Consider the following 144,179-nt stretch of genomic DNA (forward strand, 5'->3'; position numbering starts at 1 on the left):
AGTTCTAAATTATTCTTACCTAAAGATGACTTTTTGCTTGATACTCTGATAGTGGTAGCAGTGTTTAATATAACCTTTTTTGTTAATATAGAACTGCAGGGGGCATTTCTCCATTCACTTCACATTTTTGTTGCTCTTATGCCTTGTTGAACAGTTCCACCAACCAAATTACCCATTATTACTACTAGATTTCCAAAGCCTCAAACAAAATACCATGGAGTCCAAGATTTCCATTTCAGATGTTTTTCAAGTAGTTTTTTCTTGGACGTCATCAGGAACTGGATACTGAATCCTCCAGAAGTCCATTGCATGTAAAAGCGTTGTTTACAATTCAGTTGAAGTACTGTATGAACTTTATTATTTATAAAGAAAGTGTTTTCAGAGTTTAATCTTTATTATTTTCATGACATACAAGTAATTTCTACAAGCCTGAAAGTGCATAATAAGAGACTGATTTAGGATAGTACTGCTACGTATTACATATGTCTTGACTATATATGAATGTACATGTAGGGACAGCTTAGGCGAGAAGCAAGGTTGTTTGGAACCCATAGCATAAACGCCTTCACAGAAGTTGATATTTCTAGTTCCCATTGCATTTTAATGTTTAGTGTACGCATATTGTGTATAAAGAGAATACGGTGACAGATATCACCTGTACTAATAAACCACATAACAGGGTGGAAGTCATCCTGTAACAGCACTTGTTAATCTACTTCAGCTCAAGAAGCAAAAAATGAAGCATGAGTCATGGGCTTGAGTCACAGTCTTATAACTTTCTAGATAGTAAAGTAGCTCTGCTATGGTTAAGTTGCATGGTGCATCTTCCAGAATTTAATGTGATAACTGATTGACGTTTTGTTTTTGCTTCATATAGTTGACAAATTAGCCTGTCAGTCGGTCATGGTTTTTAATTTGGTGGTCTGAGTTTTGTTCTCTGAGATTCTGAGCATGTGTGCTTTCATGCTTCCAGTTTCCAGTTTGAAACAGAGATAGAAGGTGGGAAACTTCGCAGAAATGTTTTAGCAGAAGGCAGCGTGGGCTCAGGACGTGCCCCAACTGGTATTATATCAATGCTATCTGGCCAAGAAGAGATGTTTGCTTTCCGCCGTGCAGTAAGTGTTGTTTTCTCTTGAATGCATTTCCCATTTGGATCTGTCTCTCTCTCGGAAAAAAAATAATAGTCTTATTTTAATTAGTCTTTTTTTTTCAATAAAATTGTTGTGCTTGGTTAGTCTCTTTTTTTTTTTTTTTTTGATAAGTGGTTGCAATTTTTATTGAAAAGTGCAAAGACGCAACCCAAGTAAGCAAGAGTATACAAGAGAGACACCTAGCTAGTAGCCGAAAAAAGATCTAAAAAAAATGTAAGTTTGTAATATTAGAGTCAAAAGCTGCAATCCGATGAAAAAGAGTCTTAAAGAATAAAGCCTTCAATTCTACCAAAGTCCTCTCACGGTCATCGATGCTCCAATCGTTTCTTTCCCTTCAAAGACACCACATAAGGCAGGACAAAATCATCTTCCGAACGGCATCAAACTGAACCCTACCACCAATCGCTTTCCAGCAAGCAAAGAGATCTTCCACCTAACTAGGCATAACCCAGACCAACCCTACACTGGTGAAGATAGTATTCGAAAGAGCACTTGCAATTTCACAATGAAGTAGAAGATGATCCAGTTAGTCTCGATTCTTCTTGCACATGCACACAACTTAACCACCATGACATGTCGTTTTCTTAGATTGTCCATGGTGAGGATCTTCCCTAATGCTACCGTCCAAGGAAAAAAAGTCACTCTCAAGGGAACCTTATTTAGCCAAATACCCCTCCAAGGGAAATGAGTGCTTTCTTGATAAGTAGGAATATTATAGTATGAACTCACATCAAACAACCTTCTCTTAGAGAGTACCCAACAACGCTTGTCTTCACCACCCCCTCTTACTCTAAAGGAATATAACAAGGTGAAAACGAGGTAAAGTGGAAGCTTTGAGGCTAGTTGCTCAATTGCCCGGGTTTCTTTCTCTGCTTCCACCTATCAGTGATCCAGCTGAGAAAGTAGCCGTTGTGCTTCCAGTGCAGGATTCCGCTGGTATGGCAGTTTCCGTAAAGGATATGGATAAGTCTCCCTCTCCGATGAGAGGTTTTCTTCGGTGGGAGTTTCTCAATCCGAGCCCGGTTGTGCAAGTTAATCTTTCACATAAAGTGTTGGTCGTGTCTGCGTCGACTCGTGTTGTTAAGGAAGGTGCTTCGACTCCGGGTTCTCCCACCGCCATTAAGGGAGAGGATTTCAGGGTGAATGATTTGATCCAATCTCAGAAGTGGCCAGTAGATTTTGGTCTATCTAGGAAGGTGGTTGCGTGGGAGTAGGGTGACGAGGTATGGGATGGGGAGGATGGCGACTCCCTTAACCCTTTGGGTGTTTTACCTCCCGAATTGGCCTTGGATTGGGAGTTGGATAGTGATGAGGATATGGATCTGTCATTGGCGATTTTGGAAGCCATTGAATAGGACTTCCATCGGGGAGTTAAGGCAGCGCATCCAAAGATCAAAGGCAGAGGGAAGTATTGAATCTGATAAGCTCCATCAACTACGGTTATTCTAGTGTGTCCTCCCGGCTTAGGAAAGGCAAGGCGCACGTGGTGTAGCCGTGTAGGGTTGGGGTCTCCCGAAGGTTTTGGGTTTGAGGGCTTGGGTTTTTGAGGGTTGTTGGGTTTTCTTTTTTGTTGTAGACTGCTTTGGTAGTTCCTATGTATATTTCTTGTGTACTTAAGGACGTCTTACGCGCCCTTTTTTTTTTTCTTTTTTTTTTTTTTTTTTTTTTTATATAAAATCTTTATTACTTATAAAAAAAAAAAGTGATCCACCTCCCAATCATGAGTTGCTTTGAGAAAGTTAATATTCCAATAGATGAGAGGCACTAGAGAGCTCCAAATAGTTTGCCACTGCAGCTTCCTTAAAATAAGGCTATTCTATACAAGTCCGGAAAAGCTATCTTGATGGCTTGGTCCCCGCACCGTGTGTCATGCCAAAACTTAACTTTAGAACCATCACCAACCACAAGTTTAGTATATATGGCTAGAAAACTCCCCACAGCCTCTCCTGATATTTTTTCAAAGCCCCACCCCATACGGCTCATAGACCTCATTGGAACACCACCCTCCCCAAACACTGCCATATTTAGAGTCTCCAACCAACCTCCAAAAGGTCTCTCTCATGAGCATAGTGCCAAAGCTACTTTCCTAAAAGAGCTCGATTGAGCACAAACAATTTTGAACCCATAACCCTCCTTTTGAGATCGGAGTACACACCTTAGTCGAACTAACCAAGTGATATTTGAATTCTTCACCTATGCTATCCCAAAAAAAATCCCACTACAACTTTTCTATGCGATTGACAACACCAACCGGGAGGGAAAGAAAGACATGAAGTAGGTAGGCAAATTAGATAAAGTGCTTTTTAACCTGAATAACTTTCCTACCCTTTGACAAGTACATCATTTTCCAACCAGCTAAACAACTCTTTATCTTTGTATCTTGGGTTTTTCTGTATTATGGGGGGTTACTTTTGTATCTTAGGTGATTGATGGGGTTTATTATTGTATTTTGGGTCTCATGTGGGTTTTGAGTGTTGTGGGTTTGTAGTTCCTTGTGGGTTTTCTTGGGTTTCTATGTGGGTTAGCTAAGTTGCTCCTGTGTATACTTCCTGTGTACTTGGGGTGCCTTACGCTTTTTTAATGAAACTTTCTTACTTATCAAAAAAAAAAATGATGTCATACTAAATAGATTTGGTCTTAAACGAAGCTCCCAAGGGAAGACCGAGATATTTCATTGGCAAAGAGGATACGCTGCAGCCCATAATACTAGTCAGGCCTTTGGCATTATTGACATTGCCAACTAGAACCAACTTTGATTAGCTAGATTTATCCTCAAACCTTAAACTGCTTCATAGCATAAAAACAAACAACGCAAATTGCAAAGATGATATGCATTTGCCTTGCTAAATATCAAGGTGTCGTCCGCAAACAAAATATGTGAAATATTGATAGCTCCACCACTCCTAGGCCCCGCCATGGATCCTGTTAAAAGTCCCCCATTCACTAATAAGGAGATAATTTTGCTTAATACTTCCATAACAATAACGAACAGAAAGGGAGACAAGGGTCTCTCTACCTCAAGCCTTGGAGCTACTAAAAAAACCTGTCGGAGTTGCCATTCACCAATACAGAGAATTACACCGAGGAAATATAATAAGCTATCCATTTACGCCATCTATCTCCAAAACCGCATCTTCTCAGCAAATAGAAGAGAAAAACCCAATTGACATGGTCATAAGCCTTTTTAATGTGCAACTTGCACAACTCACCTGGCTTTGTTGATCTAATTCCAAGGCACTCGTTGGCAATGAAAACATAGTCTAGAACTTGCTTGCCCTTGATGAAGGCGTTTTGAGGCCTAGAGATCATCTTCTCCACTATCATTTTTTTGTTAGCTAGAACTTTGGCAACAATCTTGTACACTCCCCACACTAAGCTAATAGGTTGAAGCTCCTTAAGGTCTATTGCCCCTGCTTTCTTCGGTATAGGAGAAATGAAGGTGGCATTGAGACTTTTTTTTAAATATACCTCTAGTGTGAAAACCGTGGAAGACATTCATAATGTCTACTTTGAGCACCTCCCAACAAGCTTGGAAGAAACCTATAGTAAAACCGTCAGGACTGGGAGCCTTGTCATAGTTAAAGGCTTTTACCACCTCATAAACCTCAATCTCCTCGAAGGGTCTCTCCAACCAAATGGCCTCGTCCCCCACAATGGACTCAAAAGGGAGGCCATCCAAGCTAGGTCACCAAAATATAACTCTCAGTGAACAAGTTATTATAGAATTGCACAATATGTTCTCTAATCCCTGTCACTGTACATTGGATAAGGATGGATGGGGTCTTGCAGGGCTAACCAATGCCTCCTTATACGACTGTTGCTCCGCCTCCTTCCCTGTTTCTAGCATCATGGACTCCGGAAAACGTTCCTCCATATTTTCCAGTGCATGCCCAAGAGGAGCTTTTCCTATATGCAGAGTTTGGTTACCCCCTCCGTACGGTAGCTGAGAGTCCGATCCAACCCCTTCAACCACCGCCAAACGATATCCCAAAGGATACTGTAGCCTTTCTCAGCTCCTTCACCCAACTGAACCAGCCTTTGCCTTCCCCTCAGGTGTGACGATGGAGCTGCACCACACACCTTTGCCATATTCTCCCACAACCAGATAACTCCCAAACCTGTTTGCACGTCTCTGGATGACAAAAGCTTTAGAACCTACTCTGGAGGTTTTCAAGAATTTCTTCGCGGCGTCTGCACTAAGCAGCTCCTCCACGATCGAGACAACCATTTCAGTCTCTTTACCCATGGATAAAACCCCTGCTTCATTCGAAGATATGAAGAGCAGGGACAACCACCCCCAAAGCAAACTCGTACGATTTTGTTTCTACAAAATACCATCTAGAGAAGACCCATCTTAGCTCACCAAGAAGAAAATGAAAGAGAAAAAGCCACACTGCTGCCATTGCTGTGGAGGTTAATCCTAGAACACAGGGTATCCATATTCATAAATCCACTATACTTGTGCAGCGCGGTTAGTCATTAGGAAAACTTATGTATAGTTTCTTGTTTAGTGGTTTCTGACAAGTAACTTTATGGTTGATCCATGAAATGCATAAATACATACAATATATATTAGAGCTCTTAAGGTGGTTTAGATTCTTTAGAACACAGAGTACGATATGCTCAATTAACCCTGCCGATTTCACCAGTTTACTTGATACCATCTTGTCACCTGACCTGAAAATCAGAGTTGGAACTTGAGAAAATTTTCAAATGCTCATAAATGATCCTTTGTGGTAAATTTTAGTTTAAGGACTACTTAGACAGGACGAAAGGTCAATCTCACTATCTACTAAAATCAAATCATCATCGAGCAGGATCATCTGCACGAACTACCTGCAAAACTTTTTCTGAAGTTAAGATGCAAGATATGTAATGCTAATTTTTATTGTAAATGCTTCTAGTCGGTTAAAAAAAAAAAAAAAAGTTTGCTGCCTCAGTCATTTGCCCCTTTATTCTTTCTATTAATTATCTACTGCTATGGTCTTGGACCTATTTACATGTAATGTTCTCCTGAGACAACATTAGAATACATTTGTAGCTCTGGAAATTTTGTACCAAATGATTGCATACGTATTTTTCAATAAAACTCGCCCTTTTTTTTAATCGTAATCGGTTAATTTTGTTTTCATTTATTTATCCCGCTTACAATCTTTAAAAACAAGAATTGAAACTGTTCCAGATATATGTTTAACAAATGAGCTGTCTGTGCAGGTCTCTCGCTTGATTGAAATGCAGACGCCTTTATACCTGGAGGGTGTCCGTACTCTTCATCCATATTTCCGGAGACCACACCAAGAATTTGAAGATGAATGCGCAAGCACCTTGTAATCTCATTCATCATCTTGAGCAGTACGCTTATTTCAACGATCCAGGACTTCCCTATTTCTGCTATTAATTAAAAATAAAGAATAGAAACCCTTTCTGCCAAAGAGAAAAAATAAAAGAAAAAGAAATAAAGAATGGAAAAGTGTTTCATTGAAGCAATGTACCCTTACAATCTGACATGATTTACAAGTACATTTGAATGGGGATCTATAACAATTAGCTAGCAATTTGGACAGTTATTATAAGAGAGCCAATGTGAAACTTAGTAGTCCAAGTTAATTTTGGGATGTTAAGTCACCTACCCGAACAGTTGGGTCCTGTTCGAATGATAGAGTTTGCATTCGAATGAGAACATCATAAAATGCCCTTAGTTAGTCCTCAGATGCCTTGATCGTAGGCTGTTTGAGCGAGGCCATGGCAGAGTGCCCAAGTCCACGTTCGCATCGCGTTCGAACAAGATCGCTCAGGGTTGAAGAATGGAAAAACTTTTGAGAAGAGAAAAAAAAAAAAGGTTAGGGTTTTAAATGAGAGGTTTTGTAAGAGAGTTTGAAAAATGATTTAAATTCAAATTATGACCTAGGAATATGAGAGTTTAGAACTGTAGTCAACGATAGAAAATAAATCACAGGATATCGATCCCATGAAGGATTTAAGCTAAAATGTCACTGTTGCGTATCATCCTACTATTGCGATCTCGATCCCATGAAAATTCTCTTGACATATATACACGACCCTACAATTGCATCACAAAATCTTCTCCATTAGAAAGGTCTCATTTCAAAACCTCATCATAGTGCCTAAACCCCGAAAATCGTACTCTGCCCAAGCATCGTTCGATTGTTCTTAGGACCGCTTGATCGTTCTACAATCTGCCATAATTTTTTTATGAATAGAAACTTTAGGACTCCAAAATGTCTTTTCTTTAACCTATCTAGCTCGACCCAAGGCCCAAATTAATTTTTTATGCTATCCTATGTACAAATAGAACTCAAACACCAAAGCCTAAACCCAAAGATCCAACATTTCTTTTAAAAGACAAGGCTTTCCTTCACCACACTTCAAAAATACAACGGATCTACATATCAACACTGTAAAAACAGTAGTAGATTTATTCTTGAACAATATAGAAAACAAAATAGCTCAAAGTATCCATAGAACTCCAACTCTCTAACCCTAAAATCATCATTAATTCATAATAACTCTAATCCCGTTTTTCATTCTCCTACAATATTCCTTCACCATATACTCCCAAAGTCTCAAGCTTTTTTTTTTTGTCTTTTCATGGAGGAGACCTTCTCCTTTACCATTCTCACCAAATACACTCACACACCACATAAATTTCGAAATTGTAGATCTGTGTACTATAAATCATTTGAGACTTCAAAAAACTTAAAGAGAAGAGTGTCAGTATCTTACCCTTGAAGTTTGCTCAAAGCACACTCCATTTTCTTTTCTCAAATCTCTCAATTTCCATTCCATCTCTCTCTCTCTCTCTCTCTCTCTCACAGAGGGTTGTTGGTTCATGTTTTGAAGTTTGAGGGTGCACACAGTGAAGCCCCAACCCTAAACCTCAATTTGATAGCTCAAAAAAGTGACATTTTCATGTTCTAGGTTACCATTGTTCAATCGGTGCTCCAAAACGATAGATCGTTTCTCCAGACCGTTAGATCGTTTTCCCAAATAATATTGTGCATTGTTTAGAAAAATGGGCATAACTTTTGATATGAGTCTCAGGATTGCACATGTGATCCCATTCCGGAAAGCTATTTTAGAAATGCACGTTGTGGTCATCATTCTAAGCTTTGTAAGGGTCATTTTAGGGTTAAAAAATTCCAATATTTTCCCATCTAAGATAATGTTTTCAATGTTTTCTTACCCTTTCGGAAACTTACCTCAACTTCCGCACCTTAATCGCTCCAATAATAAATTTTATAATAATTCTCATTTAGTTACCACATATCTCCATTGGATTGAACAGCATTACACTCAGTTTGACATTTTTAATCTGTGATTTTGAAGTTGGGTGTTACATTTAATGCACACTGTCTCCTGATTAGAGTGGAGCACATTGTCTCATGGGAAGCCCGATGACCTACTCGACACCTCGAGACCTGCACCCCTTTCTCATTTTCTGCCCGAATTCTTTCAAATTCGAGTTAAAAATTCCACGACATCCCAATCCATTTCAATGAGCCAAGTTTTATTATTTTGTTATAATAAAATGAAATATGATGTTTTGCCACCTAAAGACACAACTATTGACTCTCTTCTTCTTCTTTTTTTTTTTTTTCTTTTTTTTTTTCTGTTATTAAAAAAAAAAAAAATCACAAAACCATGTAAATGGGTTGGGGTCTGGTTTTATGGTTTTTTTTAAAAAAAATTTTTATTTAAAAAAAAAATTAATAATTGTATCTTTGGATGGCAAAATATCATACCTCTAATAAAATACAAAATGAAAACCTGGCCTTACTATTTCAGCAAAAAAGAGAATACTAAATTGATAAAAGTGTGTATTTTATTCTTTTCAGCAATATCCCTCATACAATATGACACAATTGGAAGGTGCCTTTAGAGAAAGTATACTTTCTCTAGAAAATTGAATGTGGAACACTATCTAGAAAATTGAAATCCATGTCTTGAAACATGTACTGGACGCAAGATTTTCTTGCAACTGAGGCTTGAAATCCAAGCTTGGACCTACTCGATCCAACTAAATCCTACAAACAAAAAATACAACATATATATATATATATATATATATATATATCAGCACCATAATTCATGTACGCTACCTAAATATGTGTGTCATGTTTGGTAGTTAAAATGTTGGTCCTAATTAAGGCTTAAATTCAAAATTGGTCAACGTGGTTAATTTTTATGTTTATCAAAATATTTCTTGGGTTTTAAAAAGTGGTAAAATTTGTCCTTGATTTTTTTTTTTTTTTTTGAATTTAGAAGATTAATCTTTTCGTCTACCTACCATTAGGTCTGCCTGTCACCTAGCTATACAAAAAAACAAAACAAAACAAAGAAGCTACGCAAAACCTATACAATGTTGTCATGTTAATTTATCCCCTAAGAAAAGGAGAAGGGGGTGGCAGTGAAAAAAATTTCTTTCGTGTTGGGTCGGTCATGAGGGACATCACCCTCTGACTACTTATGCAGGGTAGATGGTGATCGAGTCACAGGAGTCTCTCGGGACCAACTCCATCCATGCTCGAAATCTACACTGTGGCCCTTACCACCCGTCCAAAGATGGGAAATGGTGGGTTATGGGGGATCGACACCCCACTCCCGCAACCACCTGTGGTGGGTGGGGGTTTCCAGAGATCCACCTCTCTGGGATGGGGGGTGAGTCGCTGAAGAACCCCATCACCACTTGTGATCAAGAGGATTTTTCTTATCGCCACCCCTTTCTTCTTCTTTTGTAGGAGATATGCTGATATGACAAAGATGTACCCATGACAACGTTTTATTTATATGCCCTAGTGTTGGCCCCAGGCCACCATGTTTTTTCCAAATTTTTTTAAAAATATTCTTATTATCTTTTGAAAAATAAAATTTTCACCCTGAAAGAGGCGATGATTAATCTTATAAACTTAAAAACAAAAGAAGACCATTAATTTGTAAAATCTAAAAAGTATTAATTTGTAAGCCCCATATATATATATATATGCATGGTAAAAGGCAATATATATATTACGTACTGTATATACTCGACGTTGATTTTGACGTCGGGAGATGTGGAGAGGGCGTTAAAGGCAGTATCCGACAGGGTCATCGTCGCCGGGCACGGGTCGGTTCGACAAAAATCAACTATCTTCACGACAATCGGTATTCCAGGCTTGCAGGGACGGTTTGGGCCACTGAGGCACCGTATCTGGTATTTCCGACCGCATGCCCCTCCATTGTCCCACAACCCTACGCTCACAGCACCAAAATATCCATCCGAAGGGAACTGATTCTGGTCCTCACCGTTGCATTTCGTTGCTTTATATATATATCAACAAATTAAGTAAGAAATCATTTTTCACAACAATATATATCAATTTGAAGAAAGGGTACGTACCTACGTACGTAGTACGTACGTAGTCTGATATGATCGATCTACTTACGCAAGTATGGAGGAGCATAAGGCGTGGCCGTCCCAACATCCCCTAGAGCTTCAATAACATCAAAGCATGATAAGCAAAGCAGAAACAGTACTACTGTTGTCAAGTATGATCGCATGTTGTTGTTCTTGTACGTACGTACGTAGATTCAGAATCAGCTCGCTCTGATACGCTCTCTTCTTCCTCACCAATTCTTTCTTTGCCTCATCATGGCATTATTTATACTAGTTAATTAATTAAGGGGATTGGTGGCAATCTATCTTTCTGTTATTTTCTTGGTGTTAGGTGTTGGAGCAGATGCCATGAATGTCTCGGTCAAAAACTCAGAATGGAAGGCTTCCCATATATCATTTTTTGTATCTACAAATGCTGTTCTGGGTTGAACTACAACTGCCTTTGAAAACAATTATATATATATATATATATATATATATATATATATATATATATATATATTCTTTTCTTTTCTTTTTTTTAAGAAAACTTCACTTATAATCTCTGATCTTTCATCACTTTTGAAAAAATGTATCCAAATTTTAAAAAGTGTCAATTTAATGTATCCATCTTTCAACTTTTTTTAATTTTTTTTATTTCAAACCTCCTTTAAATTCTGACCAATACTTAATTCTTAGCATTTTTTTTCTTCTTTTTTTTCCTAAAACACAAGAGGGATATTTTGAAAATTTTGACAGAATTTAATAAAAACTTCTAACGGAGAGTTAAAATTAAAAAAAATTAAAAGATGGATATCTGACACTTTTTAAAATTTGGATTTTTTTTTTTTCAAAAGTCATGAAAGGTCAAAAATTAGAAAGTGAAATTCTCCGTTTCTTTTAATTTTTTTTTTGGATGAATGAATACTTGATTACCAAAACAATGCATTACAACACTTCAGTAAGAAAAACTGAAACACCTGGCCTATACTGAAACAACAACAAAAAAACTAATTAACACCTAGCTGGCTAGTACACAAAAAAGAAAACAGGTTCTGCAGAACCATGAAACATCAAAGATACAACAACGACAGACCCTAGCTAGCTACAAGAACAATAACTCTACTTAATCTTTCTTTAAGCGAGCCGGTAATAGGCATTGCTTGTGATTAATTATAATATGAAGTGATTAGTACTCAGAAATATTAATTAATCCTTCCATATTTATAGTGTCGTTAGTGTTCTTGCATGTACCACGTACTTCTTCGAGATAAGCATTATTATTGGATTTGCCACTATATATATATATCTGATAATTAAGATTACCCACATTAATATTTTGATCAGCATTTGTGGAATTTTGTGATTGATGTGTACCCACTTCTGAAACTCGTATGATGTTTTTGCGGCTCCACAAACATAGTGGCATATATCCCACTCATGAGTCAAAGGTTAGGTGAAGCCGCAATCGGCGGCTAAACGTGTTTACAACGCGCGTTAGGTAAACCATTCCAATTTTTATAAGAAAGTCAAACTAAAAACATTCTTACTTTTTATATCACATCAATAATTTCTTATTAATTACTATTCGAACAAAAATTTCACTACAAAATCATTTACTAAACATACCTAATTTATCGGTGGAGCTGCTCCAAATTATAGGCTTGACCATTCCAATTACCTACTAAACGTCTATTATAATTAACTCTCACTTCGTCATGGTTAAGAGTACTAGCAGCAAATACTCAATCATTTTCCTTAAATTTAAGAAACAAAACTACTTTTTGATTCTCTATCTAAAAACACTCCACAATAGTTTCTCTTAATTTTTTCTCTAAACCATTAATATATATATATATTTACTTTTACATTATTTTTTCTTTCACTCTCTCTCTCTCTCTCTCTCTCTCTCTCTCTCTCTCTCTCTCTCTCTCTCTCTCTCTCTCTCTCTCTCTCTCTCTCTCTCGTCCCTGAAGGCAAACACTAAGTCAACCACTCCTTCCCTCCAAATCGACCTTGTTTAGCTTTTGATGCTCTGATTTTTGAATAAGGCTTCGCTGAAGTCTTCTAATTTTGGACTTACTTCAAAATCTTAGACTTGTCGGTGATTGGTTTACTGGAAATCTACTAAAAATCTAAACAAACTTGGACTTGCGTGGAAAGTAGTGATGGTTGAGCCACCGTTGCCATGCATGGGAAGCGGTTGAGGCAGCGGATTTCGTTCTAACTCCAGCGAGCTCTAAACCGGGATTACCCTCCGATCTCCTCAATATCATTCTCTGGACTAGTTGGACCTTCGATCTCCGCTGATGGAAAATGCTTCACCGCTGCCGACTCCTCCTTTAGTGAGCTCTCTGTCTCCCGCCTTGACTCCTCCAGCTTAATCTCTCTCTCTCTCTATGTGCAAGAACCAATGGGGATCCGGAATGGGGAATTGCTTGGACAAAAAAGAAGAAGAAGAAGAAGAAATGGGAGAAGGGTTGGAGCTGGGTGAAGAAAGAGAAGAGAGGTGAGAGGAGAGAAAATCGAGTTTATGATTATAATAATCATTGGGAATGTTACAATACTTCTCAATGCATTGGGAAGGATTATAGCATTTCCAGTGCTTCGGGAACCTATAGGAAATCTGGTGCAGGTATTTTTTGTGATTTTTTTTTTTGACATTTTCCCTATATTTAGGAAAGGAAACTACGTATAGAGTATCTGCTATTAGTTCTCTTAGTATGATGTACGTGTTCGTTTTAACATTTGTTCAAGTACTTAGAATCATATATACATTGAGATTAAGAAAAAAGAACGAACAGAAGATCAAGTTGCCGCTTTGCAGCTTGGAAGAACAAAGAAACCATATTGATCTATACATCTGTCAATATTATCAATTTTTTTTTAATTTTTAATTTTATTTTATTGAAGGACTGCTACATGATCAAAATATCATGTGTTAGAGTACTACATCATGAAGTTTCATAATACAAATTACAGTTGAAGATTATCACTACTTACAGTTGACATGATGATAGTCTGAGATCGAGCCTCATCATGATTAGAAAAAGAAACCACAAATTAATGAGAATGCAACTTTTGAGTTTTTTTTTTTTTTTTTTTTTTTTGTTTTTTTTAGGCGAATATAACTTTTTACAATTTGATGATATTTTTCATTGAACTTTTGTTAATATTAAAAAGCAGAGAGATTATCCAATATTGCCACCATGTCCTGCATAAATAACATGCCAATTGGTATAGTTCCATATATTATATATATTGTGAAAATTTACCACCCCAGTCTATATATATATATATATTATCGAAGAAATTGGCGATTGTTATCCTTTCCTTTATGTGATATAACATCGCCCCCTCATTTTTGCATAATTGATGACGAGTGGAACATATATTTCTGAAGCAATGGGTTATATTAGGTACGTTTTTTTTTTTTTTTAATTTTTTTTTTTAGTAATTTTATTCAGTAAAGTGTTATACGGCTATCATATAATTGACATGACGTGATAGTGAAATTAATTTTTGTACTTTTTTTTTTTTTTTTATAAGTGATGATCTTATTTTCACTATCACGTTATCTCAATTATATAATAGTCGTATAGCCGTTTCCTAATTAATTAATAGCTATGAATTTAGACAAGCATGCAATCTATTTTGGAAAATGAGGTGAAGATTGTGGCCAATAAATAGTAACCAACTACTCTTCTTCTTCTTCTTCTTCTTCTTCTTCTTCTTTTTTTTTTTTTTTTTTTTTTTTTTGAGATGTATAAGATGTAAAATTTTGGGTTTATAGCGAAATTGGGATTCATATTATATATACTCATTGAAAGATGTCAATATAAATTCTTGTAGATCGAGTGGTGGTCATGATTTATGCTTTGGTTGTGAACATTGGACCAAATTGGATTCTTGGTGGTGGTGGATGGCAATTGATCCGGTGGTAAACTTACACGTGAGGGAGAGGTTTTTGGAGTCTACACGTGTAAGTATGAGTTGTTAAATCCCATGTAAATAGGTAATCAGAAGAGAAAATAGTTAACATAAAATAATTGAGAAAAATGCTCTATTTGTTTTGACGTAAAATATTTTTTGAAAAATGTTTTTCTTATTTTTCGGTATTTGATATAACAAAAAATCGTGGTCAAACCGAAAATATTTTCGATTTCTTTAATTCCCGTAAAATGATTTACATTTTTTAAAACTGTAAATCATTTTTTGAGTTTAAACTTCTCATTCTCGCACGCATTCTCTCTTGTAGTTCATTCTCAGGGTTCAAACTCATGACTTCTTCTCTTATATCATATTGAATCACCACTTAAATCAAAAGTTTAAGTTAATAAGAATGAATAAGTTTAATCATTTATTGTATATTCTAAGATATTAATGAATACCACTTTGCCAATAATTTCATCTCTCCCAAAGTTATCACCTTCTATGAAGATGATTAAACTTATTATGTTATGATCATCCCTTTAAACACATCATAATCGTCACCGTTCGTTTGTTTTTGTTCTTCTACTTTCCATTTCCCTTTGGTATTTCTGTAAACTTAAAATTATGATGAAAATTTCCTACTAGACGTGCAGAACATGCAAAACCCCATTTCATTCCACATATGGGATCTAACCCAAGGTGAGACTTGGGGGAGGGGGGGGGGGGGGGGGGGGGGGGGGGGGGGGGGGGGGGGGGTCTTCACACTAGACCAAGATCCCTTGCATAAGATCTCGATCCATCAGATATCTCTTATTGTTTTAAACTGCAAGAAGGAGACATTAAACTATATTATATACATAGGGTTAATTATCATCCAAGAAAAGGTGAAACACACATGAGAATCCCTAAAGGGAATATGCCAATATTAGCTCAAGCTTTAAGGCAAACCTAACATTCAGCAGTGAAACTTTTACAGGTAAGATTTTGGGATTGAACCAGAAGAAGCTTCCCTATACTTAACTTTCAATTCATTGTTGCTTTCCGTTGTAGTAAAAGAATTGGTTACCTAAAATATAGACAAAGTAGCTCATAGCTCCATTTCTATACCTTTAACTCTTTGTAGTTGGCAATGGGCTAGCTTGTGCAATTTAAAATAGACATCAATTAACACTCAGCTTTATTTATTTAAAGAGAGGGAATAAAGCAAAGAGGGTTAAATTATTTTATCTATTTGATTAATAATTAAAGAAGAAAACAAATATTTTGGTACGTAGACCCAAAAGAAAAATATTTCTTTTTTCTTTTTTTTGGTACCCATTAAAAACCCACTACTACAAAGTAAAAGAAATAAAAAATAATTATATATCCTCTCTTTTTTTTCCCTATAAAAATATTAGTTCAGGGATGGTTCAAGATAAATTAGGATCTAATAAGACGAGAAATTTAAATAAGGTCTTTTTTAATTAGAATTAATATATATATATATATATATATATATATATATATATATATATATATATATATATATATATATATATCATTATTTTGATAGATATTTCCATTAATTTTTTTAAGGCAAAATACTAGGCTATTTTCCGTGATGTTCGATCTTCACGATAACAATACTTTTTAATAATATATACTCTTTTTCAAAGATCTTTTTCATTGTTAATTTATTCTTCAAGATTGTTACCAATTTTCTTATTTTTTTTGTAATTTTATTTTAAATTAACCCAAGTATTCGTGTTAGTAGTATGATCACTATCAGTTGCCTGACTTTTAATTTCAGAAAGATTTTTCCAATCTCTAGTTAATTTCATTAGCTAGTTGGCTTGTGTTAGATTTTGAATTAAATAATTTGTAATGAAAAAAAGAAGAAGATTTTTTATCGAAATCTTTCAATACTAACTATATATCTTCTATTATGTTTTTCTCCATTAATTGGTAATTTATGAATATAATATATTGTAAAGAAATGTCTATTAACATCTTTAGGAAAATTTGAATCACTATCTCTAGCTAGACCTTATCTAATCTCTTAATTTTGTATCAATATTTTTTCATTGATGTTGACTATTAAGATTTGTAAAAATTTCATATTTTCTTAAGACTAAACTTAAGACAAAAATAGTATAAAACACATGACTAAACTTAAATAATTAATTAGTATCTTATCATCCTTAATTAACAATGCTATTTTTATATTAGGGTCTTTTAATGCTATTTCTTTTTATAATAATTTTTTTTATTAAACTTTTAATACTATTTTTAAGAGTTCTTGTTTCTGAGGGTATGCCATTTGGTTAGTTAAAACTGATTGGCATCTAAAATTTAAATAGAACCCCCCTCTCAAAAAGCTCACATCCATCCTCAATCTATAATAGACTTGAGCTTTAGTACCTCACCAAAATTTGTAGAGGCACGGTAGCTCAATCCAAAAATTTCTCCCTCTCTCTTTTATAGTCCTTACCAAGTAATTAGGACTTATAAGTATATCTTTAGATTACTATCTCTAGGAGTGGGTAAAACCTGCACAAACCCGCACTACTTGACTCGTCCGCCCCGCCCCAGGAAAGCCAGATTTTAGGTTTAAAATTGCGGATCCTGGTACAAAATCGGACTATTCGTGCGGGGCGGGGCGGGTCATGGGTATAACATTTTTAAAATCTTGGGTACCCGCCTTGACCCGCAAGTCTAATACTAAAAGACCTAAAAAAAACCCTAAACAACCCACTCCTAAAAAACACCCTAAACTACCTCTACCTTGTCCTTGTGCCGCTCACCCCCTCAAGAGTCAATACCCAGACGATATACGATTTTCATTCACATCTCATGGTCTCACCTTTCAGTGCTTTCACCCGCGCATCTTCAGAGCTCTGAAACCTTCACTCTTGTGCCTTGCAGTTGCAGAATCAATTGAAGCCTTGGCGCTTGAGCTTCGCATCTATAGAGAGGTAAGCTATTTCTTAGCTATAAATAAGCAGCTACTTCTTTGCTATTGAGCAGTAATCCCTATTTATTTTAGATATTTGTTCAACGAGAACGAAAGAAAACCACAAAGAAGAGGTGGGTGTAGTAAAGGATTGAAGACCTTATGTTCGAGATCAACCGAATTAGCTTCTAGAGACTCGGCCTCTGTTCTCGTGAGCTAGGTTTAATTTAATAGATAAGGCTAAGTGTTAATAGATCAGTTCTGTCTCTGAGACCGCTGAGTAGTCGTAGATCACTCGAACCCGCCCCACCCAACCCGTTCAACCCACCCTGCCCAACCTGAGACTCGGTGGATACCACTCACTGTAGCCGGGCCACGAGTAGGGTTTTTACAACCAGGAATGTGCGGCCGGGTGCCAAAATGGCCAGTACCAGGCCCGCCTCGACCCATGCCCACCCCTAACTCTCTCTATGTTATAGTCTTTACCAAGTAATTAGGACTATAAGTATGTCTTTACCTACCTCTCTCAAATTATTAGGAGCAGTCATGTAATAGTCTTTATCTTTGAGATATGATACGTTTATAACTCATATAAAATTCTCATAACTTAAACAACTCTTTTTTAAAAAATCAAAAAAAAAAAAAAAAAATCATTGATATGTAAGACCTACATGTAGGAAAACAGATCTAATAGTTAGTTTGAAAAAAAAAAAATTGTTAGAATTGTATAAAAGTTGTAAACATATCATATCTCTTTATCATTAAGTAAGAGTCCTAGCCCTAGTTCGAGTGGGACTATAAGTCCTAATCTTAGTGGGACTATAAATCTTAATTCTAGTCTATGTAACGACTCAGGAAAAAGCACTAACCAGATCTGCGCTATCACCCCAAAAGGACTAGTCAATTTAGAATTTTCTTAGAATCTCTTATAAAGCTCAATTTCACTTAGTAACTAGGCAATGCGTGACTTAATACCCATGAGTATCTTTATAAACCACTCACTCTATATGAGCTATTCATCTCTTCCCAATATGGGACCGGGGTGTTACAATCTAAGTCAGGGTTGTAACCTCTATTTAAGTACAGTATTGGAATAAAATTAGACAAAGAATTATTCAGCAAATCAGCGCTTACGATATGAGGTCTAAGTTCTCTCTAAGAACCTACCCAAATTATCTCGTTACGAACTTAATATTTATGTTCGTAACAACTTGCTTCAGAGCCAATCATGGTTTCACCATCTTCCAATTCTGATTGGAGGCTTGATCGTTTCGAGGCAAAGTTTGATTCAGAGATGCGTGGGTTAAGAAGAAGTTAATTCCTGCCTTGAACTTACATTTGGATAAATTGATGCGTGAGCAACCAACAGTACCATCTCCACGCCTATCACAACCAAAAGCACCCAACTACCCACTCCACGCGTTGAAAATCCACCGCCAACACAAAAAAAAAAAAAATCACATAAATTCAACTTGTCACCACTTGAAATCAAAGCACCCAAAACCCACCTGATACAACCAGTACCCCTTGGCCCAATGGTAGCACCACTGTTTTTTTACCAAACCAACACCGATCTAGCCGGTTGCAAGGGAGTACAATGACCAGAGGCCACAACATTTGCATGTGTCGAATTTTTATCGGGCATAGAGGGTGACCCAAGCAAAGCTTGTTGCAAGGAGGGCGCTTGTTAAAAAAAGAAGATATCTAAATCACAAAACGGCCACCATGGAAGCATTTGAAATGCTTAGAACCCAAAGTTGTATCCATGCAAGTCACTCATTGCTTTTTGAAATTTGCCTTTGAGAACAATGACATTTTTAAGGGGGGAAGAATGTTACAATCCTCCTCTCACTTCCAAGCATAAGACTTAAGTCGTGCTCTCCTTCCTCAAGTCTGCGCAGAACCCCCACACCATCCTTGACATATGTTGTGCTATGAATGGTCCCTATCGATTACCACATCCTCAACCTCCATAGCAACGTTTGGCCGTTGACACGAGTTTTTGTATGTTGGGGATTTTGAAGCTGGGTATCGGCGACATGCAGAAGTTGGAGTGGGAGCAGCTAGATGCAAAGATATGATGATTGTATGAGAGAGAGAGAGAGAGAGAGTGAAGTGAAGATTGAAGAAGGAGAAGAGCGGCGCAAGGGGAGGCTGAAGCCTGTGAAAAGAAGAGAAAAAATAAAGAGAAAGTCTAGAAGATAAGAGGTGTGCGGCGCTAGGGTTCAAAGTGAAGTGAAGCTATGATGAAAGGAATAGTCTAGAAAAAATGATAAAATGAAGAGGCACGCTCAATTAGGGGGTTTTTTTAATTTTTTTCCTTTTTTTTTTTTTAAAATGCGGGGCGTTGCAGGTCCCTGGGGTTTTTAAACACCCTAACCCGCAACTCGCCCCGCACGGATATACCATTTTGGACCCATACCTGCAAAAAAATCAACTAAAAAATTCAAATTTTTGGGGCGGGGCGAGGGATGTAGGTGGATGGGTTTTTGCCCACCCCTAAAGAGAATTAATAATATGATGTATGGATGTAGAGTGCCTTTTAAAAGACATTAGTTTTTTTATTTCTCAGAAAAAAGTTATATGTTAACTTAAAATTTGGAAAAGCGAATATTCGTAATAATCTTAAGCTACGGCTTTAATGGCCTAACAACTCTAGCCGCCATATCAGTTTGTCATCAGACTCAAAAAAATATAAATTAATGTTGTCAATTCTTCGTATAAACATAAAATTAATAGTAAATTAACTAAAAACATTTGAAACTTTAAAGTATTTAATTGCTACACGAAACGATTCTTGGATTAACTTTTAAGCCAGCAAATTTGTAAATTGTAACTTCATGGTAATCAACCATCCATATTACACGGCACAAAAGCCAAATGCAAACATATATATATATATATATATATATATATATATATATATAATGCAAATATTTCATACAATTAAATTTGTTGACGGCCACATGCAAGACAAGAAAACGATCATTGGAGTGGCACCCGTTGAAAACTCTCTCTATGAATGCTTGACTGTCTTAACCATAGGAGGCTTTTCGCCGGCCACTGGTCAATGCCACTCCGATGGTCATTTTCTTGTCTTACGGGCAGGGCTAGCTGAAGCCTTAGGCGGATTAGGCGGCCGGCTAAAACCCCCAATTTAATAAGACCCCTAATTAAAAAATATTACTAAATAATTATTTCTAAAAAAAATTAAAAAGTAAGGCCTTAATTACCATCATAAGGCCCTAAATTATGGTAAAAATAAAATTAAGAAAGGCATTAATATAATCCAGGCCCCAATTACGAAATATTAATGGAGATTTATTTTCAAAACTAAACAAAATAAATTGAAGGCCTTTTCAAAATAGAATGAGATATGAAAAGTCTCTAAATTAAAGGCCTTAGGGTCCGTTTGGGTTTGCGATTTCAAAAAGTGCAATTTAAAATAACGATTTTAAAATGTGCGATTTGAAAAAAGTGATTTTTTAAAAACGCAGTTAAGCGTTTGGCAAAATCGCAGTTTAGCCTTTAAAATCGCGAATTTACCTTTAAAATTCTGCGTTTTCAAAAAAGCACCATCTTATCTGCGATTTGAAAAAGCAGATTTTCTGTGTTTTCAAATCGCAATTTTTAAAAACGCAGTTCCCAAACGATCTATGTTCTGCGATTTGGTTTAAAATCGCACTTATTATCTACGAAATCGCAATCCCAAACGCACCCTTAAGTAATTACCAATGTTCAAAAAATTAAGTCCAACATTCAAAAAATAAGACTTAATTAAGTCTAATGTTCAAGAATCAAAATAGAATGAAAATAAAAATGCTTAAAAGATGAAAGGTCTCGAAGTTTCCATTACAAATCATACTCTTTATAAGTTTCCATTTTTTTACCTCAATTTCCCTATTCAAGTCAATCTTATTCAAATTTGAATTTTCCTCTTCTTCTCCATTTTCAATATTCCCCAATAACTTACTACTCAAGTCCTTAAAATCATTTCATATGATTAATGAAAAAAAAAAAAGAAAAAAAAAGGTTAGTTACCAAAAACTCAATCAATCAATTGCATTAATTTTTTTTTATTCGAGTTTAGGAAATATCTTACATTAATTTGCTTTTCCGTGTGCAGGTTAAAAGTGTTAGATAATCCAATCTAAAACACGATATCTATTATGATATTGATGGCTTAGATTTATTTTCAGAACTAAAAGTTTTAACATAAGTTTTACAAAAAGAAGAAAGTGATCCAATTTACACATTAAATTATATAAAAATACTTGATTCTTTTCCTAATGCAAGTATCGCTTATAGAATTGTATTGACAATATATGTTACAGTTGCTTCGGCAAAAAGAAGTTTTTCATAATTAAAATTAGAGTAATGATTTATTACCATTTTTTTATACAACTTTTCACCACTTTGATTATGTGGCAAGGTGGTTTTCCATCTTATTTTATTTTTAAAACTCAAAAAGTAGTAGGAGACCACTTTGCCACATAAGCAAGGTGGTGAAAAATTGTATAAAAATGTCTCAATGAATAATTAATCTTAAAATTAATAAAATTATACCTAAAATCAACAATGTTATAACTTATAAGAAATATTAAATAGATTAGCCATATTATCGATCGAAAAGGAAATGTTAAATATATATATATATATATATATATATTATAAAAAGGTTTTATAAATAGTAACAATATCCTTTATTCCACAAGAGGCGCAAAAACCTGAACAGTCTCCTACCAACCAAGAGACAGGCAAGTAAAGCAAAGCTAATGGCAACCTAACAAGTATCCACAACAAAAATATATAACGTAAAATAAACACAGAGCTCAGAGAGGGAGAGAGAGAGAGAGAGCGAGATCACCTACCCCTCCCCTCCCCTCTCTCACTGTTCGTTCTAGGTTTTCCTCTCACAGTCCCCTTTCTCTCGTTCTCACGGCCTCGACTTTCGGCCTCGCCAACCAATAATTCAATCTATCGCATACTCATTTCTTCAAACTTTCTTCCATTTTCAGCTCCCATTGGTTCATTCCGTCCAACCAATTCTCTTTCTCACAAAAAAAGGAAAAAGAAAAGGGATTTGTGGATACCCCATCTGTTAAAAACCGAATCTCTCTCTCCCAAATGATCTGGATTCGCTTAGAACCTTGAAAACAGTGGCTTTGGCTGTTCACTGAAACCCCAACGAAGATAGCATATTTGCAAGATTCTGATCAATGGGTAGGAGAGGCATGCAACTGTTCGATGATAAAAGAGATGGGTTTTTCTCGGTTTGTGATTTGGGCTCTCAGTGGAGCCTACAAGAAGGGTCATTTCACCCCGGAGGCTTATTCGCCAGCGTTGGTCAGGTCGGAATGGGTGCTTTCACGCCGAATCCTCCGGATTCCCGAGACAATGGCGGCGTGAAGGTACCGTACGCGGATTTGTGCGCCAAGTACATGTCCTCCCTGGAGGGGTTTCGGATAGTCGGGGTGCGGGAAGGGGAGGAGGGGGTTGTGACGAAGAAGAAGAATGGTGGTCTTAAGTTGAAGATTACGGTCTCAAATCCTTCGCTTAGGAGGTTGATAAGCGGCGCGGTAGCCGGGGCGGTATCTCGGACCGCAGTGGCGCCGTTGGAGACGATAAGGACGCATTTGATGGTTGGGAGTAGTGGGCATTCTACTACCGAGGTGTTCCACAATATCATGAACACCGACGGATGGAAGGGGTTGTTTAGGGGCAATTTGGTTAATGTAATTCGGGTTGCACCTAGCAAGGCGATAGAGGTACTAAAATGGATATCTAATTTAGTGCCTTTTTTTTTTTGGTTTATTATGAAGATTTTTTTGTGCTTAATTGATTGCTTGGTTTGCTTTTACTGTGTTTTTAACTCGGTTTACTTGGTTTGATTTAGATAAGGATTCTGTTGTTGGTTGGCTACGTTGCTTGTAGATTCTGCAACTATATGTTCTTTTTTGTTTATGCCATGCAACCATAAACTTTAGGAACAAGTGGGGCATAAATGCTTACAGTAGCTTTTTTAACTTTCTAAACTTTAGTTTGTTTCCTTCATGTCATCAGTTTTCTTTTATATGACTCAGAGCATGAGAGTAAGACAATTGGATTGTGGTTGCGTTGCTCACTGTTTTTTTTGTTGTGGTTGCTTATTGACTTATTGCTAGATATGGATCCTGTTTTGGTGATTTCAGATGCCTTTTTTATGAGATAATTTAAGGATGTTTAAGTTCAGCTGGAAGTATACATTTGCATCCGTGGTAGCTTTTTGGCAAAAGGTTTGTGAAATGAAAATGGAGAGGCCATCATCTTTAGCATTTACCTATGCCTTGAAAATCGAAGATTTGTTAAAATTGGCTCTTTATCCGTGAAAGCTGCATCTAGTAAAACGTTGGAAGTACGCGTTAACAAGCATTCAAGAGAAACAATTTTGAGAAAAGAAAAAAAACAATTTTGAGAAGTGAATTTATTGAGTGGACCACACTGCAACTGTAATAGTTTTTAGTAAAAAATAAATTAAAAGTTAAAGGACCATATTTGGTGTCTTTTACTGACCTATCTCCAGAGTTTCTCCTTTACAATTATAAGAATATTTTAAATAAACGACGTAAACCATTTTTCAGGACAGCAGACAAGAAAAGGAGCTCTAATGATCAATTTCTAGAAGTTTTTTGAACTCAAACCTAGGTATGTTGAACTTAAAGATATGCAAAAAGTTTCAGTTTTATTACAGGCATTTTGTGTAAGATTTGGAATAAAGTTTTGCAGCAGATGGGCTGGAAATTGCCCATGAGTAATGATGCTATATTATAGTAAGTTGATAATTTAAAAGAATTCTGCTTGAACTGAGATAGGCATTGTAGAGAAGAAAATTTGCTTTCATGGATGAAGCAACTGGATTTTGGTACCTGATTCTGCCCCTCTTTAAAAATGTTTGTTAAAGTAAAATATGATTTTTTATTTATTTATTTTTTTTATTTGAACACACCCATCTAGAAAAAGAAAAAAAAATTGCAGATTTATCTTCATCTCATGTAGCATCACTTGCAAGAAGTATGAAATGATTTTTAGTTCAATTTGGGCTGATCCCAAGTGTTATGTGCTTGACACTGTTTAAAAATTACAGTCATTGCTCAACTCCCCATTTCTTAAAGCAATCGATTATCTATGACAGGGTAGCTTGCTATTGCTCAATGACATCTCTGGCTCACTTGTGCTTTCATTTGGCTTAACACGTTTTTGCGTTAAGCGTTTTTGTTGTAGACTCTCAATGTCCATTTCATGTTTGTCACATTATTCACATTTCTACCTGCAAAAAAAAAAAAACCATCTTTAGGTTCCCACTTTTTACCAGAAGATGTAGTAGTAACATCTGTTCAAAAGGTGTTTTTATGTGTATGTTTGCATTTTAGTAGTTATGATCGTTTCAAACTTGATATGTCATTAGTTTACCTTATCCAGAACAGGTGATGTATATAATATCACTGGTTATAGTTGCAAATCTTTTTTCTTGTTCAAATTTTATTATCATCCTTGCTTTTGAAGCTACTTTATGTTGACATCTAATTTGGCTTTATGTTTGACATTAAAAGGTCATTGTTGCTTTGAAGGTTGCCTTGTTTCCTCTGTCAGCTCCTGTGGCATGCGTATCTTTGACAATTTTAAATAAATGTACAAAATTAGGACTCAAGAGGACTTTGATTGAGTTTCCACATAGGTATAAGGTGGTAGTTTGGAAGGCTTGATTTCATTTTCTGAAAATTGGGATACCGACTTGTTTCTGGACACGATATCACTTATTATGAAACTGATGATATCTCAAGTGGCTCCATTGGCAATTAATATTTTTCTATGGCATTGGGATAATTACAAACCCAGGCCCTAATCAACTTTTGTGGTCAGCATAAACATTCATCTCACCTGCCTTAACGCTGTCCCCATAGCCTTGACTAAACCCTGACTTCAACATTACCAATACTGGAGAAGTAATTCTTAATGTCAATCTTATTATCTAACTCTCTTTACTGTAGAAATTATCATCTATGTCATTTTGAATATCCAACTCTCCTAAGAACAAGCTTGAGTCCCTCAGTGAAAATTGTTACTTTCCTCTTGTATAATAAACATTTTTGTAGAACTTTTGTTACTGGGAAAAGAAGACGAAAAAAGTAATCAGAGAAAGTCACATGGTGTTTATGTGAGGGTAGAAAGTATGGACAGTTGCAGTTGCACACTAACATGTGATCTGTTCTCCACTTTTAGAAGCATTAATTATATCTTGCATAATCGAGACTAAGATATTTCATCACTGAAGAGATGGCCCCTGACTTCCAATGTCATAACAAAAGCAATTGGTTACATTGAGTTTGCTACATAGGATTTGACTAGCTTCTTCAATTCTTTTATCATTACATATAGTTTTTCTTTTATTAAGCCTGTTGAACCTGGTTGTGTTCCCTATTTCTTCTGAGTCTGAATTGGATGTGTCCAGAGAATAATTTTGCATGCACTTGGACACAGAGAAAGAGAGGTGTTTCATATATTTGTGTAGTGAACATCAATTGTAAATACTACATCCTCTAGTGGTACTTTGTATTGTCCTTCAAATAGGAAAGAAAATTAAGCTTTAAAACTCACCTCTATACATCAAGGCTATCTAATAAACATTTGACTTTGTAACTAATTTTTTGTGCTATTCTCTCTACCAGCTATTTGCTTACGATACAGTCAACAAGCAATTGTCACACAAACTTGGGGAACAGCCCAAACTCCCAATTCCTGCCTCGTTAGTTGCCGGGGCCTGTGCTGGAGTCAGCTCAACTTTGTGCACATATCCACTTGAGTTACTCAAGACCCGACTAACTGTAGAGGTACGCTTAGATTGAAACCAGAAATCATATTTTTATCTCCTGCATAAATGCTGTAGTTAATTTAATGGTGGTCTGTTTTTTAGAGAGGCGTTTACAATGGTCTATTTGATGCATTTTTAAAAATACTGAGAGAAGAGGGGCCTTCAGAACTCTACAGAGGCCTTACCCCTAGTCTTATTGGGGTAATTCCATATGCTGCAACCAACTACTTTGCCTATGACACATTAAGGAAAGCCTACCGTAAGATTTTCAAGCAAGAGAAGATCGGCAACATTGAAACCCTTTTGATTGGGTCGGCAGCCGGAGCTATTTCAAGTAGTGCGACTTTCCCGCTTGAGGTGGCTCGCAAGCACATGCAGGTGGGGGCTCTGAGTGGAAGGCGGATATACAAGAATGTGCTTCATGCACTTGCAAGCATATATGAACAAGAAGGGATCCTAGGTTTGTATAGAGGGCTGGGCCCTAGCTGCATGAAGTTGGTCCCTGCCGCCGGGATTTCTTTCATGTGCTATGAAGCATGCAAGAGGATACTGGTAGAGGATGATGAGGAAGCATAAGATAGGTTTTTTGGAAGTAACAAAAATTCACATACTGCGTCTCTTGGAGAAAAGAGGGGGAAGTGAGACTCCTTTTTCATGGGCACCAGGTTAACTTAATTTTGTTTTGTTTTTGTTATTTTTTTTTTTTTTTCACTCCGCGACTGGATTTTTTTTATTTTTGTGGCTCAGTTCAAGGAGGTTTGTGAGGTTTTATATCTGATGTTTTTGGAAAATAAGAAATTCCAGTTTAGTGCCATCAATTTTCACCTTGGAGACCACTTTCTTCCTCGTGCCAGAACGTATCTTACTTGGTGCATTTCCTGCTTTAGCTGAAGGAATTTAGCATTTAGCAACCCTTTCATAGAAGTTAGGCAAGCATGTGCTTTTAGACCATTTGCTTTTATGCTTGGACAGTTGGACGTACGTCATTTTGTCGTTATGGGTATTTGGATTTCAAGCTATTTACAGCAAATGTGAGTCCTTGCAGAATTGACCTGTCCGAAGTTCATTCAGACAGGTTGAAAATATCCAATCGCTTTCCTCAGCTTTTTAAATAGATAAAGGTTGGAGATTGTTTAGTACTGGCAGCTGAGCGTCAAGAGATGGCCACTGACACGGGACTATTTGACATCAATAATTAAGGTTAAATTAAGTAGAGCACAATGACATGGTTCGAGGTCGTCACCAAAGCTGACGCTAGCCAACGAAGCCAGGCCTTCCGTCAGATCAATACCAAGATAAAAATGACCACTCTGGATCGACAGACTGGGAGATCAACATAGTTGGACGCTCAACTAAGAGAAGGGCCCTAACATCCACACATCAGGGAAGAAGCAGAGCTAACAATTTAACTTTTTTGAAACAAATTTGAATTTTGATTAGCAAAGCAAGGATATGGTTTACAAAAATACCTAGAAGAAATATGATGACAGCTGGTTAATTGAACAAAGCCAATCTAAGAAACACTATCATAGATGTCCAGGATAATAATAACAATTGAAAAAAAAAAAAACTGTAACAGCAAGTAGACCAAGCTAATTGCAGAGAACATGTCACTTTAGTTCTGCTCTTCATATTCTGCGGCTTCCTCTAGAGCAGCAGCCATCAACTCGTCAAACTTCTCTGACTTCCCCAGCATTATTTCAATCTAACAAGACCACATGAAATCAGCCTCAAATGTAAAATTGCAGGAGAAACTATTTCATAAACGAATAATATGCAATTTGGTTACAAATGTGCTAAACCCCAACCCCACCCCACCTCCAGACAGAGATAGCTGCTGGTTTGACTGGCAGTCATCACTTTATGGTTAGGCAGATCCAACTATGAATGAGTATCAGACAGGGAATGCCAACCATGAAGTCATTGATACCGAAATAGTTGACCAAATCATTCATATCATTGCTTGGAATGTGACTAAATTATCACCAACCCCAGGAGAGTCGATGGTCAACTGAATAAGGGACTGAACCTCCATTCTCAAATATTTATAAGCGCCTGATTCACATATATAACAAGCTCTTTTTTAAAAGGTAAAATCGGGACTCACTCCTATAGAACCAGAACCTTATAATTGGGAATTTATCAAAAGTACAGCCATCTCATATTTGAGTTGGAGTACCACATCATCAAGAAGTGTACATATAAGAAGAAACTCTGCACATAACGCTTACTCCACTTCCATTAGAAAGGATTAGCCATTTGTCTGGACAATCTGAAAGATCTTATGGGCTGGAAATAAAGATATTGATGACCATGCAACTGACTTATCAGTAATGATGGTTCACCAATCAATAAACTATCAAGTCCAAAATTAAAATGTTATCAACATACCAATTGGAGTATGATCACTTTTTCATTAATTAAGCCAAAGTTTAGGTTATGAATTAAAAAAATTACAAAATCGACAATGTTTTCAATGTAGGTTATAATAGTGAAACATCATATAGCAAGGCTCTATCTAGATACACTAAAATAATTTGTGACATATCAAACACAATCTACCTTTGCTTTTTGAATGGGTCGACCCCCTGCATCCTCCCTCATGTCAACAGTGGAAGTCATGATCTCTGTATAAATAGTATTTCACCATAGTAATTTAAGGTTTCAGTATGTGATGGAAAGAAAAAGGGGTTTTGAGAAAGGAGCAAGAATCTCTGCGCTTCTAATGAACTGAGTTACAATTACTTGTCAAAAAAAAAGAAAAAAAAGAAAAAAGAAAGGAGCAAGAATCTCACTCTTCTCAACAGCCAGTCCATTGTTCTTCAAAATCTCAGCAATGGTAACCACCGTGGCAATAGCTTCAGATATAATATAAAAGTCAATCAGAAATACGAGAAAACTTTTCAACGATATGAGTTCTAATTACACAAGACTCTGCACAATACATACAGACAGCACAAGAAACCCATTCTGTTCTTTTGCAAGGAAGATAATCCGTGCTTCAGATGAACATCTTAAAGATGAATTATCTAGTATTTCAAAAACTACGTGACCTTAATGCAAGAATATATCAGATATTCAAAGTAAAACAGAACATAGTATATATGAAAATCAAATTCCTAACTTGCAATACACAAACTCAATGACCCATCACCAAACTCCTGTGATCAGCAAGAGTGGAATTCTTAAATACTAAATGCAAGAAAGAGACAGTCAAACATATTCTTCCACCAAGTTTGATATCAAGAATAAAAAGAAAAACAGTAATGTTCATATCGTTATGCTGTAACTACATAATATACAGCGAAAGAAGCAGGAGGTTAACAAAATATACCCATTCCCAGAGCAGACAGTTCCACCTCATTGTGCTGCTGCATGTACCTCTGCATAGAAAATTAACAGTTATGAAATCATTGAAAGAAACAACGGCAATACACAAGTACAAGGAAAAACATACTACTAGATGAGTCATGCATGAACACATGAACAAACAGACACATTATTTATTCATACGAGATGTAACTTGGGTATTTCTCTTATTTTGAAAAAAAAAAAAAACCTGCCAGTATAATATCAACTAGTCCTGCAATTAGTTAAGCGCATCTTTAACATTTAATGGTCCCTAGCTAATAAAAAAGGTTCTATTTGCTCTACTTTCGCTGCTAACAGAATGAAAACCTCCTCCAAATAAAACCCAACACAACTGTGGCCTCATGGGGCCGTGTCAACTTTCCCAAACCCAGAAAAACAAGGATTTTTTTATCTTCGTGTACTAGTTTGTGCTTCACATAGACCTCAGTAATGCCAGTCAACAAAGAGCATGTCAAAACTATAAACCCTAAACCGAACGAGGAACAATAGAGAAAGAGCCTCATAAAGCAGAACCCTGTATTCAAGCTAATATTGCCCCTCTTTTCTAAATTTTTCTCAGCAATCAAACGCGGGCAATATGACAACCCTAGCGAGAGAGAGCCCAGTTATTAAAAGAAGACTACGGAAAAAAATTAAAGCAATTTAATTAAAAGATCCATGAATCAAACTACCCAGTTTAGTACAGAACCCAAAAAAAAAAAAAAGTAAAAAAATCTGTGTTCTTCCCTTGAGTTTTCTCAACAACCAAACGGAAGCGAACGGTAAAAACCCAAAACGAAAATGACAAAGAAAAAGGAACCCAGTAGAGGGAAACAACAGAAAGAAAAGAAAAAGATAAAAAAAAACCTTGGCGAGATTGACGTAAAAGAAGAGGGGCTTTTTGGTGTTTGAGACTTGGATGCGGTTCCTCTTGTTGGACGAAGAGTCCGTGATGTCAATATTCTTCACTGCCTCTGTGATGCCCTCCATTTTTCACTTTCTAGAAAGAGAAAGCCCCAACCCTAATCCCCAATTATCTCTCTCTCTCTCTCTCTCTCTCTCTCGACTCTATAGAGGATTTAAAGCTGCGAAAAACCCTTGTGAATGACAGGAGTCGAGGGTTTTTGATAGGGGTTCCGGATTCGTTTGGTGTTGGCTTAAGGATTACGACACCGTTTGTGTTCTGGGTCTAGTAGTTTGGGTCTTCAATTAACCCAAGTGGAAAAAAGGTTTAAGATTAAAGAAAAGCCCATGAACAAAAAATGAAAAATAAAAACTACAATAAAGGTTTCAAGTATTTTTACAAATTACAAGACTTAAAAAATATCTATTTTGTATTTTATCTTTGATCAATAAGGCCTATATTTTATATTTTCTTTACAAACATATTCATTTACCATAAAATATATTTACCCAAATTGAAATCATTAACGAATTAAAGAGATAAAACACAGCATAATAGACTATTAAAAAACTTTTTACACCTTTTCTTATAAGAATATTTTGAGAAAACAACTATTTATTTAGCATTGTTAAATTTAAAAGCCAACTTATTACTTTAAAAAATAATAAAAAATAAAGAGATAATTGTATGACTTCTCCCAACAGAAGAGAGGTGTGTCCACGTGCAGGGGTAAAGCCAGAATTTGGGATCTGGAGGCAAAACTAAACAAATAAAAAATTTAGGAATAAAATTTTAATTTTTAAATTTTTTCTAGCGAAAACATGGGGGCCCAAGGCCCCCGAGCCCGAAGGTAGCTCTGCCCCTCTCCGTGTGGCCACCCCCCTTTCCTCCTGTAAGGGTGATTACAGGGCAACCCCTTCTCTTTTGGGGGGGCCCATTCGGCCTCTATAATATTTATTTTTATTTATTTTTTATAAATAAGAAATCAGTCTTAAAGAATATGTGGCTTCTCATAAGTATAGAAATTTGTGTCATTCTCAAAGTACACTTGTCTATGCTTTGTTTCTTTAAAAACATAAAACACTTTTCAAAATTTCACCAAACAAATATCTTTTGCGGATCCTACAGTAATCAAAACAAATAGTGGTTCGGCTTTGGTATTCAAGTATGAATATGAATGTCAGCACTCCAAGAACCTGCTCTACATAAACAGCAAAGTTCTGATTGCATAAAATAAAAAAATAATAATAAGATGATATAAAGTAATTCCTGCCAACCAATCTCTTTACTCTGATCCAAGATGAATAATTCACAATTTAATTGTTATTCCACCATCATACCACAACAATAAAATTTCTCAAAGAATAACAAACATGTTTCTTTCAAAGTACTGTAACTTGTAAGCACTTGCATAGATAGTTTCTATACGCTCGAGTCTTGACAAAAATCGTGTCACAACACTGCACAACAATAACGTAAGACAAGTTCGAGGCACCTATCTTAGAAGGGACCAACACAGTTACACAAACACTTCTGGAGAGACGAGCAAAAAGCATCCAAAAGGGTTCTCCCAGTTTTCATCCACCCAACTCCCTTTCATACATAAACAAAGTTCATAACTTAGATACTGCAGACCAACCATTTCTCTTGTTTTGGGGAGAGGGGGCAGAGATCCGGCACGTGACTTTGATACCTTGATTTCTTGTTATATACAGAGCAAGCTTCAATAAGAGAGATGGCATATACCACAACAGAATGATCTTGAAATGAACTAACAATTAATGCCACATTGACCGTTTGCCGCAGCCTTTGCAGTGGCGGAGGTGAACGGGTCGATCCGCACCCATAATAAGGAGAAAATGGAAGCAAGGAGTATGGACCAGACAATGACAATTGTTGGGGTACGATTTTGCCGACCCAACAAACCCTTCAGGAAAGGATACAGATGGGCAATGACCCATATGGCAAAGAACAGCTTACCAAAGAGGGGACCCCAAGACTGGTATCCACTGTTAATGGCATATGAAACACCAGCCACAATGCCGACCAAGTTCACAATTAGGACCGTGGTTGGAGGGATGAGAAGTGATGTCCATTTGAACACATAAAGCTCTGTAAAATCCCCATCTTCATCAGATGCCTTTGAAGTCACAGTGAAGTTGGTGTCAATACCAGCAAGCACTTTCAAGAGCCCTTGGAATACTGCAAAGAGATGGGCCGATGTACCACCAATAACCCAGAATTGCTCATTCCTCCACCAGTCCTCAATACTGACCCCACTCCACCTAAGCTCAAGAATTCCAGTAGTAGCAATGGAGACAAAGAGGAGAATAAACCACATGCTAGCAAAATTACTTATCTGCATAAAATTGGCAACAGACTTGTTGGCGGCTAGTTGTTTTATCACAAGAAAAACAAATAGGTGAATTACTAAATCACCCTTGAACAGTGATATGAAAAGAGCGCTCCTTGCTTTAAAAGAACAGAACAGGTACAAAAAAAAATGAATACCAAGAACTTTGTTAACAAAAAAGGGATGAATATAAAAGAGATTTTGTTTTAGGGAAAAAAAGTGATAGGGTTAATTTTTATTACAGACTAATATATTCACATACACAAAGTAGAAAGGACATCAGAGGCATGTTTAAGAAAACTTCAAGGTAGAACAAGGAGGTTTTTGTGCAAGCAATGCAATTATGGTGCATTCCACATACAGAATGAGGGGTCCATGTCAAACACTTACGTAACTATGTTTTTCCATTGCACATCAGCCAAAATTTGGCTTCCAAGTAGTCCCCCACCAAATCAAGGCATGAAGAATACGGGAGAACAAATAAATGCAATTCAAGTATGGTTGAGAGATCTATCTGATAAAAGGTAAATAAGCAGAACCATCACTCACCTCAGGAATGATGAATTTTCCCGTGAGAAGGCAAAAGGCAGGAAGCATACAGTAAGCAAGCAGTGGGATTGAGGTAAGAGGGTACACAATAGTATTTATGTATGCCAGTCTCTCCAAAAGCTTCATTCTCCCATTGTAGCCATACCACAAGGGGCAATGCCTACTCAGCAAAATCTCAATTGATCCCAAGGCCCATCGAAGAACCTGGTTCAACCGATCGGAAAGATTGATTGGAGCAGAACCTTTAAATGCCGGGCGGGGAGGCATGCAATAGATTGAGATCCAACCACGAGCATGCATCTTAAACCCAGTTAAAATATCTTCTGTGACAGAACCATAAATCCAACCAATCTGGAGGTAAAAAGAAAAGGCTTAATTAATTACTGCACAAAATCATCAAATTAATATCTCACTGACGGTCCTATATTGCTATGCTAACTGACCTCTTTTCCCCATTCACTCTTGTCTTCATATCCACAGCTGATAACATGGATTGCTTCCTTTAAAAGAGTCGCAGGGTTGGTTGTTGGGGGAATGCCTCCTTGTTCCATGAAGGTGGCTGCAATAAAAACCGGAGACTGACCAAAACGCTTCTCTAAGCTCTTCTGAGACATAAGAAGCGATCTCTCATCATCATATCCTGCAGAACAAACGAAGGGAGTTAACTTTACAAGCATGGGTGCACCAAAACATCATTTGGTTTTACAATGATTCTTACTCAAATTTGGGAAAACAGATTCTAAAGAAAACCAACCTTCAACACCCTCCTCAATGTCTTCCATATTGAAAATGGGAATGGTGGATTCAGTTCTTTGCATTGCCCTCTTCTTGTCTATGTACTTCTTGTTGCCACCCTTTCCCTTCTTTCTTGAACCACAACAACTCTTGACAATAATGTTTGGTTCCATGTCTTCCTCAGTTAAAACTGGATCATACCCATATAGAGCTTGCCTGTTGAAACAGCAACCAGTTCCCACATAGACAGGACCCTGGATGCCATCCAGCCCTTTCAAGTTGATCTGCAAAATGCAGCGAACACAAGATCGTACTTAATAAAGCCCAAACACAACAAGCTATAACGTGGAGAAATATTTTGCGGTGTAATATCCGGTGGAACCTACATCAAAGAAGACAATATTGCGGTTAGCATATCGATCATGCAAGTCAATGCCATCAAAACGCTGTGGAAACTGTACATAACAGGTCTTTTTTCCAAGAGCAGGATCCATCATGAAACACATGGCTTCTTTAAGAGCTTTGCTATTATTAAAGTAGTGATCACAGTCGACATTCAGAAGATATGCACCATTGGTTAGGACAGCAGAAACTCGGATCTGCAAATCATAAGATATAATTAAGTCAGAAAACAAGCAACCAATCACATCACTGCCATACCACGGTACTAGGTGGTGTTGTGTCTTTCTACTGGAGGAGAAAGGGTATTCTCCTACAAATCACTGACTGCACCACCTAGAATGGTGGACAATGGTAACTATTATGGTTGTCAATGACTAAGATAACCCTAGAATTAAAATAATAGGCCTTCAGTAGACAAACCAATGCATTCATTGCTCCGGCTTTCTTGTGATGCTGGAAGCCAGGTCGCTTCTCACGAGAAACATAAACAAGTCGAGGTAGCTCATTTCCATCTGTATCAAGCCCCCCACTGTGGCCTAAGAACACCTGTTCTTCCACTCAATAGAAAATATATATCAGTATAAGAATATAAAGAAAAGCAGTCAAAATCCTAAAAGCACTTGGAAAAATAATAATACCTGAATCATTCCAGGATGGTCCCTAGAATTATTTCCAGGCCATGGAGTGCCATCCTGCATTGTCCAACCTTCTTCTGGCATCTTCTGCGCTTTGGCAACAAGGGCATTGATCCGTACCTTGAATTCTTCATATTCTCTCTGTCAAACAAAAAGGTTAGGTACATAAAAATAAATAAATAAATAATTGAAATACCATAATCTTCTTGTACCACCTATATACAAAGGTTCAGAATACTTACACAAGGCAAAATGCAATTTTCTTGTACAGTATTCAAAGACCTTAATATAATATCTGTTGTGTGGCCTACTCAAATTGTGCTCCGTAATACACATAGATGGAGTAAATAAGGTCCAACTTAAAAGAAAAGAAAAATAAAAAACTATTTTCATTGTCAGAAATGCTCGCGTCAATAGTTTTAATATGACTTCCTTCATTGCAGACATTTCCAATAAAACTGTTGAGTCCTTATCACCATCTTTTAAACACTTCAAAATTTGACAGAAATTTCAATAAATCGAAATTTAAAAACCAATAAGTTGAAGTCTATATTGAGGTAAAAATTTAAAATCTTGTCTCCATCTGCAAAATACCCAACATCTTTCTTTCTTTTCTTTTTTTTTTCTTTGTTTCTTTTTGGTTTATTCATGCCAAAGAGAATAAATTATGCTGACATAAAAAGGCGTAATCTTGTGTCAACCTAGAAACCAGAGTATTATCAGGAGAAAAGTACTCATAATTTTATTATTATTATTATTATTATTATAAGTAATCGACAAATATCATTAAAAGCATGATTTAATTATACAAATTTTTTATGTTAATACCTTTCAAATTTGTCTGAACACAACTGTTATAATGGTTAAAATAGACAACACAACATTTAAAGCATACTAGCTTTTATAATATTTTCTCACAGATCCCAAGAAAAAAAAATGAAAATTAATTTAAAAACATTAGCTTCATTACAGTAACAGTAAATTTTATCATTGATGAATGAGACAAGAGTACACAGCTTCAAAAACTCCACAGCACAACAATTTCCCAACCATGCACCAGATTATATGAAGAAAAGAACAAAGTAATTATCAACAAAGTTTCACAAACATAATAAACATATTAATCCACCATGGCAACATTCACTCACCTTCATTGCCCGGCGCTCTTTCACAAATGAAGGTTGTATTTTGTCCTTCAAGTAATCAATTTTCTGGGCAAAGTAAAACTCAGGGGCCCTAGGCTCGATGTTGTGCTTCTTGCAGAAGGGCACCCACTTCCTTGCAAACTCGGCAGTTTCAGAAAGGGATTCAAAGGTCAACATTGCCGACCCATCATCAGATACATAGCAAGAAACCTTGTCAACTGGGTAATCCACAGCAAGTATGGACAAAACAGTGTTTGCTGTTACAAGAGGAGGCTCTTTAAGGGGATCCACTGTACTAACGAAAACGTCTACTGGAGCCAGCTGCGATGGTTCTCCTTCTCTATCAAATCTGCAAAGTATAATAGTGATTAACAAAAAAACCAAACTACTTCCTCATTTTCAAAACCCACAACAAAATATACACCATCACAAATAGAATGAAGTTAACTAACCTCAATCCAAGCCTGTCAAGATAGGTCTCACGGTTGATGGGAGACCATTTTGGGAACTGATCCAGAAGCCAGGATAAAGCAAACCAGATCTCACAAATAATTGATGTTAGCCACAATGGGTATGCATCTTTCACGGGGTGAGTTACACGGTATTGCAAGAAAAAGCCCAAAATAATAAGCCGCAATATGATAACGACACGATAAGGCGTCAGGTGCGAAGAAGAAATAGGAACCACACGACTCAAAGGTTGCCGAGCATCATCAGCCCTGTGACAAGAAGAAGAAAGCGCACAAAAAATTATTAATCCACTGCATTGGAAAAGACCATTCCATTGTCAATCTATAGAATCAAAAGGAACAAATCCATGCTTCGACATAAGGTCAAATGACTTGGCGCACATTTAAAAATTAAAAATAAAAATTAAATTAAAAATTAAAAAAAAGAAAAGAAAAGTCAGAATATCAAAAATATGAACTCATTGATGGAGACAAAAATTGAGGGATGCATGCTATCATAAAACAATGATAACAAATATCCTTACAAGATAAAAAAATAAAAAATAAAAAAGATGCCATTAATTAATATGTGGCATAAAAAATCACCAACAGTAGTCAGAACCATTCATCAGGGAATTAATAACAATAAATAAAGCTGTCATAACTCGTAACCTCCAAAAGTGCAAGGTGAATAAAGTTTTTATACGGAATGCTCACATCTGGAGTTCTTCTCCATTGGAACCAGTGCCTTCCATGTCCCCCTTCCCTTCAGCGTATCTACTGGTCATCTGCATCATATTTTTCTCCTGTTTGAGTTTCCAACCTTCAACCCTTTCCTTCCAGTCAACATTTCCAAGTCCATAAGAATTCAGGTCCTTTGATGGGTCCACAATTCTCACTTGAACTGTTAAAAAATTAGATGAAAAGATTAATTGATACTTGGTAAAGTCCAAACAAGCGATACAAAAGCTAGATTGGGGATTTCTAAGTGAACAAACTCGAGTTAGTTGACTACCTGGCTGCTTTGGATCAATATACGGAAGGGAGTGAACATGCTTTTCTGAAGGGCCCAAGGGACCTGATGTGGTTCGCACAGATTGGTTATCAGATATAGCAGATGGAATTTCACCAGACACCTGAAAATTATTTCCATATTATTAAAGAGAAGTCGCAAAACTAAATCACCAGCATGATCATTTGCCAAAATCAAGCATATAAGACATGATCGTTTTAATTGTCATTTCAAACTTGGTAAGAACAATTGCTGCAAGTGACATAAAACAAGCGACGTGAAATTTCTGAAAGAATACAATGATATTCATCAACCGAACCTCAGGTTACAAATCTAGAAATATTATGCAACAATGATGTGAATGTAAAAACAAGTCAGGGATTGCTTTAATTGCCTACCGGTTGCCCATTGGTGAGAAGGGGAATCGGTTGTTGAGCTTCGTGTCTAGAGGAAGAAGAGAGTTCAGCATCTTCCCCCTGCCACTGACGTCTTGCCTTGCTATTTCCTTGGGTGTAATTGAACTCATTCTCTAGATCATCAACATCATCCTCTTCATCATCTCCATCCACTCGAGGACTCCCTAAAATACATAGACCACATTAACTTCATTCCCAAACTTACAACTGCAATTTAACAATGGACTTGGGGCAAGCTAACCTTTGTGCCTCTTATATCTAGTCTTGCACTGGGGACAAGCCTGGTTCCCATCTTTCCGCTCGTACTCATAACAAGGCCGACATACAGGGAACGCACACTCATTGCAAGCAACAAAGACATCACCACTAGCTGTAAGTCCAACAGTATCACCACAGATCTGACATATTTGGCCATTCAAATGCTTTAAGGGCTTAGGCTGCATTTTAAAAAGGCAATGTAAGAATCAGAGTTAAAGAAAAAGAAATTCTTATGACTAAATAATTACATAAATCTATCACAGAACAACATTCAAGAAAACCACGTGAGCCAAGAAGAAGAAGAAGAAGATAGAGACAAAACTCAGACCCAACAGTCTTTTATAGTGGGTAAGGGCAGATCTCATCTACACTAAGCAAAAATAGTTAAATATTCCGGTGACTGAACTATCCAGATCTCAGCTTGAATGCTCAAAAATAAAAAGCACCATTAGTTTTCTTTAAACAACCCGGTAGTCTTACTATCAAATACAAAATTGAGCAATTAATAGGAAGGGCAAATTTCATCCAGAGAATTCAGCTCATCAAAAATCACAAATTAAGAACAGACAATTTTCTTATCTAACAGAAATCAAATAAACCATTCAAGCGAACAACCAAAAATGAAAAATAAACAATAATTTCAACAAGATAAGAACTGCAACAAGTTCAAATTTAGAGAGACCCACATGCCAAATCCCCAAAACTGACTCAAATAGGCCCTGCCTGTCATCTATTTCCAAAGAAACGGTATGAACTTTGAGCTCACACTCACTCCCACACAGCCAACAATCGGATCCAAGCACCAGAATGCAACAAAGGAAAAACATGAAATGATTGCCATACTGAAAACCAAAGATAATTCAAACATCTCGAAGCATGACCACCACCCACTTCCCCGATTCACGTAAAACCCAAAATCTGGGGCTGAAAGACTCACATTTTACGCTACCCACCACTGAGATCCACACACCACAGTGCAAAGACAGAAACAAAATAAACAATTAAATAGATTAGACAAAAACAAAACTCTTTTTTGGACTCAAATCCGAACAGGGTACGTCGAGAACACTAACCCCACTATCGGAATCGTGGCGAATCCGGACCAGCTCGTTCCGCTTATGCGACCCAGCCACCAGGCCTGCATTTGCTTCCATGTTGTTTCCTCAATTCCGCTGTTTCCCCAAGTCAACGTTTGTAGCTTTCAGATATCAGAACAGATCTGCGGTGCCCCCGATCCAAGCGTTCTGAGAGGCCAAAGAAGAGATTGGCGCAAAGGCTGTGAACTCTTCGCCCATTCAATACGCCACCATCTCTCTCTTTCCGTGTACTCTACACTCCCAGCTAAGCTATCTGAAGGACTAAAAAGCCTGTCTTTATTGTCTTTTTTCTTTTTTTTAATGATGTTTTGTTTTCTACCGGCTCGACCGGTTGCTTGTACCTAACCCCAGCTCGGCTCCGTCGGCAATTTCTGAAACAGCACGGGCTTATATTTAATAAATTAAAACCATCCTTATTTATTTATTTATTTTTCTTCTTCTTCTCTGTTCTTTTTTTTTTGTTTTTATCACCGACCAATAACTAGAATTAAATTCCCAATAGGCATCCTGGCTTGGCTTTCTTTTGGATGAATTTAGATCCCCTTCAACTCTTTGTTTGATGTGCATAGGATCGAAGGAGATTGTGAGAGATCCCGATCTTTCTGTTCGAGCAAGGGAACATTAAAACTGAATTCTCTTTAATTTATTTGAACCGGAGAAGAGTCGGTAATATACATTTGAGATGCATTTTAGTCATTTAACCTTTTTTAAACAAAAATATCCCTCAAATGCAAGGAACCGATTCATCTCCAGTTCATTTATCAGAATTATCGGTTGTGTGGATTAATCGTGTCAAAACTCAAAACACTTACCACTAACTATGATGGGATCCAAAATATCACAAACTTCTTCCCTTCTTCCTATCTATAAGATTCTTTTTTTTTAAGATTAATAAATTAAATAAAATATTCTTTTTCAATAAGGGGGTTGTTAGGAAATAATTTCACAATAAAGTATATATGTATCAATAGTATATAATTTTGGGAGTTGTTAAAGAAAAGTATAATATTTATTAATGTCAACACATTTTTAATACTTGCTTTAAAAAATTAAAATAATATTTGAATGTATATATTTGGGTGTATGCATTAGTATTTTGCACGGTAAAACGCATTATTGATTTTAAAAATAGCTTACTTAAGCTACCACTAAAAAGACATCTACAATATCTCTCATTTCTTCTCTCTTAAAAGGATTTTTACTCTCTGAATAATATTTCTATGAGACGTGTTATACATTTTTCTCTGTGAGAAAATGAATCATTAACATCATTAACAATTGTTTTTAGTAAAAATTGACCTTTAATTTCTTTCCAAACTTGAGAAAAATTTGAAAATATTTTAGTTTAGTTTTGTTCATGCATTGTATGAAATCGGCTTAATTACTTCTGGTAAAAAAAATCACTAGAAATCCTCAATTTAAATAATAATAATAATAATAATAATAACAGCAGTGAGGATTGCTTCCAATTTGAAAAAAAAAAAAAAAAAAAAAAAAAAAAAAAAAAAAAAAAAAAACCTGTGTTTTTCTCCAACATTGCAATATTCATTGTTAATTTTTTTAACATAAGATTTCCATTAATTTTTTCACTGAATGTAAGCCAAACTCGCATGAAATAATTAACAACAAATTAACTATGGGCTTCATTTTATATTGAAAGCGAATTTATTGTAAATTGTAATTCAATATACACCATCTGACAAATTTGGTGAATGCAAATATTTTCTTAAATAAAATAATTTTATTAATGTGCCTTAACACTTTTCACTAACATGAATTTTTGGTCTAATTAACTTAACCATCGGATAATAGTATAAGAGACATAATCAAATGAAGTACTAAAAGAAGAATACATTGAAAGTTTGAAACTATATGCTTTGATAGTTTGGTCAGGTGGGTTCCATAAGTGCTTTATTGCAATCACCTGCCCAAATTCTCTCAAATTCGGGCAGAGAATTTGAGGAAATCTTTATCCCAATTTTTGTGACATTGTTTGAACGAGATTGTGTCAGTTGCGTTTAATACGCATCACTTCTCACCTAGCTCACACGTTCAATGATTTAGGTCGTTTGGAGATGCCGATTTCATTCGAACGTGACAGGTGTCATGTTCAAACGAGATTATTGCTTATTAATCCTGGTAGTTCGTTTTTATGTGCGCATTTTCATTTGAAATGTGGCACCTCAAATTTTCAACCATTATTCGATTCAAAACCTATGAGCCTCATCGTGCTCAATTTAATTTCATTAAAGCACATACTTAATTTATTATCTTACTCCATTATTCTCAAATTCCTAGTGTTTCTTAGCTTTTATTTGTTTCGAATGTTACATCATAATTGCTCATAAGTTAGAATGTTGTGCATGTCAATAAAGAATCCACATTTTAATGCAAGGAAATTTGTATGTCTTTGCATAATTTAACTTTTTAAGCCATTAATCTATTAAAAGTTATACATTCCATCATGCCAAAACCAGCCAAAATAAATAAAAAAGAAAAAAGAAAAAAAAAAGCACCATATAAATATTTGAATTAATGACTACCAATATCAACTTATTTGGGTCACTAACATTTTAAAATATCCCTTTATTATCCTTATTATTGCCATTAGATTTTTGTTATAGATTCCTCAAGGGATAACAACAAATTTTATTATTTCTATTTTTTGTCATATGTGTAATGCAAGCGAAAAATGTAAAATACAAATTTTGCTGACGTGTCATTAACCGATTGGTCTTAGACAAATAACTAGGAAAGCCTTGCTGACTATTCATAAATCTACCCAATTGGACTTAAACACGTGTACAAATAGAGCCCGTTAGATGGTCTCTGTCAAAGCAGGGTCCGAAGGGACAACCGTCGTATATATTTTTCTCTAATTATTTATGATATTTTCGTTCCTGGTAACAACTTGTCCCATGGGCTACTGGTAATTGTCGGTAGCTCCTGTTTGCCGTTCATGCTGGGTGTTGGTGGACTCGATTTATACATGCTTGATTTGTGTAATGATGCTAATTCAAATAATAGAACAAAAAATTATAAGGCACACACTTTCGCTTGGCTACACGTACTATCTTATTCAAGTCAGGACTAAGGATTGTCTTGCACCGATTCAAGACGCATTTATAACTGAAAATGATACCTATATCTATTTATTTTTTCTTTTTGATCATATTTAAGAGCACATCTGTGTGTTCGATTTTTTATATTATATTCTACTATATTCAAAAGTGTAAATGCGGAAGAAAAAGTAGTTTGAAAAATATGTTTAAATGATTTATATCTTTTTAAATTATGTTTGAAAGATATGTTTGGGAGTGCAAAATAAAGTGTATAGAATTCAGAATTCATGTTTGGGCGATAGTTGTATGAGAGTGTTTTTTCATAAAAAATTATGATGAGAAATGATTAGAGTTATGAAAATTAGTGTGGAATAATAATTGAGTTATGAAAATTAAAGCACAAACTTAATTTATTATCTTATTCCATTATTCTCGAATTCTTAGTGTTTCTTAGCTTTTATTTGTTCTTAGTGTTACACCATAGTTGCTCATAAGTTAGAATGTTATGCATGTCAAGAAAGAAACCACATTTTAATTCACTCTTTTTTTTTTTCTTTCTTCACTCTTTTATAACATGCTTACACATGTAAGCATATGATTGGAGCCACATCAGCCATAAAAACAAAATTTTAATACCCTCCAATCACATATTGACATGTGTTAATAAGTTATAAAAGAGTTGTAGGTCCAGCATTTTTCTAAAACATTTTTTAACTAACACCTTTCTACGTTCATGAGATTAGATTATGTTCACTCAGTTTTTCCATGCTTGGGCAAACCATCGGAGGAGAGCCAATTTCATTGGGTCCACTGTTGATATGGAAGGCAATTTAAGGAAGGGATCTAAGGAGGTTGGAAATGCGTTCATTAGCTATTTTCAACAACTGTATTCTTCTGAGGGAGTGACAGGGATTGAAGTTTGCATTCCGGCAGTGTATTCCAGGGTAAAGCCAGAGCTGAACTCTTTGTTGTCTGCTACCTTTTCTCGGGAGGAAATCAACTCAGCCCTTGATCAGATGCAGCCTCTCAAATCCCCTGACCCTGATGGTTTTGGAGCCAGCTTTTACAAACATCATTGGGAGACTGTTGGTGATAAGGTCAGTGGAGCAATCCTGAATTTCTTGGAAGGAGATATTTTTAATCCCTCTATCAATGACACTTTTATTGCACTGATTCCCAAAAATGTTAATGCTGCTTCGGTGTCTGATTATAGACCTATTAGCCTTTGTAATGTTGTTTATAAGATTATAGCCAAAGTGCTTGCCAATAGATTAAAATTGGTGCTGCCTTCCATAATATCTCACAATCAAAGTGCCTTTGTTCTCGGAAGGCTTATTACGGATAATGTGATGATAGCTTTTGAAGCCCTTCATACTATGACTTCCAGAATGAGTGGCAAGAAAAGTTTTATGGCTGTTAAAGTAGACATGAGGAAAGCTTATGACAGGGTGGAATGGCCCTTCCTTGAGGCCATGATGAGAACTATGGGGTTTGAGGAAAAATGGATATCTCTTATCATGACTTGTGTGAAGAGTGTGACATATTCGGTGTTAGTGAATGGTCAACCCTTTGGGAGGATAACCCCAACTAGGGGTTTGAGACAAGGTGACCCGTTGTCCCCCTATCTCTTCTTGATTGTGGCGGAAGGGCTCAGTGCACTGTTGTCGCAGGCAGAGATTGAAAAGAGGATCACTGGGGTGCCCATTGCTGCTGGTGGATTTCGGTTGAGCCACCTATTTTTTGCGGATGACTCTCTTCTTTTTTGCTGGGCGAATGGAGTGGAATGGGCAAATCTAAACCAAGTGCTGCAGTGTTATGAACAAGCCTCTGGGCAACAACTGAATTCAGCCAAAACAGCCATCTTCTTAAGTCGGAATACTCATCCAGACTTTCGGGATTTCCTTAACAACATGGCAGGGGTGACAATTTCAGCCAGATTTGACAAGTACCTGGGTCTTCCGACAATGGTGGGGCGGTCTAAGAAGCAAGCTTTTGCTTCTATTTGCGGGAGAGTGTTGGCAAAGCTAGAAGGATGGAAGGAAAAATTCCTCACCCAAGCGGGGAAGGAAATCCTTTTAAAAGCTGTGGTTCAAGCGCTGCCCACTTATTGCATGAGTGTTTTCAGGCTGCCTCAAACTTTGTGTAAGTCCCTAAACTCTTTGATGAATAAATTTTGGTGGGGGCATAAGACTAATCAAGGGCGAGTCCACTGGATGAGCTGGAAGAGGTTGGGGGAGCCAAAAAACAGGGGTGGTATGGGGTTTCGTGATTTGGAGGTGTTCAATTTGGCAATGCTTGCAAAGCAAGGATGGAGACTGCTGTCCAACCCGGATTCCTTAGTAGCTCGTGTTATGAGAGAGGTATCATGCGCAAGGGAGCTTTTTGGAGGCTAAGTTGGGGAGTCGCCCTTCCTTTGTGTGGTGTAGCATCCTCAAAGCTAAGAATATTCTGCATAATGGAATGGGATGGAGGGTGGGAAATGGGGAAGACATAAAGATCTGGAAGGATGCTTGGCTGAACCCTCCCAAAAATCGATTACTATTGCCCAACAACACAAATTGGCACCCTGAGTCTCGGGTAAGCAGTCTCATTGACCAAGCGTCAGGATGGTGGAATTTAGATCTTATTCATAGGTTGTTTGATCCTGGGGAAGCAGCGGATATTGGAAGTGTACTCATTAGTCCTCTGCTGAAGAAAGACACAATGATTTGGAGGGGCTCTCCTTCGGGTATCTTCACTGTGAGAAGTGCTTACCATATGGAGATGAGGAGGAGATCTCAAGAACAAGGTGAAAGTTCAGGAGTTTTTAGTAACGAACATCTATGGCAGTTTATTTGGAAAATGCCAACTACCCCTGCGGTGCAAAACTTCTGTTGGAGACTGTGCCAGGACTTACTTCCCACAAAACTCAATCTGTTCTCCCGAAAAGTGGTTACTGATCCAAATTGTCCCATATGCAACGGAGAACCGGAAACAATTTTTCATTGCCTCTGGAGCTGTCCTATGGCAGTAGCGGTTTGGCAGGAAGGGAGAAGGAAGCATCAGAAGCTGGCTTGCGGTGAAACTGACGGTAGAGGATTGCTGTTGTTCTTAAAAGAAAAACTAGAGATAGAAGAGTTTATAGAAGCAGTGTTGATCCTCAGGTCGATCTGGCATAAAAGAAATTCCTTCGTTTTTGAGGGCAAGCTCACTCCCCCTTCACAAGTTATGGCAGCCGTCCATCTTTCGTTGGAAGAGTTCTCACAAGCCTTGAAGTTGGAAGATACCCCCGTCAGAGCTTTGGCGAAACCCCCTTCTCTATGGACCAAACCTCCCCCAGATGTCTGGAAAATAAATTGGGATGCTGCAATATCAAAGGAGTCGGATAGAATGGGAGTGGGGGTGGTTATTAGGGATGCTACTGGCCGAGTTTTGGCAGCCAGAACGAAAATTATTCCCCACATCACTGACCCCGCCTCTGCCGAAGCTCTAGCGGCGTGGGAGGCTGTGGTTCTCGCCCAAGAGGCGGGGGGAAGTCGGATTATTCTGGAGGGAGATTCCTCAGATACAGTGTCTGCTCTGGGTGCCAGGGAGCCCAGCCTCCGAGTCTATGGCCAAATTTTAAATGACACTAAAAGTATGTTCTCTCATTTCTTGTCGGTGGTGGTGCATCATGTTCGCAGGAGTGCAAATCGGGTAGCTCATGTATTGGCTAAGAATGCTATTTCTCAACTGCTAAACAACACCTGGATAGATGAATGTCCTAACTTTATCCATAGTGCTGTTGTAGCAGATTTTGATTGTACAACCTGATTTGGTTCATTTATAAAATGGCTTTCAAAAAAAAAAAAAAAAGAGATTAGATTATGTTCAAAAACCAAAAATTTAATACTTGTGAAACCCTCTTAACTTTACTAATTAGGCCAATTGTGAGCTGAGCCACGGCTCATCCAACTAAAACACGTCAACAGCTTGCACACCACGGTTCACACGCTCTTTTAAGTAGAGTTAAGTGATGAGTTTGCTGACGTGTCATTAAATGATTGATCTTTGACCGAAAATAACAAAGCCTTGTTGACTAATCATAAATTTATCCAATTAGATTTAAACACGTGTATAAATAGAGCCCGTTAAGTGGTCTTTGTCAAAGTAGGTCCGAAGGGACAACCGCCGTGTATATTTTTCTTTAATTATTTATTATGATATTTTCGTTGCTGGTAGCCTAATAACAGCCTGTCCCATGGGCTACCGGTAATTGTCGGCAGCTCCTGTTTGCCGCTCGTGTTGGGTGTCGGTGGACTCGATTTATGCATGCATGATTTGTACAATGATGCTAGTTCAAATGATGGAACATAAAATTACAAGTCACGCAGTTCTCTTTCAGGTCCGCTGGGAGTGTAGAGGACTACACAGAAGGAGAGAGATGGTGGCGTATTGAATGGGCGAAGAGTTCACAGCTTTTGCTCCTATCTCTTCATTGGCCTCTCAGAACGCTTTGATCGGGTGAACCGCAGATCTGTTCTGATATCTGAAAACTACAAACGTTGCCTTGGGGAAACAGCGGAATTGAGAAAACAACATGGAAGCAAATGCGGGCATGGTGGCTGGGTCTTACAAGCGGAACGAGCTGGTCCGGATTCGCCACGATTCCGATAGTGGGGTTAGTGTTCTCGACGTACCCTTTTCGGAGTTGAGTCCAAAAAAGATTTTTGTTTTTGTGTAATCTATTTAATTGTTTGTTTATTTTGTTTCTGTTTTTGCACTGTGGTGTGTGGATCTCAGTGGTGGGTAGCGTAAAAATGTGAGTCTTTCAGCTCCGGATTTTGGGTTTTACGTGAATCGGGGAAGTGGGTGGTGGTCATGCTTGAGATTTTTGAATTATCTTTGGTTTTCAGTATGGCAATCATTTCATGTTTTTCCTTTGTTGCATTCTGGTGCTTGGATCCGATTGTTGGCTGTGTGGGAGTGAGTGTGAGCTCAAAGTTCATACCGTTTCTTTGGAAATAGATGACAGGCAGGGGCTGTTTCAGTCAGTTTTGGGGATTTAGCATGTGGGTCTCTAAATTTGAACTTGTTGCAGTTCTTATCTTGTTGTAATTATTGTTTATGTTTCATTTTTGGTTGTTCGCTTGAATGGTTTATTTGATTTCGGTTAGATAAGAAAATTGTCTGTTCTTAATTTGTGATTTTTGATGAGCTGAATTCTCTGGATGAAATTTGCCCTTCCTATTAATTGCTCAGATTTTATATTTGATAGTAAGACTTACGGGGGTTGTTTAAATAAAACTAATGGTGCTTTTTATTTTTGAGCATTCAAGCTGAGATCTGGATAGTTCAGTCACTGGAATTTAACTATTTTTGCTCATTGTAGATGAGATCTGCCTTTACCCGCTATAAAAGACTACTGTTGGGTCAGAGTTTTGTCTCTATCTTCTTCTTCTTCTTGGCTCATGTGGTTTTCTTGAATGTTGTTCTGTGATAGATTTATGTAATTATTTAGTCATAAGAATTTCTTTTTCTTTAACTCTGATTCTTACATTGTCTTTTTAAAATGCAGCCTAAGCCCTTAAAGCATTTGAATGGCCAAACATGTCAGATCTGTGGTGATACTGTTGGACTTACAGCTAGTGGTGATGTCTTTGTTGCTTGCAATGAGTGTGCGTTCCCTGTCTGTCGGCCTTGTTATGAGTACGAGCGGAAAGATGGGAACCAGGCTTGTCCCCAGTGCAAGACTAGATATAAGAGGCACAAAGGTTAGCTTGCCCCAAGTCCATTGTTAAATTGTAGTTGTAAGTTTGGGAATGAAGTTAATGTGGTCTATGTATTTCAGGGAGTCCTCGAGTGGATGGAGATGATGAAGAGGATGATGTTGATGATCTAGAGAATGAGTTCAATTACACCCAAGGAAATAGCAAGGCAAGACGTCAGTGGCAGGGGGAAGATGCTGATCTCTCTTCTTCCTCTAGACATGAAGCTCAACAACCGATTCCCCTTCTCACCAGTGGGCAACCGGTAGGCAATTAAAGCAATCCCTGACTCGTTTTTACATTCACATCATTGTTGCATAATTTCTAGATTTGTAGCCTGAGGTTCGGTTGATGAAGATCATTGTATTCTTTCAGAAATTTAACGTCGCTTGTTTTATGTCACTTGCAGCAACTGTTCTTACCAAGTTTTAAAAATGACAATTAAAGCAATCATATCTTATATGCTTGATTTTGGCAAATGATCATGCTGGTGATTTAGTTTTGCGACCTTCTCTTTAATAATATGGAAATAATTTTCAGGTGTCTGGTGAAATTCCATCTGCTATATCTGATAACCAATCTGTGCGAACCACATCAGGTCCCTTGGGCCCTTCAGAAAAGCATGTTCACTCCCTTCCTTATATTGATCCAAAGCAGCCAGGTAGTCAACTAACTCAAGTTTGTTCACTTAGAAATCCCCAAACAAGCTTTTGTATCGCTTGTTTGGACTTTACCAACTATCAATTAATCTTTTCATCTAATTTTTTTACAGTTCAAGTGAGAATTGTGGACCCATCAAAGGACCTGAATTCTTATGGACTTGGAAATGTTGACTGGAAGGAAAGGGTTGAAGGTTGGAAACTCAAACAGGAGAAAAATATGATGCAGATGACCAGTAGATACGCTGAAGGGAAGGGGGACATAGAAGGCACTGGTTCCAATGGAGAAGAACTCCAGATGTGAGCATTCCGTATAAAAACTTTATTCACCTTGCACTTTTGGAGGTTACGAGTTATGACTGCTTTATTTATTGTTATTATTTCCCTGATGAATGGTTCTGACTACTGTTGGTGATTTTTTATGCCACATTGTAATTAATGGCATCTTTTTTATTTTTTATCTTGTAAGAATATTTGTTATCATTTTTATATGATAGCATGCATCCCTTGCTAAGTCATATGACCTTATGTTGAAGCATGGATTGTTCCTTTTGATTCTGTAGATTGACAATGGAATGGTCTTTTCCAATGCAGTGGATTAATAATTTTTTGTGCGCTTTCTTCTTCTTCTTGTCACAGGGCTGATGATGCTCGGCAACCTTTGAGCCGTGTGGTTCCTATTTCTTCTTCGCACCTGACGCCTTATCGTGTCGTTATCATACTGCGGCTTATTATTTTGGGCTTTTTCTTGCAATACCGTGTAACTCACCCAGTGAAAGATGCATACCCATTGTGGCTAACATCAATTATTTGTGAGATCTGGTTTGCTTTATCCTGGCTTCTGGATCAGTTCCCAAAATGGTCTCCCATCAACCGTGAGACCTATCTTGACAGGCTTGGATTGAGGTTAGTTAACTTCATTCTATTTGTGATGGTGTATGTTTTGGTGTGGGTTTTGAAAATGAGGAAGTAGTTTAGTTTTTTTGTTAATCACTATTATACTTTGCAGATTTGATAGAGAAGGAGAACCATCGCAGCTGGCTCCAGTAGACGTTTTCGTTAGTACAGTGGATCCCCTTAAAGAGCCTCCTCTTGTAACAGCAAACACTGTTTTGTCCATACTTGCTGTGGATTATCCAGTCGACAAGGTTTCTTGCTATGTATCTGATGATGGGTCAGCAATGTTGACCTTTGAATCCCTTTCTGAAACTGCCGAGTTTGCAAGGAAGTGGGTGCCCTTCTGCAAGAAGCACAACATCGAGCCTAGGGCCCCTGAGTTTTACTTTGCCCAGAAAATTGATTACTTGAAAGACAAAATACAACCTTCATTTGTGAAAGAGCGCCGGGCAATGAAGGTGAGTGAATGTTGCCATGTTGGATTAATATGTTTATTATGTTTGTGAAAATTTGTTGATAATTACTTCGTTCTTATATTCATCAATGATAAAATTTACTGTTACTGTAATGAAGCTAATGTTTTTAAATTAATTTTCATTTTTTTTTTCCTGGGATCTGGGAGAAAATATAAAAAAAACTAGTACGCTTTAAATGTTATGTTGTCTATTTTAACCATTATAACAGTTGTGTTAGTAAATCACACAAATTTGAAAAGTATTAACCTAAAAAATTGTATCATTAAATCACGCTTTTAATGATATTTGTCGATTACTTATAATAATAATAAAAAAATTGTAAGAGTACTTTTCTCCTGATAACACTCTGGTTTCTAGGTTGACACAAGATTACACCTTTTTATGTCAGCAGAATTTACTCTCTTTGGCATGAATTAACCAAAAAAAGAGAAGAAGAAAGAAAGATAAAAACAAGATTTTAAATTTTTACCTTAATATAGACTTCAACTTATTGGTTTTTAAATTTCGAGTTATTGAAATTTCTGTCAAATTTTGAAGTGTTTAAAAGATGGTGATAAGGACTCAACAGTTTTATTGGAAATGTCTGCAATGAAGCAAGTCATATAAAAACTATTGACACGAGTATTTCTGACAATGAAAATAGTTTTTTATTTTTCATTTCTTTTAAGTCGGACCTTATTTACTCCATCTATGTATATTACGGATCACAATTTGAGTAGGCCACTCAATAGATATTATATTAAGGTCTTTGAATACTGTACAAGAAAATTGTATTATGCCTTGTGTAAGTATTCTGAACCTTTGTATATAGGTGGTACAAGAAGATTATAATATTTCAATGTTTTTTTTTTTTTTTTTAACGTTACTAACCCTTTTGTTTGACAGAGAGAATATGAAGAATTCAAGGTACGGATCAATGCACTTGTTGCCAAAGCGCAGAAGATGCCAGAAGAAGGTTGGACAATGCAGGATGGCACTCCATGGCCTGGAAATAATTCTAGGGACCATCCTGGAATGATTCAGGTATTATTATTTTTCCAAGTGCTTTTAGGATTTTGACTGCTTTTCTTTATATTCTTATAGTGATATATATTTTCTATTGAGTGGAAGAACAGGTGTTCTTAGGCCACAGTGGGGGGCTTGATACAGATGGAAATGAGCTACCTCGACTTGTTTATGTTTCTCGTGAGAAGCGACCTGGCTTCCAGCATCACAAGAAAGCCGGAGCAATGAATGCATTGGTTTGTCTACTGAAGGCCTATTATTTTAATTCTAGGGTTATCTTAGTCATTGACAACCATAATAGTTACCATTGTCCACCATTCTAGGTGGTGCAGTCAGTGATTTGTAGGAGAATACCCTTTCTCCTCCAGTAGAAAGACACAACACCACCTAGTACCGTGGTATGGCAGTGATGTGATTGGTTGCTTGTTTTCTGACTTAATTATATCTTATGATTTGCAGATCCGAGTTTCTGCTGTCCTAACCAATGGTGCATATCTGCTGAATGTCGACTGTGATCACTACTTTAATAATAGCAAAGCTCTTAAAGAAGCCATGTGTTTCATGATGGATCCTGCTCTTGGAAAAAAGACCTGTTATGTACAGTTTCCACAGCGTTTTGATGGCATTGACTTGCATGATCGATATGCTAACCGCAATATTGTCTTCTTTGATGTAGGTTCCACTGGATATTACACCGCAAAATATTTCTCCACGTTATAGCTTGTTGTGTTTGGGCTTTATTAAGTACGATCTTGTGTTCGCTGCATTTTGCAGATCAACTTGAAAGGGCTGGATGGCATCCAGGGTCCTGTCTATGTGGGAACTGGTTGCTGTTTCAACAGGCAAGCTCTATATGGGTATGATCCAGTTTTAACTGAGGAAGACATGGAACCAAACATTATTGTCAAGAGTTGTTGTGGTTCAAGAAAGAAGGGAAAGGGTGGCAACAAGAAGTACATAGACAAGAAGAGGGCAATGCAAAGAACTGAATCCACCATTCCCATTTTCAATATGGAAGACATTGAGGAGGGTGTTGAAGGTTGGTTTTCTTTAGAATCTGTTTTCCCAAATTTGAGTAAGAATCATTGTAAAACCAAATGATGTTTTGGTGCACCCATGCTTGTAAAGTTAACTCCCTTCGTTTGTTCTGCAGGATATGATGATGAGAGATCGCTTCTTATGTCTCAGAAGAGCTTAGAGAAGCGTTTTGGTCAGTCTCCGGTTTTTATTGCAGCCACCTTCATGGAACAAGGAGGCATTCCCCCAACAACCAACCCTGCGACTCTTTTAAAGGAAGCAATCCATGTTATCAGCTGTGGATATGAAGACAAGAGTGAATGGGGAAAAGAGGTCAGTTAGCTTAGCAATATAGGACCGTCAGTGAGATATTAATTTGATGATTTTGTGCAGTAATTAATTAAGCCTTTTCTTTTTACCTCCAGATTGGTTGGATTTATGGTTCTGTCACAGAAGATATTTTAACTGGGTTTAAGATGCATGCTCGTGGTTGGATCTCAATCTATTGCATGCCTCCCCGCCCGGCATTTAAAGGTTCTGCTCCAATCAATCTTTCTGATCGGTTGAACCAGGTTCTTCGATGGGCCTTGGGATCAATTGAGATTTTGCTGAGTAGGCATTGCCCCTTGTGGTATGGCTACAATGGGAGAATGAAGCTTTTGGAGAGACTGGCATACATAAATACTATTGTGTACCCTCTTACCTCAATCCCACTGCTTGCTTACTGTATGCTTCCTGCCTTTTGCCTTCTCACGGGAAAATTCATCATTCCTGAGGTGAGTGATGGTTCTGCTTATTTACCTTTTATCAGATAGATCTCTCAACCATACTTGAATTGCATTTATTTGTTCTCCCGTATTCTACATGCATTGATTTAGTGGGGGACTACCTGGAAGCCAAATTTTGGCTGATGTGCAATGGAAAAACATAGTTACGAAAGTGTTTGACATGGACCCCTCATTCTGTATGTGGAATGCACCATAATTGCATTGCATGCACAAAAACGTCCTTGTTCTACCTTGAAGTTTTCTTAAACATGCCTCTGATGTCCTTTCTACTTTGTGTATGTGAATATATTAGTCTGTAATAAAAATCAACCCTATCACTTTTTTTCCCTAAAACAAAATCTCTTTTATATTCATCCCTTTTTTGTTAACAAAGTTCTTGGTATTCATTTTTTTTGTACCTGTTCTGTTCTTTTAAAGCAAGGAGCGCTCTTTTCATATCACTGTTCAAGGGTGATTTAGTAATTCACCTATTTGTTTTTCTTGTGATAAAACAACTAGCCGCCAACAAGTCTGTTGCCAATTTTATGCAGATAAGTAATTTTGCTAGCATGTGGTTTATTCTCCTCTTTGTCTCCATTGCTACTACTGGAATTCTTGAGCTTAGGTGGAGTGGGGTCAGTATTGAGGACTGGTGGAGGAATGAGCAATTCTGGGTTATTGGTGGTACATCGGCCCATCTCTTTGCAGTATTCCAAGGGCTCTTGAAAGTGCTTGCTGGTATTGACACCAACTTCACTGTGACTTCAAAGGCATCTGATGAAGATGGGGATTTTACAGAGCTTTATGTGTTCAAATGGACATCACTTCTCATCCCTCCAACCACGGTCCTAATTGTGAACTTGGTCGGCATTGTGGCTGGTGTTTCATATGCCATTAACAGTGGATACCAGTCTTGGGGTCCCCTCTTTGGTAAGCTGTTCTTTGCCATATGGGTCATTGCCCATCTGTATCCTTTCCTGAAGGGTTTGTTGGGTCGGCAAAATCGTACCCCAACAATTGTCATTGTCTGGTCCATACTCCTTGCTTCCATTTTCTCCTTATTATGGGTGCGGATCGACCCGTTCACCTCCGCCACTGCAAAGGCTGCAGCAAACGGTCAATGTGGCATTAATTGTTAGTTCATTTCAAGATCATTCTGTTGTGGTATATGCCATCTCTCTTATTGAAGCTTGCTCTGTATATAACAAGAGATCAAGGTATCAAAGTCATGTGCCGGATCTCTGCCCCCTCTCCCCAAAACAAGAGAAATGGTTGGTCTGCAGTATCTAAGTTATGAACTTTGTTTATGTATGAAAGGGAGTTGGGTGGATGAAAATTGGGAGAACCCTTTTGGATGCTTTTTGCTCGTCTCTCCAGAAGTGTTTGTGTAACTGTGTTGGTCCCTTCTAAGATAGGTGCCTCGAACTTGTCTTATGTTGTTGTTGTGCAGTGTTGTGACGATTTTTGTCGAGACTCGAGCGTATAGAAACTATTTATGCAAGTGCTTACAAGTTACAGTACTTTGAAAGAAACATGTTTGTTATTCTTTGAGAAATTTTATTGTTGTGGTATGATGGTGGAATAACAATTAAATTGTGAATTATTCATCTTGGATCAGAGTAAAGAGATTGGTTGGCAGGGATTATTTTATATCATCTTATTATTTTGTTATTTTATGCAATCAGAACTTTGCTGTTTATGTAGGGCAGGTTCTTGGAGTGCTGACATTAATACTCAGACTTGGATACCAAAGTTGAACCACTATTTGTATTGGTTACTGAAGCATCCGTTCGGAGATTGATCACCAGGAAATTTAGATGGAATGCACGCCGGGTGGGTGGAGGGCATGGTGACGGAGAAGGGGCCAATCGTGGCGGTGCGGTGAGGGGTTCGAGCGTGGAGGGCAGTGGATCCAGCTGCTTTAAAAAAAAAAAAAAAAAAAAAAAAAAAAAAAAAAAAGAGAGAAAAAAAGGAATGAGGGGAGGGGGAAGGGGAGGATGGAGAAAAAAAGGGGGTGCGCGTTGGATGTGGACACGATGGGTAGAGGGTGCGCAGGGGTGGAAAAATGTCACTGTGGTGGTAAGGGTGTGAGTGTAGAGGATGGAGGACGGTAGACATGACCTCCAAAACTAGAAACATGGAAAAAGAAAAGGGAAATGCTAAAGAGAAGCCTCTCATCCCCCCTTGTCACCCCATTTTCCTTAAAAAAATTGGTTTTTATTAAAAAGTTGTCTCTGATGTGACATCATAGACAACTTTTTAATAAAAATCAATTTTTTTATTATAAAAGGGTGATAAGGGGGGATGAGGGGAGGATGTGTAGAAGCTCTCAAAAGAAAAAGGAAAAAAATAAGAAAAAAGCACCATTTAAAGATTTCAACTAATGATTACCAATATTAACTTATTTAGGTCACTGACATTTTAAAATCTCATTTTGTCTAGCTTATTATTGCCTTTCGATTTTTGTTATCGAGTCCTTAAAAATTAGAGAGGGATAACAACAAATTTTGGTATTTCTAATTTTGTCATATGTGTAATGCAAGTGAAAAAAATGTAAAATATAAATCATGTCACCCTAACTTGAATTGAATCCTATTAATACACATACATGAATGAAAATGTTAGGCCTACAACTTTTTTGCAACTTGTTAGTAAGTGTCAACATGTTTTTACAACTTGTTAATACATGTCAACATGTGATTAAATGATATAAAATTATTTTTAGTGCTTGGCGTGACTTCAACCATATGCCGACACGTGTCATTAGTAGTAAAAGAAACAAAGGTATAACGTCACTCAACACAAATCTTACTCATTAGTTTTTGGAATTGGAGAGGAGTAATGTTACTCAATTACACTCATTTTTTTTTTCAATCTTTTATAACTTGCTTACACATGTGTAAGCATATGATTGGAGCCACATCGGCCACAAAAAAAAAAAAAATTCTAATACCCTCCAATTACATGTTGACAAGTGTTAACAAGTTATAAAAAAGTTGTAGATCTAGTATTTTTCTAAACAAATGGATTGAAAGGGGAAAATTTATTTTAGGTAATAAAACTTTTTAACTAACACCTTTCTACATTCATGAGATTAGATTATGTTCAAAAACCAAAAATCTAATACTTGTGGACCCTCTTAACTTTACTAATTAGGCCAATTGTGAGCTGAGCCACTGCTCATCCAACTAACCCACGTCAATAGCTTGCACACCACGGTTCACACACTCTTTTAAGTCGAGTTAAATGATAAGTTTGCTGACGTGTCATTAAACGATTAGTCTCTGACAAAGAACTAGTAAAGGCTTGCTGACTATTCATAAATCTATTCAATTAGACTTAAACACGTGTACAAATAGAGCCTGTTAGGTGGTCTCTGTCAAAGCAGGGTCTGAAGGGACAACCGTCGTATATATATTTTTCTAATTATTTCTAATATTTTTGTTGCAACTAACAGCCTGTCCCATGGGCTACCAGTAATTGTCGGTAGCTCCTGTTTGCCGCTCGTGTTGGGTGTCGGTGGACTCGATTTATACATACTTGATTTGTGTAATGATGCTAATTCAAATGATTGAACATAAAATCACAAGTCACACACTTCTCTTTCATGTCCGCTTAGCTACACGTACTATTTTGTTCAAGTCAGGATAAGGATTGTCTTACACCAATTTATGACGTGTTTATAACTCAAAAAGATACCTATCTGTTTTTATTTTTAATCATATTTAATGGCACGTTTGGGTGTTCCATTTTTCTTGTATTATATTCTACTATATTCAAAAGTGTGAATACAGAAGAAAAAGTAGTTTGAAAAGATGTTTGGATGATTTAGATCTTTTTAAATTATATTTGAAAGATATGTTTGGGAGTGCAAAATAAAGTGTATAGAATTCAAAATTCATGTTTGGGTGATATATATATATACCTTATTGTTAGTTGAGCACGGTTACATCTTACTATGGTTTGCATCTCATTGATTTGTTTAACATGTTGAATTTTGCATATCATTAAAATCTGAGATCTTTTGACTCATCTTTAGATTAAAGAAACTTGACATGTTTAAATTGTTTATCACAAGCACATTAGCATTGTTTCTGTGGGATATGAGATTTGAAATAAAAATTATGTGTCTTAAGATTTGTAGGATGACTTGTTGATGAAACATTGGCTTATTGTTATATATATATAAATAAATAAATAAAAAATCTGCTTAAAATAATATCACCAATTTGACTTCTCATAAAGTAACTGGGCCCCTTGCCTCATTAAGCATTGGGTGTTCGCGTAAAAAGATGAGAATTTCAGCTTAGATGTTTGTTTAGCTAGTTTGACTTCGTAGCCTTTTTGACTTGAGTAATTAAGCCCTTAGGGATGTTTTTACATCTAGTGCCCTAAAACCATCTGGTTTGGAAGTCACTGGCCCAACACTCGTTACATGGGTCAATTAGAAAGTTTAATGGAGTCAAGCATTGCACAGCCGACACAAAAATAATAAATGTAAGTTAAGCCTTGGTTATTTTTATGGAAGTCCTGCGAATTTTTGGATATATGTGCTTTAAGGAAAATCGAAATCCCATGACTTTATGTTATTCACACCTTACACTTTTGAACATGTGTTGTCTCAATTTTCCATCTATGAGTTGATCGATTTTTGATAACATGATAATATGATATTTATTTTGTTAAATATACTCATGATGTGTGAACCATGTGTTTGAATGATGATTTTTGCTCAATTGATAATTCAGTACTTCAATGTTTGTGGGTATCATTTCTGGCAAACTCTCATGAGACTTCACTCGTCCACTAGGGAGTCCTGGGGGTTTAAAAGGCTTGTTGCATATGCTAAATGCAATCGTTTCTCCCACGAAAGAGGATTTATGTTTCATGCTTTGATTTAGTTTTTCATTTTGTTTTGCTAAGGGACTAGCAAAATGTAAGTTTGGGGGTATTTGATGAGTGCCAAATATTGTGTATTTGGACCTCTTGATTTACTTTAGTTAGACCTTTAGCCTTGTTATTTTCTGATGCTTTGGTTAGTTTTTGTGTTTTTATGTTTTGTAGGTCAATAAGTGAGGAATGACAAAATTCATGTGGAATTTGCTTGGAAAATTCGGAAGTTCTGAAGAACTCAATCGATCGAACTTAAATTCGATCGATCGAATTTTGCCCGAAGTTGATCGATCGGATAAAAGTAGATCGATCGAAATTTCCCAGAACTTACTTTTGCAGAAGCGCGCCAGAACACCCAATCAGGAGCTTCTCCATGACAAAAAGCAGTTCTCCCTCTGATTTTCGCTGCAGAACACGCTGGTTTCGTGACTTTGGTTGTCTCTAGCAAGAGAGGAACCCTAGAGGGGGTTAGAGGAGTCATTTTACATGGGTTTCTAACCCTAATTTCCTTCTATAAAAGCCATAGCCATGCCTCCTTGTGGAGAGAGTTCAGAGAATAATAGATATGTTTAATTTCGTGCATTTTGTAGTTTATCTCAGTAGTTTTTGTTCTTAGACACTTTCTCTTTGTAAAGCTTTTCTTTTATTTCCATGTTTGTTCTTCATTTTCTTGTGGTGTTCTTAGTCATGGAAGGTTAATAACATCAATTAAGGTTGATGATGAAACCTCTCCATTGATGACACTCACACTCTTGTAGTACTACTTGCACACTTAGTGTTATATCATTATGTTATTCAAGTTCCATTCATTTAATGCTTATTCTTTTGCAATAAATGTGGTTGGTGGTAGAAATAGGACATTTGATGTGTTTCAACCGATGGATACATTGTTTTATCGGTTTGAAAGATGATATCCATTGTAATTTACTCTTTGAATGGATACAATGGATGATTTGATTTCAAATGGGTACACTTTGTGATTTATCTTTGAGTTGGATTCATTTAATGGTTCTAAGGTTTTTGGTTGAGAAACTTGAATGACACCCTAAGCTTAATGTTCTTTGGGTGTTCAAGTAGGAACTAAGAGTGTGAGTTGTTGGATTTGGTTTGGTAGATTCCTTAGCCTTAGTTCCTTTTAATTTGCATATTTCATTTCATCTCGTTTATTTAGTCTTTTGTTCTTGAATCAATCCTCAAACCTTTGGAACTAGGTTAAAATGAGGTTGATTAAACAAGACACAAATATTTGACAATTTCCTTGTGGATTCGACCTCGCACTTGCACACACTATATTGCAAACGATTCGTGCGCTTGTGAGTACTCATTAAAACTCACAACAGAACCTCCTACCAAGGGTATCGAAATTATCAATTGACCTCGGGGGAAGGTTTCTGAGCCAGTCTTGGGCCTTTCCGGACAAGGTGAGGGGAAAAGCCCGACACGCCACAGCGTTAGGTGTCTTATGTAAGGACACGTGAGATCGGAAATTATCTAGATGCTCCACTGGGTCTTCATTACCTGAAAAAACAGAGATATCGGGTACCTTAAACCTTCCGGGCAGGTCGAAGTTGGATACTTCTTCGGTGAATATAGACTCCTTATGCCGGAAGAGGTTATCCACGAGAGACTCTTTCCCGTTGCGCTTCTGATCCATATTTCTTGACAGTGCATCATACTTTGCGTTCAAGTCCAGGACCATTTGCTGCAGCCTTCTTTCAGCATCCGTTGGTGGGGGTGGAACCGGGTTAATAGGCTCCACACGGTCCTCGATCCGCGGCTCACCTCTCTCCCCTGACCCTTCCGGGTTTCCATTAGGATTTGTTCCTTCAACCGCATCGTGATTCAATGGTTGTGGAGTCTGAGCAGCTATCAGTAAGGCATTCTGAGCCAGCAAGTCCTCCACGTTCTTTTGCGCCTGAGCTAACTGTTGGCTCAGTTGGGTTATTCTGGCCTCTGGACCGGCAGACTCTGCTTCTCCGCGGGCATCATCTCGGCCTAGATTAGGGCGTCGCGCTTCTTCTTGGATTTCTTCTTGAACCGGATTAGAACGTCGCGTAGTCACCATCACAGATTTATTTTTCGTAAGAACAATTCTTCGTTCCCACATACGGCGCCAAACTGTTGGTACAGTTTCCGGTATGGTGACGTGTCGCTTGGTGATTCGCTGCCTCCCTCAATCGGCCTACCTCAAAACCTGCAAAATAACAAACAACTAGTCGGGGGTGCCGATTACGCCTAATCGGATGCTTAAGTCAGTTCAAATCAATTTTCAGGAGAGTATCAGTAATCTCAAAAGTTCAGAGAATCTGTGTGTTTTCATACCTGGTGTAAGAGTCTTATTTATAGGCTTATGGTTACGTTATAGACCTACTAGGACTCTTGAAATCCAATTGGAATAGGAGTTTGAGTCCCGGTGGGCTTGAATCTCGACCTTATCTTCAGGAGATTTGAATAAACAGTAGAGTCCGGATTGGATAGCACTCTGCTTCTTCAATCCTTGTTCTATTCCATTACGGCCTTATCCCACTAATTATGGGATAAAGATTAGCCTCTAGGCTTCAAAGATATGGGCTTTGTCCTACTGTGCAGCGTTCTATCTTCAGGGATGGACTCATGCCAGTGTTCTGTTAACATTTAATCACTTATTAGTCAAATTTAAGAAGATACCTCTGAGACGGTTGTAGTGTGCTTCGACCAATCCTCCGAGACATAAATATCCGAGATATGTTCGCTCCGATCATATTAGGAGATCTCGGAATGTTTCGCACAGTTGCTGAGTTCGGTAGGTCCGAGGTGTTATCATACCGAGACAGTCCTTCTGTACAGGGTCACGATGAATGTCCGAGATGTAACACCGAGGTGACTCAAGGTCAGGATCCACGTGTCCTCAGGGTTGATTTTATCCCTAACAATTGAGATCCTATGTAATTCCAAGAATTCAAGTCGTTCATTCAAAATGAACGGCCTAGATTGAGCCACTCAAGCCTTTAAAAAAAATGAAAATAATGATAATCAAAAGAATTAATGGGTGGTCGAACCACCCCGTCACTCTCAAGTAGGGTTGGTAATTTTTAACACAATCAGCAAACCCAACACGAATCCATATACACTAGAACAAAAATTCATATACAATTTTTAATTTATTTTTTAATTGTTATAAATTCATATACAGGTCGAAACGGGTCGTGCTTGAGTCAACTTAACATGACCTGTTTATTAAATGGGTTTGGGTGGGGTCAACCCAACACGACCTATTTAATAAACAGATTATGCTGGTCATGTCGTATCATGTCACCCGCTTATTTAAATATGTCGTTTCATAATTGAAGGGTTTGGCTCGTTTTATTAAGCTACACGTGTTATTGTATAGTTTTTTCTATTATTTTAAGCTGAATGTATTTAATCAGCGTACTTAGTTTTAATCCTAGTTAAGTTAGCCAGCTGATTATGAGTTAGTTTACAGTTACTGATCTCCTCAGTACATACATGTATAAAGATATTTTTCTTGTAACAGAGTTGATTACCTTAATACAATTTTCTACAGATTTTCAGAACTTTCTTTTTCTCTTATTTTCATTTTTGATGCGTTTAACTTAATGGGTCGTGTTCGGGTTGGTTCATATTGGGTTGACTTTTGAGTCAATTCGCGTCAATACAAATTGTCAATCGTACTCTTAAGAGGGTTGTCGGCCACCCAAGGGGTATAGTTGGAGTTGGACAACCACCCCCAAAAAAATGTGTCTGACCACCTTCTAACCCTTTGAAGGAGTTCTCAGCCATCTTAAGGATGTTGTTGGAATAAGCCAACCACCCTCTAAGTGCTACAGGGGTAGTGTGACCACCTTGAATGTTTGAGGATGCCTGACCACTCTCACCCCCAAAGAGCTAGTCAGACACCCAATGTGAGTAATTTGTATGATTTGACCACCAGAACTACTCCCTTAAGGTAGCTTACCACACCCTTTCAGTAAAACCGTGGTCAACCACTCTTCAATGGGGTTACCAACCACCTTGAAAGGTGGTTCGACCATCCATTAGTTCTTTTAATATTTTAATGGCATGACTCAATTTAGATTGTTCATTTTGAATGAACTGCCTAGAGCTTGCAATTTCATGGAGACCTCAATCTATCCAACTGATTATAAAAGTTCCCATTTCTTCTAGTCCCAGATTAAATTTGCCACATGATACTGCCGTCTTGCTACGTACACTAGCACGATTGCTTCTTTCACGTGCATTTCCTCCATAATCATTGGTTTTTCTTCCTTATAAGATAAGCAATCAAAGGTTCAAGAGATTTTCCTCACCCCCATTCGACAATGTTTAGCTCTAAGCTTCTTTTTTTTTTTTGGATTAAATCTATCTTTAGATCTTGTTATACAGCTTCTCGCCATACTTCTTACCCTATTACCACTGCCATCACCACCACATTCACCACAACTACCACCACTGGCACTACTACAACAGCCATCACTGATGAGGCCATAACTACTAGCAACATCATTATCACCACCATGATTCGAATCTGCTGTAAAAAAGAGTATATAAAATCTGAACTGTTGAAAAAATTACAGCACACACGCTGTAGTGTTTTTTACCATACCTAAGCCAAATCCAATAGCTAAGTTCGAAGAAGAAAGCAACATTGTTTGCCTGGTATTAAGACAAATCCTATGGTGATCTCCTCTTTAAATGAAAAGAATCGCAACTCCTCAGATCATGACAAAGATCATAGCCACCATTCAGGACAAAGATTTTTCTTTCCACAACAACCCATATGTACTTGTGTATTGTGTAAATCTGAGTGGGGAAAATCAATAAAGCTTTTCATTACCTTTTGGACAAATTGCTTATTGTATCAGACCTGTAGGACCAAAAGGCGTTCCTCCTTTTTTGTTCCTTTTGCTTCTCAGCGGTATTTTCTTAAACACTCGAAATGGAGAGGAGCGTTAGGCAAAAAAGTGGGACAAAATTGTCCCATCTTTTATAACACTTGTTTGCCTAACTAGCTCCTCTACATTTCAAATAGAGGATTCTATTCCCACTGCTGGTGCAAAAGTGCAAGTTTGAGAGGGTTGAATCATGTGAATTTGGCTTAAATGCGGTAGAAAAAAACAAAAAAACTATAGAAGATGTCTCGTATTTTCTATAGTCTAGACTTAATTATAAATTTTTCATGAGAAAGAGGGTAAAATTATACCTGGACTGTCCAAAAAAAAAAAAAATACAGAAAATCTCCTGTATTTTTTTTTTTTTTTTAAGACCCGAAGTTACATATTGAAGTGAAGAAGTGGTAAGAATACATAATAGAAATGAAGAAATCCTTAGGAGAACACTAATCTAGGCTGAAGCATGTCAATATTTTCTCGTCCTGATATCTCACAATATACCTAAGGTTAATAAGTACACTCTCTCATCCCCTCAATATATTTATAAAATATATAGTTCTCTTACAAATCCCGCTCTCATTTTCTGTCTCATCAAGACCCATCATGGCCATTAGCACCACTACTTCCTCCTTTCCTGCCTGCTGTTGTGTTCTTCAATATCTGCAAATCAAATTGATAAAAATGCAAATATTTAGATGTCATGCAACGGGCAACTTGAGATACAGATAGTTCACAGGTTTTATCTACCAACACCAGAAGAAACTTTTGTCAATGAAATTGGCAATAGTAAGCTGCAGATCATGGATAACCCCTGGCCATTCCCCTGAACTACCCGATCCCAATTTGAAAAGCATTAACCACCTCATCTTAAGAAAGGATATGGTTGGAAAAAGTCATGTGGTCGGACAGGGATGGAACCAAAAAAAAATCCTACTGTTCATCTGTTACAGCAACCAGAGCATATATGAAATATCACAAACGTTATATCTCCAATCCTAAAGGACAAAGAATAACTAAAAAGACCTGTCATGGAGCTGTGGTCATGTTGACCCTTACCCACCCAATTACCTCATTATCGACAACAAGATCAAGGGCATTGTAATAATTGATGAAAAATGATAAACTACAGATCTAACTACCATCACCTTCCCCAATCATTTTTTCTTTCGGAACATGGCCCTAACAAATCATTTATTATGATTACCCACAAATCCGCATTCCCAAATGATACATGCACACATAAACTTTAATTTATGTAAAATATTAATTAAATGAACTATTTTCCATGATATCAGAAGAATGGTTTGAGTTCAATTTTTATTTCCGTCGTTCACATCCCATTTTAATTAAATTTTTCACGCATTAAGCTTCACATATTAAGGAAGAATTTGAGCCCACACGAGAAAAGTGTAAAACTTTCAATCAAATGATTATGCCAACCATTCTCTATCTGCTTAAGCCCGTGGGATAAGCCGTCATTTAAACAACTCTCCCCCAATTCACCCCCCAAAACTAGATCCCAATTGAATAAGGCTATGGAGTAGAATCTTATTATATGACTAGCATACAACTTGATAATGTGATAGTGAAAATCAGCCTTTAGATCAACACTTTTTAAAAAAAAAAAAAAAAAAAGAGAAGGTAAATGACTAATTTTTACTGCCATATCAGTAAATATCATTACTGATTTCAATTACCAGGCATGTAAAATATAGACAATGCCTTTCCAAAGAAACAATTATGTTAATATCATGATAATGGTGCTACTATGGTATGATATGGTGGTTAAGTACATACATGTCTAAGCATCTGATTCTCATTCTGCAAGGTAGACTGCCTCTCTTCAAGCTCAGAGTTCTTCTTCTCCAACTCTTTCACCCTCGTTTCCAACTCAGTCAAGTATGCCTTCTTCCTCTCCCTTGCTTGCTGTGCTGACACTCTATTCCTTAGCAACCTTTTTTGCCCCAATCCACCAAAATACACAATATCACCAATATGCCACTAGCCCCACAAAGAAAACGGATAGCCAGAAAAGGGCAGGACGGTAATAAATCAATACCTCTTCAGCCGCTTGCTTTCCTTGTCAGCTGGACTTCGGCCTCTCTTCTTCTGACCTTCCCCTGAGGCTTGAACCCGGTCTGGACCGGCCACTGAACCGGTGTCTCGGCCCGAGGCTGAGGTTCCTGCAGATTCACCACCTATCTCCGGAACCCTCCTGATCTCCTCATCACTCTCAAGGCCTGGAACGTTTGAGAAGAAATATTAAACGTATACTAATCAAATTTACTAAAAAAAATCCAAGAGGTGGGTGTAATGTTAGACTCGAGGATTTTCTCGGTAAAAGTGATTCCCGGGAAAATAGATAGATACCCAGTTGAGAAAACCTCGATTTGTACAAAACCCAGATGGGGAAATTTTGATTTTCTTTGACATCATGAAGAAAGCCAATCATACATGGGAAGGGAAAATAAAATTTTTAACATTTCACAAAAGCCAATATTGGAAAATGGAAATCTTCTTGAAATCAAAGAGAGAAAGATAAAATTAAACAGGCACACCAAATTAATAACCTGTTTAACAAAACAGAAATGAGCGAGAAAATTCGACCTTCTTTGATTTCAAGTTGAAGAGCGGAGCTCGAAGATCTTTCACTGCTTGACGGCAGAGAACTCGCCGCAATGGAACTTGTTGCCTGCTCTTGCATTGCGTCTACAACTTCAAGAAACACAGAGATAAACAGGGAGAGATCGAATTTTCTCAGGCTTTTGGAGAGACAAAAGAGCGGGACATTAATGTTACGGCACGTAAATCATACGGAGTGTGTCCAGAGAGATAGTAGCCATTAGATCTGTCTCGATCCGACGGATATGACAACGGGAGCGTGGAGAGATATAAGCCATGAGGAGTGGCAATAATCAAAGGTTCATATTAGGAGCGTCGTGGAAGCTCCCAGAGCTTCAGATTAGGGATGGATCCGACGGATGGGACAGAAGTTGGAAGCAGGATACAATGAATTGGGACCACGTATGGGCTGGCTGAAAGTGCTTAGGTGTTTCTCGATTTTTGTGAATGCCTTCGCTATCAACTCGAATCTCCTTCATTGCGGTTTTTGCACGTGCGTAAACCTTGGAAAAATAATAAAAAGAAAGACAATTTTTGTCTCAATTAAATTTCAACTTAATTTATTAAATTAAATTTATTATAATTTTTACGTGCATTTCTAATAAAACATATAATTCTTACGAGCATTTTATCTCTTACAATTTAAATGAATTTAGGTGTCAAAGTGATTAACTCAATTAGATTGAGGTAATAATGGTATGATATTGTATTATTGTAGGGTGAATCTTAAGTTAAATTTTGTAACACGACTAGTACAATCTGAATATGACATATGGTAGGTCATGAAAAATAATATACTTTAGATACTTATTCTCCCTTTATAAAAATATTAATGTAAAATAATATAAAAAACAACTAAAAAAATATGTTTAATTAAGATATACATATTGACTAATAATAATTATATTTTTAAAAATTGGGATTATTTTAAAAAATATAATTTTAAAGTGGCCGGCCATTTGTGCGGGATTTCGGCCAAAATGGTCGGATCTCGATTGTTTTGGCCTGATTTCAACTTTGGAATTTAGCACAATATCATCGGAATCCGGTGACGATGGCCAGATGTCACCAGATTCCGACAGAAATTTTCAGATTTCAGCAATGGCCAGATTTCGACCAGTGCTGAAATCTGGCTTGTCAGAATCTGGCAATGGTTGCCGGTTTTCGGCGGTGGTCGACTGCTGAGTGTGAAGGTCAACTGCGTAGTTTAAAAAATGGTCAACTGCGTTTGCCGTCTGGGAAATTTATTTTTTTTCAAAATTTACTAATCATTTTTGGTCAAATAGAAATCATTTTATGGTTGACTATTATTTTCACCTCCACCAAACACCGAAAAATGCCGAAATCATTTTACTCCGAAACAAACAGAGCATTAGATTGCTAAAAAATTATATTATTTGGCTTAGAAACATGTTACATGTACATCTTTAAAAATAAAAAAATAAAAAAAAAATCCAATGGTTAATTTGAAAAAATAAAAAAAAAGATGTACAAATATCATTTTTCTTTGGTTAGGTTCTATAATTTTATTAATGGTATAAATTTAAGGGATAATTGCACCATTGGTCCCTGTAGTTGGCCTAAATTACAAATTACTCCATGTGGTATCAACATGAATTCAGAAATCCCTGTGGTTGGCTTAATTTACAAATCGATCCCTGGAATTAAATTCCGTTAAAAATTTTGACAGATTTTGTTAAGCGCTACGTAAGCGTCAATAAAATGGCGACACGTGTCCATTTTAATAAAAAAAATTAAAAATAAAATAAATAAAACATATATATATTTTTTTAAAAAAAAAAGAAAAAAAAGCAAAGGGGTGGCTGCCTTTGGGGGGTGGCCAGGCCACCCCCGACCACTAAGGTTGGCCGCATGGCTACCCCCCGACCCCCTTGGGGTTGGCCGTGTGGCCACCCCTTTGCCTTTTTTTTTTTTAAAATAATAATTAATTAATTAATTATTTTAAAATAAGTTTTTTTTAAAAAAATATATTTATATTTTTTTTATTAAGATGGACACGTGTCACCACCTTATTGGCTGATGTGGCGCTTACGTGACGTTTAACAGAATCTGTTAAAATTTTTAACGGAATTTTACTTTAGGGATCGATTTATAAATTAAGCCAACCACAGAGATTTTTGAATTCATATTGATATCACAGGGAGTGATTTATAATTTAGGCCACCACAGGGACCAATGGTATAATTATCCTTAAATTTAATTTCAATTTTTTTTATGAGAATGAGACAGAAAGTAAAATTAAATCTGGACTATTGAGTGAAACTACAACACAAATCCAGTAATTTTTTTTATATCACCCAAGTCAAATCCACTGAAAAAAAATAAGGCATTTTGTCTTGTCAGCTTGACAACTTAGCAACCCCACAAATATCATGTGCTGCAATATGGATCTAGGGGCTCAAAATTTGCATGTAATTTTTTTTTTTTTTAGAGTCATAATTAATAAAGTAAATATATATATCCCTTAAAAAAATTCAAGTAAAATGGAGATGATATATTTTATGGTTCATATTAAATTTCATAGATCTAATGATTTAGTCCTTGTCGCCTTATTTCCCGTCTTGGTCACTCATTGGGCAATTTGCTTGCTTGCCTGTTTGGTTCTCTTCGTCCTCTTCCCGACCGTACCTTTCGGTTGAGACTTAGGAGCGGAAGCATAAGTCTTTTTTTCTTTTTTTTTTTCTTAATCAAGATATCGCAATATGCCTATTTTGGTGGACAATACCGTGAGTTCAAACCCTCCTTCAATGGAGCCTGTTCTACGTGCAGAAGTCCATGTAAAGCATGAGCCATATTAACACTCGCTTTAGCTTTCAGAATGCCTTCTACTGTGCAGAGCTCGTTCACCAATTAAAACAAAATATAAGATTAAGTCTAAACTGATATAAACGATTCCAACAGAGATTGAAGGATCATAACTACCTTAGACTCTTGCATCAATCTCGACGCCCAAAGGCTCATTGTCGTGTCCTGCCTAGCAGCATTACCTTCGTCATCAAACATTTGACATGTTCTATATTTGATGCCGGACTACATTTGACATAGCTATTTCATTAAACTTATGTTTTGTTTGTTTGGGTGTAAAATAATTTTTTTTTTTTGGTGAATGGTGCAATCAAAAATAATTGTCAACGAAAATTATTTTCAGTTTAATTGTAAAAATCTTTTTAATTTTTAAAAAACGATTTACGATTTTGTAGATTTAAACTCTTTCATTTGTAAAAATGTCACAAATGATACTTATGGGCATCTTATAAACATAGTTGGTACTTCCGTAAAAAACTTAATGACCCGGTACATCAAACCTAATTGCGACTACCATGTTTCCCATATGCTACATTAGTATTATTTAATAAAAAAATATATATAAAAAAAAAAAAAAATTAAGCGGTAGTCAAGCCATTCCCGTAGCCAAATGGAGATAGTCGAACCACCCCATGGTCATTGAGGGTGGTTTAGCCGCATTCAGGTCGGCCATAATGGGTGGTTGAACCACCCCTATTTTTTTGCTAAAAATAAATAAATAATACTAATGTGATCCATGACTGTCGCCGATAGGTTTAACGTAGTGGATTGTTAAATTTTTTTTTGACAGAAAATGAACGAAAATACCAATTATGATTATAAGTTGGAGAAATGCTTGGTTGTACACTCTCATCCCATTCCTATCCCACCCTTGTGTACTTGGACCAATAATGTGAGAGATAGTAGAGAGAGTATAGTGGGACCCTATTTTTTTAACAACATTATTGGTCCACGTAGACAAGGGTGGGATAGGAGTAGGATAAGAGTGTACAACCAAATTGTGTACCCATATGATATTTGAACAATTAAGAATCGACCTAACTTTTAGGGACACAAGTCGGTGTTACTGTGAAGTATAACTAAAACGATTAAACAATAATCATTATTTCTAAATTAATATTTGGACAATTTTTTGTTTTTCTTTTTTTAAACGGGGTTGAATAAATTTCGTTTTATTCAGTCTTAAACTGACACAAGTTAGTCTTACCGTAACATACATTTTGAATGTGTCAATTTAATAAATTAAACTTAATTTTTTTTTTTTTACAATGTTTACTCAAATGCTGTTAACAAAGCCCTGGCCTAGGCTTCTCTTAATTACTTGCAATATTTCCAAGATTGTAGTTTGATTGCTTTTTCCAGGCACCAAAACTAGGAAAAAGATGTAGATGATCATAAAGTTGCTTTTTCGAAATTGAAATGGCAACAAAATGACCATAATTAATTATTTGTCAGGTGTTGCTGCATGGAAAGTTGAGATCAGAATCGGTTATAATTATTTATCAAAATTTGAAATAATTCAAACAGGTAATTGTGAAATATTATTTATGGGATCTACTTGACTCGATAAGTAACGGGGACAACTCTATTTTTATTTAGTCAAATTTGTCTTATAAGTGGTCTCTCGCAATAACTTATCTCAATTTTCTCAAATTCAAACAAATAGTTGTCGACGATTTTAGTTTGAAAATTGAAAGCTTAGTCATCATTGAATTCAAGGAAAAAGGTACACATGTCAAGGATTTGATCCGGTGCAAATAGGTTGCAATGCATTTTATTTGAGCCATTCATTTACTAGATCGTGATAGCAAATAATAATAAAAAGAAGGGTAAATATAAAATAAATTACTGGGTTTTCGCGAAAATCCTGAAAAATCCCTCATTTTTATTTTTTATTTTTTATAACATTAACTCCTTTAGTTTTTCGTGAATTTAAAACAGATCATTCTGTGAATATTCCGTCCATATATTTTAAGCTTTGTTAGTGCCATCTCATCTTAAAATATTAATTATATTATTTTATTTAAAATAAAAAATAAGAAAGCATGGGTTTGGGGGTGGCCGGGCAAGGGGGTAGCCGCACGGCCACCCCCAACGCAAAGGCTACTCCCAAATGGGTATAGGGGTGGCCCGAAAGCCATCCCAATCCCTGGGGGCGGCCCGAATGCCACCCCTAGTGGCTAAGGGTAGTCGCGCGGCCACCCCCAAAGCCATGAAGGCCACCCACAAATGGGTATAGGGGTGGCTTTCGAGCCACCCCTAGTGGTGCCATAGGGTGGCCTTCGGGCCATTCCCAAATGGTTATAGGGTGGCCCAAAAGCCACCCCCAAGCCCTCCTCGGCCCTAGGGGGTGGCTGGCTCGCAGCCACCCCAAACCTTCTTCTTTTCTTATTTTTTTTTTAAATAAAAATATAATTTTAATTAACAAATAAAATAAAAAAAATAATATTTTAAGATGAGGTGGCAAAAATGTTGACATAGCACTAACGGAACTTAGAAAAATGGACGGAAAACTCACGGAGGAATCTGCTTCAAATTCGTAAAAAACTAAAAGATTCAAAGTTAGAAAACAAAAAAGAAAAAAAAAAGTAGGGTTTTTCAGGATTTTTGCAAAAACTCAGGGATTTATTTTATATTTACCCTAAAAAAAAAAGGATAAATATATTTTTAGTTCATGTGGTTTTGAATTTTGATGTATAGCTTTTTGAGTTTTAAAAAGTGATTAATTACTTTATGGGGTAATAAAAAAATAATAAATTAGTCACTACCATTATAAAAATTGATAGAATCCATTAATGTGCCACATCATCACAAATTAGGTCGGTTAAATGGGGTGGCCAAACCATCTCCGTGGCCATTGGGAGTGGTTCGACAACCCTCTTAATTTATTTTTATTTTTTGTCATTTGGGATAGCCCAACCACTCGCAATGGTCATGTGAGTTGTTTGGCCACTTCGAGATTGCTCATAGACGGTGGCCTGACCACCCTCATTTAGTACATTAATGAATTCTGTCAAATTTTCTAATAGTATTGATTAATTTGTTATCTTTTACTTACCACATAGAGTGATTAATAACTTTTTAAAACCCGGTAAATTACTTGTCAAAAGTTCAAATCACAAGATCTAAAAATACATTTATCCCTTTAAACAAAAAAAAAAAAAAAAAAGGTGACTGCTTAGATGACTGTTTGGGTGGTTCGGTGGCCTTTTTTCGATTTGGACTGTTCATTTATGCATTGCACCGGATACAAATTCAAGCGACAGAACCTCATTAGTCATTAGACTCATTACTTTGAGAGTTGCATATTTATTATATGAAAAATGCTAGCCTTCAAACTATTTTACAATTCTTAACACGTGTCAACATGTGATTGAAATGATGTTAAAATCATTTTCTACTCAGTGCAGAGAAAACTATTCAGTGGAGTCTCCGGCAGAAAAAGTGCCATTATACGTACCCTATCTGTTGTTCCGGATAAAATCTTACTACATACTTGTACAGAGTCTTTTAACGGGAACTATACAGATTCAGGAACAGGCCGTTGATATGGAAGACGATGGTCAGGAACTCCCTCTTCAGAGCGTTTGTCTTCAAACCATTTTACAACTCTTTTGCGGGGCAAGTTCGTCACATGCACAATGCTGCTAATCATAGCGTTCTGCATTGTTTTTCAATGTACAGAGTGTAAGAATTTAAAACTCTAACAATGAGAATACCCACAAAACATGCTCTTCTGAAGAGATCAGTATCAAGGACGCACGATTGTAGAAAAAAGTCAAAGAGATTATCTGATTCAATGCACAATGACTTCTAAATTAGGAATTTTGGCATGTCCCACAAAACATACATATGTATAGATAATAGTGATTACGCCTAAACATATTTTGACTTAGACTGCCTTCTAACTTTCTAATAAAACTGGCCTACCAGCATCTTTGATGAAATAATGAACAACCTTGAAATTGATTTTTTCCCCTATTGGTAAGTTACACACGCACTCAGTGGATTTTGAATCCATGATCTCAGCCTTTACCTCATTCTTATGGAAAGAGGAAGTACAATTTGAACTAAATCTCTTTTGGCAGCAATCCTGACGGTTAAGTATAACTAAATCAGGTCAAATCATTTTGATCCAAAAACCTTAAGGACAATTGGATACTAATTCCACTACACTTCTTAATTCTGATGTCCACGGCGACCCACTCTATCGATACTAATCCGATGATAGTCATTTTTCTTTTGGCAGCTTTACTCACCTATTAGTATTCAATGATTTAATACTATACCCATACATTATACTAAAACATTTTAATCTAATCTATAGGTCGCCTCTTCCCTGAATTGAACTCGTGACATGGCGCCTGCTTCGATACCAAATGCGAAAAGTTAGGATTTTAAACCTATTTCATACTAGGCTAGCGCCCATACCCCAAATTGGGCCCACCATAATCGTAACAAAATCAGCCCATTCAGCCTTTTTCTTCGGTTACTAATAAATATTTGCTACCTATTGGTTATGAATAACAAAATTCTCCCAACATGCAACTTGCAATATTTATGCAACGGAAAAGAAAGAGATTACTTACAGTAGGGCGCTTTGTTCTTCTATAAACTCTTTCAAGGGTTTCAACATGCACTTTTTTCAGTCTCTTTAGAGCAGACCATCTATGTTGCATGACATGAACAGGCTCTTGCACCTTGGTCCTAGGTTCTGCAGCATCCACACTCGTCTCGCTATGATCACTTTCCACTGTTTTTGTTTCAGGCACTGATACTGATACTGATGGTGCAGGTACATCAGGTAAAGCAGCACTCATCATTAGAAGATTTGGAGGTGGGTCACGGAGCATTTCAAGAACAATGGCCCTATCAAGACAAAGCTCAGCAGCAAGAGTTTTGATCTGCAACAAGAGGGAATTAGGAAAACAAGAAATGCTTAGTAGTTAGTTATAGGGACATGTCAAACCAATTAATAGCCCCCAAGATGATTAAATATAAACAAAACTAATGCGAAAAAAAAAAAAAATGCTCTTCAAGAAACTCAGAAGATCAGCCAAGTTGGTTGTTCAGAGAGTCCATCCTAGCAAAAAACACTTCCCTGCAATTTTGCTTGCCTTCTAATTTTAGGTATGAAAAGGCAGTCTCTAGAAAAGTATTTGACATGCTGTAACCTTGTTTACTTCACAAAATTATGACAGCTGGCTGAAATGGTTGAGCATAGCCAGATAAGTTTCTATTTCGAAGCACCCCACTAATTCATTTAAATGGATATTAGAAAGAGTTCAAGAGACACGTAGCAAAGCCCAAGGTCACAAACAAGCCACTTGACAAGTTCCCATGTTATATGATGATTCCCAAAACAAGTATTCCCATTTATCTCTTTGATCAAATATTCAAAATCATGCATACTTAGGTACAGATATAGGTAGCCCAAATGCTTGTTTGGACATGTTTAGCATCATTCTGTCTGTTTTTGCAAAAACCAGACAGAATAACACACAGGTCAAATTCAGATACCTACTCAGATCAATATTTCTGTGAATAACACAGATCAAATTCAGATACCTACACTAGTTTTACGGCGGCCAGCTCTTAAAGCTGAAGCCAATCTTCGAAGTTGCCAATTTCTAAGCTTCACCGGCCTTTCTTCTTCTTCATCATCATCGTCGCCTTCTTCAGCATCATTATCACTCTCAGTATCGTCCGCAGCTGAGTTCAACATTCCCATGTCAACATCTCCCAGTGCCTCCGCTAACTCTTGCTCAAGCCTGGCAAGGTCTTCTTCACTTATCTCCTCATCACCGTCATCCAGGGAGGGGTCATCATTTTTCAAATCTTCTTCCAGTTGACTAAAGAGTGCCTCAAAGGCATCCTCATCTAGATCATCCTCGCCCATAGCATCATTACTTGGCAAACTTTTCTGAAAAAAAAAAAAGAAAAAAAAAAGAGAGAGAAAGATACCCAATTAGACCAATACATTACACACCATAACAACTACGAATTTCCGACAAAAAAATGATAGCTTTTGTCGAATTGAACTGCATAAATAATTGAAGTTCTTGGAATAAGAAAAATGTGAGTAATTGTAAGCGTGTAATTGCGTGTCAACCATAATTCCAGATTGGTTAATGAAAAATGAAAGGACTTGGAAAGCAACAACCCAAACAAAGCTAAAGAGTATAAGAAAATCAACTAGATGATAACTATCGCAACCTTAGACAAGTTTTCAAGAATTTTATGAGTTGGTGAATAAATTTCAACATACAGTTTATTTAATTGGTAAGCACCAGTTGAATCCACGACCTTAGGGGGATAGAAATGCTATTTGATAATTTCAGCTGGAGCTTATTTGATTATTTAGGGAATTAATTTCAACTGTTAACTTCAGGCAATATTAAGTAGACACCAGAAAAAAGTTAAAGGCGAGCAAAAATAAATGGAAATAAAGCTAAGTTTTCTCGGGAACCAAACAAGCTGAAACTAATACCTTTTCCCTCTTTTTCTTCGAAGGCGAAGACCCGGTGGTTGAAGAGCTGGGGTTTCGGCGGCGAGCGAGAGCGAGAACGGAGCGGAAGGGAGGGTGACGTGGCAGAATCAAACGGGTGGGGCCGGGTTGGCCCACGAAGAGGCGATGGCGGAGAGAGGATGATAAGCATTGAACCGCCATGGACGTGTGAATCGACGAAGCAAACGCCATTTGCTCTTCTTTTGAGTCCAGAGCGAAGCCAAGGGAGTGTTTAAGCGCACAATTTTTGTATAATCTCTTGGACACGAGTTGTTTATGTCTAAAATGTGCTGCAAAACGCATAGTTTTGTTTTGGGGTGAAAACCCAGGTTTTGGCCAACCGGCTCGGGTAATCAGATAGCTGGTTAACTGGATTTGTAATAACTGGCAGTTAACCGGCTACCCCTGTTGGTACCCAGTTATCCAGACTGACTATTGAAATTTTTAAAATTTGAGTTTATATATCCAATTATTTAAGAGGTTTCAGTGAACAGGGCCCCAAGAAATGCACTCAAAAATGCGAGGAAATCTAGTACGTCGGCCTCCGCCATCCTCGCCTACAAACATACATAGATGTTAGAGAATATTCCTCATCGGATTCGCAAGCCTTAACCGCGTTCTTATTTTTCTCCGTTGTGATTAGTGCCGCCTTTGGAGCAACATTAGTCTCCGTCGCCGATGCCGGCTATGAAGCAAGATTACTCTCCATTGTGGCCGGTGCCGACTCTTGAGAAAGATTAGTCTCGGCCGTAGTGATCACTAGTGCCGGTAGTGAAGGAAGATTACTTTCCATTGTGGCCAGTGTCGTCAACTCTGGAGGAAGATTACTCGTCATTGTGCCGTTTCTTGAGGTAGAGACGCTCGGCTTGAGAAATTGTTGGCGGGCGGGTCTAGGAACAAAGGGAACGAGGAATTAAAGGATTGAGAGTCTGAGACTTGAGTGTCGAGTGAAGACTGTGAAGTGTAGAAGTGAGGCGGAAAGGGAAAGGTTCAAAGGAAAAGTCTAAAAGAATGAGAATCAGAGTAAAACCCTAAGGCTAAAATTGGGTATATCTTAATTTTTTTAATATTTTATTATATATATATATACCCGATTACCGGTTATAACTGGGTATATATAAATGCTAAAACCAGTAACCAACTCCGGGGTAGTCAATTATCGGTTATTACCAATCGGGTACCAAATCGATTTCTCGGTTACCGGCCGGTTATAACCAACAAGATTTGCACCCCTAGTTTTGTTTCACCCTCACTAGTATTATAACCTTCTAATTTCATGTTAAGATTATATTAGATTTACAAATCATATCACAAATTTATCAGTCATAAATGCTGCATGTCGAGTCCTGTGAAGTCCCACATTGTTTGGGAATGGGGATGTATTTATATGTATATTCGTACTTTTCTTGACACAAAGCGCTATAAAGTCGTGATGGTCATGAACCTATTAGAACTTCGCAGTTAAGCGTGCTTCTGCGAGAGTAGTACTAGGATGAGTGACTTCTTGAAAAATCTGGTTTGAGGGAGCCAAAAGCAGACAATATTGCATAATTGAAGGTAGGTCGTTACAAATGGTATTAGAGCCATTGCCCAGCCTGAGATGGGGGGAGCTTGCACAAGCCCATGAGGGTCATCAGCGGGCAATCGTTGGGACACCAATAATGGGGGAATCCCGTGAGAGTTGCCAGTTGGAACACTGGGTCCCAAGATGGGTGATTGTGACGTCCCACATCGCCTTGGAATGATGATGTGCTTATATGTACATTCGCACCATTCTTGACATAACGCGTTATAAAGTTGTGATGGCCATAAACCTATCAGAACTTCGCAATTAAGTGTGCTTCTGCGAGAGTAGTATTAGGATGAGTGACCTCCTGAGAAGTCTGGTTTGTGGGAGCCAAAAGTGAACAATATTGTGTCATTGAGGGTGGGTCGTTACAAGTTCGAATTGCATCGAGTTATGAGTATAAGTCTATATAGGTCAATTATAATCTGTCTCATTTAATCAAACGAGTCAGACGTCTCAACTATAATCCACTAATTTCATATTAAATTCATGTTAGTTTTGTAACATTTACCATTTGTCTTCACCTTACAAAATAGTTTTGTAGCTCCAAATCTTTGCTAAACACAGTATTTTGGAAAGTTGTCAATGCTTCAGCTGCAACCAATTCTAAATTTTTCAGTTTAGTCAAACTTCTAGCTCCAACCACATGCCCCTCATAGTCTCGTACAACAATTCCTACGCCTATACGCCCATTAATTGTATCTATATCTACCGTTGCATCTCAATTCACCTTGTAAATGCCTTATGGAGGAGCTTCCCGTTTTATTTGGTTCCCACTCCTGGCCACATTTGGTTGGTCAGTTGCTTTCATATTCACCTTCTTGTACTCCGATGACCTAATCACTCCCTCACAAGAATATTAGGATGAAGAAACTCACCTATGAACCATTGTGTTTCTTGGAAACCATATCTTCCTTGAGATCTCACGAATAATTCAAACTCATCTATGTGACTTTGTGATACTTTTTGAACTTCTCTTCCACCATATGTAGGAACTCATATACGCAACAATTGCTTTTTTGATTTTTTTTTTCTCACAAACACCCCAAACACCCATCGTTGATGGGTAGCTCTGTAGGATATGGCTAGTACTTTCACATTCTATCTCGCAAATAGGGCGAAAAAAAATCCTTTACTATACATCTTTTCAACATATTTTATTTGGTTGGCAATACGTTATGGCATGCTCTCCCCATAAACATATTCGCGACGTTAGGGATTTTCAATTGCCAAATAATATGCCAATCCTACTTCCATTAGACCTATTTGAGCTTTCTCCTCTTTTAAGGCCTTGTCTACCCTTTTCCACGTGATAAGCACTACTTGCAAAATTACTCACATGTTGCGGCGCCCCTCCGAATGTTTTGGTGTAGGCATGTGATTAAGTGAAAGCAAATGTCAAGTCCCGTTGGTAGATTCAATGGGAAAGGATTTGCGAAGCTTGTCTCCTTTATCCTCTGAATGTGTTATTTATAAAGTTCCTAAGCGACTACGCCATGTCAAGAAAAGTGCCTACACACCTAAGGTAGTCTCCATTGGCCCACTTCATCATGGTGGTGATCAAGGCATAAGAGCCATGGAAGAACATAAATTGAGGTACCTCGGAGATTTTATTCAATGGACCAGCAAAAGCTTGGAGTTTTTTCATGACTTTGTAAGGAAGAAGGAAGCAAAACTTCGTGGTTGTGATGCAGAAACCATGCAGTTTAGCATTGATGAATTTGTCAAAATCATTCAAGTGGATGCTGCCTTCGTCGTTGAGGTCTTACTCAAGTCGTTTATTCCTAAATTGCAAGATGAAAACGACTGCATATTTAAGAAACCGTGGCTGATACAGGACGTATGGACAGACTTACTTTGCTTGAAAATTAGCTTTCGTTCTTCATTCTTGAGGATCTTTTTGGAGAAGTACACCGGTCGCAAAACGACGGGGAGGTGACGGCGACCCTTACCATCAATATGCTTACAGTAAAGTTTTTCAAAAGCCGAATGGAATCTCTAGGAATGGAAGATAGATGGGAAGAGATCTCTTCTGGTGATTTTGAAATTAACCATTTTGTTGATCTCCTACGACACGTGCAATTAAAGCCTGTTAAGGAAAGTAGTGAAAGTGATGAAATGAAACTGAAAAAACAAACCACACCCAGTGTGACAAAGCTACACCAGGCCAGAGTCACGTTTCAGGTGCCGAGAAGCAGAAATCTATTTGACATAAAATTTGATAAAAAGAAAAGGATACTGGCAATCCCAAATTTTATTTTAAGTGCTAAAACATAACTCACAATCCGAAATTTGCTCACCTTTGAGCAATGCCATTATAGTGAGCACTACATAAATGATTATGTTATCATATTGAATCAGCTAGTTGAAACTTGCAAGGATATAGACTTGCTGGTGAAGCATGAAATTGTTGAGAATAGGCTTAGCAACAATTGAGAAGGGTCAGTTCTTGTTAACAAGCTTGCGGATGGGGCTATTTTGGAGCAGAATAACTTTTACTTTGCTGGTCTTTTTGAAGAGCTAAACGCTTACTACAACACCTCGTGGCACAAGTGGAAGGCAAACTTGAAACATAAATATTTCAGAACACCATGTGCCGAAATTTCGTTTTTAGCAGCTATTTTTCTACTTATACTCACTATCATACAAACGGTGTGTACTGTTATCCGGCCCGTTGGCATGACTTCTTACTTATAAGTAGCTCGTACTTCAGATGGAAAGTGTCACCACTCCATCTCAGTTATTTCTACTATTGTTGTTGTGTTTATATCTGTGTAGTTTAAGATCTTATCATGGCCTTCTAGTTCTGTCAAGAACAAGTTTTCTTCTGTACTGAAGCTTTGATAAGATATGTACACTCATTTTTGAAATGTACTGATGTGGGTGCATGTACCAACATTTTATCTCTTAAATGATATTGATTGAGTTCTAAATTCTAATTAATAAATCTGCTTTAATCAAGTTAAGTTGCCATTTTGAATTGATGCATCTCAGCCAAGTAATTTATATGAAATATTGATAAATAGGTAACTTTTCACTACTTACAACTGATTCACCAACCTCACCAACATTACTCATTGTAAAGAAAATTGTCCCTGTTACGGTGTGGAGCCTGGTCCGGATAGGCAGCACACCTTGTCCAGACAAGAATTCCAAGAACTACCTTTTTCAAGGCCCGTCCGGACAAGCAATATACCCTGTCCGGACTGGAGCTCCAGGGAATGATTTTTTTGGGGCATGTCCAGACAGTGCATTGGTGTGTCTGTACAGGCGGGGCATCTAGCTATGGAACACTAGGGGCATCCGGATAGGCTAGGAGGGCGTCCAAACGCTGCTAGCTAAAAGCTCTAGTTTTCTATTTAAAGACCTATTTTGGAACTTTGGAAGTATGGAAAAATTGTGAAAATACTAAGAGGTCTTTTCTAGGTTTTATATAGAGGTTCTTTAGAGTTTTCTGATTTTTAAAGTTGAATAGTTTAATCAACATCTTGGAATTGTAAAAGTTTTTTGTACTATTTTCTTCATCATAGTAAAATCTGCTGCAACTTTGTGGACATAGCCCTTAGCAGTGAACCAAGTAAATCTTGTGTTTTTTTTTTTGTGATTGCTTGTTTATTTTTCTTACGCTTTCTTCTTATTTTTGCATCTCACAGGCCTTGAAAAAGTTGATATATTTCCCTAACAATTGGTATCAATGCTTTTGGTTTGAGTGAGAACAATGGCAAGAGAAGACGAAAAGGTCAGAATCGAGAAGTTCATTGGCACAAATTTCGGGTATTGGAAAATGCAGATTGATGATTATCTGTATGGGAGGAAACTACATCTACCTCTTATAGCGCAGTAACTTGACAATATGGAGGATGACGAATGGGCCATACTTGATCGACATGTGCTGGGAGTTGTCCAATTGACATTGTCAAGAACAGTTGCACACAACATTGTGAAGGAGATGACAACGACTGGTCTAATGACGGCTTTGTTAGGTATGTATGAAAAGTTGTATGCTAACAAAAGTGTGCATCTGGTGAAGAAGTTGTTAAATTTGAAGATAACGAAAGGTATTCCGGTAGTGTAGCATCTAAATGAGTTCAATACAATTACAAATCAATTGTCTTATGTGGAGATTGATTTTGATGATGAGATCCACGCATTGATCGTTTTGGCATATTTGCCAAATAGTTAGGAAGCCATGAGAATGGTTGTGAGAAATTCTGTAGGGAAGAGTAAACTCAAGTATGAGGATATTCGAGAGTTAATTCTAATTGAAGAGGTGTGAAGAAGAGATTCTGGCGAAGCCTCAAGTTCTGGTTTTGCTTTAAACCTCGAGACAAGGGGCAGAGGATAAGGTATAAACTCTGGTCGGGGTAGATCAAAATCCATAAAAGGTAGAAGAAAATGTTGATAAGGCAAACAACTAGAATGCTGGAACTGTGGCAAGACTAGCCACTTAGACTAAGAACGACTCTGCAAACGTGGTGACAGAAGAAGTTCAGGATGCCCTACTTCTCTCTGTCGACAGTCCTCTTGACTCTTGGGTTTTGGACTCAGGAGTTTTCTATCATTCCACAACTATCCATGAAATTCTTGAAAGCTATGTTGCTAGAGATTTCAGGAAGGTGTGTTTGGCTGATGGATCGATGTTGGATATTGTGGACACGGGTGATGTTCGCATTAGAGTCCACATTGATTTGGGATGGAAGCTATAAAAAGTCAGACATGTCTTAGAGTTGAAGAAGAATATGATTTCAGTGAGACAACCTGATGATGAAGGGCATGCTATTAACTTACATGGTGGTAAGTGGAAAGTTGCACGAGAGCTAGGATTTTGGCTTAGGGATACAAGACTAGTGAAAATAAAATATGACTTCTAAACAACCCAAGTGTATATGTTTGAGTGCAACAAAATATCTTAAATGCGAAATTTAAATAAGATAAGATATTTGTTACGAAGTGAAAACTCTATGAAGAGAAAAAATTACTCCGGAGCAGCCAAACCCAGGAACTTCACTATCCAAAAACAAAGCTAGTTACAAGACACTCGTACTCACATACCCTTATGCAGTAGTCATACCTTTAACTCAGACACGAAACCTATCGTGAACGCTTCCCAACCAGATCTTCCACCTGAAGGGGTTTTTGATGGATTCTGTTACTTAGGGCCAACCCCTAAGATAGACTTCACACAAACGATTGAGCACACATTGGTAATGGCTTGAGAGCTAGTGGATCTTCGATTCTTCCTAAACATCCTCTTAAAGCACTATGGAATTCATTGTCGAATTTTGTACAAAATACAAGCCTAGAGCCCCCTATTTATAGGCTTAAAGAAACCCTAAATCTGCTAAAAAATGAACTCTAGTTGTCGAGCGTCTGGACGGAAGTTAACCACGTTCGGACAGTTTTTTGCGATATCCTTTCAAAAACAGTGTAATTCTATCCTTATCAAGTCCGCGTCTGGACGGCTTGACCGAGCGTCCGGACGGTCTTCGCTATAACTCATTGTAGCTTTCGAACTGAATACTGGAATATTCTGAAATGCTGGATAGCGTCCGGACGCATTGCCACGTCGTCCAGACGGCTTGCAGAGACTCCCTAACAGTGTCAACTTTTGAAATCCAACTGCTTGTTGAATACTGATTGACCTAGCATCCAGACGGTGTTGCTCTATCGTCCGGACGTCTTTAACGTAAAACTGCTGACATTGATGGGCGTCCGGACGCCTTCAAAGGCCCGTCCGGACGGTTGCACAGGAACTGGTTGATTTGCCTTGGAATTCGTAAGGACTCTTCATGAATATCTTCAAGATGCTTGTGATCAGTTACAAGCTTTGATTTGAACATTGTCTGAAAACATGAAGACTTTGAATAAACACCGATCATCCTGTTAAATCGCAACCCTTTCATAAAGTGTTTTTGTTTAATCCAGAATGTAGCCAATATAAAATACTAACAAACTCCCCTTTTGGCCATTCTGGGACAAAAACACTTGACCAGTTTGGAAATACATTCCCGGTCTAAATACCAAAATAAGCCAAAAATACTCCCCTTTTTTGACACACAATAACAAAGGGTAAACAAAGTATTTAATTAAACCATATGTGTTTAATGAAATATAAAAGATCATCACAATATTTAAAATTGTTTGAATACAAAAAAAAATCAGTCATCATCATCAGGTTTGGGGTGATGATACTGCAAGTACTCCCTAATGTCAATCTGACATTGTTCAACACGCTCTCCAATAAGATTAACTTCACGTTGGAGAGCTCCCATGGATGACATAAGCTGAGTAAATGTAGCCTTAATATCAAAAGTAGGGGGCACAACCTGGGATTATGATGCAGCTGCTTGTAGGGAACTGGTGGAGGCTGAGGAACACCGCCTTGAGCCTCATGTCGCAATTGCGCATTAGACTTCATGAGAGTTTGTATGCCAAGGGGAACTGGGATCCGTGATCTTGGCTCAGAGTCTGAAATATCTGTCACAACCAACAGACGGATTTGAGTGATTAAACACCAAAAGGATAGACTCGTGTTCTTCTCGTCTCGAACCTCGAGCATAGTGTGCAAGATGTGCTTGCACATGCAAAAAGGAGTCGGCATCACAATGGCATACAGAAGGATGGCCTTCTTGAGAGTAAGCTCACTCCGACGAGCATGAGGCTAAAGGTTTGTCACAACCACCTTTGCTAAAAATCGGTGCATAGGAGCAAAAGCACCGATGTTGATCTGGGAGTGGGACTTGTCTTCTCTCTGTGGTCTCGTCCCAAAGAAATCATGAAGAAAGTCAATGCTGGGTGGCTCATCACCATCTTGGAAATGAACGCCTGAGACTGGTAGAACAGGGACCTCGATCACAAAACTGATAAGTTGGGGATCAATCAGAATTGTTTGGCCTCTGACCATAGTCTGCATGATCAGTCCTCTGTCATCATCTTGGATGACGATCATATGGCCATAAAATTCCAACACCAGTCTTGGAAAGGCCGGGCAGGCACAATTGTACAGGTACTCCCATTGGTTCTCCAATAGCATCTGAGCAATGGGGAGCAAAACTGGATCTCTTAGATCTGCGCGGAGAAGATTCCGCTCCGATAGGACCTGTCGTGATTGCATGCGGTGCAACCTGTCAGCAACTGACTCTTCAGTTCTTTGCCTGACTCAGGGAGGAGAGTCGTCTGAAGACATATTTCCTGGGCTAAAAACAATCACAGAAACATTTCCATGAAAGCATTAATTTCTGTTAGTCTAGAAAAAATTTAGGCATTATGATGGTTGTGAACAGGACTATTCCAAAAATTACAACTACATAAACACAACCCAAACAATAACAAGATACCAAAATATGTCAAAATCTTAACCCAAACAATAATAAAAAGAGCAATGAATCATATTAATCGCAAAGTATGATAATCCCCAAAACAACCTATTTTAAGCATAAAATCTTAAAATAAAATAGTAAAAAGATAGACAAACATACCTGGGGAGGAGATAAATTGCAAAGAAGACACGTGCACATGGGAAATACGCATAAAAATCACAAGGAAAAAACACAAGACGATAAACAAAACAAAGAGAAAAGAGAAAGTGACGTGTGGCGCCAGGGAGAATACGATTTAACCCTACAGGGTTCACCGTCCGGACAGAACTAAAGAGACGTCCAGACATAGTGCCACGTAAGAGATCGCACAAACACGCTTGTCCAGACAAGAAGAATGGACGTCCGGATGAATCAACCCTATCGTTCGGACAGCCAGAACCATTGTCTGGACGCTTCACTAAAAATTTGAAAAAGAGAGGAAAAAATAACAGAAAAATATTTCTCAAATAATTTCTAGAACACGCATGTATATAAAACTGATATCCCAGTTCAATTAGCATTTCAAAAATAAATCAAGATATAATTGAGAGTTAGGATTCAATAAGCACAACAATTCCCCTGCAGAAAGGCATTTTTCAATAGAAAACTTAACTCAAGTAATGCGTGTTGTGTGTGAAGGCTTTCTTAATAATGTATGAAGTTCACTGATATAACTTAAATCACCCGGATATTCCAAAGAAGAGAGAAAACCAATATAGACTAGTCAAAAGTCAAACCTTATTTTACTAGGGCCTAGTCACCCTCATCTAATACACTCCCCATAAGTTGCAGCACTTTTCTTTTCCTTTTGTCCTTTAGTGACCGTCTATTTCCACAATGATTTGGTCACTGACTGTTTCTTTAGGGTCAAATTCAAGAACAATTTTATAGCATAAACGCAGTGGATTTTTTTACTTATCCATTTTTATTCAGTTTTGAATGTCTTTTGTCACTTGGTGCTGCAACCTAGAAAAAATGTCAGAATTTATGGGTTCTAGGTTCAACTAGCGAGTTGGTCAATTTGGCTATCTTAGAAAAAAAATTTCTCTCATTTAAAATTTCCAGAAGCTAAAAGTCAGAAGAGAGAAAAAAATACCTTAGGGGAGCCTTTTGGAAAGTGTACATTTTTTATCGCATGAGAAAAACAACTATCTATTATGGATGCCACTGGGAAACTTTGCAGATATCAAGAGAAACTCTCAGTTATATAAAGGCAAAAGAATAAATGCATCAAAAACTGAGACATCAGTTAAAACATACTTAAGATATCTGGAAGCTTTATAATGGAACAATAAAACTTTGCATTCTTTAACCTCCCCTTTTTTTTTTCTTTTTTTTTTTTTTAAAAAAAAATGAAAAATGAAAACACATGCTTCACAATAAAGAGGATAGTATAGTACAAGCATGTAAGGTAAAAGCAAACATGACCTTAGGGAGAGAGATTTGACAGTGCCATGATAGAAAAGCAGCCGCTCGACGTGCTTTTTCTATCATCCCTATTTAATACCTGCAGAATTTCCTCAAGACAAACAAGAGGGAATATAGGGATAAACAAAAATGGTTCCATAACAACATGCAAAGATTTCATAAGATGCAATATAAAATTGCTATGCAAGTGTACCTGTCATGCTCTACGATTTAGGTACCAAAATCCTAGGCATGTGTGACCTCACCTATTGGGTAGGTTCGCTCCCCCTCGGGGGGTGGGCATCCTTTTTCTTGTCCTGTCCTTCCTTCTTTAGCTATAGTGCCAGAAATCTGACCAGATCTTCCATGAAGGAACTGATGGAAGATGTTCCTTCATAGGAGATTTCCCTTCCTATAGTCTTTTGTTCTTCCATATACAGCTTCTTGGGGACCCAAGTCTTTTTTGCTTGAGTAGGCTTCTGCAGCTGCTGATACTTTGGAACATGATTTCTGGGCGGAGATCTATAATGCCTGGGTGGCTTAGGTAGAGGACACCTAGGTCTTATATGACTGCTAACTCCACATTGGTGACACATGGGAGTTTTAGGAGCCTGCCACTTTTTCTTCCTTTGAACTTGCAGATGTGGGCAGTTAGGCTTGATGTGCCCTAGCTCGCCACAGTGATGGCATGTGGGAGGCTTTCTTCTGATAGGAAGCTTGGCCGGAGGCTGAGGGATGACTAGTACTTCCCCATCCATAACAGTTTTTCCCTTATCCACGATTGAGGGTGGAGACTCGGGAATAACCGGCTTCACAAAAATAGTATAGGAGGTAGAAGGAATATCAGAAGTAGAAGGAGGAACATACCCGAGTCTGGTCTTGTCGGTTGGGCACTTCTAAATAGAGAGCATGTGATTAAGCTTCTTGTCTGAGACTCTCTCCAGTTGCAACTGTGTCTGTAGAAGCCTCTCTTCTAAATCATTGATCTTTATTAGCATTGAGGTCTTCTCAGTCCTAAGGCTATTTATCTCTAGTACCTGTTGCTTGTATTTCTCCTTCAGCTTTAAGAACTCTACATATTGAAGTTGATAGGCTCACTGCATATCTTCTTCTTCACTATTCTCAGAGTAGTAAGATTGAGAACCCTCATTTTCTTCATGTGGGGCCATAAAGGCCAAGAATTTTTCTTCCTTAGGAGTTTCTTCTTCCTTCTCAGACTTATCGCTTAGAGTTGCATCAAAAGCTTTCCCTTTTAATTTCTTCAGATTTGCACATTCAGTCCTGATGTGCCCGAAACCTGAACATTCGAAACATTAGGGACCCCTTGAATCTTTCTTCTCTGCTTCTTCTGACTCAGCTGTGTGGGGAGCCTTTCTTAGTCTGTTAGAGAATTTCTTCTTGAATTTATTATTCTTCATAAACCGCTCGAAGTTCTTGGCTAACATTGCCACTGTATCTTCATCAATATTGGAGTCTTCGTCAGACGAGACTCTGGATTTCTTCTTGGATGCCTTAGATGCCTTGAGGGCAATTGTCTTTGCCTTTCTAACTAGAGGTAAGGAGTATTCATATGTCTGAAGAGATCCTACCAGCTCTTCAATCTTCATCTCCTCTAGATCTTTGCTTTCTTTTATAGTTGTCACCTTAATCCTGAAATGCTCAGGCAAAGATCTTAGTATCTTTCGGATGAGTTTTACATCCAAGATTTGATTCCCAAGACTCACCATCGAGGTTCTTAGGTCACTAATCTTAATGTAGAACTCTCCGAAGGTCTCTTCTTCTAGCATCTTAATCTCTTCAAATTTAGAAATCAACATTTGAAGCTTGGCAAATTTCACCAGTTTTGTGCCTTCATATGTTGTTTCTAGAATTTGCCATGCATCTTTAGCAACTTCACAATTTGAAATTCTTGCGAATTCAGATGGTGAAAGTGCTTGACATAGAGCATGGCGAGTTTTATCTTTGGAGAGCCGTGCGCTTGTTTGGGTAACAAAAATTTCATCTGTTTCTTCTGGTTTAATCCAACCAGTTTCAACAATTTTCCAGACATCAATTGATTTTAAAAAGAAGCACATGCGGGCTTTCCAATGGCCATAGTTCGTCCCATCAAAGGGCGGAACTGAATTAAGATTTTGAGACATTTTTTTTTTTAAAAAAAAAAAAAGTCAAGAGATAACACTCAAGAAATAAATCTAAAACAGAGTGTACCAAGTTTTGATACCAATTGAAAATAAAATATGACTTCTAAACAACACAAGTGTGTGTGTGTGTGTGTGTGTTTGTGTGCAACAAAATATCTTAAATGCGGAATTTAAAAAAAACAAGATATTTGTTACGAAGTGGAAACTCTATGAAGAGAAAAAACCACTCCAGGGTAGCCAAACCCAGGAACTCCACTATCCAAAAACAAAGCTAGTTACAAGACACTCGTACTCACATACCCTTATGCAGTAGTCATACCTTTAACTCTGACACGAAGCCTATTGTGAATGCTTCCCTACTAGATCTTCTACCTGAAGGGATTTTTGATGGATTCATTTACCTTAGGGCCAACCCCTAAGATAGACTTCACACGAACGGTTAAGCACACACCGGTAACGGCTTGAGAGCTAGCAAATCTTCGATTCTCCCTAAACACCCTCTCAAAGCACTATGGAATTTACTGTCGAATTCTGTACAAAATACAAGCCTAGAGCCCTCTATTTATAGGCTTAAAGAAACCCTAAATCTGCTGAAAAATGAACTCTGGCCGTTGAGCATCTGGACGGAAGTTAGCCATGTCCAGACGGTTTTTTGCGATATTCTTTCAGAAACAGCGTAATTCTATCCTTATCAGGTTTTCATCCAAACGACTTGACCGAGCGTCCGGACGGTCTTCGCTATAACTCCTTGTAGTGTTCGAACTGAACATTGGAATATTCTAAAATGCTAGATAGCTTCCGGACGTATTGCCACGTCGTCCGGACGGTTTGCAGAGACTCCCTAACAGTGTCGACTTCTGAAATCCAACTCCTTGTTAAATACTGATTGACCTAGCATCCGAACGGTGTTGCTCTGTAGTCTAGACTTCTTCAACGTAAAACTGTTGGACACTGAGGGGCGTCCGAAACCCTTCAAAGGCCCGTCCAAACGGTTGCACAGGAACTGGTTGATTTGCCTTGGAATTTGCAAGGACTCTTCATGAATATCTTCAAGATGCTTGTGATCAATCACAAGCTCTGATTTGAACATTATCTGAAAACATGAAGACTCTGAATAAACACCGATCATCCTGTTAAATCGCAACCATTACATAAAGTGTTTTTATTTATCCAGAATGTAGCCAATATAAAATACTAACAACTATTACTGTCTAAATGATTACAAACATTAGAGATACAATTGTTGTTGCAAATGCGAGTGCTAACTTGAAGGTACTTTTGTCCAAGGGAAAACTACTAGAACTGAAGTAAGTTGAATTTGACTTGTGTGAAGGCTGCATTCTCGGAAAGCAAAATAGGGTCAGTTTCATGACGGTTGGCAGAACATCGAAGCCTGGGAAGTTGGACCTGGCACACACAGACTCATGGGGTCCCTCCCCAGTTGCATCTTTTGGAGGCTTGTGATATTACATCACTTTTATTGATGACTCAAGGAGAAAGGTATGGCTCAATTTCTTGAAAAGTAAATCTAATGCATTTGAAACTTTTTAAGTAGGGGGTATACAAACGGAGCGGTAATAACCGCTTTACAACTGCTAATAGCATAACTGCTTTCGACAGTAGTTATAAATAATCGACAACCGCTTAGGCGAAGGCTGTTAGCGGTTATAGGGGTTGCGGGTATATATATATATTAAAAAAAATACTATTATTATTTTATCTAGCTAGATATATTAAAACTAGGGGCGTGCACGGGGAGGGGCAGGGCGGATTTCCGCCCTTTTTGCCCCTGCCTCGCAGCCATGCAGGTGTAGAAAATCTCACCCGCAACTGCAAATTTTTTCACTGTATCCACAGGGTCGCGAGGGAGCACTGGGTGGTTTCTGCTGGTGCAGGTTTTGCAGGATTTGCAAATTCAGAGTAGATCTGATGGGGTGGGCTTGAAGAGAAATGAAGAAAAAAGTGAGGGGTGGCTGCTTTGTTCCATGGGCGTCCTCTTTCTCGACGTCATCACCATCAAGTTGCGCGAGGAAGACACCTTCTCCAATTCCCAAAAATGAGTACCGTACTAGAGGATAAGTCAAATACCTAAAGAGAAGAGTCTGGTGAGGGGAAGAAGAGAGGGGAAGAATTGAAGAGTGAAGAAAAGAGAGCGGCACAGAGAGGGGGTGTTAGGGTTTTTTTTTTGTTCATAATTTAGGGGTGCGGGGTGGGGCAGTGTGGGGCAGGTATTCGGGGTTTTTAAAACCCAAACCCGCAACCCGCCCCTCCCCACCTCGCATAGGTTGGACAAAATCCAACCCGTGACAGCAAAAAAATACATAAAATCTAGTATATGTGGGGTGGGGGACGCGGGGCGAGGCGGGTGGGCGGGTGGGTGGGTCTTTGCCCACCCCTAATTAAAACGATTTGCACTCGAACCATTTTTTTTTTTTTCGGAGTAATATAGGAAAAGGGAGACTACAGTCTACAAACAAGCTGAAAGAAAAGAACCAAAAAGGTAAAAGCAATGGAAGGTTCTCCCGTTTCCTTACTGCAATTTTTACAATTAAGTAAATTTGTGACATAAATTTTTACAATTAATTTTTTTAAGGTTCACAATCTCTCTAATTTGAAACTACATTAAAATACAAACTCCAAAGCTAGCCAACAACACTCATTTCTTTGTATAATTGAGATTGAAAGGGATATTTATTGAGAGGGACCGATTATATAACAAGTTTTATGGGGGTTGTAAATTGCAGTTCTAACTTTTTACGATGTACAAAGTTTGGAAGGAGAGGACCAGTAGATTTTCAGTTTTGGGTGTGTTTTTTTCTTTTTCTAATGATGATTGGTGTGGGAAATGGGAATGCCATTGTTTATGACTGATCAAAACTTTTGATTTAATGATTTTCTCAGGCCAACATTCTATTGAATGCATGTGCGATTTCATAGAATTTTGGGCCCAAAATCGGTTCAAAACCCAAATTAAAAAGCGGTTTTAAAATCGTTGGTTATAAATATAATAACCGTTAACCGACGATCATAAAAATAACCTCCTCCGCCTAGGTAATTAGTGGTTGCAGTTGGTAAAATGCAAAAATTGTCTTAGGCGGTTACGGTTAGCGGTTTTAGCCAAAAGCCGCTAGCCATAACCGCTTGTACACCTCTACTTTTAAGAAGTGGAAGGCCATGGTAGAGACAAACGGGCTTGAAGTTGAAGTGTGTAAGGTCAAATAATGGAGGAGAATACGAAGATGGAAGGTTCTAACCCCAAATTAACAATACATGCACAAATAATCATTAATGAAAAAGATTTAATTAGAGAATCATAAGTAATATAACCACAAATTACACACATCCACAACACAAAGATTTGTTAACAAAGTAGAAACCCTTTGAGCACCTTAAAGAGAAAAAACACTCTAGGGCAGCCAAATTCGGAAAATACTAGCAAAGAAGATAAAGAATAAAGACACAAGGAAACTTATAACCATTTGTAAATCCTAGAATCTGTATGACAACAAGCAACCTCCTTGCCTCTAAGCTCAACAATCTTCTCCTAGTGCATTTTCTCATCTATCCTTCGGTAGACTCTTTGGTAGATAAAGGTTGTGTATGATGTCGTTTGATGAATGAAATCAAAACATAAAGAGTGGGTAAGCTAGAAGCTTTGGTCATATCCTTTCTTGGAATCCAGGGTACGTGAAGTAAGGTACCTATAAAACCTTTATCTAGGTGTTTCTTAATCTCCTTGGTTGTTCTTCACAAAAGGCCATCTCTCTCTCTCTCTCTCTTTATATATATATATATATATGACCTCTTAAAAGCACACAAGACAAGCCTATATCATAGTGTAGTTCGTGGCGTGATGTCATGACAACAACAACCATCGCTAACTTCATAACACATCACATGTTTTGGCAGTTGACGTCATGACGACTTTTTGAAGTACTTTTGACGAAGACAAGCTGAGACTTTTCTGAGCAACATCATTATGACGGGCTTTTAATGGCATTCTGACGAAGACATGCCGAGACATTTCTTTGCTTCATCCTCTTGACAGGATTCTCACAACTATTTCGCAAAATCAGACTGAGACTCTTTTGAGCTACATTGTCATGAAAGGCTTGTAATAGCTATCTGATAGACCACCCCCAAATTCGATATGTCATGGCGGCTATTTGACAAACCTCACAAAACCCTCTTAAAAAAATTCCCTTTCCACACTAAACACTTGGGAGAATTAAAGGAGGATAGGGTTAAATACCCCCTGTTTGGCCTTTGAGGGTAGCTCAGCCATGCCCAAAAGGCCAAAAGATTTTTTGTTTTTTGTTTTTTAAGGTTGGCTCTTAGGATGGCCGAACCAGCCCTATGGACCATGGGAGTGGGTTTGGCTATCCCAGACTAGCCAATTTGGGGTGGTCGAACCCATCCCCATAGGCCTTGGAGTTGGTTCAAACACCCTTAAGGGCTAACCCTCAATTTTATTTTATTTTTTTCCTTTGGCCTTTTTGAGGTAGTGAAACAACCCTCTAAGGCCATAGGGGTAGCCGAACCTATTCCCAAGTGAAACAAGGGTGGCTCCCAAGGCACTTGGCGGTGGTTTTAGCCCCCCCCCCCCCCCCCCCCCCCAAAAAAAAATTTTTCTAGGTTTTTTTTTTTTTTTCCTAAAAAGGTAATTTTTTTTAATATTTTCTTCATCCTATTGGCATTAAAAGCATGGGTATCACCTGTGATACACCGCCACGTAGTATGATAATTTAAGTTGGCTTTAATATATGTCAATCGGGACAAGTTTCAACATTTTAAACATAGTGATGTGGATGATTGTAAAAAAAAAATGGTCGGAACCTATAAAAAAGTAACAAGTGGGTTTTTTCATTAATGACAAGTACTACCAGTGATACTTTTTGAAACCATTTTTTTTTCTTTCAGTCCTAACCACAGGTATCAATTATGTACTTAACCCTAAAGGATAAACAAGTATTGTATTGAACACTAAATAAAGGAAAATTTCTAAAACCTAACATGTATCTCATCATCTGCATTGCTATTCTGACAAGAACTATATTACACGATGTGATACCTGTTTTATAATATTTTAATTGAAATCAGAGTTCACTGCATGATAATTTCCTTCCATGTGTACTTTACTCACTAAGTCGTGGACTTATGCTTTAATTTGTTTTTACATGTAAAACAAGTTTGTTTTACAATTGGTCAGCTGTTAGATGATGGAACCTATGTGATCAAAGTCTTGGGAGGATTTGGCCAGGATGGTCTTTGAGGAGTTAGACCCCAAGTTGAATGAGATAATGTGGCATGATTTTGATAATCCTCTTTGTGATTCGATTTTAGATTATTTGTGGAATATTTATCAAGTTTAATGTGATTTTGTTTTTGCCACAACTCAAGGATATGAACCTCTTTAATGACTTATAATTTTTATATGGTTTAAAAAGATTTATGTCTTTAGCCGAATAACTGGGCCAATTTGGTTGTTAAACTAGCCAACTACTGGGTCGATGACTAAGCCGACTTGGGCTGGCCATATCTAGACTAACTTGGCCCGTTGAATTAGTTTAACTAACGTGTGACATCCCACATGGCCTGGTATGGAAATAGGTATGTACTTATATCTATATTCGCACCCTTTTTGACGCAATGCGTTTTAAAGCCGTGATGGCCATGAACCTATAAGAACTCTGAAGTTAAGCGGACTTCTGTGAGAATAGTATCGGGATGGGTGACCTCCTGCAAAATCTAGTTCGGAGGAGCTAAAAGTGTACAATATTGTGTCGTTTGGGGTGGGTCGTTACAAATAGGACCAGAGTCATTGCCCAGCCTTATATAGGGGGGAGCGTGCACAAGCCCATGAGGGTCACCAATGGGCACTCGCTGAGACGCCAAGAATGGGGTTATCCCATGAGGGTTGTCAACGGAGACGCTAGGTCCCAAGAGGAGGTGATTGTGACGTCCCACATCGCCTAGGTATGATAATGGGTATGTACTTATATGTATATTTGCACCCTTCTTGACACAATATATTTTAAAGCCGTGATAGCCATGGACCTATCAGAATTTCGTAGTTAAGTGTGCTTCTACGAGAATAGTACCGGTATGGATGACCTCCTGAGAAGTCTGGTTCAGGGAAGCCAAAAACAAATAATATTGTGTCATTTGGGATGGGTCGTTAATACGAGCCGATGACTAGGCTGCGGGCCTAATAATTGGGCCTAGATTTGCCTAATAGCCATGGGGCTAACTATGGACTAGGTCACAAGGTAGGATCAAATCGGATAAATGGATCACATAGGCAGCTTTGGCATTCATCTCTTCCCACTCATCACCATCCATCTTCTAGGGTTTCTTCGACTTTCCTAATAACACCTTGTAGAATTCTTGCTGAATCAAAAGATCTTTCATCTTTCTCTACCAAAGAGGGAAGTTGTTATTGTCATTGAACTTCTTAATTTTATACTTGGTACTTGCCATATATATCATAAATGTGAATCTAAATACCGAACCTGGCTTTGATACCACTTATTGTGCAAAAGAACACAATTACAATAAATAAGATAAAACAATTACACACAAGAACACCGAAATATACTTGGTTCCCTCAACATGAGGTACGCTCACTTGTAGAGACGATCACAAAGAAATTCACTAACCAAAGATGGATTACAAAAAATAGTGAAGAAAAAACCACTTAAAACCCAAAGCTCCAATATACTCCAATATCACCCTCACACAAAAGAGGTTATTCCCCAAAGGAGAAAACAAAAGTAAAAACTTCTCTTTTTTTGGGATAAATGCCGACTCTATTTCTATCTATTTTCCCTCTCATTGTTCACACGATCAAAACAAAGACATTATTGTGCGACGTTCTCTCTCTAGCCCAGAGCTCCAATACACCCAAATGTCACCCTCACACAAAAGAGATTATTTCTCAAAGGAAAAAATAAAAGTAAAAACTTCTCTTTTACTTGGATAAACGACGACTCTATTTCTCTTTCTTTTCCATCTCATTGTTTACACGATTAAAACTAAGACATTATTGCTCGACTCTTTCTTAGTATTTCAATTTTTTTTCATCCAGAGCTTAAAAAACAAGGGCAAAAAAAAAAAAAAACAAACCTTCTTTATAGGCATAAAGGTCGGAGCTTATGAGAGAAGCCACAAGTCAGCTACAAAACACAATTTAGTAAGAAACTTGATTGGGCCCACCAAGTGGCATGACTTGATGGGCGTAAATTCACTCCACATCAACACTTGGAATATCAAATGGGAGCGGCTCACCTCCAGTTGTGTTAGCTCGCATTTCCTCCAATTTGTGGCCTAGATTTTGTCAAAGTAAACTAAATTTAGTTCAAAATAAGGTAGAAAACTTTAGTCCAACCACACTAAATCCCACGCTCCCTCATCACTCACATCCCTCTTTCTCCTCCTCCACGCCCAACCCTCACACCATAATCTTAGCCACCATTATGACCATGACCACTGTTGACCACCACCTTGGCCTCTCCTGCTAATAAAAATTAAAAAATCCTCCCAACATATATAGCCTTATAAATAAATATTACTTTTCTTAGTCTCCTTTTTGGTTTCTTAAGAATTGAAGAAGCGACTGATTCTTGGAGATGGCGGTTAAGCTAAGGCTTCCACACACATTTGCCTACTGCCATGTCACCGATAAGCTGACCCCATGCCACATCAACTCCTACTGCCAGGAGAGTCACTTCTTCGATGGCTCAGGGGACGAGCTCTCGACGTGTAGATTCATCCTACGTCTCCTAATAAATACCCATGCTAGATCATGATTCTGAGGGAAAATTTCATGCTCGTGGACAATATGAGCCGTGTAAAGGAGGGCGAGAAGGAAATGGAGCCATCGATCGAGCAGGAGTTGGCCGAGGAACATGAAGGCATAGCGGCGTGGAGTCGAGGATTTTAGGATAGGGTGTGGGAGAGGTTGAGGGTTGGGAGGGTTTGGCAATGTGAGGTAAGTGAAAGAATGTAAGGCACTTAAATTGAAAGCGGCGATGGCATTTGAGATCAAGAATGAGGGGAATTTGATGGCGTTGACATCGTAGAGTCTTTAGGGAATGAGAGCGAGAGTCTGGTGGACGATGGTGGCTTGGTGTTAATGGTAGTGATGACTATAGTGGTTGGGGTTGGGCATGGAGGACGAGGAGGGTCGTGAGAGACCCCCCACCCTCACGACTAACTCAACGGGGTAGTATTTCCCCGCAAGCCACCTTCAGAGAAACCCACCACTAGTCGCAAAGGAGATTTCTCCACCATTAAACTGATGGAGCGCTAATTTGGCAAGGCATACATGGAGATTTCTACACGCGTCATAATTTGATTAGACTATTTAATTTTTTAGGCATTTGTGCCAAACGGTTTACCGACGACAGTAGAGGGAAGGTGTGATTTTACACAACTAGAAAGCCTGAGGACCAATTTTATCACTTTTGAAAATCTAACTATTGATTGATAAACATCAAAAGCATAGGGACCAATTTTGGATTTAACCCTTTATATTCACCTATCCCATGCTTTTATCAAACTTAGATTCTACTATGGAACAAAATATTTAAGGAGAACTTCACTTATGATCCCTAATGTTTCATCAATTTTGAAAAAAGATATACAAACTTTAAAAAGTGTCAATTTAAAGTATCCATCTATCATTTTTTTTTTTTTTTTTTTAATTCAACTCTCCTTTAGAATTTTCATTTTAATCCGGTAAAAATTTCTAAAATACCCCTCATTATTGTTTAGGAAAAAAAAAAAAAAAAGAAGAAAAAATTGCTAAGATTTAGGTGTTCTTCAAAATTTAACGAAATTTGAAAAAAATACCGATGCCTGAATCTTAGAAATTTTTTATAATTTTTTTTTTAAGAAAATAAATACATGGGTATTTTGAGAGTTTTGGTTGAAATTGAAAAAAAAAATAAAAAAAAATAAAAAATTGAAAGATAGATACCCTAAATTGACACTTTTTAAAGTTTGGTACATTTTCTCAGAAGTGATAAAAGATCAATGGTTATAAGTGAAGTTTTCTCAAATATTTAATGGTGCTATACAACAGTTAGGCTTTTAGCCCTTTAACCCATTTATTCCCTTTTTGTTATTTCTTCCTCGCGCTATTTTCTCTTAAGGATGGCAAATTTTAGGCTTTGGGAGCTTGAAAAGGTAAAAAATTAAATTGGATTCTTATATCTAATTAGTGCATGGGGAAGGTTTTGGTATCTTCCTTTTCCTTTAATTTTCTTAATCTCTCCAAAATTTGAAGCACAAAGTTGAAAAAGATACTGTAGTCATTTCCACGAGTCTAGCTTCAGTTACGCTTCCTTTACTTTTTTGACTTGCATTGTCAAATTTTAAACTTGATGTCGTAGTTTTGTACCGCACCGGTTTACTCTTCTTTTTTATTTTATGGAAAAATAAATTTATCATACTTGAACTACCATCCGATTTATAATTTCCCCCTAATTTTAAAAGGTTGTAATCGACCGTCTCAAACTACTAGGCACTTTCACTTTTCCCTTTTTGTTAGCATTTTCTGTTAAATTGAACGAAAAATGCATCATGTGACCTGCAAATGATAGAAACGATACATTATAACTGTTTTTGTATGTATTAAAATGCAATTATACCCTTAGATTAAAAAATAAAATTAAGAAATGCTTCATTGGCCATAATGTAACGACCCACCCCTAATGACACAAAATTGTTTGCTTTTGGCTCCCCTGAATCAAACTTCCCTGAAGGTCACTCATCCTGGTACTACTCTTGCATAAGCATGCTCAACTGCGGAGTTCTTATAGGTTCATGACCATCACGGCTTTAAAACACGTTGTGTCAAGAAGGGTGCGAATATACATATCAGCACATCCACATTCCTATACCTAGGTGATGTAGGACGTCACAATCACCCCCTTGGGACCCAGTGTCCCTGATGTCAACCCTCATAGAATCACCTCATTCTTGGCATCCCATGTGTCTAACGCTTTTCCCTTGGTCATTACAAATTGTATTAGAGTCATTATTCAATCTGAAATAAGGGAAGCCAAAAACAGACAATATTGTGTCGTTACACATGAGACTTACAACCAAGTTGGACATGGGTCTCTAGTCATGGAGATAGATGGTCAAACCCTAGGCCTCTAATCATGGAGACCTATAGCCACATGAATCTCCTTCCACAGAGACCCATGATCACATGGATCTCTTTCCATAAACACACAACCAAGTTGTGGGTCTCCTCTGACAGTATAATGAAAATTTTAAGTCACTAATATGTGACATAACGTATTTCCCGTCAAACTTAACAGATGATCCCAACATATTTAGCTAAGTGAAAAGGCTAGGTAAGTGGTTGATTGCAACTTCTTAAAATTTTGAAAATATTACAATTAGGTGGAAGTTGGAGGGGAGTAAGTGTAATTTTCTTTTCTTTTATCATTTTCATTGTACTTGTTTCCTCATATATTGCAATGAGTAGGAATTTGGAGGAAGTTTCTTGTAGCGATACAAAGACGTCAGAGTATAATGAAGAAGTTGAAGCAGACCCTAAGGGCAAGGCCTCCGCTAAGTAGAGGAAGTAGTATGACCTTTAAAAAGGTGACTTGATAGTGGAGTCTACTACGTGTCCTTGTTGTTGAATTGTTATAAATATCTACCTTGATTTTTTACCGTTATGAAAATAAATCATCATGAGATTTTTTGTACCATTTGACATTAAGTTAAATTCATGAAGTTTTATGGAAAAATCATCTTACGTTTTTTTACCGTTTGTCATTCATGCGCCTTGAAGAAAAATTGTTAACTTACGTTTTGATCATCATAGCTTACGTTTTGACTGTTGGCTTTTAAAGCTGTTGTCTTGGTCTTTAAGAAAAAAAATTGATACTCTTCATTCTATAAATTGAGATCCCAATGAGCATTTGCAACTACTAACTTCTTCTTTTGGCTCATAATCTTGTACAGAGTACTGTCCAAGTTTTTTTATTATTATTTATTTATTTTTTTTTTATTATTATTATTAAAACTAAATTTTAGTTATACAAGTGTGGCTTGTATTCCTCATCATCTTTCATCAAAGGGTTGTTCATCTTGGAAGTGCGTCTTTGACAAAGGTAGATGCTATAGTCTAATCCTGGGAGGTTGCGTGTCAAAAGACCTAGTCGCACAGAGTTAAATACTCCGAGGGGCACGAAATCAACCTTTAAGAACAACGCTCTTTGCGTGATTCTATTGCATTGTGAGATCTTTCATTGCTTTATTTTTAATTTCTTGTATTCTATTTATTTTATTATTAATTTTTTGAGTTAATATTATTTAGTGTCAACAAGAATTTTTGCACCATCCAAATAATTTTACATCAATCTTCAAAGTTGATACGGATGCACAAATTCTTATTGCTGCTAAAGTTCTTCCGGATGCTACAAAAATTGAACCTTTTGATGGAAATAATTTTAAACGTTGGCAACAAAAGGTTCTTTCAGTTTTCGATTTTTCAAAAATTTCTAGTGCTCTAATCGACCTAGACCATATGAGGAATCCAAAGAACAATCCGAAGAATTAAGAAATTGGGAGATGGCAAATAAATTATGTGTGAATACTATTTTGAATGCCTTATCTAATGAATTGTTTGATGTCTATTGCTAAAGATTTATGGGACGAATTAATTGGTAGATATTTAATTGAGGATGAGGGCACCAAGAAATTCACTGCTAGCAATTTCTTACACTTTCAAATGACTGATGAGAAGAATATTACTTCTCAAATTCATGAGTTTCATAATGTAGTGGCCGAATTGGCCAAAGAGGGTGATGGTCTACCCGAAAGTTTTGTGACCCAATGTCACAATTTGATTGAGGATGAGGGCACCAAGAAATTCGCTGCTAGCAATTTCTTACACTTTCAAATGACTGATGAGAAGAGTATTACTTCTCAAATTCATGAGTTTCATAGCATAATGGCCGAATTGGATAAAGAGGGAGACGGTCTACCTGAAAGTTTTGTGACCCAATGTCTTGTTGAAAAATTATCGGACTCTTGGAAGGAGTATAAACTCCATTTCAAACAAAAGAAGACTTTCATGAGACTTCAACAAACTATAGTTCATATTAAAATAGAAGAAAGGAATAGGTCATTGGAGAAGGTAAACAAAGCTGGAAATTATTTCTATAGCTAATATAGTGGAAGAGAGACCTAATAGGCCTCCACAACATTATAAGAAATTTGACCATAAGCCTAAAAGAAAAACTTGGAATAATAATAAGAAGAAATTCAACACAATTCATTCACCAATACAAAAGAAAAAGGTCAATTGTTTTGTTTGTGGTAAAGCAAGTCATTATGCAACTGTATGTAAGTAAAGAGCTACCAATAACTACAAAGGATCAATGTCAAACGATAAGGCAAATTTGACGGAAGTAGAAGAGATCATTGAAGTAGTTGTATCCGAAGCTCACATGACGACGGAAGTAAAAGGATGGGTGATAGATTCCGTAGCTACTAGGCATATTTGTGGAAATAAAGAAGACTTATCATCCTACACACCAATGGAGGAAAACACTGAGCGGGTGATCGTAGGAGATAATAGGTCAGTTCCAATGGTAGGCAAAGGGAAAGCTCCCTTAAAGCTAACTTCGGGTAAAACCCTGTCACTCTCCGATGTTTTACATGTTCCTCATTTCGACACAATCTCATTTCGGTACATTTTCTTGGTAAGGCCAGACTTAAAGTTTTATTTGATGGTGGTATTGTTACCTTAACTAAGCATGATGTCTTTGTTGGTAAAGGATGTGAAGATCAAGGTCTTTTTGTATTAAATGTAGCTAATACCATTAATGAAAATTCATCTTCTTGTACTTACTTGGTTGATTCCATTAATATTTGGCATGGTAGACTTGGATATGTAAATCTTGGCTACGTCAAGAAAATGAAAGAAACTGGGATTATAAATTCACTAAGTAAAACCAATATGTAAAAATGTGAAGTATGTGCCGAGACCAAAATTATTAAGAAACCATGTATATCTATTACAAGAGAAACTGAACTTCTTGGTTAATACATAGTGATTTAGGTGATCTAAAACACACAATGACTAGAGGTGGTAAAAAATATTATGCGATATTTGTTGATGACTATTCTAGATTTACTAAACTTTATATATTAAGAACCAAAGATGAAGCATCGGAAATGTTCATAAAATACAAAACTGAAGTTAAGAATCAAAAGAATAAAAGAATTAAAAGACAAAGAACCGATAGAGGTGGTAAATATGCGTCTAATTCTTTTAAAGAGTTTTGTGAACAAAATGACATAATACATGAAGTTACACCTCCTTATTCACCGGAATCTAATGGAGTAGCCGAAAGAAAGAATAAAACTCTGAAAGAAATGATGAATGCTATGCTTGTAAGTTCTGGGCTACCCCTAATATGTGGGGGGAAGCGATTGTTTCCGCTTGTCACATCCAAAATAAAATATATCATAAGAAAACTGGTAAAACTCCTTACGAAGTTTGGAAAAGTTGTAAGCCTAATTTGGAATACCTTAAAGTGTGGGGGTGTTTGGCGAAGGTTATGTTACTTGAGCCTAAAAAGAGAAAACTTGATTCTAGAACTTGTGATTGTGTTTTTATTGGTTATTCTTGCAATAGCAAATGTTATAGATTTATTGTTATTAAAAGTGATGTTTTAGATTGCAATATTATAACTGAATCAGAAAATGCTATTTTCTTTGAACATGTATTTCCTTTGAAAAACAAGGAAAAAATATTGCATGAATCTATTGCTTCTAATGAAATTGTTGATGATGTGCAAGAATTGAGAAGAAGCAAGCGAGCTAGAAAGTGTTAGTATTTTATATTGGCAACATTCTGGTTGACAAAAACACTTTATGTAATGGTTACTTTTTAACAGGATTATCGATTCTATTCAGAGTCTTCAAGTAATATAGACAGTGTCTGATTTCAAGCCATGTGTATGGTCACAAGTTTCTAAGAAGATGTCCATGAAGAATCCATAAAGTTTCCAAGTCAGAATAGCCGGTTCCTATGCAACCGTCCGGACGAGCCTTTGAAGGCGTCCGAACACCCAGCAGTATCTAAAAGCTTCAGTGTTGAAGACGTCCGGACATCAGAGCAACACCGTCCGGACACTAGGTCAAGCTATTTAGAGTCCGAGTAGAAATTGGATTTCATGTTCAGACACGGATTGGGAAACAGCAACCTTCCAGACGGAAGGGCAACACCATCCGGACGCTTTTCAGGTTTCCAAGAAGATTTTTGCACACGTCTCAATGTTTTTATCATAACTCTCTACTCGAATATCGGATTGAGACAAAATTGGTGTCGTTGGAAAGCTAAGAAAAAAATCCTACAACTTGAATGTCCAAATGGTAAATGGAAATGTCCAGACGGTGAGCCTTCCAGATGGAAAGAGAGTAGCGTTCGGACAGCCCACTAGAAATTCGAGAAATTTTGAAATTCCTTTTCAGACACGGAAATAGTTGACCGTCTGGACGCACTTTGCTTGCCATCCGGACGCCGCCCTGAGAACTCCACTTTTGAGTAGAATTAGGTTTTCTGAAGCCTATAAATAAAGGCCTCTAGGCATGTGTTTTGTAAAGAATTCGGTATTGAATTTTCTTAGCTTTGAGAGGGTGTTTAGGGAGAATTGAAGATCCGCTAGCTCTCAAGCCGTTGCCGGTGTATGCTCCTTGTTTGTGTAAAGTCTATCTTAGGGGTCGGCCCTAGAGTAAAGGAATCCATCAAAGACCCCTTCAAGTAGGAGACTTGGTTGGGAAGCATTCATGATGGGCTTCGTGTTATAGTTAAAGGTATGACTACTACAATAGATTTTGTGAGTACGAGTGCTTTGTAACTTGCTTTGTTTTTGGATAGTGGAGTTCCTGGGTTTGGCTGCCCCGGAGTGGTTTTTCTCTTCACAGAGTTTCTACTTCGTCAACAAATATCTTGTCTTCTTTAAATTCTGTATTTAAGATATTTTGTTGGACACAAACACACACTTGGTTGTTAGAAGTCATTATTTTATTTTTCAGAAAGGAAAAGAATATCGGTAATGATTTTATTGCTTATATTGTTGATAATGACCCAACTTGTTATGATGAAGCAATCAAATCTATCGATGCACCTTTTTGGTTGGAAGCGATAAATAATGAATTAGATTCAATTATGTCTAATCATACTTGGGAACTTGTTGAGTTACCCCCTAAAACTAAACCAATTGGTTGTAAGTGGGTGTTTAAAAAGAAACTTAAACCAGATGGAACAATAGATAAATATAAGGTACGTTTGGTACCTAAAGGTTACAAGCAAAAGTAAAATGTTATTTTGATACTTATTCTCTGGTTACTAGAATTGCATCTATTAGAATATTGTTTGCAATTGCTTTTATTTATAAAGTTGTTGTGCATCAAATGGACGTTAAAACTGCCTTTCTAAATGGTGATTTAGAAGAAGAAATTTATATGGAACAACCTAAGGGACATGTGGTCCCGAATCAAGAACACAAAGTTTGTAAATTAGAGAAATTCTTGTATGGCTTAAAGCAAGCAACAAAACAATGGCATGAAAAATTTGATAAAGTGATGTTGTCTAATGCATATTTGATTAATGATGCGGATAAATGCATTTATAGTAAATTTGATAATAATGAATGAGTCATTATTTGTTTGTATGTTGATGATTTACTTATTTTTGAAACCAGCCTTGAGGTTGTGCTTGATACTAAAAGATTTCTTAGCTCTAAATTTGATATGAAAGACATGGGTGAAGCTAATGTCATTCTAGGAATTAAAATTCTTAGAGATAATGATTGTATTACACTATCACAATCGCACCATATGATTCAAAGGTACATTTGGTTAAGAATCGAGGCAATTGTATCTCACAAGTAAAATATGCACAAATCATTGGTAGTTTAATGTTTTTGACAAACTGTACACACCCTGACATTGCATATGTTGTTGGTAGATTGAGTAGATATACTCATAATCCTAGTGTTGAACATTGGGATGCTATTTCTAGATTGTTGAGATACTTAAAAGGCACAATTAATCTTGGTTTGTCATATTCTGGTTTTCCTGCTATATTAGAAGGGTATTGTGATGCTAATTGGATTCCTGATTCAGATGAATTAAGCCTCCCAGTGGCTATATGTTTACCCTAGCAGGAGGGGCTATCTTTTAGAAGTCCTCAAAACATATTTGCATAGCAAGATCAACCATGAAGATAGAATTAGTTGCCTTGGAGAAGGCTGGAACTGAAGCTGAATGGTTAAGAAGCTTATTGATTGATTTGCCTTTATATGCTAACTTAGTTCCACCTGTTTGTATTCATTGTGATTGTCAGGCTGCCATAGCTCGAGCTAAGCAAGATCTATAATGGGAAAAGTCGACATATCCAATTAAGGCACAATATTGTAAGGCATCTCATTGAGAGTGGTATAATTTCCATGGAATTTGTAAGGTCAGAAAGGAATCTAGCAGATCCTTTGACCAAGCCACTAGCAAGAAGGCTGGTGAATGAAACATCGAGGGGGATAGGACTGATACCTAAATTATGACATTGTGATTGATACCCAACCTCTATAATTGGAGATCCCATGAATGAGGTTTAATGAGAAACGAAGTCACAAGTGATCATGGTGAGGTACTGTCATTCTATGTTTATCCACTTTCTTGTTGAGAATATAGTGATGAGTCCATCCCTATGGTATAAGACAGTACAAGATGCAGAATGGTTAAGGATGAGTTTAAAACTCTTAAAGGATCCATAGTCCCTAAATGTTGGGATGGAGCGTACTCTGCACACACTCTTGATGGATACCACCTATGTGAGTGTGGAGGTGGTGCTGCCTCCTATGAGACTAGAGTAGGTCTCTAGTGCACTCATGAAACCCAGGGGCGCATGGCATGTGTAAGGCGTCAATCCCCTGATGAACAACCCTATTCAGAGGAAGCTATGTGGATGATAAGTTTGATCAACTTATGAATTTGGTTAAATGAGTCTAACTCTACCATAATTTATTAAGTTTCTACTTATTTATCCTAAGTGTAGTTAAAACCCTCCGATACCACACTGATGCATTCTTTCTCAAATTTCTTCTTATTCTATTATTTGTAACATGTGGGGGATTGTTGTATTGTTAAAAATATCTACCTTGATTTTTTACCGTTTGAAAATAAATCATCATGATATTTTTTGTACCGTTTGACATTAAGTCAAATTCATGAAGTTTTATGGAAAAATCATCTTATGTTTTTTTACTGTTTGTCATTCATGAGCCTTAAAGAAAAATTGTTAACTTACGTTTTGATCACCATAGTTTATGTTTTGCTCGTTGGCTTTTAAAGTTGTTGTCTTGGTCTTTAAGAAAAAAAACTGATACTCTTCATTCTATAAATTGAGATCCCAATGAGCATTTGCAACTACCAACTTCTTCTTTTGGCTCATAATCTTGTACTGTCCAAGGTTTTTTATTTTATTTTATTAAAACTATATTTTAGTTATACAAGTGTGGCTTGTATTCCTCATCATCTTTCATCAAAGGGTTGTTCATCTTGCCTTTGTACTTGGAAGTACGTCTTTGACGAAGGTAGATGCTATAGTCTAATCCTGGGAGATTGCGTGTCAAGAGACCTAGTCACACCGAGTTAAATACTTCGAGGGGCACGCAATCAACCTTTAAGAACAACGTGCTTTGCGTGATTCTATAGCATTGAGAGACCTTTCCTTGCTTTATTTTAATTTCTTGTATTCTATTTATTTTATTATTAATCTTTTGAGTTACTATTATTTGGTGTCAACAAGAATTTTTGCACCATCCAAATAATTTTACAACACTTGTTAGTTAAATAATGAAAATGTATTAATAAGTATGTTTATTATGAATATTGGTTGACTCTTAGTGCTGAATCATGCCACCCCTGCGACCAACTCTTCGGGGTGGGAGTTGATGTGAATTTTAATTGTATTCGTAAATACATGAATCATTTGCAGTTAATGAATTGCAAGTACAAGGTCGATCCCATAGGGAATTGTGTTTTTGAAAACAAAATTTATGACTAAATTAATCAAATCTTAACCTAGTTCCAAAAAAGGGTTTGATTTAGGTGAATAAAAGAAAGCATAAATAAAATAAAATAAAATAAAGCAAAAGAAAAGGTACTGAGGTTTTGGAATCCATACCCACCGAATCATAACAACATACTCCATGTTCGTCAATATTAATCCGAAGTTCTCACAATTAAAATCCTAGATATGTTTTACTTTGCTTCAAATAGTTAATCAAAATCATCTCATGTATCCATTCTTTACACAAATCACAAAGAATCTAATTTAAATCAAATCATCAAGTGTATCCGTAAATCACAACAAGATATCCAATTTAAATCAAAACATCAATTGTATCCGTAGAATAAACCACAAGGGATATCCAATTGTTTTATAAATAAAAACCAAGCAATTAATTATGTGAATTATCTTAAATCATCAAATGTATCATTGAATCACAAAAGATATCCAAGAATCATTCCACACATTGAAAAGAAGTAAAACATTGGAAAAATTACACCAAATAAAATCGGATAACAAAGACTTACATGGAAGTATTGTTGTTTTTCATCAATAAGGCTTCATTCTCAACCTTAGTTGAGAAATTAACTACACATGATTATAAAAAATAAAACCTAACCTAAAGAAAAACTAAACTAAAAAGAAGAAAATATATTTGGTCTCTAGCTTCCCCCTCCCCCCCCCCCCCAACCCCCTCTTTTTCTTGAGGCTTAGCAGTCTATTTATGGGGAATAAATAAATCATAGAAGCCCTAGAAATCTTTAAAAAAAAAAAATCGTACTTCAATCTCCTAGTCAAATTTGGAAGCAATCTAGTACAAATTAGAATAGGATTCGTCCAGATTTACGTTCTTATATTGCGGGACACTTTTGGTATAACATACATCCGAATTAGGAAAATCCTATTTCAAAATGATTTGTATTATTTTGAGTTAGCTTTCCAACGTCACTAGTTTCAACTTAATGTGATACTTGAGCAGAAAGTTATGGCCAAAATACTATGACATGTGCAGAATCTAAAATTTAATCCAATCTGATTTTGACTTTAATTAGAGAAATTCCGATTTAATCATTTCATTGATTTAGTTAAACATAACCACATCATCTAGGTCTTCTCAAAGTGTGCTTTCTTCCAAGCTTTGCATTTTTCACCTTAAAGTTGTTGTTTTCCTTTAGCAACCTACAAAACACTAAAAACACAAATCTAACACAAAACATTAGATTAAGATACAGCTAAAGAATTAACTAATGTAAATTAAGGAGTTTAAATATGCAATATTTTACACTCATCAAACATCTCCAAACTTACATTTTGCTAGTCCCGTAGCAAAACAAAGTAAAAAAATAAAATCAAAGCAAGAAACATAAATCCACTGTCGTGGGAGAGACAATTGCATTTAGCATATGTAACAAACCTTTTAAACCCCTAGGACTCCCTAGTGGACGAGTGAAGTCTCGTGAGGGTTTGCTAGGAATGATATCCACAAACATTTTAACGCACTATGTTGTTGTCAAACAAGGACTTCCACACAAACACATGGTTTAATTTATACATCATGAGCCGGTTTAACAAAGTGAACAGCACACTCACACCATCAAGACATCAAAAATCATTCGACTCATAGCTGAAAAATTGAGACAACACATACTCCAATAAGTGTAAGTGAGATTAACATAAACTCATGAGGTTTCAATTTTTCTCAAAATTTGAGTACCCCAAAATTTGTAGGAATTCTATCAATTGAAAATAACCAAGGCTTAAATCAAAAATTGTTTTTTTTTTTTTTTTTTTTTTGTGTTGGTCGGCTGTGAAATGCCTGACTCTTTTAAGCTTTCTAATTGACCTATGTAACGAGTGTTGGGCCAATGACTCCCAAACCAGATAGTTTTAGGGCACTAGATGTAGAAACATCCCTAAGGGTTTAATTACTCAAGTAAAAAATGTTACGAAGTTAAACTAACCATACAATCAATCAAATTGAATTTCTCATCTTTTTATGCGAACACTCAATGCTTAATGAGGTAAGAGGCCCGGTTATTCAATGAGAACTTAAACTGATGATATTATTATTATTATTATTATTATTATTATTATTATTATTATTATTATTATTATTATCATTATTATTATTATTATTATTATTATTATTATTATATATTTTTCTTTACTTTTTTTCTTGGGGGACAACTTCACAAAAGGGAATCGAACTATACCGCGTTTTGATGAAGGGCATTAAACTATCATTTATGTCGAACCCGGGGTTTTAATTATCAAAATGAGTCCCAAAATGGCATTCTGTCTATTCTTGGTGTTAAAACATGACGAAAGTCGATTCACGTGACTTCCACGTGACTTTTTTAATGTGTTTGGTCTCTTTTGCTCCTGACTTCAATGGATACAATTTCAAACTTAAATTCGGCCATTGTATCATATTTTCCCCTGAATTGTTTTGTAAGTCCTTGAAAACCCTAAAGCTTTCCACCCGAACTCGTGTGCTAAGAATCCTAACCGTGCAATCACACTGGCTTGTTTCGGTAGTATACACAAGAATCAAGCATCAAAGGCTGATTTTCACTAAAGGTAATGAATTACTTTGCTTTTTCTAGTGTAAACGAATAGTTATTTAACTTTATTTGTTTCTTTACGGATTTTTTTTTTTTTGAAATGCTAGCGTTATTTGGGGTTTAGGGAAAATTTTCCCGTTGTTTAGGGTTTAGGTTGTTACAAGACCATGTGTTTGGTCATTGGCAATATCTAGGTCTTATTGAAGTTGCTGAGATGGTGTATTTTATATATTATTTGGTTTGTGGTCCTATTTTATTTGGGTTTGTGGTCTCATTTGTTCTTGTCATTATCTTGTTTCAGGTTTGTTGTTCCCCTTTTTTTTTCTTTTGCTCTTTTTGGTTTATAGTCCCATTTCGGGTTTGTTGCTTAGGGTTGCAGAAAAGTTCGATTTTTTTTTACACTATTTATTGTGGTTAGTAGGTCTTGATGTGTTTGCCATTGTGGGGGGACTTTTGTTTTGGTTTGCTGGCTGATGCCTTTATTATGCATGTTGTATCCAGAATTGCTTTACTTTGCTTGTTGACCCAATGCCTTTACTCTTTTTTGTTTTTGTCTGCTCACTAGAACGTGTCATTGTTTTGTCTATTTGTCTATTTGTAGGACACGTAATGTATCTAGAATTGCTAATGTTTGAGGTGCACCATGGTGGCCGATTTAATAGGGAGCATAGGGTCACATATGTCGGTGGGGACATATCACATTACCTTGACCTATATGATAGAGACGAGTTGTCATTTATTGAGATAGAGAGGGTAGTTAGGACTCATGGGTATGGTCCTGGTGACCCTAATTTACTACAATCTACCTACAAAGAGTATAAATGAAGGGCTACGACTTATTTCTTCTGACCATGATGTCATTCAAATGGTGGAGCACCATAGGGAGCATGGAATTATAGAGTTATATTTGGTTGCCTTTGGTGTAGTAGATGTAGAAGTAGAAGTACACGGAGAAGAGGGTATTGTTGATGAGGAAGAGGAAGAAGAAAATGAGAGAGTGTATGTATACAAAAGTGACCCATTTTGGGATCAGGTCTAAGTGATGACTCTGATGCCTATGATTTAGAAGGAGATGCAAAGGTGGGATTAGAACATGATGATTTTCGAGTAGATGAAGGGGTTGGACTACAACCAGAAGATGTTGTGGATCAAGAGGTTGGAGTAGAAGCAGCAGTTGGTGAAGCAGAAAAGGGTGAGGGTAAGGGTAAGGATGAGGGTTATTCAGATATTTTTCGTAGTGATGAACTGATCTCACCTCGTGCAAGTGATGAAGAGGGTGCGACTGAGGCTGAGTCTTCAAGACTGCCCTGTGTCACCAAGAGGGTTTCATTTAGTAAGGATGATTTGAAAGGTCCAATTTTGCAGCGAGGTAACACTTTTCAGGATGTGTATGAGTTTATAAAAGCCATTAAGCAGGCCTCTGTATTGAAAGTGAAGGACTTGACTTACCAAAAGAATTCAAAAACTAAATGCATTGCAGTGCATGTAGACAAGAATTGTAAGTACAGAGTTTATGGGAGGCAGATGAAAGATGAGTCCGCATTCATGCTAATTTCAATTAGGCATAGACATACATGCCCTAGGAGGTACAAGAATCACTTGATCACTTTGAACTTGATTGCCGAGTGCTGCATGGACTGTTTTAGGGATCAAATGAACATGCCTATAGATGTCCTGAAGAAAAATGTGAAAAAGAAGTGGAATGTTGAAATCCACCATAGTTACTTTTATAGGGCTAGGAAGAAGGCGCAACAAACCACTTACGGGAAGTTGGGTGACCAATACTATCGATTATGGGACTACTGTGCAGCAATAAGAAGCACAAATGTTAGGAGTTGTGTAATTCTGATGGTTGAGATACCTATGCCAGAAGTGCCTTGTAGATTCCAGAGGATGTACATGCCATTGGCAGCCATGAAAAATAGATTCAGAGATGGGTGTAGGCCTATCATAGGCCTTGATGCATGTTTCTTGAAGGGGGTTTACAAGGGAAAGTTAATTGTAGCTATTGGAAGGGATGCCAATGAAAACAAGTATTCAATTGCTATAGCTGTGGTGGAGGCAAATACTAAGTACAACTGGACATGGTTTCTCGAGGCCTTATTAGTAGATCTTTGCCCTAGTGGTCCATATGGGTGGACTTTCCTTTCCCTTGTATTTCCAAAAGGTAAGTATTTCCATATTGTTTTTTTTATGATCTACATGTCTTGTATGTGATTTGGTATGTTAAATCCAATGAATTTGATGTGTTTATTGTTTTCATGTGTGCAGGAACTGGTACCAAGCCTACATGAGGTGTGTCCTTATGTTGAACATCGAACATATGTGCAGCACTTATATGCCAATTTCAAAGACGATGGTCATAGGGGGGTGTTATTGAAGGACCTGCTGTGGAGAGCTGCTTCATCTTACACAGACTAGATTCTATGCTGCAATGGAGGAGCTCAAGGGCCTTAATCCTAAAGCACACGATTGCCTAGGAAAGGTTGACCCTAGAACCTAGTGTAGAGGATGGTTCAACACAAGTACGAAGTGTGACCTCCTGCACAACAACTTGGCTGAGTGCTTCAGTAACTGGATCCTCAAGTTTCGAGATAAGACCATCTTGACAATGTTGGAAGGAATCAGGGGCAACTTAATGAGAAGGTACCAAAGGAATAGAGATGTATAAGGGCCATGGAGGGGAATGTGGGGCCAAAAATTAAAGTGAAGTTGGAGATAAAGAAAGATGAGGCCAGCCATTGTACACCAATATTTGCTGGTGATGGTTTATTTGAGATTGATTGCATGAGTAGGAAGTATGTGGTCAATTTGTACCAGAGAATATGTGGGTGTAGAAAGTGGGATGTCTCTGGCATTTTATGTCGTCATGTCATCTCAGCAATATGGCATGGTGGAGGCAACCCAGAAGATTATTTGAGTCACTATTTTGTAAAGTAGATGTACTTAAAGGCATATGCACCCATCATTTACCCTGTACCAAAAGAGGAGCAATGATTTAGGACAAATCAACCGAAGATTGAACTACCTAAGTCAAGAGCAACTATAGGTAGACCTAAGAAAGTTAGAAATAGAGGTGCTGATGAGACATCAAATCCATACTCAGTCAAAAAGGGTGGCAAGTAGAACCAATGTGGGATGTGCAAGAAATATGGTCACAATACAAGAACATGCACTGTGAGGATGAGGCATGATAAAAGACAACAATGTAGGAGAACTTTCTACAGAGAACATACTGCAGATACTGACTGCAATCTTGATAGGGTAATGTTTCTTCTTTGTGATTGTTTAGCATACATTTAGTACCTAAAGGCATATGTTTCTTCAAACTGTGAGTTTAATATGTTTGAGTTGTTTTGTGAACATAATTGATACACATTATGTTTTGTGATGGTTTTTGACATTTGATGTGTTCTTTTTAGTTAGGTGAATCCTCCAATGCACCATCTTTGGGCCATTCCAGTGCACCAACATCTACTGCCCCATCTACTGACAATCCTACTGCACCAACAAGGGGTTGGGGTCGAGGTCAAAAGAAGGTAAGAGCAAGATGAGAGGGTACAAGCACTACATCTATTGCACCAAGTAAGGGTGAGAAGAGCACTAGAGGAACGGGTGCAACCACAAGATATACTAGGAAGAAGGCCAGTACCAGTTTGGCAACTAGGAGCAAAGTTGGTGAAAGATTGAGAGCATATCTTACTCAAACTAACCCAAACACCAGAGGAAAGGTGATGGTTGACCTTATTGGGAACCCTTCTGGACCACCCAAGGTTTTAGGAGGTGGACCTGCATGCTCATGGGGTTCTCCCAGGGCTGCAGATGGCATAACTTTCAGAGTTACTCCCCTTGACATTGACATAAACAAGGCAAAAGCAACAAGTTTTGACATTCCTCCACCTGTAGGCAAAAAGGATAAAGGAAAGAAGAAAATTTGGCAAGTTTGATGTGTATTTTTGGATATGTGTTGTGTATTTTGGAAGGGCATGGACATCATGGTTATGATGTATATTTTGGATTTCTGTTGTGTATTTTGGAAGGACATAGACAGCATGGTTATGATGTATTTTTTGGATTTTTGTTGTGTATTTTGGAAGGGCATAGACAACATGGTTTTCAGGATGTTTTAATTTAACTTATGATACTTAACAACATGGTTATGATTTGTAACTTAACTTATGTTACTTAACTTATGGTATTTTTTGGAAGGGTTTAATTTATAATTTCAGTTGCTAAATTTGATGTGTTTTGATGTTATTTGACTTTTGTAACTTATTTACATATTTGTTTGGTTTGTTTTTTTAAGTGTTTTAATGGAAGGTTAAGGATAGTGTTGATGCGTTTTGATGTTATTTGACTTTTGTAACTTAAAGACATATTTGTTTGGTTTGTTTTTTGAAGTGTTTTAATGGAAGGTTAAGGATAGTGTTGATGTGTTTTGATGTTATTTGACTTTTGTAACTTATAGACATATTTGTTTGGTTTGTTTTTTGAAGTGTTTTAATGGAAGGTTAAGGATAGTGTTGATGTGTTTTGATGCCATTTGACTTTTGTGTAATGATTGGAGGAATTTGTTTGCTTTGTGATTGGATGAGTCTAGCTTTTGTATTGAGGTTTTTATACCAACAGGTTTACATGAACACATTTGGTACCATTTTGAAACCAAATGGTTTATGATGGCATTTTGGTATTGCCTATTATTGCCTTAATCTGTTGGTACCAATTTTTGACCCAAAACAACAATTGGTAACAAATGGTACCAACAAGTTTACAAAGACATACCAAATTGGTCATTTACAAGTTCTTTGGAACCAACACAGCATTATAGAATATCACTCAATGATAACATGTACCATTTTGAAACCAAATGGTTTATGATGCCATTTTTGGTATTGTCTGTTATTGCCTTAATTTGTTGGTACCAAATATTCTTTTTAGCTTTGTGAACTTGTTAACAAATAGACCAATTGAATGGCCAATAACATCCATCCAATTTCGGTACCAATTTTGAACCCAAAATGACAATTGGTAACAAATGGTACCAACAAGTTTACAAAGACATACCATATTGGTCATTTATGAAAATAATTTATTGACTTCTAATTTAAACCAAGTGTGTGTTTGTGTGCAAACAAATATCTTAAATGTGGAATTTAAATGAGACAAGATATTTGTTACGAAGTGGAAACTCTATGAAGAGAAAAAAACCACTCCGGGGCAGCCAAACCCAAGAAATCCACTATCTAAAAACAAAGCTAGTTACAAGACACTCGTACTCACATAACCCTATGCAGTAGTCTTACCTTTAAATCTAACGTGTAACCCAACACGAACGCTTCCCAACCAAATCTTTCACCTAAAAGAGTTTTTGATGGATTCCTTTACTCTATGGCCAACCCCTAAGATAGACTTCACACGAACACTTGAGCACACACCGGCAACGGCTTGAGAGCTAGCGGATCTTCAATTTTTCCTAAACACCCTCTAAAAGCACTATGGAATTCACCACTGAATTCTGTCCAAAACACTAGCCTCAAGCCCCCTATTTATAGGCTTCAAGAGACCTCAAAAACTGCTGAGATTTGGACCCTGGCTAGCGAGCGTCTGGACGGAAGTTAGCCATGTCTGGACTATTTTCTGCGATATCCTTTCAGAAACAACGTAATTCTTTCTTTACACGTCTGGACTGTCTTCGTTAAAATCCTTTCCGCGTTCGAACGGAACTCTGGAATATTCTGAACTACTGGACATCGTCCGGATGTGTTGCCACGTCGTCCGGACGGCTTGCAGAGACTTCCCAAACAGTGTCGACTTCTGAAAACAGACTCCTTGTTGAATACTGATTGACCCAGCGTCCGGACGGTGTTGCTCTGACGTCCGGACGTCTTCAATGTTTATCTGTAAGACACTGTGGGGCGTCCGGACGCCTTCAAAGGCCCATCCGGACAGTTGCACAAGAACCGGTTGTTTTTGTCTTGGATTTTGCAAGGACTCTTCATGGACATCTTTAAGCAGCTTTTGATCAGTTAAAATCTTTGAATTGATCATTGTCTGGAAACATGAAGATTCTGAATTGACAACCGGCTTCGGTCAGTAGAGAGGAAGTACAAATTTAACTTTGTTTGTTCATGGGTGACATTCCTGTTGTTGCTGGTATATCCTTAATCTCACAAGCAGTTCAATGCATCGAGGATGATGTTGGCATGAAACTTTTTTGTAATGGTGTAATGCCTTGTAATGTTGTGAGTGTTGGTCGGATTTTGTTCAAGGGTGGTAACTGGTTTATAATTGTTAGCCGGATTATGAATTTCCTTGATAAGTGTATTATAGTTGTTATATTTGAAATATTGTTGTTCATGGGTGATATCAATTGTTGTCTTGGTTCCAAAGAACTTGTAAATTGTTAGTATTTTTATTGGCTACATTCTGGATAAAACAAAAACACTTTATATAATGGTTGGGTTTTAATAGTCTTCTGTCTCTCTAGTTTCGACTTGTATTTCTCAGCTTCTTCCCTGCATTTATCAGCTTCATTCTTGCACCTCTTAGCTTCAGACTTATATTTATCCACTTCATCCAAGACCTGGGTTCCACTCAATTCTCATTCAAGCTTCAAACTCTCATGCCACTTCCTCAACCTTGACACAACTCTTAGACCGTACACACACATTTCAGGATCACACCATGAAAAATAATCACATTTCACATCTTCTTGCTGGATAATCGGAAAATCCCATCGATCAAAACTTGGGAAAACAAATATGGAACTCTAAGGGGAAAAAAAAAATTAGGAAAACAAGGATGGAACCCTAAGGGGAAAAAAAATTTGGGGGAAGAAATTATTTACCTTGTAATTTACACAAGAATAAAACCTCCTACCAAAATTTTCCATGGTGAAGGATGTCCACGAACATGCTTTCAATCCACATTTACACAATGGACCGGTAGAGGTTGCCCAGCTTGATTCACTGTTGGACATAGGTTGATCGTAAACCCTTCCATGTGAAAAAGGGAAGAAATTAACTCATGCAAAAAAACCCACCTTTCACGTGTTGATGGAGATAGGCCGAAGCTGGGAGTGTATGAGCTGAGAGTGTATCAATGTATGGGATAAGTGCTTTGTGAAGGAGGTTTCAAACTTGTTGAAGTCAAGGGCAAAGGTGACCAAACACATTAAAAAAGTCATGTGGAAGTCATGTGAATCGACTTCTGTCACGTTTTAACGCCGAGAACAAACGGAATGCCCTTCTGGGACTCATTTTGAAAGTTAAAACCCCAGATTTGACAAAAATGATAGTTCAATACCCTTCCGTCAAAACACGGTATAGTTCGATACCCTTTTGTGAAGTTGTCCCTTTTTTTTAAAAAAAAAAATTAAGCCAAGGTTTCATCAACAATTCATCCTACAAATCTTAGGACACACATTCCTCAATTTAAATCTCATACCTCACAGAACCAATGCTAGTGTGCTTGTGAAATCAATTCAAACAAGTAAAGTCTCTCTAATCCAACAGATGAGTCAAAAGATTCAGATTTCTAAAGACATGCAGTTTCAACATGTTAAACAAACCAATGACATGCAAACCACAGTTGCAATGTAATCATGCTCAATCAACAATATAACACAATTTTTCTTTTCTTTTCTTTTCTTTTTTGAAAATTTTTTAGAACAAAAAGACAAATAAACAAACAAACAAATAGACAGAGTATTTTTCCATACCCTCAAACTTGAATTATACATTGCCCTCAATGTGTAGTGTAGAAATACATTATCAGAAGTAGGAAAACATCAAGGTGTGAAAAAGGTCAGGGCGTCCCCCAAACTTAAACACCAAAACATCTGTCAACAAAACTAACGGCAATATTTTCTTATAGAAGCAAACATCAAAAGGTTAATTGCTGTCAAAAACAGAAATAAAATGAAAAATGAAAAAGAACTTAGAAATTAAATGCGAAAAATCAAAAAAATAAAAATTACCATACCTTCCCCGATCATTTGGATGTCCAACCAATCCTTTCCACCCTTTCCTCTTTAAAATTTGATAGCACTTTGGGAGGATGTTTCGTTATCTTAGGTAGCCAACTTGCTTGCTTGGAAATATTTTCTTAGGATGATGATTCCTAAATTTGTACGCCTGTCTGCATAAATCCTTGAAAATCTTGGCATACAATGGCTCTTTGAGACATTGAATAATTGAAGCTTTGGTTTATGATGTGTCTCAAAAGGGACAATGATGAAGGAATAAGCTTCGGTACTCACTTCCTTGTCATTGGACAAACTTGTATTTGCTGGGGGTTCAACTAGCTCTGTGTGCTCAACTTGCTCTATGTGTTCAACTTGCTCCTCTTTTTCTTCCTTTTCATTGTTATCCACAATTTCCTCACTCTCAAGTATGGTGGTGGCAGGGATATGCTCATGACAAGAATTGCTGGCATCATCCTTATCGATCATGTAGTGCCCTCTAACCATCAGCTGACTTTGAAACTCTTCTTTCTCTATTTTGTTAAATTCAGCAACCAGATAATTGATTTCTTCTTCCATCTTGACAATAGCTTGATGCGTGAACTGATTTGAATCATTGATCTCATTTGTAAGCTCTTGTATATTTTGGCTATTGCTCATAGCGATAGTTTTAAGCTCTTGTATAATCTAGTTGTTGCTCATGGTGACACTCTTAAGCTCTTGAATATTCTGGCTACTTGCTTGTATGAATGCTTTGATTATGTCTTCAAATGAGGACTCTGATTTTGGATAATTGTAGGATGAAGAATGAAAAGATTGATTATTGAACTATGGATATTTAGAATGGTGCAGTTTATGGTATTGGGGAGCATAATTTCTCATGGCTTGAGCTTGCCACGAAAGCCACGATAAATCAAAATGGTTGCTCCAGTTCGAGTTGTAAAAATTGAAATTTGAATCAAACTTCGATCTAGAGAATTGGTGTTTATTTGCTCATATGAAAAATGGGAGTGTTGTCCCCAGGATGGACAACCACTAGAACTATGATAAGGATCAGAGTAATATGAATATGGTTTAGTGGGTAGAAATTGTGAGTGTAGTTGGTAGGAGCACGTGTTCTACCACTAGGCGAAGTATGTTGTGCAAAAAAAATTGTTATAATTATCAAAAGAAAAATTCATGCTTCACTTTCACTCTCTAGCATCCAAATATCCCAAATAAAACATCAACCATTTTTTTAAAAATAATAATAATAATCAAGCAAACAAAACTGAAAATATATATATATATATATATATATATATCTTTCTTTTTTTTAGAAATAGAAATAACAAAAAAAAAAAATTGCAAATAAAAATCTTAATTATAACTAGTAGAAAGATAAAATAAATTTAGAAATAAACTGTTTTCAAAAATCAAACAACTCCCCGGCAACGGCGCCAAAAACTTAGTGTGAATTTTAATTGTACTCGCAAGTACACGAATCGTTTGCAGTTAATGGATTGCAAGTATGAGGTCGATCCCACAGGGAATTGTGTTTTTGAAAACAAAATTTATGACTAAATTAATCAGATCCTAACCTAGTTCCAAAAAAGGGTTTGATTTAGGTGAATAAAAAAAACATAAATAAAATAAAATAAAATAAAACAAAACAAAAGAAAATGTACTAAGGTTTTGAAATTCACGTCTACCGAATCATAACAACATACTCCATGTTCGTCAATATTAATCCGAAGTTCTTACAATTAAAATCTTATGTATGTTTTACTATACTTCAAACAGTTATTTAAAATCATCACATGTATCTATTCTTTACACAAATCACAAAAGAAATCTAATTTAAATCAAATCATCAAGTGTATCCATAAATCACAACAAGATATTTAATTTAAATCAAAACATTAATTGTATCCGTAGAATAAATCACAAGGGATATCCAATTGTTTTATAAATAAAAACCAAGCAATCAATTATGTAAATTATCTTTAAATCATCAAATGTATCCTTGAATCACAAAAGATATCTAAGAATCATTCTACACATTGAAAAGAAGTAAAACATTGAAAAAATTACACCAAATAAAATTGGATAATAAAGACTTACATGGAAGTATTGTTGTTTTTCATCGATGAGGCTTCATCCTCAACTTTAGTTGAGAAATTAGCTACACATGATTATGAAAAAATTCCAGAAAAATCGTACTTCAATCTCCTAGTCAAATTTGGAAGCAATCCTAGTACAAATCGAAATAATATTCGTCCAAATTTTTGTTCTTATATTGCAGGACACTTTTGGCATAGCAGACGTCCGAATTAGGAAAATTCTATTTCACAATGATTTGTATTATTTTGAGTTAGCTTTCCAACGCCGCTAGCTTCAACTTAATCAAAAACTTGAGAAGAAAGTTATGGACAAAATACTATGACATGTGTAGAATCTAAAATTTAATCCAATCCGATTTTGACTCTAATTATAGAAATTCCGATTTAATCATTTCATTGATTTGGTTAAACATAACCACATCATCTAGGTCTTCTTAAAGTGTACTTTCTTTCAAGCTTTGCATTTTTCACCTTAAAGTTGTCGTTTTCCTTTAGCAACCTACAAAACAGTAAAAACATAAAACATTAGATTAAGATACACCTAAAAAATTAACTAATGTAAATTAAAAGGTTTAAATATGCAATATTTTGTACTCTTCAGGAGCTCTCCATGACCCACTTCTAAAGAAACTCACCACTAGCCGCAGAAGGGATTTCCCCACCACTAAACTGATGGAGCGCTGATTTGGCAAGGCTTACATGCATGGATATTTGTATAGATGTCGTAATTTAATTGGACTATCTGTTTTTCTAGGTATGTGGCAAAAAGTTCTTGACAGCAATACACGGAATGAATGACTTTACACAACCAAAAAGCCCGGAGACCAATTTTTTTTACTTCTAAAAATCCAAGTACCGATTGATAAACATCAAAAGCACAAGGACCAATTTTGGATTTAACCCATTATATTCACCTATCTTGTGTTGAGTCATACTATTTTTTCCTCGCTATTTTTTCTTAAGGAAGGTAACTTTTAGGTTTTGGGAGCTTGGAAAGGTAAAGAATTAAATTGGATTCTTATATTTAATTGGTGGGGAAGGTTTTGATATCTTCCTTTTCCTTTCCTAGTTTTCAAACAACGTATTTGTTCTAAATATATTCTTGTTTCTATATGTCAGATGCTTGCGGGTTTCGGCAAGAATTGGATCTTTCCCTCCCTTAGATCTACTACCAAATTTATTTTCTCAATCTCTCCAAAATTTGAAGCACAAAGTTGAAGAAGATCCTATAGTCATTTCCGCGAATCTAGCTTCAGTTAAGCTTCCTTTACTTTTTTGAGACGCGTTTTCAAATCTTAAACTTGATGTCGTAGTTTATACCACGCCGGTTTACACTTATTATTTTTTTCTTTTTTCTTTTTTCTTTTTTCTTTTTTCTTTTTTCTTTTTTCTTTTAAAAAAAAAAAAAAAAAACTATATTTACCTTACTTAAATTACCATCCAATTTATAATGTCCATCATGGACCATCCAAATTTTAAAAGGTGGGTCTCTAGTCGTGGAGACAAGCGGCCAGACCTTGGGTTTGTAATTATTGAGACCCCAAATTGTAGAATTTAATGTTGGGGTATAATGGGTATTTTACGTCACATGTATTGCTCATATAATATATATTTTTCATCGGATTAATAGAAAATTCAAATGGAGGGGCTAAGTGAAAGAGTTAGATAGTTAAAGGCTTAATTAAGGTCGATTACAACTTTTTAAAATTTAGGAAATAATCTAATTAGATGGAAATTGGAGAAGAGAGTTAGTGTAGTTTTTTTCTTTATTATATTGTCATCACTGTACTTGTTTCATCCTGCTCCATGTACCATAAGAGTGTTAAAATATTGATTACATTATTAAATTTTCTTATTCTTATGGACTTTAACTTTTGAGACAAATCATAATTTAATAAAGAGCGTGTTGATCAGAATGTGAAATGCAAGGAAAGTGGTGATTCGATCCTTAGTAATGCTTTCTTTAATTAGTTCCCTAGCTAGCTCGAACCCTTTAAGTAAAATGCAAGGAAAACGATGGTTCCTGTGAGCCTTTTACAATAAGAAAGAATACCATTTCCAACCCCACATATATTGCTCAAAGATTCTACCATGTTTTGCAACCATTGGCTTCATTACTGCTGCTGTGGGGCCTATGTTTAGAGGAACTTGTATCTTACAACTGCCGCAGAGGCTAGGGACTCTCTGATTTTTGCTTATAAAAAGAGGGGGAGCTCTTATCTTTTGGTTGTGCCTGCAAAACTGCATTAATTTCGTGCCCTAAAGACTACGACAAAACAAACTTTCTCTATAGCAGGTACTCTTTTCTTCTCTCTCTTTTTTCTTTTTTAAAGGGCTTTATGTATACCTTTCTATATATATATACATACTCTGATATATATCGCTTAGGTTTATTTGTTAAGCTCAAAGTTGCCTATATATGTTTACTCTAGTTAGTTACGTTGTAGCATAAACATGCGCGCAGTAGTTGACCCAAAATTTGATTTTGTTTCAACATTTATTCTTTTAGAGTTTTGGTTTGGTCATTTGCAAAGACACACAATCTCATAGTTTCTCTATTTTATTCTAGAGTAACATTTGGGCTTCATTATACCCTGAGAACTATTTAAATTTGTCAAATCCCTCCTAATTTCTGTTTGCCTTCATATTTTCTTTATTAATTATCTCCATATTATTTTCCAAAATAAGCAGATATATCTTGATCGAGAACAGAAATTATTTGTCAAACACTTGCTAATTAAGCCACATTACTTGCATCGATGATCACTATATGCAACAAGAAAGAACATGCAGCAACCCCAACCCAACCCCAACAACACAAAAACACAAAGAAACCTCATTTCCTCCTATGCGTATATAGTAACACATTTCGGTGTCTTGATGTTTTCTGCAATTATGTCAAATCCCACCAAAAAAAAAAAAAAAAAAAAAAACAAAACAAAACAAAACAAAAATGAACCTGAGAAAGTTACCATAAATTGACACTTTTTTAAAGTTTGGATTTTTTTTTTTAAACTGGTGAAAGATGAGAGATTATAAGTAAAGTTTTTCAAAAAAAAAAAAAAAATTTAATCATTTAATTTTTATTCTAACATACATGACAATACTAATAAAATAATTTGCCATCAATACAAGGTAAATACAATAAAAAGCCGCAGGTAACTAGCTCGCAATTAATGCTGTTGAATCCATTTGGAATCATATCGTGGGTAGATAACTGGATTCTTGAATGGAATTCGCTTAGATTCTTAAAGGATAAGAATTCTATTATTATAAGACTGTTCAAATAACACAAAAATTCAAACAGTTTAACGAAAAGGGTTGCAGAAATTGATGGAATTAGTATTACATCGATCACCATAGTGTTTAGGCCGGTAACTATCAACAGTACGTTGTCGATCAACAAGCTAAGAGTCAAGATTACCATCAGCCCTCATGATCACATTCGCGTCTGTACGTGAATTAAGTCTATCACTTGAGTGAAGCAAATGGCAGTCTACTCGTGATTTTGAAGCAATCATATGCGTGTTCGTAAGGTGCTTGTGGCCGGAGCAATACAAATTCGATTGGTGATGGGATTCTTGTGTGTCCAACCTTTTTGTCTTGTAGTCTTTGTTTTGTTTAAGATTTTCTCACCAAAAATGTTGGAAAAAAAAATTGTGGATTTAAGCCAAACAAAAAGCTTCTAGGCTAAACATCAAAATTTCCAAAGAAAAAAAAAATCCATTTAATGGCCTTACACCCTAGAAAAATAAAACTATATAGATCAATATTGGCCTCTTAAACTAACTTGACATTACACATTTTCACACTTTTTAAGTCTACTCATTATTGTCCTTGGAGCTTTATTCCCTCTTCGACAGTTCAACTCGATCTTCCCTTTGTTTTTTGTTTCCCTCTTCCTTATTTTATTTTTTCTTTTCTTTTCTGCAAGCAAAGGACGGAAATACCTGAAAGATACATATATATTACAGAGGATCACTAAAGTCCGGAGAAGACTTCGTATTTGGCAAGTATTTCTTCTTCTTCCTCTTCTTAACTAATCTAATTGTATTGTGTTATTTTATAGATAAAGTTAACTACTTTTTGTTTTAACCTATGACTATTAGGCCCCCACACAAGCCACACCCACATTGATAGTCAACACAAAACTTCATTATTGTTAAGCTGCGTAGATGCTTTAGTCTTTTGGTGTAGGCATGATATTGATAATATTTTTATGAACACATTATGTTAATATATTGCCGATGCAATGATTTTGTTCTTTCTCTCATTGTTTTTAGTTATTTGTTTACCCTTTTTTTTTGGGCTAAACAAAAGAGAGAATCAATTAATTGTTTGTTCAGTTGTTCGATCAGAAAAATGGAATTTTTTGACAGAGAAAGAAAGCAAATTATGAGCAATATTCATTTAATCGACATAGAAGACCCATTGGTAGATTCAATGGGAAAGGATTTGCAAAGCTTATGGCCTTTGTCCACTGAATGTGTTATTTATAAAGTTCCTGAGCGACTACGCCGTGTCAAGGAAAGTGCCTACACACCTAAGGTAGTCTCCATTGGCCCACTTCATCATGGTGGTCATCAAGGATTAAGAGCCATGGAAGAACATAAATTGAGGTACCTCAGAGATTTTATTGACCGGACAGGTGAAAGCTTGAAGTTTTTTGTTGATTTTGTAAGGAAGAATGAAGCAAAAGTTCGTGGTTGTTATGCAGAAACCATTCAGTTTAGCGTTGATGAATTTGTCAAAATGATTCTGGTGGACGCCGCCTTCATCATCGAGGTCTTGCTCAAGTCGTCTACCCCTAAACTGCAAGATAAAAACGACCGCATATTTAAGAAACCGTGGCTGATACAGGACATATGGACCGACATGCTTCTGCTTGAAAATCAGCTTCCATTCTTCATTATTGAGGATCTTTTCAAAAAATACGGCAAAGAAGTTCTGTCGGAAAATCTGACACTCATTAGGCTTACCGAATACTTCTTCAAATTCATAATGGAATTGCCGGGAATAGAAGACAGATGGGAATAGTTCTCTTCTGGTGATTTCAAAATTAAACATTTTGTTGATCTCCTACGACATGTGCAATTAAAGCCTGTTAAGGAGCATCAAATGATCAAACTGAAAAAACTAACCATGCCCGGTGTGACAGAGCTACACGAGGCTGGAGTCAGGTTTCAGGTATCGAGAAGCGAAAATCTATTTGACATAAAATTCGACAAAATGAAAGGGATACTGGAAATCCCAAGTTTTATTTTCAGTGCTGAAACTGAAGTAACAATTCGAAATTCGCTGGCCTTTGAGCAATGCTATTACAGTGAGAACTACATCAATGATTATGTTATCCTTATGAATCGGCTTGTTGAAACTCGCAAGGACATAGAGTTGCTGGTGAAGGAGGGAATTGTTGAGAATAGGTTTAACAACACCAGAGGGTCAGATTTTCTTAACAAACTTGCGGATGGGGCTATTTTGGACCAGGATAACTTCTATTTTGCTAGTCTTTCTGAAGAGCTGAACACTTACAGCAAAACCCGATGGCACAAGTGGAAGGCAAACTTGAGACAAAAATATTTCAAAACACCATGGGCCGACATTTAATTTGGATTGTTGCAGCTATTTTTCTGTCTATACTTATTATCATACAAACGGTATGTTCTGTTATTCAGTCTGTAAAAGGAAACTGAAACCTCTGTCTATTTCACCACTCCATCGCAGTTATTATGTAAGGGTTTATGGTCTAAAAGCCGATTTGTATTGTATGTATGACATTTTCGGTTCATTAAATAAAGTTGTTTATTTTTTGAATTTTATTAAGAACATGGGGCATATCGATCATTTTACACATGCATGTAAATATTGTTTTTTATATATACATGTAGTACTTAAGTTGTATTAAATATGGTTTAAGTGTGCTAATTAATGAGATTATTATACAGAAGATCTAAACCATAAATCTTGTAACTTATAAACTATTGTTTGTAGTCAATAATTAGGGGTAATTACCTTTTCCCCCCATGAACTACCGGCCAATGTCATTTTGCCCCCACGAACTACCACTTCGACCAAAAGAGAGCATCAAACTACCATTTTTATACACGTTGCCCCCTTCCGTCAGGAATTCCGTTAATTTTGGATGGAATATGCCATTTTTTACCGTTAATTTTGACTTAAAGACCAAAATACCCTCTACAGTAATTAATAAAAAATATTAAAATTAATATATTAAACAAAAAAAAAAAAATCCAAAAACCTGAAGGAAAAGGGGTGGCGGCAGCCACCCCTTTAGGTGGCCGGGTGGCCTGCGAGCCACCCCCAGAGGTGGCTCCGGCCACCTCTGGGGTGGCTCGCGGCCCACCCCGGCCTAAGGGGTGGCCGCACGGCCTCCCCAGAACCTGGAGGGGCCGCGCGGCCACCCTAGGTCATTTCTAGGGTGGCCGCGCGGCCACCCAACTTTCGGGGTGGGCCGCGAGCCACCCCAGAGGTGGCCGGAGCCACCCCAGAGGTGGCCGGAGCCACCTCTGAGGTGGCTCGCGGCCCACCCCGACCTAAGGGGTGGCCGCACGGCCTCCCCAGAACCTGGGGGGGCCGCGCGGCCACCCTAGGTCATTTCTAGGGTGGCCGCGCGGCCACCCGGCCACCTCAGGCGCCACCCCTTTCATTCAGTCTTTCTTTTTCTTTTTCTTTTTCTTTTTAAATGAGGGTATTTCAGTCATTTTTAAAATTGAGTTAGGGCATTTTCGTCTTTGCATGAATTAGACTGACAGAAGGGAGCAAAGTGTGTAAAAATGGTAGTTTGATGCTCTCTTTTGGTCGAAATGGTAGTTCGTGGGGGCAAAATGACATTGGCCTGTAGTTCATGGGGGGAAAAGGTAATTACCCCTATTTTAAATTGGGCAATGTTCCGTTTGATATGACTATAACATATCAATAATCATGATGATCTATCTTAATTATGGAAGTAAAGAGAATCTGATTGATATATTTTGTGTTCAAATAACAAAAAAATTCAAAAAGTTTAACGAAAAGGGTTGCAGAAATTGATGGAATTAGTATTACATCGATCACCATATTGTTTAGGTAACTATCAACAGTTGTCGATCAACAAGAGTCAAGATTACCATCAGCCCTCATCACATTCGCGTCTGTACGTGAAGTCTATCACGTGAGTGAAGCAAATGGCAGTCTACTCGTGATTTTGTAGATTTAAGCCAAACAAAAAGCTTCTAGGCTAAACACCAAAATTTCCAAAGAAAAAAAATAATCCATTTAATGGCCTTACACCCTAGAAAAATAAAACTATATAGATCAATGGCCTCTTAAACTAACTTGACATAACACATTTTCACAATTTTTAAACCTACTCATTATTTTCCTTAGAGCTTCATTCCCTCTTCGACAGTTCAACTCGATCTTCCCTTTGTTTTTAGTTTCCCTCTTCCTTTTTTTTTTTTTTCTTTTACCTTTTTTTTTTTTTTTTTTTTTTTTTTATCCATTTCTGCAAGCAAAGAACGGAAATACCTAAAAGATACATATATATTACAGAGGATCACTAAAGTACTCTAGAGAAGACTCCGAATTAGGAAAATCCTATTTCACAATAATTTATAGTATTTTGAGTTCGCTTTACAACGCCTCTAGTTTCAACTTAATTCGATACTTGAGTGGAAAGTTACGGCCAAAATACTATAAAATGTGCAGAATCTGAAATTTAATCCAATCTGAAATTTAATCCAATGCGATTTTAACTCCAATTAGAGAAATTCTGATTGAATCATTTTATTGATTTAGTTAAACATAACTACATCATCTACGTCTTCTCAAAGTATGCTTTCTTCCAAGTTTTGCATTTTCAACTTAAAGTTGCCGTTTTCCTTTAACAACCTTCAAAACACTAAAAACACAAATCTAACACAAAACATTATATTAAGATACAGTTGAAGAATTAACTAATGTACATTAAGGGGTTTAAATATGAAATATTTTGCACTCATCAGGAGCTCTCCATGACCTACTTCCGAAGAAACTCACCACTAGCCGCAGAGGGGATTTCCCCACCACTAAACTGATGGAGCGCTGATTTGGCAAGGCTTACATGCATGGATATTTGTATTGATGTCGTAATTTGATTGGACTATCTGATTTTCTAGGTATATGTTGCAAAAAGTTCTTGACAGCAATACACAGAATGAATGACTGTACACAACCAAAAAGCCCGAGGACCAATTTTATTACTTCTGAAAATCCAAGTACTGATTGATAAACATCAAAAGCACAAGGACCAATTTTGGATTTAACCTATTACATTCACCTATCTCGTGCTGAGTCGTGCTATTTTTTCCTCGCGCTATTTTTTCTTAAGGATGGTAACTTTTAGGCTTCGGGAGCTTGGAAACGTAAAGAATTAAATTGGATTCTTATATTTAATTGGTGGGGAAGGTTTTGGTATCTTCCTTTTCCTTTCCTAGTTTCCAAGCAACGTATTTGTTCTAAATATATTCTTGTTTCTATATGTTAGATGCTTGTGGGCTTCGGTAAGAATGGGATCTTTCCCTCCCTTAGATCTACCACCAAATTTATTTTCTCAATCTCTCCAAAATTTGAAGCACAAAGTTGAAGAAGATCCTATAGTCATTTCCGCGAATTTAGGTTCAGTTAAGCTTCCTTTACTTTTTTGAAACGCGTTATCAAATCTGAAACTTGATGTCGTAGTTTATACCACGCCAACTATACTTACCCTACTTAAACTACCATCCAATTTATAATGTCCATCATGGACCATCCAAATTTTAAAAGGTGGGTCTCTAGTCGTGGAGACAGACGGCCAGACCCTGGGTCTGTAATCATTGAGACCCCGGCTTGTAGAATTTAATGTTGGGGTATAATGGGTATTTTACGTCACATGTATCGCTCATATAATATATATTTTTCATCGGATTAATAGAAAATTCAAATGGATGGGCTAAGTGAAAGAGTTAGGTAGTTAAAGGCTTAAAGTCGATTACAACTTTTTAAAATTTAGGGAATAATCTAATTAGGTGGAACTTGGAGAAGAGAGTAAGTGTAGTACGTTTTTTTCTTTATTTTATTATCATCACTGTACTTGTTTCCTCCTGCTCCATGTACCATAAGAGTGTTAAAATATTGATTACATTATTAAATTTACTTATTCTTATGGACTTTAGCTTTTGAAACAAGTCATGATTTAATAAACAGCGTGTTGATCCAGAATGCATGTGAAATGCAAGGAAAGTGGTGATTCGATCCTTCGTAATGCTTTCTTTAAGTAGTTCCCTTGCTAGCTCGAACCCTTTTAAGTGAAATGCAAGGCAAATGATGGTTCCTGTAAGCCTTTTACAATAAGAAGAATACCATTTCCAACCCCATGCACATATTGCTGAAAGATTCTACCATGTGTTGCATGGCTTCATTATTGCTGCTGTGGGGCCTATGCATGTTTAGAGGAACTTGTACGTATCTTACAACTGCCGCAGAGGGACTTTCCGATTTTTGCTTATAAAAAGAGGGGGAGTTCTTATCTTTTGGTTGTGCCTGTAAAACTGCATTAATTTCGTGCCCTAAAGACTACGACAAAACAAACTTTCTCCATAGCAGGTACTCTTTTCTTCTCTCTCTTTTTTTAAGGGCTATATATATATATATATATATATATATATATATATATATATATATAGCGCACACACACATATTCTGAATATCGCTTAGATTTATTTGTTAAGCTCAAAGTTGCCTATGTTTAGGGTCCGTTTGGGTTTGCGATTTCAAAAAGTACGATTTAAAAATGTGCGATTTAAAAAAATGATTTTTAAAAATGCAGTTAAGTGTTTATCAAAATCATAGTTTAGCCTTTAAAATCACAGGTTAGCCTTTTAAAATTTGTGTTTTCAAAAAAGTACTTCATTGCCTGCGATTTGAATATGCACTTTTCTGCGTTTTTAAATCGCAATTTTTTAAAAACGCAGTTCCCAATCGATTCATTTTCTGTAATTTGTTTTAAAATCGCATTTTTTTTTTACAAAATCGCAATCCCAAACACACCCTTACTCTAGTTACGTTGTAGCATAAACATGAAGTGAGTTGACCCAAAATTTGATTTTGTTTCAACATTTATTCTTTTAGAGTTTTGGTTTGGTCATTTGCAAAGACACACAATCTCATAGTTTCTCTATTCTATTCTAGGGTAACTTTTTGGCTTCATTTATCGTGAGAACTATTTCGACGTCAAATACCTCATAATTTTTTTTTTGGCTTCATATTTTCTTTATTGTTTCCATATTATTTTCTAACATAAGATATATCTTGAGAACAGAAATTATTTGTCAAGAACTTTACACTTGCTAAGCCACATTACTTGCATCAATCACTATATGCAACAAGAACATGCAGCAACCCCAACAACACAAAAACACAAAAGAAACCTCATTTCCTCGTATGCCTATAATAACACATTTCAGTGTCGTGATGCTTTACGCAATCATGTCATATCCAAAAACAAACATGAGAAAGGTTACAGAAACGGATCCTCTTCATTTCACTTGCCCGTCCTTGTTTTACAAGGGGCAAAATTAGAGGATCTTATTCCTCAAGTTACCCACTATATGGCCCGAGCCCTCGTAAACCCTAAACCCAAAAAAAATATATATGTAAATATATTAAAATATAAATAAATAAAACTTAAAAAATTATTATTTTTTTAAAAATAAAATAAAAATTAGTGGCCAGGGGTGTCCGCGTGCCACCCTTGGGGGCTGGGGTTACCTGGCTACCTCCGGGGGCTAGGGGTTTTTGGGGGTGGCTGCCCAACCGGCAACCACCCATTCACTACTTTCTATTTTTTTTTTTTTTTAAATAATTTTTAAGTTTTATTTATTTATAATTATAATTTTATTTTATTGTAATGGACACGTGTCGATTTCCTATTGAGTATGACATGGCAAACTAACAGAATTTGTTAACTTGGTAGACGAAAAATGGGTTCATAGAGTGATTCGTAATTATAGTTTACCACAAAGACCATCCATGAACTTTTTATAACACAGTTTGTGATTTGTAATTTAGGCCAACCTCAGGAACCAGTGGTGCAATTATCTAAAAAAAAAAAAGAGATAAAAATTTCTTACAAATTAGGTTATAGAAATTTTTTTTAAAAAAAAAAAATGAAAAAAAATCCATATAGTGATTCGGTCCCCCAAAAAACATATAGAAAAGGCCTCTCACAACATAATTCTTGAAAAAATAAAAATAAAAAATAAAATAAAAAATAAAATAAAATTCTGGATTTAAGCCAAATTACAAAAAGCTTCTGGCTAAACACCAAAATTTCCAAAGAAAAAAATCGATACGATGGCCTTACCACCTAGAAAAATAAAATTATATAGATCCATTCCTCTTCAATTAACTTGACATTAACACATTTTCACACTTTAAAGCCTACCCATTATATATTGTCCTTAGAGCTGAGCTTCATTGCCTCTTCGACAGTCCAACTCGATCTTCCCTTTGTTTTTAGTTTCCTTTTTTTTTTTTTCTTTTTTTCTTTTTTTCTGCAAGCAAAGAACGGAAAAAGCTAAAAGATACATATATATTACAGAGGCTAAAGTATGGAGAAGACTCTGTATTTGATAAGTCTTCTTCTTCTTCCTCTTCTTAACTAATCTAATTGTATTGTGTTATTTTATATATAGATAAAGTTAACTACTTTTTGTTTTAACCTATGACTATTAGGCCCCCGCACAAGCCACACCCACATTGATAGTCAGCACAAAACTTCATTATTGTTAAGCTGCCTAGGTGCTTTAGTCTTTTGGTGTAGGCATGATATTGATAATATTTTTATAGACACATTATGTTAATTGCCGATGCAATGATTTTGTTCTTTCTCTCCTTGTTTTTTAGTTATTTGTTTACTTATTATTTTTTTTTTGGGTAAACAAAAAAGAGAATCAATTACTTGTTTGTTCAGTGGTTTGATCAGAAAAATGGAATTTGTTGACAGAGAAAGAAAGCAAATTATGAGCAATATTCATTTAATCGACATAATCGACATAGAAGACGCATTGGTAGATTCAATGGGAAAGGATTTGCAAAGCTTATGGCCTTTATCCACTAAATGTGTTATTTATAAAGTTTCTGAGCGACTACGCCGTGTCAAGGAAAGTGCCTACACACCTAAGGTAGTCTCCATTGGCCCACTTCATCATGGTGGTCATCAAGGATTAAGAGCCATGGAAGAACATAAATTGAGGTACCTCAAAGATTTTATTGACCGGACAGGCGAAAGCTTGAAGTTTTTTGTTGACTTTGTAAGGAAGAATGAAGCAAAACTTCGTAGTTGTTATGCAGAAACCATTCAGTTTAGCGTTGATGAATTTGTCAAAATGATTCTGGTGGACGCCGCCTTTATCGTCGAGGTCTTGCTCAAGTCGTCTGACCGTAAACTGCTGGATGAAAATGATCGGATATTTAATGAACTGTGGCTGATAAAGGACATATGGACCGACATGCTTCTGCTTGAAAATCAGCTTCCATTCTTCATTCTTAAGGATCTTTTCGAAAAATACAACAAAGAAGTCCTGTCGGAATATCCAACACTCGTTCAGCTTATAGAATACTTTTTCAAATTCAGAATGGAATCGCCGGGAATAGAAGACAGATGGGAAGAGTTCTCTTCTGGTGATTTCAAAATTAAACATTTTGTTGATCTCCTACGACACGTGCAATTAAAGCCTGTTAAGGAGCATCAAATGAAACTGAAAAAACTAACCATGCCCAATGTGACAGAGCTACACGAGGCTGGAGTCAGGTTTCAGGTATCGAGAAGCGAAAATCTAATTGACATAAAATTTGACAAAAAGAACGGGATACTGGAAATCCCAAGTTTCATTTTCAGTGCTGAAACAGAACTCATAATCCGAAATTCGCTGGCCTTTGAGCAACACCATTACAGTGAGAACTACATCAATGATTATGTTATCCTTATGAATCAGCTTTTTGAAACTCCCATGGATATAGAGTTGCTGGTGAAGGAGGGAATTGTTGAGAATAGGTTTAACAACACCAAAGAAGGGTCAGATTTTCTTTACAAACTTGCAGGTGGGGCTATTTTGGACCAGTATGACTTCTATTTTGCTAGTCTTTATGAAGAGCTGAACTCTTTCTACATAATCCCATGGCACAAGTACTGGAAGGTAACATTGCACAGGTGGAATGCGAAATTGTACAAGTGGAATAAGAAATTGCACAGGTGGAAGGAAGACTTGAAAGAAAAATATTTCACATCACCATGGGCCGCCATTTCGATTTTTGCAGCTATTTTTCTGTTTATACTTACTATCATACAAACGGTATGTTCTGTTATGCAGTCTGGGAAGGCAAAATGAACTCTCTGTATATTTCACCACTCCAAGGTAGTGAAAATCTCTGTGACGCCCCTTTTTACAAAAAGACGTAAGTGAAAATTTTTGATTTTCACGTAACATTGCGACACAATCATAACATTACGACACAATCAGAGTTGAGATTTGACAGCAAAATATATTTTTCTTTTAAAGACTTAGGAATATAACACATCAGAGCTGACTAAAATACCTCTAGATATTTATCCGAAGATATTTAATTTTCTTTTTGTTAATTACATCAAAACATGTGTCACAAACAACACTCGAACATACATGAAAACTCTATCCCATACGAACATTTTTCTAAGCATATTACATATAAAAGAATGTAAACACAAATGATTACAACCAAATACAATCAGCTATATAAACGTTGGCTTGAAATCTTTAAAGCTAGCATAATCAAATCCATCGTCTTTTGAACCTGCACCAACAAATATGTGATTGTGGATGTTACCACAACCCCATACTATAATCAAGTAAGTTAACTGCCTTCAATAATATAATGAAATACTAATTTATTTAACAATACACAATGCAACAATATGATGTAATAACATATTCATATGCACAGTCTTATTTATAGATGCCGTGAGACTTTAACTTATAATATGATTTTATCATTTATAGATGCCATGAGACTTTAACTCATAATACAGTCTTATCATATATTGGTGTCGTTGGTCTTTTACCATCTCCAGTCTTATCATCTATTGGTGATTGGTGCCTTGGGACTAAACTCTCGGTCTTTGCCTTGGGACATTAACCCTTGGTCTACATGATTGGTTAGTGACTTGGGACTTAAACCCTTGGTCTTTCTTGCTAACAGGTTCATAATTCATTACAGTAAAATATGCAATGTTCCAAACTAATTGTATACAATTAAATAAAGCAAAAATTTCAATATTAGGGAACCCAGTATCACTCTCAGCAAGTATGTTAATATCTACAGCCCTTTGGTGCAGCCTCTTAGTTCATCATCAGCAATAATTACATATACGTACATAAAATATTAACATCATCACTTATGAATCCTAATTATATACATGTAGATACAATTATCGTTTTACTTGTAAAATCATTCACATTCGTTATCATGACTTTAAGGAACTTAATATCATCGCTATGATTTTAATCAAAGGGACCAAATACGATAAACATGTTCCTAATCTGGTCATTAATATCCAATAACAAACACTCATATATATTTTCTCATAAATCACAAAACTCATCCAATAATACTCATCCCTTTTTCTCTCAAAAGAACCATTTTAAAAACACCAATTTTTCTTCCCAGAATCTCATATTATATTTCCACCATAATCGGTCCCTATTCCAAATCAAAGCCCAGTCAGCATTAACGAGCATAAAATCACCCATTTAAAACTTATTAATCTTTAATAACAAATTATCTCAAACAGACCGCAGAAAGCTCAACTCAAATGATATCTCAACCGAATCTGCAGGAAAAGAATTCACAGTAAAACAAAACACCCAATTCTCATAATCAATTCGGTCATCAATTCATCAAGACTGTAAACACTAAGATTTCACCTAAAATCAAACTCTAAGAGGTTAAGAACCTAATACCCATTCAGCCCTATAAACACCACAAACCATCCAGCCGTTCACAAATACCTCAAGAGAAAACAACTCAATCGGCCTAATAGTAAAACACCTCATACCACAATTATCAACCAAAATCAACACACGGCCGAAACCTCCCACGGCCAAAACAGGGGAATCGGTCCAACCCACCAAAACACAAGACACGGCTCAGCCGAGACACACGCAAGGAAATCACAACACCATCAACAACCGAACACCATCAACAACCGAACACAAACCAAACGCACACCCAAAACCGAACAATACTCGGTCAAAATCAGCACACACACACAACCGGCCGATCAAGAAACCCATATACCAGAATACACAAACACACACACTCACGTAATCGGCAAACAACAGGGGTTCACATATCCAGCCAAAGCAGGGGAAAAAACACCCACAATCGGTCAAGAACAACCGGCTTCAAGATCAATAATAAACCTGTAATCGAACTAAAACACAAGGTTTACTCACTTTGGAGATTTTCCAGAAAATCCACCGAGAAAGATGGTGAATTTGGTCACGTGATGCTTTTCTACGCCACTCGCCGGAAACCCACCGGAAATCGCGCCCTTAGCTTCGCCGGCGTCGACACATCGGCGATCGGCCGGAAATCGTGCCTTCGATCGTCTCTGGGTCCATCACCGACTCACGGGTCTCTCGGGTTAGTCGGGTCTTCTCCGGTTCTCCCTCTCTGTTCTCCCGATCTCTCAGGTCTCACTCTCGGTCTCTCTGTGTTGGCTGGTTGAGGGAAGAACAAGGAGAACATGAGGAAAAGAAGGAAGAAGCAGGAAGTTTCTCTCGGTTTCCCTTTCCATTTCTCTAAATCTCAAGGTCTCTTACTCTATCTTCGATTCTGATCTGACTGTGATTTTAAGAGCTAATAAAAGAAAGACAAGGATGATGTGTAGTATTATTTGTGATTTTAAGAGTTACATCAATTATAAAGATAAAAGAAAGACAGAGATGATGTGTAGCATTACTTATCCCATACAAGAGAGCAAGAAAAGGAGAAAAGGACAAGAAAGTAGGAAAAAGAAGCTGTGCTTGTGAGGAAAAATGATTTGTGGAACCGTTCCTATCGCTCTCTTTTTTATTTTTTAATCAAAAAATAAATAAAAATTTATCCTCTGATGATCACATCAGCAAACATTTTTATTTTTTTTATTAAAATATCAAAAAGATGGTGATGGAAATGGAAAACCGTCTCTAATGTATCAGCTCTCGCGTGTGAGAGGAAAACAAGAAGAACAGGGAATGAGGTTTACTGAAGAGAGGACGATCGGTTTTATTGAAAAGTAACCACAAATATTTTGTTTGTAAACTTACGGGTTAAGTTAATGTGTTGTAAAATCCAATAAAATAACAAGAAAAGATAATAATATTGTAATATGTGAAATTAGTTTTTAAGGAACTATGTATAATTTTTCTCTATTATTGTGTGTTTTTACATACAAGTCAATACTCTCTTTTATAGACATGAAATCATAATGTGAGGTTAAGAAATATGAAATGGTAGTACATGAATTAAAATTCTACATGAATGTTATGGAATTTTAAAAGATGACATGAATGTGTAGAATTCCAAGAGATGGAACTAAATGGTTATCTCCCAAATGCATGAATGCATTCATAACATTCTCCCTGAGATGACCAAACACTAAGAATATGCCTTGTTAAAACCTTGTCAAGGAAAACCCAATAGAAAAAAACATGTGGGGAAAGAAAAAGAGTACATTATTCTTGTGTGCCGCCATATGCTTTAGAACTACCTCATTAAAACCTTGCAAAGGAAAACCCAATGGGAAAAACCTTAGCCAAGGAAAAAGAATACAATTCTCATAATCTTTTTACTCCATCTCATTAGCATGACAAACTTCAATTGTTTATAATGAAAGATCCTTGAGTCGTCGCATTCCAATGTTATTTACTAGTTCTTAAATGTTACAGTTGGTAATGTTTTGGTAAATAAATCTGTCAAATTGTCACTTGATCGTATCTGCTTCAATATCATCACTCTTCTGGAGTTCATGTGTATAAAAGAATTTCGGTGAAATGTATTTTGTTCTATCAGCTTTAATATATCTTCCTCTAATCTGTGTGATACAAGCATCATTATCTTCATATAATATTGTCAGATTATCTTTGATTGTGGATAAACCACACTTTTCTCGAATGTGTTGAATTACTAATCTTAGCCATATGCATTCTCGACTTGCTTCATGAATTGCAATAATTTTTGAGTGATTTGAAAAAGTAGTAACAAGTGTTTGTTGGACAGATCTCCATGAAACAACAGTACTTCTACATGTAAATAGATATCCTGTTTGAGATCTACCTTTATGCGGATCAGAAAGAAAACCCGCATCTACATATCCAATTAACTATAAATTTGAACATTTTGGATAAAATAATCACATGTCAACTGTTCCACGAATATAACGTAAAACATGTTTAACCTCATTTCAATGCCTTCGAATTGGTATGCTATATCAAGTCGTGTGCAATTTTCAAGATACATTAGAGCACAAAGTGCACTAAGATATGGTACTTTAGGACCAAAAATTTCTTCGTCATCTTCTCGAGAGAGAAAATGGTCTTTTTTTCACATCAAGTGATTGAACAACCATTGAAGTGCTCAAAGGATGAGCTTTCTCCATGTAAAAGTACTTTAGGACTTTTATGTGTATGTTGATTAATGAACAAGAATTCTATTTGAAAAATGTTTATTCTGTAAGCCAAGATAAAATTTTGTCTTTCCAAAATATTTCATCTCAAACTCATTTTTTTAAATAAGTGACAGTTTTTGTAAGCTCTTCTGAAGTTTCAACAAGATTTAAATTATCTACATAAACTGCAATGATAGCAAATAAAGATTTTGATTTCTTAATGAAAACGCATAAACAAATTTTATTATTCTCAAATCCTTTTTTCAATAAATATTCACTAAGACCATTGTACCACATGCGTCTAGATTGCTTTAACCCTTATAAAGATCTTTATAGCTAGTTAGAATAAATACTTCAGGATTTTGAATTATACGCTTCAGACATTTTGTATCCTTTAAGGATTTACGTGTATATATCATTATCAAGTAATCCATATAAATATGCTGTAATCACATCCATTAAACACATATCCAAACTTTCTGTAACTACCAAACTAATAAAAAATCTAAATGTAATTGCATCCACTATAATGGAATATGTTTCTACATAATCAATACCATGTTTCTGCAGAAAACCTTGTTCAACAAGTCTTGCTTTGTATCTCACAATTTCATTTTTCTCGTTACTTTTTCGTACAAATACCCACTTGTATCCAATAGGCTATACACCTTCAGGTGTTTGGACCACAGGTTCAAATACTTCACGTTTTGCTAGTGAGTACAATTCTGCCTGAATTACTTCCTTCCACATTGGCCAATCATTTCTACGTCGACATTCTTCGACGGATTGTGGTTCAATATCATCATTACTTCTAGCATTGTCAAATGCAACTTAAAATGAAAATATGATGTTGACAACAGTTTTGTTTCTATCCAATATTTCTCATGTACTTATATAATTTATTGAGATCTCATTATTTCAGGTGCCTGTCCCTCTTCAAGGGGTAACTCTTCAGAAGATTCCTCTTCAAGTAGTTCCTCTTTGGGGGATTCATTTCCAGAAGAATTTTGTACAGAAAGTTTGGATGAATCAATTTTTGTTGCCTGTTTTGTGGGTAAGGCCTCTTCAGGAGCGCCGATTTCATTTCCTTGTACTTTTCTCTTCTGGGGAATCTTATCCTTTGCACCGATTGGTTTTCCATGCTTTAGGTGTGCCTTAGACTTAGTTGCTGCTGTATTAATTGATTGTCCTACAGGGACCTCTATCTTAGCTGGAGTATTAGCAGTTGGAATGTAAGACTTAACTATTTTCTTGTTGTCAATAAATGAATCCGGCAATTGATTTGCAGCACTCTGCAAATGAATGATCCTCTGAACTTCTAGTTCACATTGATTTGTACGATGATCAAAATGAAAAAAGGTTGAATTATTTCAAGTGATTTCTTGTCGTGCTTCTGGCAACAACTTTTCTTTCCCTAGTGATGGGAATATATTTTCATCAAAATGACAATCTTCAAAACGTGCTTTAAAAATATTATCAGTTAAAAGATCAAGGTATCTAATAATGGAGGGAAAATCAAAACCAATGTAAATCCAAAGTCTACGTTGAAGTCCCATCTTAGAGCGCTAAAGTGGAGCAATTGGAACATATACAACGCAACCAAAAATGCGAAAATGAAAAATATTTGGTGGTTGATCTCAACTAATAATGCAACATGTAATATTGCATGTCTCCAAGCAGAAACAAAAAATTTTGTTTTCATAAACAAATGTAAAGCAATTAACAGAAGTCGTTTAATAAACAATTAAGCTAAATCATTTTGAGTTTGAGTATGAGCAACATGATGTTCAACATTAATACCGATTGACATGCAATAGTCATAAAAATGATTGAGATGTAAATTCACCCGCATTATCCATCTGAATAGATTGAATTGGAAAATCAAGAAATTGTGCCTATAATCTAATTATTTGGGCAAGAAGTGTAGCAAATGCAACATTATGAGTAGCAAACATGTGATCATCTAGTTGATGCATCTATTAAAACCATAAAATATATAAATAGCTCACATGGAGGGTAAATCGACCCACATATATTCTCTTGAATTTTTTGTCAAAATGATAGAGATTTAACAATTACCTTAGAAGAGAATGATTTTATAACAAGTTTACCTTGAGAACATGCAGTACAAGGACAATCACTTGGTAAAAGAATCTTCTATTTCTTTAAGGGATGCCCATGAGAGTTCTCAATTGTTCGACGCATCATAATTGTTCTCAGATGTCCAAGACAATCATGTCAAAGCATAAACATCTTTGGATTAGAGCACTTCTGATGCATCATAACATGTGATTCAATTTTTCTTATTATTGTATAATGCATCGTAGAAGAGAAAGCATACAATTTTTCCAATATGAGCTTCTGGCCCGAAATTATTGAAGTAATATAAAGATATTCGTCACTGCCTTCATTAGTGGTTATCAGTTGATAACTATTTATACAAATATCCTTAAAACTGATTAAATTTCTTCTAGATTTAGAAGAATGAAAAGCATCGTCAATAAAATTTTTTTTTTCTTTTGACAATATGATATTTGCTCTTCCGGAGCCTTTAATTAAGTTTGATGAACTTGATATTGTATTGGCACTAGCTTTGTTTAATATTAAATTTTAAAAATATTTCTTATCTTGAATCATTCCATCAATATGGCTCATGCCTCCATATATAAATAAAATATATATTAAATTTCATTACTCAAAAAGAAAATACAAATAAAGTTGACAATGTAAACATAATGTGATTAAGACATAATGAAAACATATTAATCTCCAATCAAAATATCAGTTTTTTTGTTAGAGTTTACAAAGAAATTAGAAATATCAAGATGAGTGATACCCTCTCCATTTAGAATATCAAGAAAAATCAGAGGATCTAAATGATCACTGTGATTAATTAAATTCATTTCAATCCCTTTTTCTTTCTCCTTTTATGGAGGCTTGATACAGGTCTACCAGATGTTTAGGCGTACGACAAGTACGTGACCAATGTCCTTTCATACCACACCTGTAGCATTTATCTTCATAGTTCTTTGTAGGTTTATTCTATAAACTTTTGTTTTTATTTTGTTTCGCCTCAGTGCGGTTCCACTTTTGGTGGTAAGGAGCATTTTTTTTTTTTTGTAAGAATTATGAGTACGTTCCCTTGACCTCTATAATTTTTTCTACCACGTCCACATCCACGACCACGATTTCCTTTATTACCATGAAATGAGGTTCCATTTGCTTCAGGAAATGGTGTAGAACCCATTAGACGACATTAATGATTTTTCATTAATAGCTTGTTGTTTTGCTTAGCCACTAGAAGACAAGATATTAGTTCAGAATATCTTATGAAATTACGCTCTTAATATTGCTATTGCAGGAGCACATTCGAGGCATGAAATGTGGTATATGTTTTTTCTAACATATCCACATCAGTGACTTTTTCTCCACACAATTTTAATTGTGAGCTGATTTTAAAAAGTATAACTTCAGGAGCATCCAACTATCAGGAGCTTTTCGGAGGATAGTTGTCTTTTGGTGCTCATATCTCTCCCTTAAACTATTCCACAAGGTCAAAGGATCTTTTACTGGAATGTACTCAATCTTTTTTTAAAAAAAAATTAATCATGCAGATGATGACAAAGAAAAATCATTGCTTTAGCGCGAGCCTGCTGGGATGCTTGATTTTTCTTTTCTAATAGCATTTCCAAGATTCATAGCATTATAATGATAACACTTTAGTTCATATTAGTCTCACATAGATCATAAGATTCATATGTTATAATATGATTCTTAAAACACTAAAAAATTTTGAGCATATGTTAGAACGTTAATTAACAAAATAAATAATAAGATTACTAAATATTAAAGAGACTTACAATGAATTGAGAATATCTCACGGATAGTTTTTTTTATGTTGAAGATCAAAAGAACACAACTGGCTAGAGCTTTGTGTTGATAACGTGTTGTAAAATCCAATAAAATAACAAGACAAGATAAAGATATTGCAATACATGAAACTAGTTCTTCAAGAACTATGTATGGTTCTTCTTTATTATTGTATGTCTTTACATACAACTCAATACTCCCTTTTATAGACATGGAATCACAATGTGAGGTTAAAGAATATAAAAGGGTAGTATATGAATTAAAATGTTACATCAATGTATTACATGAATGTTATGGAATTCTAAAAGATGACATGAATGTATATAATTCTAAGAGATGAAACTAAATGGTCATCCACCACATGCATGAATGCATTCATAACAATCTACAGATATTTTTACTACAGATATTTTTATCTGTAAATGTTTTACAGATTAGGTCTTTACCAATTAATCTATCACATTAAGGGTATAATTTAAACCTTTTAAATCTAATTCATTTCATAATTAATATTATTTTCTTAATAATATTAAGGATAATTACACTTTACCCCCCACGGAGTGGTGATTTACCCCCCAATGTACCAAAATTGTTAGATGACCCTCCCGAACTTGCCAACGTGTGGCAAAATTTACCTTCCGTCCAGTCGCCCGTCCATTTGGACGGAAAATCGGTCACGTGCGTTGCACGTGACCGTTTAAGACATATTACTTCCCCAAAATACCCCCCCATCAGCCTTTATACCCCGCACATACCCATTCCATCGCATATGCCAAAACAAAGACCTACACCCTGACTACCCACCATCCATTTTGTCATCCTCTTTTCCCTCACCGCCATACTCATCGTCATACAGCAACAAGATTGTCTTCGGCCACTCAAACGCGTCAGTCATCAGCTTCAAGCTGGACTCCTCAAGCTGAGCTCGAACACGCGAACCCAATTGAACGAACACAAGGAGAGAGCAGAGGATGAGAAGCTTGGGCAAAGCCGGATATGCCATGGATAGCCTCAGCAAAGAAAGAGAGAGAGACAGACAGACAGACAGAGTGATTGCTAAGCCAAGTAGCTTCTGCTTCTTCTTCTACAGGTCTCGTGCGATTGTCGTTGGAGAAGAGAGGAATAGAGGCAACTGAGACCATCTCTCTCTCTGTCTTTTTGTATATGTATGAATCTGTGTGCCGTACGTGTGGTTAAGACCTGTATCCATCCGCAAAAATCAAGTTGAGCCAAATGGGTCAAATCCAAAAATATGTTCGAAATATTCGGAGAGTAAATAAAAGAAAAAGCTCTGTCTCACCTTACCTTGTGATGGCACTCGCGCAATGAACACCGAACAAGAGACGCCGCATCCTCAAAATGAACCGACGAAGACGACTGTAGAAGAAGAGCTATGTAAACCAGAAGAAAGAAAGCGAAGAAGACAAGATTGTTTGGTATGCATATTCGAAGGTCATTGGCTCAAGAACTCACAAACATACCCAGAAACAGAGAGAACCCAAAAAATAGAGAAGGAAAAAATAAAGATGGCAACCCAAATACCTCAGACCAACATTTCGACAATGCTCCTCAACTACCACTGGAAACCAAGTTGGATTTACAAAGGAAAACAGAAATAAAAACCAGTCACCAGCCGCTGCCACAGGTTGAAGAAGATGAAGTTGAAGGCAACATTTTTTTTTTTTGACAAACGCACCGTTTTGTTTAAAACAAAACTTTCATTAGCGACAAAACTTGGACCATCATTTTTACATGTATTTGCATGCATATGTGCAAACAAAGGTGGTTTGTAAAAAAAAATAAAAAAATAAAAAAAACTATATTTGATAGCCAGACACAATTAAGGCCTTCTCCCTCTCCCTGTCTCTCTCTCCCTCTCTTTGCACAACTCATAGAACTTAATCAATCTGATGCCACAAGCCATTTTCCAACCACAACAGGCCAACAGCTTATTTGGTCTTTGTCCTTCACTCCAAGATTGGCGTGGACAAGCTCCTCAAGATTTCCAGGTACGCCACCATGATCGTCCTCGCCTCCTCAATGCTCCCCAAAACCATAGCCCTAACTGGCCAGCTCAAGAGCTTCGAGTCCAGCGTGGGACTAAGCCGCAAAGCCTTCCGACTCGGCAAGTTCGTCCAGGACCTCAACGCACTCAAGCACTCCCATTTTAGTTCCACCAAACTTGGACAACAAGTTTCCAGCTTTGTATTGCATTAGTAATACTATATCGTGCAGTGAGGCTAGCAACAATTGCAACACTGGTGGTGATAATCCTCACGATGCTTTGCAATGCTTCACTTGCGAAGTTCCAGCATAAGTTTCAAAGTAAGCTTATGGCTGCACAGGATGAGAGACTGAGGGCTAGTTCTGAGGCTCTAGTGAACATGAAGGTGTTTAAATTATATGCATGGGAAACCCAATTCAAGAATGTAATTGAAAATTGAAGGAAGGTGGAGTACAAACGGTTATTAGCAGTGCAGTTGCAAAAATCATATAATGGCTTTCTCTTTTGGACATCCCTTGTTTTTGTCTCTACTGCAACCTATTTTGATGGGTATCATTTAGGTGATTGAAGCTTACAGTTGGAAGATGTTATCAGAAAGATGTGTGTGGCACATGTACTCTTACCAATGACAAAATCCTTAAGGGGGTCGCTGCTATTTTTGCGGAATTTACGATGCATCCAACCTAGTAACTGCAAGAAGTAGAGTACATGAAAATTAACGTGTAGAATATCAAGAAAGTTTGTTCTCGATCAATCCCAAGGATAACAGAGAATGGACTAGCTTGTGTTTACCTTCATCTTTCGATTGTATCTTAAAAACTTGGGAGTTTTGATCACTACTTTAGTTATGTGAGAGGGTGATTAGGAAGTAGGCTTCTTTTCATAGATAACTGTATGGCTTGTTAATGCATAAGAGGTCAAACTATTCCTGAAAGCCTCCAATGGTCTGACAAAAGGGTGGGTAGAGAGAAACACACAGATGGTTACAAATTCATGTTGGCAATTGTTTCCAGATAAAATACAGAGTAGTGCATATATAAATCAGTTTTTTTTTTCTTTTTTCCCGATGTTGCTGAATTGGTTCTGGTATTTGGCACCAGCTTGGTTTGTGTTCGGTCCAGTGACTTATTTGCCACGGGTGCTAAGGCATGTGACACAGAATTTATGACAACTTGGTTTGTGTTCGGTTTCTTGCTAGCTTGCGCGTATCATCAGAAACAAACATTAGGGATTCCAATATCACACCAAAAAAAACGCTCCATCAAATCCTCTGTTTTAGTTGAGTAAAACAGAGGTTAACAGAGCATACAACCATGTTCCCATGGATTCATTGAACTCCATGGTTGTTGTTCCACGAAATTGCAAGTATGTGACGGTGAATCTGGAGACTGGAAACATGTTCAATAAATATGCTCGTACTGTTCCAGACAAGTTGACGCTTAGAGAGCTGCGGGACATGACACAAATGAATCGAGATGCATTTGACATCTTTGGATGCTCGTTAATCGTTTTGCCACCTTCTATATATAGACCTTTAGGCTCTCGCGCTCGCTTGCTCTTGTAGGGATGCTCACGCTAACTAACAGGTATGGTTGTGGATTGCAGGGTTGCATCAAGGATGGAGTGGGGGATTCTGTATGTACTCGCCAGGGACAAGGAAGGCATGCTATCTAAAGAAGCTGTGAGGTGCTATTTCGATGGGAGTTTATTCAAGTATTGTGCCAAGATGAATGAGGACGGTGAGGCAAAGATGAGCTGAAGAAGCCATGTAACAGCTTGAATATCATTTCGAAAAGTCTAAGTCATGCACGGGGTACAAAGGCCAGATGAGGAGGGGGTATTTTGGGGAGGGGATATGTCTTAAACGGTCATGTGCAACACACGTGACCGACTTTCCGTCCAAACAGACGGGCGACTGAACGGAAGATAAATTTTGCCACGCGTTGGTAAGTTCAGGAGGGTCATTTAACAATTTTGGTACATTGGGGGCTAAATCGTCACCCCGTAGATAAATTAGAGGGGTAAAGTGTAATTATCCCATAATATTATTACACTAATAATATTATAATGCACATTAAATATCACACAATAATATTATAACGTCAATAATATTATTATATCAACTAATTTACTGACTATTTAAGTCTGTCTAATTTATTAGTTAGATCACTCAGCAATATTATTATTAGAGCCTTATAATAACCTCCTAGCTGTTAGGCGTGAATACTGTTCTTTACAGCATTTTAGTCGCTCGAGCGCAGTTACGCTTGAGTGCCAGAATTAGTGGATCTATTGCCATAAACTGAGGATCGAACGTCAGCTTTGGATTAAATATTTTATCCAATCTTAAATTTTAATTTAAAATGCTCTATTTTTGGGTTTAAAAATCCGAGGCGCTACATTTAGGCCTAAAAGCCGATTTCTATTGTATGTATGACATTTTCGATTCATTAAATAAAGTTGTTTATTTTTCTGAATTTTTTTAAGAACGTGGGGCAT

General features: G+C 36.8%; 11 protein-coding genes and 1 long non-coding RNA gene across 13 annotated transcripts in view; 7 read left to right on the plus strand and 5 right to left on the minus strand.

Moving 5' to 3' along the window:
• LOC133870928 (uncharacterized) overlaps positions 1 to 6,638 on the plus strand; it is a 17,300-nt gene extending 10,662 nt beyond the window's left edge. For both annotated transcript variants that reach the window (XM_062308212.1, XM_062308211.1), the window contains exons 13-14: positions 974 to 1,115; positions 6,366 to 6,638. In XM_062308212.1, the coding sequence (XP_062164196.1) occupies positions 974 to 1,115; positions 6,366 to 6,482 (259 nt within the window). In that variant the 3' untranslated portion in view covers positions 6,483 to 6,638. The remainder of the gene's footprint in view (positions 1 to 973; positions 1,116 to 6,365) is intronic.
• Positions 6,639 to 22,133: 15,495 nt separating this feature from the next.
• LOC133870418 (adenine nucleotide transporter BT1, chloroplastic/mitochondrial) lies at positions 22,134 to 27,051 on the plus strand. Its single transcript, XM_062307540.1, has 3 exons — positions 22,134 to 23,157; positions 26,095 to 26,256; positions 26,340 to 27,051. The coding sequence occupies exons 1-3, from the start codon at positions 22,609 to 22,611 to the stop codon at positions 26,811 to 26,813; spliced, it is 1,185 nt and encodes a 394-aa protein (XP_062163524.1). The 5' UTR covers positions 22,134 to 22,608; the 3' UTR covers positions 26,814 to 27,051.
• A 700-nt stretch (positions 27,052 to 27,751) lies between these two features.
• LOC133870419 (uncharacterized protein At2g34160-like) lies at positions 27,752 to 30,732 on the minus strand. Its single transcript, XM_062307541.1, has 5 exons — positions 30,456 to 30,732; positions 29,572 to 29,620; positions 29,033 to 29,095; positions 28,800 to 28,864; positions 27,752 to 27,942 (listed from the first exon to the last, which is right to left on the minus strand). The coding sequence occupies exons 1-5, from the start codon at positions 30,576 to 30,578 to the stop codon at positions 27,853 to 27,855; spliced, it is 390 nt and encodes a 129-aa protein (XP_062163525.1). The 5' UTR covers positions 30,579 to 30,732; the 3' UTR covers positions 27,752 to 27,852.
• Positions 30,733 to 31,750: 1,018 nt separating this feature from the next.
• On the minus strand, positions 31,751 to 39,794 carry LOC133871296 (cellulose synthase A catalytic subunit 1 [UDP-forming]). Its single transcript, XM_062308707.1, has 14 exons — positions 39,520 to 39,794; positions 38,430 to 38,625; positions 38,171 to 38,352; positions 37,776 to 37,896; positions 37,478 to 37,664; positions 36,764 to 37,030; positions 36,315 to 36,660; positions 35,170 to 35,307; positions 34,952 to 35,077; positions 34,516 to 34,728; positions 34,149 to 34,413; positions 33,838 to 34,034; positions 33,395 to 33,745; positions 31,751 to 32,851 (listed from the first exon to the last, which is right to left on the minus strand). The coding sequence occupies exons 1-14, from the start codon at positions 39,598 to 39,600 to the stop codon at positions 32,264 to 32,266; spliced, it is 3,258 nt and encodes a 1,085-aa protein (XP_062164691.1). The 5' UTR covers positions 39,601 to 39,794; the 3' UTR covers positions 31,751 to 32,263.
• A 7,076-nt stretch (positions 39,795 to 46,870) lies between these two features.
• On the plus strand, positions 46,871 to 54,802 carry LOC133871375 (cellulose synthase A catalytic subunit 1 [UDP-forming]-like). The gene is made up of 14 exons (XM_062308818.1): positions 46,871 to 47,244; positions 48,142 to 48,337; positions 48,415 to 48,596; positions 48,872 to 48,992; positions 49,104 to 49,290; positions 49,630 to 49,896; positions 50,000 to 50,345; positions 51,249 to 51,386; positions 51,479 to 51,604; positions 51,828 to 52,040; positions 52,143 to 52,407; positions 52,522 to 52,718; positions 52,811 to 53,161; positions 53,704 to 54,802. The coding sequence occupies exons 1-14, from the start codon at positions 47,164 to 47,166 to the stop codon at positions 54,289 to 54,291; spliced, it is 3,258 nt and encodes a 1,085-aa protein (XP_062164802.1). The 5' UTR covers positions 46,871 to 47,163; the 3' UTR covers positions 54,292 to 54,802.
• An 8,460-nt stretch (positions 54,803 to 63,262) lies between these two features.
• On the minus strand, positions 63,263 to 65,779 carry LOC133871272 (transcription factor HY5). Its single transcript, XM_062308679.1, has 4 exons — positions 65,542 to 65,779; positions 64,994 to 65,174; positions 64,732 to 64,888; positions 63,263 to 63,594 (listed from the first exon to the last, which is right to left on the minus strand). The coding sequence occupies exons 1-4, from the start codon at positions 65,636 to 65,638 to the stop codon at positions 63,526 to 63,528; spliced, it is 504 nt and encodes a 167-aa protein (XP_062164663.1). The 5' UTR covers positions 65,639 to 65,779; the 3' UTR covers positions 63,263 to 63,525.
• A 5,889-nt stretch (positions 65,780 to 71,668) lies between these two features.
• On the minus strand, positions 71,669 to 75,152 carry LOC133871012 (protein OVEREXPRESSOR OF CATIONIC PEROXIDASE 3). The gene is made up of 4 exons (XM_062308346.1): positions 74,873 to 75,152; positions 73,955 to 74,305; positions 72,972 to 73,286; positions 71,669 to 72,043 (listed from the first exon to the last, which is right to left on the minus strand). Exons 1-4 carry the CDS (start codon positions 75,080 to 75,082, stop codon positions 71,903 to 71,905), a joined length of 1,017 nt encoding a protein of 338 aa, XP_062164330.1. The 5' UTR covers positions 75,083 to 75,152; the 3' UTR covers positions 71,669 to 71,902.
• Positions 75,153 to 77,877: 2,725 nt separating this feature from the next.
• On the plus strand, positions 77,878 to 78,893 carry LOC133871424 (uncharacterized). Its single transcript, XM_062308879.1, has 3 exons — positions 77,878 to 78,219; positions 78,330 to 78,698; positions 78,819 to 78,893. Exons 1-3 carry the CDS (start codon positions 77,878 to 77,880, stop codon positions 78,891 to 78,893), a joined length of 786 nt encoding a protein of 261 aa, XP_062164863.1.
• Positions 78,894 to 122,463: 43,570 nt separating this feature from the next.
• On the plus strand, positions 122,464 to 123,138 carry LOC133871425 (UPF0481 protein At3g47200-like). Its single transcript, XM_062308881.1, has one exon. The coding sequence runs from the start codon at positions 122,464 to 122,466 to the stop codon at positions 123,136 to 123,138; it is 675 nt and encodes a 224-aa protein (XP_062164865.1).
• A 105-nt stretch (positions 123,139 to 123,243) lies between these two features.
• On the plus strand, positions 123,244 to 123,794 carry LOC133871426 (putative UPF0481 protein At3g02645). The gene is made up of 2 exons (XM_062308882.1): positions 123,244 to 123,660; positions 123,777 to 123,794. The coding sequence occupies exons 1-2, from the start codon at positions 123,244 to 123,246 to the stop codon at positions 123,792 to 123,794; spliced, it is 435 nt and encodes a 144-aa protein (XP_062164866.1).
• Positions 123,795 to 130,106: 6,312 nt separating this feature from the next.
• On the plus strand, positions 130,107 to 131,507 carry LOC133871427 (putative UPF0481 protein At3g02645). Its single transcript, XM_062308883.1, has one exon. The coding sequence runs from the start codon at positions 130,107 to 130,109 to the stop codon at positions 131,505 to 131,507; it is 1,401 nt and encodes a 466-aa protein (XP_062164867.1).
• A 196-nt stretch (positions 131,508 to 131,703) lies between these two features.
• On the minus strand, positions 131,704 to 133,997 carry LOC133871411 (uncharacterized). Its single transcript, XR_009900854.1, has 2 exons — positions 133,611 to 133,997; positions 131,704 to 131,994 (listed from the first exon to the last, which is right to left on the minus strand). It is a non-coding gene; the product is annotated as an uncharacterized LOC133871411 (long non-coding RNA).
• Positions 133,998 to 144,179: the final 10,182 nt, after the last annotated feature.

Source organism: Alnus glutinosa, chromosome 6 (assembly GCF_958979055.1).
Source record: "Alnus glutinosa chromosome 6, dhAlnGlut1.1, whole genome shotgun sequence".
Taxonomy (NCBI): domain Eukaryota; kingdom Viridiplantae; phylum Streptophyta; class Magnoliopsida; order Fagales; family Betulaceae; genus Alnus; species Alnus glutinosa.

Coding starts and splice junctions, on each gene's coding strand:
- LOC133870418 (XM_062307540.1), top strand. CDS start 22,609: ATGGGTAGGAGAGGCATGCAACTGTTCGATGATAAAAGAGATGGGTTT. Junction 23,158..26,094: donor CACCTAGCAAGGCGATAGAG/GTACTAAAATGG, acceptor TCTCTCTACCAG/CTATTTGCTTACGATACAGT. Junction 26,257..26,339: donor AGACCCGACTAACTGTAGAG/GTACGCTTAGAT, acceptor TCTGTTTTTTAG/AGAGGCGTTTACAATGGTCT.
- LOC133870419 (XM_062307541.1), bottom strand. CDS start 30,578: ATGGAGGGCATCACAGAGGCAGTGAAGAATATTGACATCACGGACTCT. Junction 29,621..30,455: donor TTTACGTCAATCTCGCCAAG/GTTTTTTTTTAT, acceptor TTTTCTATGCAG/AGGTACATGCAGCAGCACAA. Junction 28,865..29,032: donor TGGACTGGCTGTTGAGAAGA/GTGAGATTCTTG, acceptor CTATTTATACAG/AGATCATGACTTCCACTGTT.
- LOC133871296 (XM_062308707.1), bottom strand. CDS start 39,600: ATGGAAGCAAATGCAGGCCTGGTGGCTGGGTCGCATAAGCGGAACGAG. Junction 38,626..39,519: donor GCCACGATTCCGATAGTGGG/GTTAGTGTTCTC, acceptor TTTAAAATGCAG/CCTAAGCCCTTAAAGCATTT. Junction 36,661..36,763: donor CTTGACAGGCTTGGATTGAG/GTTAGTTAACTT, acceptor TATACTTTGCAG/ATTTGATAGAGAAGGAGAAC.
- LOC133871375 (XM_062308818.1), top strand. CDS start 47,164: ATGGAAGCAAATGCGGGCATGGTGGCTGGGTCTTACAAGCGGAACGAG. Junction 51,605..51,827: donor CCGGAGCAATGAATGCATTG/GTTTGTCTACTG, acceptor TATGATTTGCAG/ATCCGAGTTTCTGCTGTCCT. Junction 52,719..52,810: donor AGAGTGAATGGGGAAAAGAG/GTCAGTTAGCTT, acceptor TTTTACCTCCAG/ATTGGTTGGATTTATGGTTC.
- LOC133871272 (XM_062308679.1), bottom strand. CDS start 65,638: ATGCAAGAGCAGGCAACAAGTTCCATTGCGGCGAGTTCTCTGCCGTCA. Junction 65,175..65,541: donor TCAACTTGAAATCAAAGAAG/GTCGAATTTTCT, acceptor CAAACGTTCCAG/GCCTTGAGAGTGATGAGGAG. Junction 63,595..64,731: donor AGAATCAGATGCTTAGACAT/GTATGTACTTAA, acceptor TTTGATTTGCAG/ATATTGAAGAACACAACAGC.
- LOC133871012 (XM_062308346.1), bottom strand. CDS start 75,082: ATGGCGTTTGCTTCGTCGATTCACACGTCCATGGCGGTTCAATGCTTA. Junction 74,306..74,872: donor CGAAGAAAAAGAGGGAAAAG/GTATTAGTTTCA, acceptor TTTTTTTTTCAG/AAAAGTTTGCCAAGTAATGA. Junction 72,044..72,971: donor GAAGAACAAAGCGCCCTACT/GTAAGTAATCTC, acceptor AAAACAATGCAG/AACGCTATGATTAGCAGCAT.
- LOC133871424 (XM_062308879.1), top strand. CDS start 77,878: ATGGGAAAGGATTTGCGAAGCTTGTCTCCTTTATCCTCTGAATGTGTT. Junction 78,220..78,329: donor ATGCTGCCTTCGTCGTTGAG/GTCTTACTCAAG, acceptor CTTGAAAATTAG/CTTTCGTTCTTCATTCTTGA. Junction 78,699..78,818: donor ATAAAAAGAAAAGGATACTG/GCAATCCCAAAT, acceptor ATATTGAATCAG/CTAGTTGAAACTTGCAAGGA.
- LOC133871425 (XM_062308881.1), top strand. CDS start 122,464: ATGGAATTTTTTGACAGAGAAAGAAAGCAAATTATGAGCAATATTCAT.
- LOC133871426 (XM_062308882.1), top strand. CDS start 123,244: ATGCCCGGTGTGACAGAGCTACACGAGGCTGGAGTCAGGTTTCAGGTA.
- LOC133871427 (XM_062308883.1), top strand. CDS start 130,107: ATGGAATTTGTTGACAGAGAAAGAAAGCAAATTATGAGCAATATTCAT.